This window comes from Panthera leo, chromosome B1 (genome assembly GCF_018350215.1).
Source record: "Panthera leo isolate Ple1 chromosome B1, P.leo_Ple1_pat1.1, whole genome shotgun sequence".
NCBI lineage: Eukaryota > Metazoa > Chordata > Mammalia > Carnivora > Felidae > Panthera > Panthera leo.
The window spans coordinates 36,015,148-36,159,326 of record NC_056682.1 but is presented as its reverse complement, the minus strand read 5'-3'; the positions used below and the strand labels follow the sequence as shown (position 1 = coordinate 36,159,326).

General features: G+C 49.6%; 1 protein-coding gene across 4 annotated transcripts; it reads right to left on the bottom strand.

Annotated features, from left to right (window-relative positions):
* Positions 1-45,772: 45,772 nt before the first annotated feature.
* On the bottom strand, positions 45,773-142,954 carry GFRA2 (GDNF family receptor alpha 2). Of its 4 annotated transcripts, XM_042934661.1 has the most exons (10): positions 142,709-142,954; positions 130,263-130,349; positions 124,731-125,045; positions 119,056-119,139; positions 99,282-99,636; positions 61,632-61,741; positions 60,741-60,881; positions 58,209-58,381; positions 48,534-48,587; positions 45,773-47,479 (listed from the first exon to the last, which is right to left on the bottom strand). In XM_042934661.1, exons 1-10 carry the CDS (start codon positions 142,767-142,769, stop codon positions 47,357-47,359), a joined length of 1,503 nt encoding a protein of 500 aa, XP_042790595.1. In that variant the 5' UTR covers positions 142,770-142,954; the 3' UTR covers positions 45,773-47,356. The 4 variants fall into 4 exon arrangements, with proteins under 4 accessions (XP_042790595.1, XP_042790597.1, XP_042790598.1 ...); XM_042934663.1 differs by lacking the exon at positions 130,263-130,349; XM_042934664.1 differs by lacking the exon at positions 142,709-142,954 and having other exon boundaries at positions 130,263-130,965.
* Positions 142,955-144,179: the final 1,225 nt, after the last annotated feature.

Genomic DNA, 144,179 nt, shown 5'->3' with positions numbered 1-144,179 from the left:
CACCCACTGCTCAGTAGATGTTGGTCATCTGAGGCAGGCAACCTAATGTCCTCCATGTAATGCAAGCTGCTACATAAGGAAGGGCGGGTTGAAATGAACACCATCAGGTAGTGTCCCCACTGAGCTGGAGAGTGAAAGTGTGAGTGTGAGCATCCCCTGGGAAGGTGTTCTGACCTACTGACCTGAATACTAGCTGCGTGGTAGGCAGAGCTTAGAGGAAAGGATTGGGTCAGGTTACTGCAGCTCGATAATAAATCCTCACACCCACCCTGATCCCTTGGTCTCTTTCCATGTTTACTAACTTTCAGTTAGTAAATTGCTTCTCAAAGAGGGGGAAGAGCATGTGGTGTCCAGGTGCCAGGACTCTTGAGTCTTCTTGGCAACTGTATCTCATTGTATATTAATAATCAGCATTCTGGCTTATTAATAAGACTTCTGTGAGTTAAGCAAGTGTAAATCAATTTGCCAAAGCCTGACGTCCCCCTGCATCCTGCAATTGCAGCGGTCGAAGGGGATCCTTCACCATGGAGTGTGGGAACTACTGCACCTTGGAGATCACCTAGGAAAGCCTGGACATTTCATCACAAGGAACTGGAAGGGATGTCCTCAATGAATTCTAATCAATCCTGCTAGTGAGAAGAATGTATGAGAGTTCTGCTCACTTGAGGAGCTTACAAACGAGTCTGGGAGTTGTGTGATAAAACAGAGAGAAATTGAACTTTAGAACAAAATAGGCTGGGGCTCAGATCACAGCTTTGCCACCTACTAGCTGGATGGCCTTGAACAAGCTCCAGGACATCCTCTAAGTATCTATTCATTCACATGTAAAATGAGATTAATGATATCTATTTCACAGAGTTATGGTTATTTGAGATATTGTATATATCATATGCCTCATTGTGTATACAGTAGGTACTCAATAATCGTTTCTTTACTTGAACCAAAGAATAGGATAAGGACATAATCAAGGACTAAACTGTGATGCCCACTCTATATACTGTTAGAGTTCAAAAAAAAGGAAACACACAGTTGGGGTTTTGTATGAGGCAGATGGATGGGTTTAGGGAGTGGTCAGCTCGAACCCTCTAAGGTTATTTCACACCTATCAAAAACCATCCAAAGCCCCCATTAGGTCCTTCAATCAAACCAACTATTTCACAGACCACATTTTCTCACCCTATTATGGGTTTAATGGTGTCCCTCCAAAATGTATATGTTAAAGCTCTAACCCCCATAATGTAAACTTATTTGAAAATAATGTCCTTCTAGATATAATTAGTTAAGATAAAGTCATAGTGGAAGAGGGTGGACCCCTATTCCAATGTGACTGGTGTCCTTTAAAAGGCAGAAATTTGGACACAGACACTCACATAGGGAGAGTACCATGTGAAGGTTGGATTTTGGCTGCCACAAGCCAAGAAGCCACCTAAAGCCAGGACAGTGCCTTAAATATATCCCCCCTCATGCCTGCAGAGGGTGCATAGCCCTACTGACACCTTGATCTCAGACTTGCAGCCTCCATAACTATGAAACAGTAAATTTCTGTTGTTTAAGCCACTCACTTTGTGGTACTTTGTTATGGCAGCCCTAGGAAACTGATAACACCCATGTCCACTCCATTGCCATCGTGCCCTGAGGGGGCACTAAACCCAAGCCAAAGGGGGCCCAAGGGAACCTACATTTACTCCTCAACTCAGGGACTATGAGCTAAACAGTGTCAGGCCTCTGGGCTTCTGTGCCCATCAACCAGGAGTGGAGAAAACCTGAACTTCAGGTCTGCAGTTCCTAAACATAGATGCAGGGTGACCAGGGCATAAGAGCTCAGGTAGACAGCATCTGCAAAGTCCCTACTCCTGTCTGGTTCTAAAGTCCACTTCAGCCTCCTTGCCCATAGCTGTCCAGCCTTTGCTTACACACAGATAGTTGAGCAAAATTTATTATCTCTTTAAGTTAAAGATTCCACTAAAAAACAGTAACAATTGGGATACCTGGGTGGCTCAGTCGGTTAAGTATCTAACTCTTGAGCTTGGCTTAGGTCATGATCTCATGGTTCATGACATCAAGCCCAGAGTTGGGCTCCGTGCTAACAGCGTGAAGCCTGCTTGGGAGTCTCTCTCTCTGCCCCTCCCCCACTCATGTGCATGCTATCAAAATAAATAAATAAGATTAAAAAAACAATAACAACGACAAACCTTGATCAACGCTAAGTTCTTCTTATAGAGAAGTTCAGCTCTTTCTTCCCATAACTTCTTCCCTTAGCCTAATCAATAATTCTGCCCTCAGGGACCATGAGGAAAAGAAAAGGAAAAATTGAATCCCACATCTTCTTGGCAACTCTTCCAGTTCTTGAAGACTTAGTATGTCCCCCTAGTATTCTCTTTCTCAGCAAAACAACTCTTCCTACTCACCTCCTACCTAAAAGGGAAGTGGCCATGTGTTCACACATTATGGAAGAATTTTACTTAGCCCATGTGTCTTCATCACTATTTCTCTGGTTTGGGGCTCAGAGTTGAGTTCCTCAGGTCACACAGCCACTGCCCCCACCTTCTTTCCCAGGTCAGCTCACATCTGGCGAGAGTCTACTACAAGGGGCCTTGGCAGAGGCTGGGAGTACCAAGGGGTTAGGACATGGTGTCATTCAGACTACAAGCTCTTAGCAGGCAGGGTGACCCCAACTGTCACCAATGTGGGGGAAAAAATAACTCTTTACCCAAACAGGCAGTAAATGAAAGTTACAGAGAGAAGAAAATCAGATACCCTCCAATTGACGTCAGACTCTCAAAAAGCTCAGTTAAGCAGAAGATTATTGTCCCCAAAGAGAAAGAAAAAGGAAAACTGAATTGACCTGAAAACAACCCCTGACCTCATTTAAAGACTCCTTTTTTTTGCAATCCAATACCCAGGATCCCTTCTTGGGGTGTAAATTCCCTGAAAAGCCAGATCTTTTCAGGACATGAAACTGTTGGCTGCCCTTTTGAGGGCTGAGAGCAAAGAGCTCCAAAATTTATGCACTACATTAAGCGAGATGCCTTGGTATCCAACTAGGTTAAATTGCTTTCTATATTTAAATTGCCTGCTAGCTGGTTAGATGTGGGAGCCACAGCTGTGAAATGGATAGTTCCAGCCAGTAAATAGAAAAGCATAAATCCTAATGGATTAATCTGTTATAATTAGACAATTCTGGATGACTCTGACACGGAGCCAACTCTTGGAAGAAATGGGAGAGAGGTGGGGGTGCCCACAGGTATGGGAAGGGACATGGCAAGAGAAGAGCAAGAAGATGAAAGGGGAGGTCTGAGGATCGGAAGAAGTTTGACCAGCCACAGTGAAGGATGCCTGAGTAAAGTCTGAGATGGGGGGACAGAGAGTTTAAAGAAAGATTCCTCTCCACAAAAGAAATCCACACCCAAACCGGAAATTTAAATTATAGAGAAGAAAGGAAATACATCGCAGTGGACTCCTCCCTCCTCTCCCATCCATTTCCTTTTACTTATAGAAGTTCTTCCCTTCTGCTTCTCAAAGGGGCAAACCCTTTTGAGAAGTTTCCTTGGAGTCTCAAGAAGCTAACCTGGAGCACTTCACTCTGCTCTCTCCCTCCTCCTGCAGCTCTTCCCTCTTGCCAAGACCAGAAAACCCTGAGGGGAGTAAACAGCCAGCAGTGAGAGACATTCTGGCCACCAGGCCCAAGAAAGCCAGGGTGCAGGTGAAGAGTTGAGAGCAGGTTAAGGCGGGCTGGAGGATGGAGTTGGCAGTGCAATGGGGGCACATTTTTGGCCACAAGCAGTTCTGGGAAATCCCTTCTCACTCTAGATCAGGATAGTGAGGATGCCTAGAGCATAAAAGTTCAGTTATCTGGGTTTAATCTAAGTTAAGTTCTTATCGATTTGGAATTCCAGGACAATTTTGAACACTTGTGTTCTACTTGGGACCATCTTCTGTCTTGAGACAATCTCCAGGACCAGAGTGATCTCCTCCCCAAACTGTCCAACCTATTGTTCCTGCTTCCAATACAAGCCCTTGGCTCCAGCAAGACTGGCCTCTTTATTCAAAGAGACCTCAAAGAGAGAGTAGCTAGGAGCTAAGGGTACTACTGATAAAGAACAGGGACCAGAAGCTATATGGGTCAGAGTTTCCTAAGTAAACACACACACACACACACACACACACACACACAGGCACTAAGAGGTACAAATTTGGATTAATCTGCAGATGAAAGAGAGAGACTAACAAGATAACTCAGAAGTTTAGACAACAGGCAGTGGTCAAGGAATAAGCTGGATTCTTGATATAATGATTTACTAGGTGCACTGAGAGTCAGGAAATCACAACTGGGCATCATTTTGGGCACTCAGGCCCTGTATTTTGCCAGCTTAAATAGAATGTGTACCAGATCAAGCGTCATACCTACAGTGATGTCCTTCTATAATAAAACAGATAAAGTATCTGCTAACCACCCATCTACCCTGAGCTATGCAAAACTATAAATCCAGATCCAGATACATAATCAGAAATAAAGGGAGTAGAAATAAGACATGAGCAAAAACAACAACAACAACAAAAGATCTTGAAATAGAGCCTGTGCCTGCTATAGGTTCCCAGATCAGGTGCAAGTAGCCCTGAGTCTCCAAGCAGACCCAGATGCCCCTCCCACCTGCCAGGAAAGAGAGCCCACCTGGGCCCCTGGGAGAGGATGGAGGGTCAAAGTAACAAGCTGCATCAGCCTCTCTCTACCTCGAACACCTCTGTCTCCTGCTCCAATCCTCCTGGTGAGCCAGAGGGCCACCCTATTCCCGTTTAAGCAAAACGTTACCTTATTGAAAGAAAGCTTGAGTAAGGATGGTATATCCCCAGATGGGAAAGCTGAATGTTGTAAAGAATATTCAGTTCTTGAGGCACCTATGTGGCTCAGTCAGTTAAGCATCTGACTTCGGCTCAGGTCATGATCTCACAGTTCATAAAAGTGTTCATGAGTTCAAGCCCCGCATCAGTTGAGCATGAGTCCTACTTCAGGTGAGCCCTGTCTCTCTCTCTCTCTCTCTCTCTCTCTCTCTCTCTCTCTCTCGGGATTCTCTGTCCCCCACTCACTTGCGCCCTCTCTCTCTCTCTCTGAAAAAAAAGAATATTCTGCTTTTTGCATATTAATTTATAAACATGGTGCAACTCCAACCAAAATTCCAAGGGAATTATTTTTCCTTAAAGCTTAACTAAGTGATCCAATGGTGCCCTGTAAAAATAAATATGCTTTCATTCCCAAAAATAAGAGTGATAAGAAGAACTTGCTGAGGTAAGAATTAAAACTGACCAGAACAACAGAGATCAACTAGTGTAGAACTGATGGAAGGATCACCACACAGTTCCCAGAAAATCCAGGTGTATAAGGAAGCACATGACTCATACACGTGTATGACTTCATCTGAAACATAGATGCCATCCTCAATCTGTCAGAAAAATTGGGACATTTGGCTATTTGGTTAAGAATTTAAATTTTTTATCAAAATTAATGGGTGAGTAAATTTTATAACCTAAAAATCATAATAAAATCACTAAATAAGTAGAAAAACGGGTGAAAATTAAATTCATCCTGGGGTGGCGAAGACTAAGCATGAAGAGTAAGACTGAGAAAATGTTCTACATGCAAATTGAAGTGTGCGCAGGTCAAAATCCCTGTTTTAAACAAACAGGCCAATGACACATTAGAATAAAATAAGGATATAATTAAACAACCCTTTTAACATTATTTATAGAGCTCATATATAAAAAGGAAAGAAAAACAACCAGTTAAAAATAGCCACCACTGGCTTAGTGGCTTAGTCAGTTAAGCGTCTGACTCTTGGTCTCAGCTTGGGTCTTGATCTTCACTGGGTGTGAAACCTGCTTAAAAAAAAAAAAGGATGTACATCACTACATAAAAATAAAAATAGCCATTAAACATTTTTAATAATAATAGTGCCATAACATGATCATTCTCAATCACTACTGATAGAATAAATTGATTAAAGTAAAACAAAACACACACACACACACAGAAATGTTCTGGAAAGTTAAGTTGACAATATGTAACAAGAATTTGACTTCTAAGACTGTGTCCTAAATAATCAGAGATACAGGCAAAGACTTATGAGCGATATTTTAATTGAAGTGTTACAAAACAAAAAATTGGAAATAACCTTAATGTCCACTAACTGGGGACTGGTTTAAAAACATACAGTGCACCTTACAAGGTGGATGATTTAAGATCAATGGCATAGGAAAAGGCTCAAAATATAATCTTAAATTTTTAAAAATCAGAGCAGACTGGAAGAGTAATAAGTAAGGAATTCTATAAAAAGTTTTTGAAAGGAATATATACATAGAAAAAAAGACTGGAAGGAATTCTTTTAAATGTTAACAATGACTATCTCTGGGTGGTAGAATTGTGGTAATTTGAGTGTTCATCTTTATACAGTTCTGATTTTTCAGATGTAATATACTGACCATGTTCCACCTATATAATTAGAAATTTAAAGAAACCAAGCTTATTTATAAAAGAGTAGTCCTCCAGTGTTCCAGAAAGGGAGAAAGGGAGAGGGCCCTCTGTCTAAAAGCACTTCTGAAACCTCCCAGATGCTTCCTCCTTCAGCACTGAACAGACTAACGGAGGCTTTAACCTGGGCTGACAGCGGGATTATTTATACCAATGGCTACACTGCTGCTCGCTCACCTGAAGGGAGCTCCCTGCTGGATCCCCTCCTGCCCTAAACAAATCAGACCCCACAAGCCAAGCCTCACTGGCTGCACTTATCCATGTAAATTAGCTCGATTTGATGTTCATAATTGCTCTCCTCAACTGCCACATGCACGCACGCACACACACCTGCTGTCTCCTCAGATGTGGTTGGCAACCACAGAGCTGTCACCAGCGCTGACCTTTGCTACACAAACCCTCATCCGGGCCCACTATCAGGCTCACACGCACCCAGCTCCCTGCACTGCTGTGTACCCTCACACTGCCCTGCCTGGAACACCATCCCCCTCCCTTCTGCCAATCCACACCCTACCCCGAGTGTAAGTGGCCCTGCGGTTCCTAGCCCAATCTATGAAGTCCTGCTCTGTGCCAGTACGGTGCACCAGGGACAGAAATGGATAAGGCCCACACTCACTACCCGTAAGGTGCTCAGCATCTAGTGCAGCAGACACACAGATGAAGACATCATTTTGAATCCAACAACGAGGGTGCTATGAAGGAGCTGGATGTTGGATGCTAAATGATCATGGAGGACTTCCTGGAAGAAGTGGTGCCTGACCTGAGTCTAGAAGGCCATATAGCAGTCAGCCAGGCAAAGGGAGTGGGAGAGAGTCTAGAAGAAGGAACAGACTAAATGAAAGCCTAGAGTAGGAAGCAACAGAAGCTACAGGACACCCCAAACTGAAAGTTGGCATTCAGGGAACAAGAAACGGGAGGAAAGGATCAAAGGAAGGAATGATGCTGGAGAGCCAAACAAGGACCCGGTGGTAAAGCACGTGGTCCGGTGAGCTGAACTGAAGAGCTGGGTGTGGCCCAGGATTTCCACCAAGCCCTGTCTCTCCCTGTTTAGCCCCCACTGGTCTGCCCAAGAGCACATCTTGGGCCTGGCTCAAGAAAAACAACTCTGTCTGGCAGGATTAACTGGTCACAGCCACCCTGACTGTCACCTCCACATACCTCCCTTGTTTCCAGATTACTGATGCCTGGCCTGGGTTCTCACACATCCTGGCCACATGTGGGAGGTTGCCAGTGGTGGTCCTCTACCTGATCCAGGTCGTCCTCACCTGGGCCCTCTCCAATCAGGCTTGCATCCCCACCCTCCTCTGAAACAGTGCTCATCAATGTCACCAATGACCTCCACATTGCAAAATGCAAGGTTCACTTTCCAGTCCTCACCAGCAGCATCCAGCACAATGCTGACCACACGTCAGCATTTTCCCTGACTCAGGTCTCCCAAGCCCTCCAGGACACAGCCCTCCGGTTCTTCTGGATCCTCACTCAACCTCCTTTTCTGGTTCCTCCTCATCCAGGTCATATCTTAGGGCTCAGTGTATGGTCTCTTTTCTAAGGTCTTAATACTGTCTTTCAGACGACCTAACTCCTGAACTCTTACTCCTATATCCAAATACTTGAGGTCCTATGTGAAATTCCACGTGGACATCTAATACTCACCTTAAATTTAACATATGCAAAACTGTGCTCTCCATCTTCCCCACCCCCCCACCCCCCGCCCTGAGAACATATTAACTAACTAAAGGCTTTCCCATCTTAGTTGCTAGCAACTCCATCCTTCCCATTGCTTGGATCAAAAACCTTCTAGAAGAAAATATAGTAGAGAAGGATACAAAATGTACTAACCATAAAGGAAATACCCATAACATTACAAGTAAGAACTTCTGTTCTTAAAAAAAAAAATCATTGGAGCGCCTGGCTGGATCAGTCGGTTAAGCGTCTGACTTCTGCTCAGGTCATGATCTCGTAGTTTGTGAGTTCGAGCCCCATGTCGTGCTCTGTGCTGACAGCTCAGAGCCTGGAGCCTGCTTCAGATTCTGTGTCTCCCCTTCTCTCTGCCCCTCCCCTGCTCATGCTCTGTCTCTCTCTGTCTCTCAATAATAAATAAATGTTTTTAAAATTTTTTAATAAAATAAAAAAAATTTTTAAGTCATTAAGAAAGTGAAAGGCAGTCTAGATTGGGAAGTAATATGTGCATTGTATATAATCAGCAAAGGACTTGTGCCCAGAATACACTCTTTAAAAAAGTCCCCAATACCAAGAAAAGAAAGACAGGCCACCCATTTTTTTTAATGGGCAAAAGATATGAACAAACATTTTACAAAAATAAATATATCCAAATGGCCAATAAAAACCTGCTCAATTTTATCAGTCATCAGGGAAATGCAAATTAAAAGTACAATGAGAAAATAAATAAATATATATATATATATAAATAAAATAAAAAATAAATAAAAATAATAAATAAATAAATAAATAAAATAAAAAAATAAAAAAATAAAACTTCAGCATTAAAAAAAAAAAAGTACAATGAGACATTGCTGTATACCCAGAAGAATTGCTAAAATGGAAACACACAAACCATACCAAATGCGAATGATGATGTGGAATAACTGGAACACTCATACATTGTTGGTATGGGAATAAGTTGGTACAAACACTGTAAAACTGCTTAACAGGATCTATTAAAACTAAATGTATTTGCATATCCTATAACCTAGAAATTCCATGCTTTAGTATACCCTCAGCAAAAATGCCTATGTATGCAGCAAATGCCACATACAAGAATATGCACAGCATTATTATTTGTAGTAGCAAAAACCTGGAAACAGTCCAAAATGTCCATCAACATTATATAGGATAAGAAACTGTGGTGTAGTCACACAACACAATACAACAATGAGGGAGAGTGAATTATCACTACCTACAATATCGTGAATAAATGGCATCATCTCAAGAGAGGACAGCAGACAAAAAAGAGTACATTCTATGTGATGGCATTTATATAAAGAATTAAAGCAGACAAAACTAATCTATGGTATTCTAATTCAGATGTATGGAACCTTTGGGAAAGGACATGAGATGCCTGACTGCTGACAAGTGGTCAATTATTGGATGCAGATGGTGGTTACATACATGTGTTCACTTTGCCAGAGTTTATCAGCTTCATTCAGGGTCCTTAGAAGTAAAACATGAGATGGGGCTTCTGTGGAGCTGGATTATGGAGGGTGCTCTCGGGAGGAGCATGAGGAAAGCAGGTATGGCAGGGAGGGAGCGCTCTCACCTGGGCACCAGCTTCAGCAGGGTCCACAGAGAGTACAGGAGTGGGGGTGGGGAGAATTGCACCACAGATTTATTCTCACTGCGAGGCAAGGGGGCTGGCCTTTTGTCCCCAGCAACAGTCAATTATCAGCTGAGAGAGGAGAGGGTGTAACTATCCAGGTGCAGGGTCTCCACTGGCTAAGGTCAATGCTTTATTGATTATTGTCATCTCTCTAGCCCACCACACACACACACACACACACACACACACACACACATGAATTCCACAAGACATTGGTCTGCTTTGTGTCTCTAGCACCTAGATCCACATGGGGTTCTTTGGGCACAGGGTGGACCTAACACAGTACTTGGTGGAATAAATGAGCCTCTCCCTCAGACTGCTCTTGGGATGATGCACAGAATCTGGCCCTCCCACATTGCTCATCTGGCAAGGATCCTCCCTGTCTCTGGATTCCCACCCTAGAGGCCACATGCTGCATCAGGCATCACTTAGTGTCAGCCATTCAGTTTGCTGTCCTGGAAAGTGCACAGCTTCTTGGGTCACCCCTTGAGCACGAGGTTCTAGGAGAGCATGGAGCACAGTTTAGACATCTCTTTTACTCCTCACAGTGCTGGTCATGGAGTAGGAACCCAATAAGTACTGGTGAGAAGGCTACAAATGTCATTAAAATTAAATTCAGAAGGTAGCTTCTGCACTAACTTTAAAAGAGCTAATGAAGGTATATCATCTTCAGCCCCAAAGAGAACCCAGGAGATGTCAACAAAATTTCCCCTTTGACTAACCAGCAAGCAAGTTATCAGTAGAAAGTAATGGTAATAAACTGCCTGCAGATCATTCTGGTTTTAAAAGTCCATCCGGTGCTCACACCATGCTGGCCGGAGATAATCAGTGATGTGCAGCCAAGGTAAGAGGTCACCCCCAGCTCTCAGGGCAGGTAGAGATGCCATCCCGCTTGCCATGATGGATGGCAGCAACCTTCAGCTTCTAATTGCTCCCAAAGAATTCATGTATGATTCAAGCCCCAAATCACACACATGGGGAGAAGAAGGACAGAAGCCAAGCCAAGAGGTTCAGTCAGCAAAATTGGAATCACTTGAGAAATGGAGGAGGAAGAATCTCCCATCGTTGCTGCCCTATAAAAGCCTAAGTGATGTATTTTCTTCCCCCAGTTGACTTTTTTAAGTGTCTCTCTCATAAGCCATTAATAACTAATTTCACAATCGCTGCATCATGTGATAGTCATAAAATATTGCCTGCACTTTTCCCAGCAAATTTTAGTATTGAGCCAATAATTGAATCCAAATTATCTATTAAGTTAATTCTTTAGTAGACAATATTTTACACTTGAAGTCATTTTTCACAAGTATTCTGGAATGAAGTAATTGTGGAATTAGCAATGACTTTTTCCCCCCTCCTGAGCAAGTAAAAATAAAACTGCTGGGTTCAGCCTGGAGGGTGTCAAGCTGTTATGAATTTTGTTTATATGCTTCCTCTTCCTAGTTAGGACCAGCTCTGTGTCCCCAGAAATCACCAGGCAGACAAACTGGACATGGCTACTATTTAGTCCGTTTCTTATCTGGAGCCATCCTAGGACAGTCCCATGTCACCCTCCTCAGTTAAACTCTGGCTTTTAATACTCATCCTTTTTGTCTTTTAAGACAGATTCAGAGTGAATGTGGCAAATCCAGGCAACCCACACTTCCCTTTTCTGAGATCCAACCTCCCATCCACAGGGATGGACCTCTCCAGCCATGCTTGTGCAAGTGACCAGGTCCTACCCCTTCACATTGCCCCACTGCTGCCACACAGATTGTAACAGGGTGGACACTGACCCTGTGTAGGCAATCAGACTGTCTCCTATAAGAATTTGAATTCGGGTCAAACAGGCACCATCCAGTCTCTGTTGGTCCCTTGAAATAAGAAAGTGAAATTTCCATGCACTTTGCACAGGATCTTTGCTTCACAACCCCCAAATCCTCATGAGTCTGGAAGGATTGGGAAGAGATGAGAACAAGAACAAGAGGGAGAAGGAGAGTGAAGAGAGACAGAGAATGAGGGGAACCCACACATTAGAGGACGTGAGGTCCCTGAGGGGGAGGGACAGGCAGGGGGCCCAAACTCCATTCAAGGAGTCAGGGTTCCATGAGATCTTTCATTTTCATGCAGCCCAAATAAAATTTGGCTTTTTGGGTCCTGTTTTGTTTTTTTTTTTTTTTTTATGAGGATACATTGAAAAAAAAAAACACAACTCACATATCTGAACACCAAAAGGCCCAAAGATGACCCATAGCTCCTGACTGAAGTTGTTCTTAAGAATTAAGGGAAAAGGAGGCTGCTGCGCCTAACAGTACCAGCAGCATTTCTAAACATGCTTTTAACATTTCTCTTCTGTCCCCGACATCGGGGTTGCTGCTCAGACATCTCTCCACCTCTTCCTCCTTAGCTCTCTACCAAATGCTTCCAGAAGGCATCTGTGGCACGTCACACCCTCTGTCTTGTGGAAGCCACCACCGTCTCTCCCTTCACCTCCAAACACTCATCTGCAAAACAGTGACTCATCCATGGTCCCACACACAGTGACTGTCACTTACAGGACCTGCTCACAGGCAAGGCACAGGCAAGGTACATTACCATCTAAGAATACTTGTAACTTAACACTCATGTCCCTGTTTAGCTATGATCAAGTCCCCACTTTTTACAGAACTAAGGTAAGTGATTTTCTGTTATAATCAACCAAAAGGGCCTTGCTCCAAAAAAATCTCTAAAAGCTGGCCACGACTCAGCCTTTGTCCCACCCATGGGAAAGAGCATAAGATTTGGGGCCAAATAGACGTGGGTGCACATGTCAGCTTCTTAAAAAAATAAAACAACAAAGCTCACATTTCTCCATTCAGTGTGATGCTGCTGTAGGTTTGGGTAAGCAGCCTTTCCAGAGTTAGGGAAGTCCCCTTCCATTCCTGGTTTCCTGAGAAATTTATTATATTGGTGATAATTGTTATAAATGGGTACTGAACTTCATCATTTTTATTATTCTTTATAAATACATATTGAACTTCATCAAGTGCTTTTTTGCAAATCTTGAGCTAATTATGTGATTTTTTTTTCTCTTTCAGTCCTTTAATATTGTGAACTGCCAGACTTTCTGCTGTTAAACCACCCCTAGATCTTTCATATAAACCCAACATAATTGTAGCAATTGTTTTTTATTTATTTATTTATTTATTTATTTATTTATTATTTTAGAGAGAGAGAATGACAGAGAGTACACAAGCTGGGGAGAGAGGCAGAGGGAGAGAAAGAGAGAGAGAGAGAGAGAGAGAGAGAGAGAGAGAGAGAGAATCTCAAGCAGGCTCCACACTCAGCACAGAGCTCAACAGGGGGCTCAATCCCATGACCCTGGGTTCATGACCCAAGCTGAAATCAAGAGTTGACCCTCGGGGCGACGGGGTGGCTCAGTCGGTTGGGCATCCGACTTCGGCTCAGGTCATGATCTCGCAGTCCGTGAGTTTGAGCCCCGCGTCGGGCTCTGTGCTGACAGCTCAGAGCCCGTTTCAGATTCTGTGTCTCCCTCTCTCTCTGACCCTCCCCCATTCATGCTCTGTCTCTCTCTGTCTCAAAAATAAATTAACGTTAAAAATTAAAACAAAAAAGATTCACCCTCAACTGACTGAGCCACCCAGGCACCTCACAGTGATTATTTTTAATATGTACATTACTGGATTCAGTAGCTACTGTTTTATTTACTGTTTTCATCTATTTGTGCAAGTGAAATGTGCCTCCAGTTTTTTTTTCCATCCTTCTCTGATTTAATAAGAACAATTAAACAACTTCATTAAATGAATCAGACAGCCTTTTCTTCTTTCTTTCTCCTCCTCCTCTTCCTCCCCCTTCCCCTTCCCCTTCCTCCCGTTATTTGTCTCCTTCTTCTTCTCCTTCCCCTTCTCCTTCTTCTACCTCTTCCTCTTCCTCTCCTTCTTCCTCTATATTCTAGGACAGCTTCTACAAGATGGGGATTATTTCTCCATGAATGCTCTGTAGAACTCCACTGGAATGCAGTCTGGATTCCAGGCTTTAAAGGGAGGGATTGGTCATGATTTTCTTTATTCATTACTGGTCTGTTCAAGTTTTCTTTTTATTCTTTGCCAAGTTTGGTATTTTTAATTTTCACAGAGAGCTATCCAATTTATCTAATTTTTCACATTTATGGGTATCTTGTAATACTTGTTCATAATACGATTTCTTATTTTTTTAAAAAAAAAAAGATCTGTTATGTCTGTCATTTCCCTTTATCCTTCAGTTTTATTTGATTATGTCTTTTTTTTTTTCCTCAAACAGTCTTGTCAGGGGTTTGTGTAATTTTATGAGTCTTTTCAAAAGACCTACATTCAGCTTTGCTAGGCTTCTGTGATTTTTAATCATAATTTGCTTTTCATGTGTTTCTGCCTTTGCACCCAGTGTTTCCTTCTTTTTCTGTAGGCTAACTCTGCCACTACTTCTACAGCCCCTGGAGATGAGTGCTAAGCTCATTTATGTTAAGTCTTCTAATAAATGGCTGTGAGGCTACACATTTTCCCCTATATGCTGCTTTATCTGTGCCCCACAAATTTTGCAATATGGCTTATTTCATTTAGTTCTAAATATTATGCAGCTGCCTTTATTAATTCTTCTTTAATCTGCAGGCTTCTTAATATTGCCATTTTTTTAGTTTCCATACATACATGTTTTTTGTTTTTTGTTTTTTGTTTTACTGATTTCAGGTTTTATCATACTATGGTCAGAGAACATCATCTGTATTATGTCGGTCCTTTGGAATTTACTGAGGTTGTTATTGTGCCCTGATTTATGGTGAATTGAATGTTCTACATACAATCAAAATAATGTGCATTTTTTGTTTGTTAAGTATAGTGCTATGTATGTGTGTGACTATACACACATATTTAAACATAGGCTTAATAATAAACAAGTTGTTCAACTGTTCTATATATTTATCAAATTTTGTCTGCTTGCTCTATCAACTTATAAGAGGAATATGTTAAAATATCCAACTAAAATGTTGATTTATCTATTTTTCCCTGTGTTGCTGCAGCTATTTTTATAAGTGTATGCATGTGTATCACTACACACATACATTTGAGGGTGTATTGTAAGTGGGTATGTATTTATCATGATTGTTATACTTCTATGATCTATTTTCCTTACTAAATGGTCCTCTTTTTATATTCTTATAAATTTTCTTTTGTTCATATTTGCTTGCTATATCTTCCTCTACCCCTTTATTTCTATCTTCTTGTTGTGTCTCTTGTAAAAAGTGTATTCCTACATCTTATGTTTTTTAATCCAGTTTAAGAGTCTCTGTATTTTTAATTATGAGTTGAATCCATTTATATACCATTGTAAATGGATGTTATAATAAGACTGTGTTTGCCATTTTATTTCGCCTTTTCTATTTTCCTTACTCTTTCTTCCTTCTTTCCTCTTTCCCACTGGATAGATAAAATTTTCCTCTGCTAGTTTGAAAGCCCTGCATTCTATTTTTATGGTTTGGGCACTAAGTTCCTCTAGTTATTCAGGCCAAAAATGACATCATCCTTGATGTCGTTTCCTTCTCTCACCTATTCACCAGGATATCCCATTGGTTCTTCCTTCAAAATTTATCCAGAACCTGAGCCCTTACTTCTCACCAACTCCACTGACACTACACTGCTCCAAGTCACCACTGTCTCTCATCTGAATCAATGTCATCGCTTCCTAACTGGTCTCCAGTCTTCCATCTTGGCTGCCTAGAACCTACTCTCAATGCCGAAACAGATACTTTTATTGTTGTTGTTGTTGTTATTGTTGTTAATTTTTTTAAGTTTATTTATTTATTTTGAGAGAGACAAAGACAGCCTGAGCAGGGGAGGGGCAGAGAGAGAGGTAGAGGGAGAATCCCAAGCAGGCTCCACACCATTAGCACAGAGCCCGATGGGTGGCCCAAACCCACACAACCATGAGATCATGACCTAAGTCAAAACCAAGAGCTGGACACTTAACTGACTGAGCCACCTAGGCACCTCCAGAATGATCTTTTTAAGATGTAAGAGCATGTCACTCTCCTCAAATCCTCCAAAGTCTCATTGTGTCACACAGAGTAAAAGCTACATTTTCACAATGGTCTACAGGGCCACCCCTCTCAGATACCGTCCTCTATCAATCTCCTCTTGGCTCACTCCACTCTGCACATGTTGGTTTCCTTGTTGTTCTTCATACATTCCAGGTGTGTTCCTACTTCAGGGTCTTTGCACTGGCTCTTCCCTCTTCAGAGAACACTCCTCCCCATATATCTACGTAACTACTGCCTTACTTCCTTTGAGACATGGCATCAAGACTTGAAAAGGAGACCTGGCCCATCCATCTTACTTATGTTGTAACTGTGTCCACCCTGGCACTTCTGGTCTCCTTTATACCACCCCATTTTTGCATAGTACTCATGAACTTGTAGCATTAGTACATTTGTTATGTTTACTGAGTATTGCCTGTCTTCCCTCACTCCATGAGAACAATGAGAACACTCCATGAGAACACAAATTTTGTTGTGGCCACAAAAATGTGCTGTTCAGATCTCTGCTGTGAGAAGCATAACTGACCAACAGTCTGATCCCTTTGGGATCCACCACTAGGCTCCTGTTGAGGCCACATTTCTCAGGTGCTGCTCCCAGCCAGGAGCTGAGCACTGTGGGTACTAAGGTAGGAAAAATGCAAGACTCTTCCAATAGCTAACTGAGGTTCAAGGGCTTCACATCAGCCAGGCCAAACCAGTCCTGGAATTGTGTTTTAGTCAGAAATTCTTTCCACCCCAAGCCTCCTTCTTTCCCTCTCTCCTTCTGCAGGTTATCTGACCTTCATCACAATGTGAAGGCTCTCCCTGACGTCCATGTTCCTTCCCCAGGAAATCTCATCTAATTGCAGCATTTTCTTGCTGGGCCTGGACTGTGTCTATTTTGTCCACTGCTGTGCTCAAGTGCCTAGTCTTGTAATAGGTCTTAAGTAAGTATCTGTGAAATGCATGTCTAATGAAGGCCAAGTACAAGCCAATGGGGTTCATCTTAGAGACTGCCCCAAAACACCACCTCAACATTCCTTCAGTTAGGGTTTATAATAGGGAAGGTGAAAGTCTGTCCTTTACAGCCTGGTTCTTCTGACAAGTCTGCTAGCTACATGCTCAACTAGGATGATGAGATCCCAGGGTCTAATCATAACCAATACTTGCATAGTAGTTTAGAACGTGCCAAGTACCTTTACAAACAGATTGCCATATGATACCACATTATCTATTTCAAATTTGGTGTAAAAAAAAAAAAAAAGTAAATAAATAAGCACAAAGAGGTTGATTGACTTCCCCAAGATCACACCACAGGGCCAGGCTTCAGGTTAGATGTTTGTGCCCCAGGCCCATGATCTTCCCACTAAATCATATGGCCCACACTGAATGAGCCCCAGAGTAGGAGAAGAGTAGGAGTTAATGACTTCTGGAGAAGTCTAGTTGAGGACTATATAGGCTTACTGCTAAGAGAAAGAGCAGGCCTGGAGAACCCCCTTGGGGAAGGGCCCCATGATCACAGCTCTACAGTGGGGTGTTATTGGTTCTCCCTAGAGTTGTATGACATTGAGGTCCTATACAAGAAGCCATTTCCCTGGGTGCAAGAAGTGTAGGGAAGACTTAGCTAAATAAGAGTGTAAATAGAAAAGAGACACGGAGGGAATGAAGGCTTCTAATCAAGCCTGGGAAGATAAGACTGGACATGGGACAGAGCCTTCTAGAATAAAGAGTTTTCAAAAAAGCCCTCCCCACCCCCAACTGAACTGAGGTGTCCTCTCTTCCAATCCCATAAACTTAAGAGTACTTTCTTTTATATATATATATATATATATATATATATATATATATATATATTTTTTTTTTTTTTTTTTTTTTTTTTTTTTTTGAGAAAGAGAGAAAGAGAGTATGAGCAGGGGAGAAACAGAGAGCACGAGACACAGAATCCGAAGCAGGCTCCAGGCTCTGAGCCATCAGCACACAGTCTGATGTGGGACTTGAACTCATGAACTATGAGATCGTGACCGGAGCCAAAGTCAGATGCCCAACTGACTGAGCCATCCAGGGCCCCCTTGGGAGTACTTTCTATACCTACCATCATAAGGATATTTTTGCACTTAGAACAGTGGAGCAGGAACTGTTCAGATAACTATGGGTACTTTCCTGCAGGAAAAGGGGTGGGGGACACAGGAGGGACAGACAATATTGATAAGCCCCCACCCCACCCCCAGCATGCAGTATCAGTGCTCCAGTAAGTGACCAACCTGGCATTCAGTCTCTGAACTACTCGAGTGAGGAGCTAGAACCATGACCAGTGGTAGAACAAACCTCTGCTACTAAATGAATAAGCCCCTTCTCTCCTTTGAAGCATTAAATAGAAATTATCAGCCTCTCAAAAAAGAAAAAAAGAAATTACCAGTCTCTCTTCCTGTGCAGGCCAGGATCCCCAACTCCTCAGGCCTGCATGTACTTCCAGCCAGCTCCATAGCCCCAGTGTGCGGGGTGTCATCTACCTGCAGTGTCGCAATGTTGGGGCAAGAGTGGGTTATAGCATATAAGACGTTGAGCCCTGAAGCCTTCATAGCACATGGACCAGGGCTGGCCTCTGGTTACAAGTGGCCTCCCCCATTTATTCTATTGTGCCCTACTGCTGTTATCACCCCCCATTTATTCCAGTGAGCCCTACTGTTATCATTGTCCATGCATGTCATGATGTTGGAAGGGAGGGAGGGAGGGAGGGAAGGAAAGAGGAAGTGGGGAAGCACAAGAGCTCTAGTTGAATCTCCTCCTCCCTCACCCACCACTAGATGCCACCCCACCATTCATTCACCCATTCATTCATTCAATTAAAATGTATTAGTCATCTACTACATGCCCAGCATACTCTAGTATGTCACCTGCAAACTCTTCTGTCAGAAGAAGTCACCCTCTGCCACTAAGAAGCTTTCTAACTGTGGACCTCAGACCTCCATCTATAAACTAGGAGCCTGAATAGAAGCTGGCCAAGGTCCCTGTTAATTCTGACATTCTCGATTATGGTGGGGAAATTCTGTGGAATAACCCCCACTCAGGCAGCTAGGTTTTTCCTTGACCATCACCCCAGGACAAGGACAAACAAACCTCCCTGGAGCTTCTTCCTGCCTCTAGAGTGTCAAAAACTTGTGTCTCTAAATCACTGAGAGCACTCTGGGGTTTGCCTAAATGACTGAAGGTTCAAGGATGCCCTCCCTTCTTCCTAAACAAGACTCCTTCAGAACTGACAGGGAAGAGGAGGTTGGCATTGGAGAGGAAACAGGGATGACTGGGCAGCAACCTCATGGATGACTGCCTAGGGACAGCCAGGATGGTGACATCCCAGTGTACACCTGCATGGTCAGTTATGTCCAGGATCAGAGGAGTCATCAACATCCCACAGTTTGACATAACATTTCAGGAGCCCAGGATCCTAACTCGAGGCATCCCATGTGGCCGGGGAGTAGGGGAGGGAGAGCACAGCTGGGATACCAGAGTCCTTCCTGCCCTCAGGCGGGATTGGCTCAGAATCTGGGGCTGTGGGTGGGATGGGGCCATATAGGGCCTTCCCAGAAAGAGCTGGGGAGTGGAACATGCCAGAAAATGCCTCCCAGGGGTGAGACTCACCAGCCAGCCAGCTCCCTGCAGAGTTCCCTTGGAGGCCATCACAGCCTGGCTGGATTTTCACCCGGGTCCCCCTTGTCCCACAGCATTCCTTTCCTTAGACTCCTCTGCACTACCGGCAGGCCTCATTCACCCAGGCTGAACCCTGTGTCTTGGCAGCCCTGGTGCCAACCTGCTATCTCTGCCAGCAACAGCTGCACCTTGCCAGCAGCCTGCCAATCAACCGGAACCGGGTCCCCCACGGGTGCCATGACCTTAGCAACCCCACCTCGTCCCAGCGATGAGAGTCAGAGCCTCGTGTTCCAGATTGGCACCCTGCCCCTGCCCAGGCTGCTCCATCCCTCCCCAGCCTTTACTGCCCCTCACCACCCCAGTCCAAATTCTGCCCAAAGGATGTCGGGCAACCCATGTTCCTGTTTGGGGAGCCCAGCCAAGCCCCCCAGGGGCTGCTCCTGTTCCTCTCTTAACCTTATTGTGTAGGTCTAACTAGCTAACAACTGCAGTGTGATGACATCCCCCCTTCCAAGCTGCCTGCCCCGCAGCTCCCAGGGAATTATGCACTACTTAAGGGGCAAGTGTAGCTAATAGAAAACAGTAGATGAACAAGGGCTATTGCAGGCACCTTGCTTCCTTCCCTTAATTTACAGCAAACCTCTGTTTATTGAGCCGGTAACATATTTGAACACTGACTCATAAGAGGCCCTTCTAGCAGACACTGTATATCTAGCAAATAATTCCCCTTCCACTGAGGTGTGTGCGGAATTCAGCCCAGGCAATTTACAGGGCTGCTCAGGGAGGGGTGTGCAGGGTTCACTTAAGCTGCAACCCAGACTGCATAGCAGCTGGTGGTGCCCTGCTCTGTGGAGGATCCACCCCTGCAGTGTGGAGTCTAATCTCCACCGCATAGGCAACTCCAGGGAGGGCCTGCTGCTCTCACACTGGTGCAGGAAGGGGGAGGTGCAGAGGGAGCACCAGACTTTCTATAGGCTGTCTCCCTGCTAGCACTTCTCCACCTGTCCTCTCTTCCCTCAACCAACTCCATGAAGAAGGCCAGGCAGTGTGATTATGTCCATTTTACAGGTAAGTAAGCAGAGGCCCCAAAACCAGATGGTGAGAGTGGCTCAAGGTCACATAGCTTTCTGTTCAGCGTTTGTTCTGCACCCTAGGAGGACATATGTGAATTCTTTCTTGTGAAAGGGCAAAGAGAAAAAGTAACAGCTGTCCCCCACTCCCTCCCACTGGCAGGAGATGTGGCAGTGTGTCAGTGCCTGGTTGAGAGAGAGAACTCACCATAAACAGCGAAGATGGGGAGACAAAAGGCATCTGATTGGCATTAGAGTGGTTATTACAGATGAGATTAGAAAGCAGCTTCTCTCCCAGCTTGTCACCCGCAAAACCCTTGAAAGGCGGCTGATAATTAAACCTCATTAACAGGGTAAAAGGATGCCCTCCCCCCACCAGCCCACCCTCTGCACACACGCACAGGGGCACACGTGTACACGCGCGCACACACACACGGCTCTCTAGAGGAGAAACAAAAGTCTCCCAAGGTTGTCCCATGTTCAAGGATATGCCTGTGGGGGGCTATACTCAGATCCAGTCTAGCCCAAAGAGATGCCTTGCTCACAGGTGCCCCCCAAAGCCAGCCCCAGGCACCCCAAAACCACAGCAGACCAGAGAGGTGGCAGAATGAAACAGAGAGGGCGTGAAACCCGAGTTCAAGTGTCACTTGCTAACTTCATTACCTGGGTGAGTATTAAACTCTCTGAGCTTCAGTTTCTTCAACTATAAAATGGAAGTTGAGTATAGCAATCATACAGATTTTTTTTCTTTTTGGAGGATCAGGTGAAATATTAGACATTTAGCACAGTGCCTGGCATATAGCTGGTGCTTAATAACTATTCAACTGTTTCTCCCTCCTCTTCACTCTTCCTTCCCTGCTAAAATATAACAGCTCATTATCTCCAGAAAGCTTTCCCCAAGGTCAAGCTCCTTAGAAATAGACCCCAGCATTCTGAGCCAGGATTCACATGGGAGTGACATCCCAGTGGTGTGCTCCCTGGAGAAATCTGTAAGGAAGAAGGAGCCGGGGTGAGTGCGGATTTAGGGCAGGCCCAGGAAAGCAACCTCAGCAGGTCCCTCAGGGTCTATTACACATCTGAGATGTCCTGACGGTGAGGCCAGGGAGTAAAGCTTACACTCCTGTTCTCCCCAGTCATGGACAAAGAGCCCAGAGCAAGCGCGTGAGGAGGTATGGTTCCTGGCACTTTGGGAAGCAGCTCTCAAACCCCCTGGGCTACCCTCATCAGGGCAGGCATTGGAAGCTCACTGGAGCCAGGAAGGGACTCACAGAAGCAGTCACTGAATGGGTGTCCGACGGAATGTGAGCAGAGGGAACCCCAGCTCCTAGTCAGTTCCAAGCTGCTGGATAGTGCCAGAACTGCGCTACTGAGCACGGCAGGATAAGCCAGGTGGTCCCTAATATTCAGAGGGCACCTTGTCAAGCATTCATAAAACATCTGCAGACACTCTCTAATCCTCTCCCAGGATTACTTTTCATGAAGTAAACAGGGCAGATAGCATTACCTTCTTTTATAAAGAAAGTGAGGTCCAGAGAGGTGTGATGAATCACCCAGGGTCACAAGGCTAATTAATAGCAATCTGAATCCAGGTTTCTGGACTCCCAGTGCCGACCTCCTTCCAAAAATAGTGTTCAAACATACACACACATGCACATCATATGTTGCTCATCTATATGAGATTTTGGCCGCTCTTCAGCAGTAAGGTGCAAGTGATGATTTGGAGAGGGGAAGGGTCGAAAGTAGAGTAGCGAGGGCCATGAGGAAGGGTCCTTCCCTCCAGGACGTGCAATTCTCAGCTCCCCGGTGGGAGGTGGACAGAATCCCAGGGAGAACTAATGGGGACTTTACATCTCAGCGTGAAGTTTTCCCATTTATTTGCTCTCCTGCAAACATCAGGATGCTGCAGGAAGATGAACTTGATCGAAGGGAAAGAATGAGTTGTCTTTGCTGAGCGCCATGTCCTGGGTGCAGATCAGGCAGCATTCATGGCTGCGCTTGACCATGATTTCCTCAGAGGCAGGGCTGCCATGTCCCCTGTGTGCCTCGGCACATGCATATAGGCCCCCGCGAATGTTTGTTCAAAGAATAAATGAGCACAAGACAGGGAGCAGAGCTCTGTAGCAGGGACCTCAGGAAACAGCGGGCACATCAGTCAGTGTGAGAGGTAAAGACAGGGTCAGCAAGAGAGGGGACACCCTAAGGGATTGGGAGGGGGATGCGAAGGAAAGTAGGAAGATTCCAAAGACATCTTTAGCTACCACAAAATCGTCCCTGCAAGGAGCAGTTCTTGCCAGATACCTTGTACACACGCCAGCTCATTTGTTTATCTCAGAGCCCTCTGGGCCCCGTAAATATGAGAATGTTCCTAAGAGCTCCAGTCTCTGGAGCTTCTCCAGACTTCCCTCCCTGGCCCCCAGAGGGCCAGCTGGGGCTATCAGCCTGGATGTTCCCCTAATGCTTTGACTCCAGAACCTGGGAGAATGAGCTGATCTGCATCCAGCCAAGAGAGAGTGAGGGGGTGGCAGGAAATGGAGCCTGAACTCCTGCAAAATGTAAAGAAAATGGAAGAGAGTATCTGTTTCCAGATGGGGGTGAAGTTTGACACATTGCTTATCCTTCCTCAGTGCCAAAGGTTCAAAGCCATGCTGAGAATCGCAGAGCAGTGAGAGGTGGGCTCCCTGCATGCATTTGCTGTCAACCTGGGTGCAGTGGGGACAGTGACCCATCATCTCCGGGAACTTCTTCTTTTAGCCTGCCTGCCATCCACGCTTTGCTCTGGCCATGGTAGGAAGGGGCAAGGGGCTGAGAGATGCTGCTTCTCAAATGGTCTTCCCTTTACCCCAAATGTTTGCTGCAGAGAGGTGCCAGGCAGGAATGCCAGCTGGGTTGAGGGGCTCTGGAGAGGGACCTAGAGCATCTCCCTCATTTCACTGGGGAAGGAACTGAGGCCTGCAGAGGAGAAGGAGCATGCTCCCAGTCGCACAGTTACTTCTTCTCCTTACTCCGAGAAGATGTTCTGCCAACGGGAAACAAGGGTCACAGATGCGATCCAGGCAGGATAGGGTGCTGGCAAAACAGGGGAGCTGTTCTTGCCAACACCTCACACCCAATACTTACCACAGGCCAGATTTGGCAAATTTAATCTCTAGCTCACAATTCATCATTGTTAGCAGCATATGGGAAAACCCAAGTTTTTCCATGACACTCTCATTAGCCCTTGGGGATTTCGGGAAGAAACAGGAAGGAAACAGACTTTTTCCCCTGATACAAAAACAAACAAATAAACATACACAAACACATAAAAACATAAAAACACAAAAACAATCAAGCTGCAACAGCCAAGAGAGGGTAGAACAAAGGGCCAGGGTGCAGACAACCACCACTGTCCTTGGGGAAGGCTGGCCTCCACCACTCAATGCCCACATTCCTTTCTGTGTCTTGCCTCTTTGACTAGAGGCCCACAGAGAACCCTAGCTGGATGCCGCTCAGCCAGAGCCCCTCCGGGTCCTCCTGGCATGTTCTTGGCAGCTGAGGGGCTTAAAGGGCTGACACTTGGCACGGAATCTCCACAAACATTTCCCTAATTTCCAGAGTGCATCCCAGAGAGGGCCTCAGAGTTGATGCCTGAGGAGCAAGATCACGGTTTTGTTGTTTCCCCAGCCTCTGTAACTCCCACATGGTCTTTATTTGGGTTACTCCTTGCTGCTCTCAATGAAGATTAGCAACAGAACCCTTAAAAAAAAAAAACCACACACACACTTATGTGCCTAGCTCCAGAGTCAGCAAGGAGGTGAGGTGGCTGTGGGACACACAGCCCATAGGAACACAGCCTGTAGCAACACGCGGCCCATGGGACACGTAGCCCATAGGACAAGGAAGGGAGTTCCAGAAGGAGAGAAAGAAGAGATGGCCTGGTGCCAGGAGATCCCCCAGGGCCACTGCCCAATGCCCACCTCTCAGGACTAGGGGCTTCCTCTGCATTATCCCCTTGACAGAAGTGGAGGCAGTGCTTCCTGGAGGGAAAGGAAGGACCAGAGAGATCACTTTAAGCATCTTCCATCAGTTTCCCTGAGCAAGGTTTGGGGGTGTGAGAGGGACATTGCTGGGTGGGTGGATTGGGATATCCATCAGAGCTCTCAGAATTCCCTGGGGAACTGGGCAGGGCAGGGGTAGTTTGAAAAAGTATCTTCAAGAGTACAATATTTCACATTTAAAAACAAAAAAATTTATGTCATTTTCATAATGCAAACTATGGAAAATGAAATCCAACTTGCTTTTGATTGCTGGAGACAAGCACCTAACTGCAGTGATTCTCTGTGTGATGGGAGGATCAGCCCCGGAGGGCACAGACAGGATCCCCAGAGGAAGGAGCAAGGTTTTTCACACCCATCTGATTCGAACCTGGGTTTTCAGGACCTGGGTCATGACACAGGGTCAGTCTTGTCTCTCCCAAGCTGCCCTTCCCTCCGTAACTGGGAACTTGTGGGGAAACGTAACTTCCCAGGGCCCATCACAGACAGCAGCCTGGGATCTGGATTGATTTTAACAAGTAACGCAAGTGATTCTTATGATCAAGCCAGATTAGAACATACAGACTTCCAGGACAAGTCAGATAAAAAATGTATTAAGCCCAAGCTAAAAATAAATAAATAAATCCAGGGAAGCCCTGCTCAGTACCTCCCCTGTTCCCCACCACAGATAACCCTTTGATCCATTCCTTGTTATCTTCCCAATGTTTCTTCAGGCAAATACAAGCACAAAGGAATATATATATTCCTATTTCTTCCCATTTTTTTACAAAAGATATGATACTGTTTATATGTTCTCTACCTAGCTTTTTTCACTTAAGAAAAATATCCTGGTGATCCCCACACATCCCTAAGTGGAGATTTTCCTCTTCCTTTCTTACCCCTGTAGTTCTCCACTAGGTGAGATGTACCATAATGTATTCATCCCTTCCCCTTTGCCAGACACAGGGTTGTTCCCGGTGTTCGGCCATCGGCAGCAATGCCATCATGTGTGACTTTGTGCATGTGTGATTTCACACATGTGCAGCTGTGTCTGAAGGACAGACCCCCAGAAGTGGGATCACTGGGCAGAAAGGTGGGATGCATTTGTGATGCTGGCAGACAGATGGATGAGACCCAGGGTCACCCAAAGAAGTACTCCACTTTAGAGCCCACCAGCAATGGCGGAGGACACATGTTTCCCCACAACTTTGCCAGCACTGTATTTCATCAAGATTTGGAGTTCTGCCAGCTTGAGAGGTGAGAATTCAGTGTAGTTTTCATTTGCATCCTTCTCACTGCGCATGTGTTCGAAGGGGAAAGGACTGTTTGCATTTCTGTTTTATGAACTCAGTGTTCATATCCTTTGTCCATTTTTCTTTTTTTTAAGTTTACTTATTTTGAAAGAGTGAGTGCACAAGCAGGCTCCACACTGTGGCAGAGCCTGCCACAGGGCTCGAACCCACGAACCGTGAGATCATGATCTGAGCTAAAGTCGTGAGTAGGACACTCGACCAACTGAGCCACCCAGGCGCCCCTCCCTTGTCCATTTTTCTATTGAATAATGGGGTCTTTTTCCTGATTTCTATTTCTTTTCATGTTAGGAGGATTAGCTCTTTGGGATATATTTGTTGCAAATACTTTTTTCTCAGTTTGTCATTTGCCTTTTGACTCTACTTATGGTGTTCGGGGCATGCATAAACTTTTTTATTTTTATATGATCAAATTTACCCATCTTTTCCTTGGCTTCTAGATTTTGAATCATAGTGAGAAGGTCTGTCCTCATCAAAGGTGATCTTCATGTTTCTGTATGGCACCTTTTTAAATTTTTTTTTAACATTTTATTTATTTTTGAGAGACTCAGAGAATGAGAGCAGGGGAGGGGCAGAGAGAGAGAGAGACACAGAATCTGAAGCAGGCACCAAGCTCTGAGCTGTCAGCACAGAGTCAGACGCGGGGCTCGAACTCACGAACCGTGAGATCATGACCTGAGCCTAAGTTGGACGCTTAACCGACAGAGCCACCCAGGCCCCCCCTGTATGGCACTTTTATGTTTGTGTTTAACACTTGGAGAGTATCCCAATGCATGGCATGAAGCACAGAGCCAAATGTATTTTTTTCTAAAAATGGCTATTTTGTGTCCCAATGTCCTTTATTTAAAATTCATCTTTACCATATTGATTTGAGAGGCCACTTGTATCATTTACTAATTTCTTATAAATGTTCTGGGCCTATCTTGGGAGCATTCTGTCCCTCTGGACTATTTTTGTATGCCACTGCCACACCATTGTAATTACTGAGGCTGTATAGTGTTTGTATTGTCTGGTAGGGCTAGTCTCCACTCATTGTTTTTTTTTTTTTCTTTTTAATTATTTCTCAGGGTTTTTTTTTTTTTTTTTTTTTTGCTTGTTTAAATTTCCATATAAACTTTAAAATACCTTGTCTAGTTCCAGGGGGGAAACAAAACCCACTGGTATGTTATTGGAATTATATTAAATGTATACATTAGCCCAGGGAGTACTGGCCTTTTCATGATATCCAATCTTCCCAACAGGGGTGGGGATGGATGGGAGAATGAGTTCTGGCTTCAGGGTCTCGAGTCCTGTGTGGGATGGGGTGATAAGCATGGCGGGTGTGAAGCCTGTATTGGCCATGTTCCCCCTGCCATTCCTGCCACGATACTGTTTGTGGCTAACGTCCATCCGAACTCTTCTTGAGATTTCTGAGAGGACATAAGAGTCACTGAAGTAGTTTAGTAGGACACACTAATTTCATAATCTTTTGAACATCCAATTTAGGATTGGGACCGCTCAGTGTCACTGTAGTGGTTGGTGGGCAGGTGGAAGACAAGTTACAAGTTTAGTAGGTGCTTTCTATGTGCTAAGACTGGGGAGGAGGTTTTACAAAGACAGAGACATTCCCAGATGCCCCAGAGCACATAACTGGGCTCAGCAGCTTGCAACTGTTTAATGCAGGGGGTGAAATCCTACAACACTGACACCAAAGGGGACCATATGCAAAATGGGTTTTAAGTTTTAAAGATGAAAGAGAAAGGCATTGTTGGATGGCAGAGATGAGCATCGGCAAGACATTGAGATCCATGAATTTTTCCTTGTCTTTCCATTTAGGCCCTTCCTTCCATCCATATGACACTTCCTCAGACATATGAGCCTCCTGTTGGCCCTCGGCTTGTCACATTCCAGCCACACCAAACAACCCGAGGTGCTCACTGCCAGTGGTAGCTCTCATCTCTCTGTGCATCTGCACATGCTGCTCCTTCTGCTGGGGTGCCCTTTTCCCCCTGGCTGTCTGGCCTCTCTTGCCCACTCTTCCAGACTCACCTCAAGCACCACACTGCTGCCATGAAGGCTGACCCTTTCCTGCATGCCAACAGTCGCTGATGCTTAGCCTACCCTCGTGGAGCCCTCCGGGGCTGGGTGCTCTACACGTCCTCTGCTGAGCACTTTCTCCTAGGCTGTGCCCACAGGCTGTGCTTCGAATGAGGCCTCCCACATTAGACTCTGAGCATCGCCTGGGCAAGGACTTCATTTGTATTTCAGAGTTGGATTTATAGAAAACACCCACTATGTGTTTGGATGTCCATTTGTACAAGCTAACAAAGCAATAAGCAGGAGGCCCCACGTTCAAATCCCAATCATCCACCACCACCATTCACCACAACCAAATGACCTTAGACAAGGAATTAAGCCTCTGTTAGCCTCAGTTTTCATGCTTGTAAAATGGAGAGAATAATAACTCCTCATAGGAATATTAATAGGATTAAATAAGATAACACATGTAAAATGCCTAAAAGGCACTCAATTAATGTTAGTTACTATCGTTGCCATTAATGAGATTTTAGTTAATGAGGTTTGAAGTTTGAGCTTTACATTTAACAAGAGGGTGCAGGGCTGGGCTTGGGCTCACGTTTCCTGTAGGAGAGCTCTTTCTACCATGCTCTGTCCCTTCCATTAAATGTCCCTGCTCCCACTGAGGCCACTAGGTGTGCTGGGCCCTGCCAATGCAGATGGACTCAGAGAGCTTCCCGGATTGAGTGTGCTCAGGAGCAGGTGCCTCCATGACAGAGACCTCCCAGCACAACACAAAGGTTGGGAAGCCTGAGTTAGCGCTCCAGTGGCACATGGAGCCCAGCAGGACAGAGGCACAATTACAGCACATTGGGCTTTCTGGAGCATTCCTCGGAAATGCTTACTGAACAGCAAACCCCAACTTCACATAAGGTCCCATCGGAAAACCGCTGACAAAAGCCCAGTTATGTAACTGAGATGACAAATTATTAGCACAAATGCTCCCCAACAGAAGTGGAAGAAACACCCCCTAAGGCCCGAGCCATTCTCCAGAAGGAGACCACAGAGAAAGGAGAAAGTTGCTTGCATTAGCCCAAGTATCAGGGAAGGATTTTCCTCCCTAGGACAGACTTAATTGAAAACCATCAGAGAACAGCCTGCCCACCGGAGAGAGCTAAGCCAAGGCCTCAGGGTCTTCCTGGGGGGGGGCTGCCAAGTCCCTCTTCACTTCCTGGGAAGGTGTGGGGAGGGGGCCGGGGGGCAAGAGCGCATGGCACCAGTCACCCATGCATGTAAAGGGGAAGCCCGCCCTGCCAGCTGGCCCATGAGGGACTATTTAAGGCATTTCCTCCTTGGGCCCCCCCAGAGTCAGTACATAGTAGGCCCTAGATAAATGGTGTTGGATGAATAAATTTGTCTGCATCTCAGGCTCCAAGCTCGCAGAGATTTCCAGAGGACTAGGAGAAGATCAGGGCAGGGGGAAGTGTGCACAGAGATCACCTCCCCTATCAGGTGATCACCTGCCTCCTTGAGTGAGCAGCATCCCCGGGGCCTCCACTGTCTTGCAGGCCCAGGTTACTGAGACCAGCTATGTCTGGGGAGAGAGATGATTCTTCTAGGTAAGGGTTAACACCCAGCTGTCAGCAATGTGGAATGAGTTACCACATAGATTACAAATCGGTGAGGGCTTCATAAAGAGCCACTGAATAAATAGGCTATGCTTTAAAAGCCCTTAAATGTGGATTTAATTTTATACTGCAATTCAAATTTGGAAAGTTGCTAAATGCCAACTCGTGCGTGCGTCTGGGAGGCCACTCTGAATGGAGGCGTGTGTGTATACATGATACAGCTTCAGAGGCAAACTTCAGAGCCTTTACTCCACAAGCAGCCCTCTCCACGACCCCTACCACATTAATACTGTCTTTGGCAATGCTGCCTGTCAGAGCTTTTGACTTTGAACCCAGCCCCAGAGACAAATCAAGACCTTCAAAGCTAAGCCCTCTGTCTTCCCCTGATGCCATCATCCCGTGTAAGTCATGGGCAAAGGCAGCCTCACCAAAAAAACAGGCTCTCGTAGCTTCTGCAGGCTGGACTGGTTGGGATTCAGGCTCTGACCTTCTTCAGAGCAAACTTCAGAGACTGTGCCAACTGTTAGACACAGCCCCCGGAGGCACTCCCCCAAGGCTCAGGACAAAGAGCACTGAACCAGGGCCCTAGTTGCAGTTTCTATTCTAGCTTGGCCGCTAGCTGGCTGTGGGATCTCCACCCCATCACTTGACCTCTCTGGTCCTTAAGCTTCTCACAGAGAATCCAGATGAAAACGCCTGCCAGCCTGTTTCACATAATCCCTGCGAGAACGAAATGAGATCACGGCCGTGAAATAGTACTTTAGAAACATAAAGCTCCACACCTGCACCACAGGTAATTACCGTAGCTTCAGAACAGCGCCCTGAGGCCAGGTGCGGGGAGGGCCAATATCCTGGGCCACGTTCAGTCTATCCTGGCCAGGGGCACAACAGATTGGAAGGTGTTCTTGCCTGACATGAGGAGCCCGGGTCTGGGGCCAGGCTGTCCACCCAGCAGTGTAGCCTGGGGACACCACAGCACCTGCCTATACCCCAGTTTCTCCCACATAAAATGAGAGACAGACCCTTGACCACAAAGGCCCCTTTCAGATCCATGTGCTATAAGTCCATGAGCCAGCCTGGTATTTGTCTGGACAGTGTCTCCAACGGTGTTCAGAAGTCTATTCATGGATGTACAGAGCCAATGTGTTCAGTCGGGTGGCCCAGCTTACACAAAAGGAGCATCAGGTAAGGCACCTGGCCTCAAGGAGCTTAAAGTCAGCTCAGAACAGTAGGACACATGAGGTGCATCACATCACTGAGCTGGAGACTTTCTTTCACTCATGATAAATATTTGCTGAGCACTCATTATGGCTAAATACTCTGTTGCACACTTCACTTACATGTTCTATTTCATCTCCCACTGCCCTATGAGAGAAATTTCTTTACCTAAATTTTTATAAACAGAGAAGCAGAGAAATCTGCCCAAGTACACACAGCTGTTAAGTGACAGCCAGGAAAATGCATGTCTTTCTCTGCTCCAAAGTCTATGTTCTCGAGCACAAGACACTCGCTGGAGCTGGCAAAGGAGGTGTTGTGGAAGAGAAACTTAGTTATTTATCTCTTCATTTATTTACATCCTCAACCCCACGTAATTCTAAAGTTGTGTTTATAATAAAAAGTGTGCAGGGGCACCTGAGTGGCTCAGTCGGTTAGGCATCTGACTTTGGTTCGGGTCATGATCTCACGGTTCATGAGTTTGAGCCCTGCATCGGGCACTCCGCTGACAGTGCAGAGCCTGCTTGAAATTCTCTCTCTCCCACTCTCTGCCCCTTGCACATGTGCTTTCTCTCTTTCAAATAAATAAATCTAAAAAACTTTTTTATTTTATTTTTTAAAATTTATATCCAAATTAGTTAGCATATAGTGAAAAAATGATTTCAGGAGTAGATTCCTTAATGCCCCTTACCCATTTAGCCCATTCCCCCTCCCACAACCCCTCCAGCAACCCTGTTTTTCTCCATATTTATGAGTCTCTTCTGTTTTGTCCCCCTCCCTGTTTTTATATTATTTTTGTTTCCCTTCCCTTATGTTCATCTGTTTTGTCTCTTAAAGTCCTCATACGAGTGAAGTCATATGATTTTTGTCTTTCTCCTACTAATTTCACTTGGCATAATACCCTCCAGTTCCATCCACATAGTTGCAAATGGCAAGATTTCAATTCTTTTTGATTGCTGAGTAATACTCCATTGTGTGTGTGTGTGTGTGTGTGTGTGTGTGTGTATACCACACCTTCTTTATCCATTCATCCATCAATGGACATTCGGGCTCTTTCCATACTTTGGCTATTGTTGATAGTGCTGCTATAAACATGGGGGTGCCTGTATCCCTTCGAAACAGCACACCTGTATCCCGTGGATAAATGCCTAATAGTGCAATTTGTGGGTCATAGGGTAGTTCTATTTTTGGTTTTTTGAGGAACCTCCATACTGTTTTCCAGAGTGGCTGCACCAACTTGCATTCCCACCAACAATGCAAAAGAGATCCTCTTTCTCCACATCCTCGCCAACATCTGTTGTTGCCTGAGTTGTTAATGTTAGCCATTCTGACTGGGGTAAGGTGGTATCTTTTGATTTGTATTTCCCTGATGGTGAGTGATGTTGAGCATTTTTTCATGTGTTGGTTGGCCATCTGGATGTCTTCCTTGGAGAAGTGTCTATTCATGTCTTTTGACCATTTCTTCACTGGATTGTTTTTTTTGGGTGTTGAGTTTGATAAATTCTTTGTAGATTTTTGGATACTAACGCTTTATCTGATACGTCATTTGCAAATATCTTCTCCCATTCTGTCAGTTGCCTTTTAGTTTTGCTGATTGTTTCCTTCACTGTGCAGAAGATTTTTATTTTAATGAAGTCCCAGTAGTTCATTTTTGCTTTTGTTTCCCTTGCCTCCAGAGATGTGTTGAGTAAGAAGTTGCTGCGGGCAAGATCAAAGAGGTTTTTGCCTGCTTTCTCGAGGATTTTGATGGCTTCCTGTCTTACATTGAGGTCTTTCATCCATTTTGAGTTTATTTTTGAGTATGGTGTTAAGAAAGTGGTCCAGGTTCATTCTTCTGCATGTCGCTGTCCAGTTTTCCCAGCACCACTTGCTGAAGAGACTGTCTTTATTCCACTGGATATTCTTTCCTGCTTTGTCAAAGATTAGTTGGCCATATGTCTGTGGATCCATTTCTGGGTTCTTTATTCTGTTCCATTAATCTGAGTGTCTTTTCTTGTGCCAGTACCATACTGTCTTGATGATTACAGCTTTGTAGTATAGCTTGAAGTCTGGGATTGTGATGTCTCCTGCTTTGGTTTTCTTTTTCAAGATTGCTTTGGCTATTCAGGGTCTTTTCTGGTTCTGTACAAATTTTAGGATTATTTGTTCTAGCTCTGTGAAGAATGCTGGTGTTACTTTGATAAGGATTGCATTGAATATGTAGATTGCTTTGGGTAGTATCGACAAGCTGAAAAAAAAATTTTAAGTGTGTGGTAATTGTAAAAGATCGAAATGTAAAAGGTCAAACCCCACTGAATAGGAAAGAAAAGATGATTATATCTGATACCTGAACTAAAGTGTTTATATAACCACTTGTTCGTTCATTTACCTTTATTCAATGAGCTTTTATTGAGTACCCATACATTCCAGATAGCAGGTGTTCTGTCCTCAGTGAACTGAGCTGGTCCTCAAGGAACCTAAATCTGGGGGTGGGGTGAATGCGTGCATGTGTGCGTAAATGTGTATGTATGTGTTGTGTGTGCACGCAGGTGTGCATGCATGTGTGCGTTGTGCATGCATGTGTGTGCATATACATGTATACGTGTGTGTACATGTGTGTGTGTTGAGAGAAAGGGAGTGGGAATGTCAACTGGACAGGGTTCTGTTTGAGGAAAGCATGAATACCAGAAGCACTGAAGTAGGCCTCTTTCTCAGACATGGGGAGTCAGAGAAGGTTTCCTTGAAGGATGTGTGAGAGAGGTTAGGTTGTACAAGTATTTCGGGTATTATAGCTCCAAAGCACAAAATTTAATTGAGTTTTCTGGCAACCAAGGCCAAAAGGGGAAATATGAACTGTTCTACAGTGGTCTAACATCAAGGAAGACTTCATTTTTCCTGTACTAAAATCTAAGATCATGTATTTCAGGGCTATTGCCTATAATGGGCAGTGTCTTCCAGAATGGGTTTGCAGACAAAGCAAACCTTCATCAGGTGGCTGGGACTTACAGCAATCCCCCAAAGGGAGCTGAAAGTGGAATGCTAAAATGTCCCCCAGTGTGCATATTTGTACAGGGAATCAAACTAACACAGTCGCCTTATATGGCTTTCCAATTCTCAAACTTGGTGCAGCAAGTGAGCCAGAAAAATGGCAGTGTGGGCAATGAGGGAATAAAGAAAATGAGAAGGGAACCTATTTTGTTTAAAATTGTTTTAATGTTTATTTATTTTTGAGACAGAGAGAGACAGAGTGTGAGTGGGGAGGGTCAGAGAGAGAGGGAGACACAGAATCTGAAGCAGGGTCCAGGCTCCAAGCTGTCAGCACAGAGCCTTACACGAGACTCAAACTCACAAACCATGAGATCGTGACCTAAGCCAAAGTTGGACGGCCACCCGACTGAGCCATCCAAGCACCCTGGTGGGACCTATTTTGTTAAAGAGCCTACTGTGTGCCAGGCCCTGCACTACATTCACATTAGCTCATTCAGTACTCCCAAATCTTCAAAATACGTTTGTTTAACCCCCTTTTGAGGTGACAGATTGAGACTACAGAGGTTAAGGGGCTTCCCACAGTCATTTAGCAGGAGCTTAGTGCTGAAGGAGCTGGAAATTGAACTGGCCCACACAGAGACAGCCCATCTTCTCCAGCTGGCCACCTACAGTCTCACCCATTCACTCGCTCTAGATTGCCTGACCATCTGCTCCAAACCACTCACTGACAGAAGAGAAAAATGAGGCAAACAGAAGGAAGTCACCTAGACCAGAACAAGGACCACAGCCTTGCTTTCCTGACTCCCCAGCAGGTACCGCCTCCCTCACAACTTTTCCTCTAGGGCAAGCCAACGGTCTTGCCCATCCTGGTGGAGCAGCCAGTCAAAAGCCCCCACAAATGACTACTTCTCAGTGATGAGGAGCTTGTTAGAACCCCCCTGCCCTTTGCCTGTCCTCCATCTCAAGGGCACTGGCCACTTCACTACAGCCCTGAGGGCTGTAAGCAGAATTCCCCAAAGGGCAAATACATCCTAGATCCCATCCAAAGGGATGCAGTGTCGAAATCCTACCAACCTTTTGTTATGAGGCAATCTCCCCCATGCATAGGGAAGCCAACTAAAGTGAAAGGGAAAATCCCTCCACAGCCTTCTTTGTGGCTGCTTTTCTCCCCGTCCACTCTTCTTTGGATTTCTCTCTGAGTTCACATGCAAACAGTTAATGACATTTTTAAAAGCCAAGTGAAGGAAGGGGCACCTGGATGGCTCAGTTGGTTAAATGTCCAACTTCAGCTCAGGTCATGACCTCCAAGTTCATGGGTTCGAGCCCCGAGTCGGGCTCTGTGTTGACAGCTTGGAGCCTGGAGCCTGCTTCAGATTCTGTATCTCTCTCTCTCTCTGCCCTGCCCCTGCTCGTGCTCTGTCTTTCTCTCTCAAAAATAAATAAAGCATTTAAATTTTTTTTTAAAAGCCAAATAAAGGACTTAGCAAAATTCTTCACCAGTTGTAAATTATCACAGGAAGAGTGCCATCACAGGGGCCATTAAAGGAAATGCCCTGGACTGGCAGGCTCTCAGTCAGATTTGAGACAGGAAGGCAGATGGACAGACAGCAGGACCCTCCTGCAGTGGGAGCTTCCCCCCAGCCCACTGTCAGGCCCAACCATGGTCCCCTAGTCACCTGAGAACACAACCAGCTGGGTGGCCACAGGGCGAGGCAAAAGAGACCAGTCCCCATAGTCCTGCCATTTCTCAGCCCACTGCCCTTTGATTTGTCAGTCAGCTTCCCACAAAGGAACTCAGATTTGGTTCAGAGAATTGTCAGAGTGAACAATTCCACCCACCTTCATTGTTCCGCCAAGAAGAAATGTGTACGTGTGTGCATATATATGTGCTCACTGGAATGCACATACCCATCACCCCTCACCGCAGAACAGGAGCACAGAAGAGGAAACGTGGCCCCTGAGTTGCGCAGCCAGCTGCTCAGATGTGGAGCTCCAGCAGGCAGTGCCGCACGCAGCCCTCCTCTACTCGCCCTCCACGGAGAGCCCTGTGTCATGCACATGAAGCATTTTCTTAAGTAGAAGATTGTCAGTACATTTCAAAAACTTAAGACCCAGGGTTTGCTGTTCATGGTCCCTGGCTTCTCCTTTGTCTTTAAAAGTCAGCAGCTTTGTGACCCCTGACGGGAGGCAAAGGAACTTTGCCTGTGACCCCTGACTCCAGTCCCCCAGATCAATGCCCCTCACTCTCCAACACCAGTAGCTGGGGGGATAATTATGATAAGGAGGCTGCTCACTCAAATAGACTTTGTGTGAGGTTATGTTTGTTCACCAGGGCGCACTGGAACCTTTCAATTTTATCGCCTTCCTGAGATTGTATCTATTTCCTCCCCATTTCAAGAGGCAGCTGTTGATCTCGGTTGTAATGGCCTGGTGATTTCTAACAAGCTCCTCGTCCCTCTGCTGACGGCCTTTCTCAATCACATACCTGAACAAGCAAGACTTAATTTTCCCCTTTTATTATCAGCAGCTCCACAGAGTGAATAAGCCCCCTGCCCCCTTCCTCCACCTCTCCATCCAGGAGGTGGAGGAACCCTTCCAAGCTCACTCTCGTACACTGGGTAGATTTGTCCTTACCAACCTCCCAATTTTTTAACTAGGAGAGTGAGGCTGGGTAAATGAGGACATACAGTGCCTTGGAGGGATGGGATGGAGAAATCCTGATGACTGTGAGCTTGATTATAAAATAAGCTTCCTGCAAAGGAACTCTACCGAAGTTGTTTAAACAGATGTTCAAGCCACCATCCTCAGCCAAGGGGTTTCTTTAGACACCCTCATCAAATCTGACCAGGTGTAAACCTGTGCCTTACCACCTCCACTGAACATTCCTTTTGTCCTATCCACCAGAAGAGTTTGCTAAGCTAATTAATTATTTTAAATGAGATCACAGAGTATGTATACAACCACCTAAGAGAAGAAGCCATTGTCCAAGGTGGAAGGAGGATCAGACTAACAAACGGAATCCTGAGTTCTAGTATCAGCCTTGCTGTTAAGTACGCTCTGTGTGGCCTGGGAGAGAGTACAGACTCTGGACTTGTTTCAACAATAAGGAAAATGTGTCCAGCCAGCACTCCCTGGGCTTCTGCTTTGATATGCTAATTCAAGATTCTCTCTGTTCCTCCCCAACCCTGTTTTCTCTCAATGTGCCACCTGCTCATTCTCCAGGATCTGCTCAAACTCCTTATCAACTTTCAGCCAATCAACAAACATTTGCAGAGGTCCCTCTCTGCCAGGCACTCTTCTAGGTGCTAAGGATATAACAATGAAAAAACAACAGATGGAGCTCCTGTACTCTTGGAGATTACATCATTGTGGAGTGAGGCAGGTCATAAACTCCCAACACACACACACACAGAGACACCAAATACACATGAACATATATGTGTATGTATAGTCGGTCAGAAGGTGACACGTGCTTTGGGGAAGTAAAACATTAGGGAGTGGAAAGTCCTGAAGAGGGTGCCGAGAGAGGTATCCTGGACAGGAAAGTTATCATTAGTTGGCTGACATTTGAGTGGGGACCTGAAGCAGGGAGCAGGGAAGGTAGTTAGAATGACTAGAAGAGTACCCTAGACAGATGGAACAGCCACTACAGAGACCCTGAAGTAGGAGCCAGTCTCACATGTTCAAAGAACAGCAAGGAGGTCAATGTGGCTGGGGCAGAGTGGGCAGGGGAGAGCAATTGGGAAGGAGATGGGAAAGGCAGCCAGCCAGATCCCGTGGACCTTAAAGGCCATTACAAAGGCTTTGGCCTACTGCAAAGACATCATACTACTCATTCAGCAAGATTCTAAAGTTCAGATTTTTTTTATTCATTTAGGTGAGTCTCCCTTGACCTCCCAATTCATTCAGATGAGAAGAGTTTGTCCCCAGTGGATGGAGGGATACAAGAAAACGCACAGGAAAATTTGAAGAGGCTGCTAGTGGGGAAGATGGAGCTCCTGGGGCAAACCATGCAGGTGAAGGGAGGCTGCCTGCCAAGCTGACAGGAACCCTATAGGTTTCTGCCCTCAACTCCACAACCCATGGTGAGGACACCACCAGGGGCAGGACTGGATGTTGGGGGGAGCATGGATGGGAGGATCAAGATGGAAGCAGAGAACAGCTAGTTCAGGGACTTTGAGGGGACACATCCCCAAAATGCTGCTCATTTGGGCTCAGCTGCTAAAAGGAAGAACAAACCTGACATGAAGCAGAGAACTAGAAGGAGGAAAGCCCTTACTTCTCCAGGTCTACAGATGCTGAACAGACACCCATACCAGAAGGTAACACCAGAGAAAAACAGCCCGGGATAAGATGATGGAAAGGAGAAGGAAAGATGGCATTCCAGAAAGAGAATGACTGGATAGTCTGAATTCTGGATGCCCCACAGCACATGGGAGTCACCTAATCTGTTGAGCCACACCCATAGTCAAAACCCACATTTGCCTGCCTAAATTGTAGGCTCTGGAGTGGTTCCAGCAAAAGGAAGTGTCCAAGGCCACAGCCCTGGCCAGGGACAGCAGCAGGTGGAGTGAAAAGGGAAGGGCTTCTGGGACAGCAGCCCCCAGGGTGGAAGTCGGAGGGATTTTCAGGACCACCACCTTCCATGGAAATCAATCACTCCATCCATCACAGTTTTTCAGAAGGAGATAGTACCCATCCCCAGCCCTCCCACTGTCCTGACACAATCAGATTTCACACCAGAGCTGTGACTCCCTGAGTCCACATGCAGATGCCCACCTGGAGGACCAAGCAGGCTGAATTGTCACCCAGATGCATGGGGTCCTTTGTCTGTCAGACTCAGGAGCAGGTGCCAGGGTGAATGGAGAAAGCCCTGCCAGCTAATGCCCAAAGAGGAACGAGGGCCACAGCGTGAGCTCAGCCCCATCCCATCCATGACAGGGACCTACACTTGTGGCTGCTCCCACAAACATTCCTCTGATTGCCCAGGGGTCTTTCTAGACCTGTCCTCTCCATGGCTGTACAGGCCCCAGATATCCAGACATTGAGATGCATGGACTTGGGCAGGGTTGAGGGCTGCCGAGGGGTCTTCCCCATCACCCAGACAATAGCTCCTCTGGACCATTTCCAGTCATCAATAAAGTTGCTTCCTCATTTGGAAGAGAAGGTTATTTCAGCAGCTCCCAGCTACAAACTTCCAGGAGGCAGGCATTTTAGAGTCCTTCATATCCTGGGGCCTCACACTCACCCAGCTTTCTCACACAATGAGAATTAAGAGTGATTTCGGGTTGTAGAGACCCCTGAAAAAAAGGCCTTTCATCTTCCATGGAGGATAAAAGTGAAGGATGCGCTGGGCCAAAGGTGTCATCCCACAAGGATTTGTTTGGCCGACTAAGCTAGACTCTGCTGTTTAAATGAAGTAGAGTGAGAGCTGCAGCCTTTATTGTAAATTGTCAAGTGCCTGCATGTGGGTGGGCAGGGAAGAAAGAAGGGGAGTCCACTGTGCAGGCCCTGGAAAAATCACGGCAGAGGTTTTCTCAGATGCCTCTCTTCTGGCTGCCCGAGCTTCAGCACCCCAAATCATGCTGGCCAAGGTGGCTGGGCAAACTCCTCCTGCAGACATATTTGATGAGGATTAGTCACCTCCCGCCTGGGTGGTCCAAGTGTAAACAGCTCCATGACCTCTGACCCCTGAGCAGCATCCTGGTCAAGATGGGGACTCAGACAGGACATGGTGGGTATACCTCCATGTGGCTCCAGCAGGTGTTGACTTTCTGGGAAATGCCACCTTGCAAGGGAAAGAAATGAGGCAGAGCCTGAGAGAGCACCACCATCAGCCATACCCAGAATGAGCTCCACGGCAGCAGTCCGAAGCTCTGCACAAGACACTTGGTGAAAAATTGGAGCAACCAAGCGGGTGGCGGCGTTTATTGAAAGAGAGATGAATTCCGTCTCCTTCCAAGTCATTCTGTGCCGGACTAGTGAGTTCAGAAATAGCTGGCAGTCATAAAATCAGAGAATCCTATTTGTGGAAAGGAAGCTTGGAGAACAGTGCCTCTGACCCTTCCCTTTGTAGATGAGGAAAGGGCGGGGGGTCAACCAGGTTAAGTGACTTGACGACAGGGGCTTTCAGGGGCTCCACTGCCACACCCCACCTTCTCCCCTCCCAGCCCCTAGAATGGCAACTGCCCTTGCTCTTGGCCACAGGCCCTGCTCCAGCACATACAGGAGCCCTCGTGCAAACCAGCAAGCGATGACCCCTCCTCAAGCCCAGGGTGGGCCCATGGATGGATGACTTGAGCACAGCTGAATTTCCAACCTATTTGCCCTCCTAGCCCAAAGCCCCCGTGCAGAACACAACTGCAGCCCCCCAGACTCCAAACCACACTTCTGTGAGCACAGACCATAGGCTACGTGGTTCTCTCCTCCTTCCTGCCCAGCACAGGACCCTTCCTTCTGGTGTCCTCTCCCACCAATTTCACCTCCCCTGTCACAGTGGTGGGCTGTCCTCTCCCTTCTTACAACCCCAGGATAACTTCGGCCCTTCCACCCCTTAGCATTCCTGCCACCAAACCTCAGTAGTCAGAATGCCCAGGATTGAGAGCTTGGTCTCAGAGATTATTTAAAGCAAATGGTGGCAAACTATAACCCCTAGTCCAAGTTCAGCCCATATCTGCTTTTGTAAATACATATTTATTGGAATACAGACAAGCCCCATGATTTACAAAATGCCTATGACTGTTTTCAAGCTACAAAGACCAAGTTGATAGTTGGCAGCCAAGATGCCACGACCCACAAAGCCTACTTACTATCTGGCCCTTTATAGAAAAAAGTTTGCTGATCTCGGAGAGCAATCTTTCTGAGGCTCAGAGAAATTCAGTGACTTAGCTGATAGATGGCCAGCCAGACTTTGAGCCCAGGTCCCCCGACACCCCTTCAAGTATACCCTACAATTCTTGAGGACAGCATATGAGCTTGAACGTGTCATCAGACTCACACCTCATTGCCAGCCTTTTTTTCTATAGGGAAATCACAGAGGAGAGAAAGTTCTGCTCAGAAAGCATGGAAGTAACTCAGAATTCATCACAAAACAGGGGTTTGGGGCCTGGGGCTCCCTCCTCACAGGGAGTTCCCAAGCTTGCCTTGGACCCTCCAGGACCCCATGCCAGCCTGTCACCCGTGGGTGCTGACATTGTTCCAAGGCCTCATGGCTGATGAGTGCTTCCTGGTCTCCATTTGGGGCTGCTGATCTGATATGCATTTGCCCTGGTGCCCTTGAGCTGAGATGTCACTGCAGCAGCACGTCTCCTGCCTTCATGCATGGAGAGGAGGTGGCCAATCAAAAGGACTCCAGAGAGAGCATGACATTTGGCTGTTCTGTAGCCACTGTCCCCAGTGACTCATAGATCAAGTCAACTGTGCTTTACAAATAACAAGGAAGTTTCCCTTTTTTCTCTCCCCACCTCTCCTGCCCTCTCAACTCCACATGGCAATCCTTCAAAGAGCACAGTCCAGGGGCCTAATGACCATCATGTTCTTGTGTTTACCACAAGGCATCTGGCTGCCATGAGGATGAGACCTGGTGAGCCAGGCAGGTGCAGAGAATCTGCGGAGGTCCAGGCTGGCTGGCCCACTGGAAGCGGGAGTGGCATGGCTGATGGCCTGCCCACTGTGCACCAGTCCCTTGGCAGGGTATAATCCCATTTAATCCTGACAAGAGTTCCTATGAGGCAGGGACAGCCATCCCCATTTTACAAATGAGAAACCTGAAGCTCATACTAGACATGATCACCTGGCTGGTCAATGGCAGATCTGTAATTCAAACTCAGGTCTGCCTAGCCCCAAATGTGTCCTCTTCCATCATCACCATGGTGTCCAAAGCAAGAGCAGTTCAAAGTCAAGGGCAGGTCCCCAGATGGTCAGTCTTCTTCCTCAAAAGGCCATCTTCCCACCAAACTGTTTCCCCACAAGGTCCACACTCGTCCTAGCAAACACCGAGGTGGGACTCTCCCCATCAGAAAGACCTGGGGTGGGCCACGTCTAGAGCTGCATCTTCCTCATGCCTCTCTCCCTTCTGGAGTCTACAATGTATTGGATTTAATGAACCGGTTTACAGAACTCCCTCACCATTTGCCCTATAGGCCGAGAGGGAAGGGAAAGCACAGCAACGAAGCCCAGATTAACTGGAGCCCCCAGGGAAGTGGCTGCCTTGGTCAGGCCAGCTGAGGGCCAGCACAGAGCCAGGGACAAGTGTGGCAGTGTGGCTCAGGCAGCAGCTGGGCAGTTTGAGCCCAGACCCACAAGGCAGCCCACCTGGGCTTGTGTCAGAGTGCCGCCACGCCACCTACCCTCTGTATGATCTTGGGCAGGATCGCAACTTGTCTATGCTTCAGTCTGCTCAGTATGTAGTATGGGGAGGCAGAGCTAAACTAATTGCATCCCCATGGGAATGAAATGAGTTGATACTCACGCAATTTTGGAACAGTGTCTGGTGCATGTGAGGGCTATGTAAGCGTTGGTTAAATCTTATATATACATATTTTAAAATATCCACATTTGGTTTCAGTTTTGAGTAATGCTATTAAAATCCTTCTATATTGTTCACTTCCCTTTTTCTGCTCTGGAAGGTAGAGCACAAAAAAGCACTTCACTCCAGAAGTGGAATGTGGCAAATAATGTTCTGATTAACTAATGCTTCTCTGCACAGCCCTGATTTTATAAACCACATCTTTGTGAGGATTTCAAAGCCCTTTCCATTTGCTCACTTGTCTTGAGATAGGAATGTAACAATGAAATGGTATGTCTGGGCTTTTAGAAAACACATCTGAACTTAGAATTTGAAATGGTCATGTGGCAGATGGGGATGACTCCCCCTTACTCAGAACACTGGAGGCACTGAGCAGGAAAAGCACTTCTGGTGTAAACCTCTGTCTCTGTATCTCTCTCCCCCTCTAGAGTTTATTCAGAGTTGAGAAAGACCTTAACTATCCTCTAACAGAACTTTGTAGATGAGGTAACCAAGGTTGAACAAGAAGACAGAAACCAGTGTTTCCACCATTTAAACCCACCACTAAGAATGGTACCAACTTTTTGGGTGTCTGGGTGGCTCAGTCAACTAAGCATCCAACTTTACCACTTCAGGTCAGGTCGTGATCTCGCAGTTCATGAGTTCAAGCCCTGCACTGGAGTCTGCTGTTAGCACAGAGCCTGCTTCGAACCCTCTGTCCCCCTCTCTCTCTGCCCCTCCCTAACTCGTGTGCATGCTTGCACCCCTTCTCTCTCAAAAATAAACATTTTTTAAATACCAACTTTTTACCAGTTTTGGCTCCAAATGACTGCCTTTTCCTTAAAAAATTAAATCTTTCTTTAATTTTTTTTTTATTTTGAGAGACAGAGACAGCACAAGTGGGGGAAGGGCAGCTAGAGAGGGAGAGAGAGAATCACAAGCAGGTTCTGCGCTGCCAGCACAGAGTCCAATGTGGGGCTCGAACCCATGAAGCCATGAGATCACGACCTGAGCCAAAACCAAGAGTTGGATGCTTAACCAACTGAGCCACCCAGGCATGCTAAATCTCCTTCTAAAAGATAAATTATCTACTCCCCACTGAGACTTTAAAGGAATAGGCAACAGGCTATGAATACATTTAATTGTATTAACACAGAGTGTATGGCCAGTTTTATCCCCTGGTATCCCAGCCTACAAGAGAGGGAACACGCAGCTTAAGCTCATTCCACAGATTAGAAAAGACTGGCAAAAAATTTCTCCAGCAGCAGGCAACACTGAAGATTTGCTCTCATGTAAGGAAAGGCAAGTCTTTGTCTTATATGGGCATCAGGCAGTCCCTGAGACATATCTGGGAACTAGAGACAAGCACATGCACACCACCCCCATGAGGCCCTTTGGCATGAAGTTAAGTCCTTGCAGGTGGACCATCAGACCCTGGGAGCCCAGGGACCAGCAGTTAACCAGCACAGGGGAGGCTAAACCAGAGTTCCTGGGTGGACATCTCAGTAAGCAGGTGAGCCATGGGCAGGATCCAGAAAGCAGATGACAGTTGGGCACCCTGTCAGCCCCAAAGCTGCTCAGCATCTAGAAGGTCTGGTGGACACAGCAGGGCTCAGCTAGGGCCTAAGGATCGAGTCAGGCCTTGTGTCTTACAAGGACTCTAGAGAGCAAGGTTGGGCTCAGTCTTGGGAAACCTATGCTGTCAAGTAGGTTATGAAGGCAGGGTGTGAGATGCAGGAAACTGAGGTAATGACCCTGCATCTGGTCTCAGAACAAGGCAGAGGTCCAGCTGTGAAGCTCTCCACCAAGGTCAGCTCAGGACCAGGGCGTGGCTCACTTGATACTGAGCCCTCTGTGCTCCTGAATTGGCCTTCTTGGATCTGCCACCATCATAGGTCTCCACTGGGCCTTCAGTGCATTCTGAGTGGTCCTATCTACGTTACAGGAGGGTGGCAGGGCATGAGCCAGGTGGAAGCTGATGTCTGGGTTCTTGGCTGAGCAAAATCATCGCAGGCTGGAAGCCTCCCCAGGGAGAGGAAAAGCATTCCTATGTGATCTCAGTCTCGTCAAGGTACTAGAGCCTAGTTGCAGACAGATGCATACCTCATGTCAGGAATCCCCAAGGGACTAATGGCAAAGAAAGCACATTGTATAGACTGCTAACTGGGGTAAAGGCACAGTGAACCTATACTTCATGCAGCTGACTCTCCCCAAAAGAACACTAAAACAATTTTAGCTCTATCTCTGGAGTCCTTACCAATCTTCTCCTGATTCCATTCCTGCCCCTCTTCACTTATCTGTCCCCCATGCCCAATCTCAGTGTTTAGGTCCAAATGTCTTAATGTTACTAAGATTCATTCAAACTATTAAACTAATTAGCATTAAGATAGTGACATTTTATTCTTCCCACTTTTATTTACACATTTTGAGAGAATCACAGGGAACAGGAATCATCTCAACCAAAGGAATGAATATTTCATGGTAAAATTTCAGCTATGTGATACCTAGACAGGGAGAGGTTTTAAGGCAGAGTAAAGCTGCCCTGCATCTATTCTGGCACCTCCAGTTCCTTTCGGGAAATCTTCTCTCCCTCATTATGCAAGCCAAGGGTTTATATCACATTAGGAATACCAGATGTGAGATATTCTCCTCTCTCACAAAAGTATGGCAGGAGGTAGGCACAAGGCCCCAGTAAACCGGTTGGACAAGTTGGTGGTCATTCATCACAGAGACAGCAGCATGCTGACCCTGTAGATCATGCCTTCTGCCCCTTCAGATGTCCTTTGGTTCCCACTATACCCTCCCCTGGTCCCCCCACCTTCCACTGATTCTGAGCCTTTTCCCCCCAAAGCCTTTTAAGTTAGCCAGTCTTTGCTGTTCACAAAGAACATGGATTCCCAAGTAAACTCCACAGCCACCTCCACACACAGTAACACCAGTGGTGGCTAGGGAAGACAGTTCACTGGCCCACTGGCGCTCCATGCACAGGCTGGAACCTGTACACCACACGACTCACCACCATAGGCCAATGTTGCCAACATTTCAGCAACTGGAAACAAGAGCCATTTGGGGAGAGCAGAAAACAGCAACTCATCTCCCAATGGCGACAGGATGGGATCACGTGCAGCCCTGACAGTGGGAGCACCCCCTCACATGACAGTCTTCCTCCTTCATCTTGCCATGTGCACACACTCATACATGCATATGAACACTCACAAGCCTGCACGTGGGTGCACGTACACACACTCGGCCAGCAGCCATCCTCCTAGCCTTCTCCAGGGAGAATCTCCCCAGGGAATACGGCAGGCCCAGGGTCCAGGTGGAGCCCGGGTGGTAAATGGAGAAAAAGAGAAGAAGGGATGGATCATGGTCATCTTCCTTCTCTAGTAGGACCCAGAAGACCAGATCCCTGCCTTCATAATCACATACCTTAAATAAACCAGGAGTCCCAGTGAGAAGATATCACCTCATGCCACATAAGACCAATGGGCCACTTAATAGGACCACACAGACAACCTTAAAACAAAAATATACCCGAGGTGTCAAGATCAACTGGTCTCCTGCCCCTCCAGGTCCCCACAGGTACTTTCTTTCTCTTCAAGGTGGGGACCAACAGGCACTGGCACTGATAGGTAAGGGAAGGTAGAGGAGGATGGGTGAAGAAGGGCCCAGAAGGCTGAGCATAGCCGGGACGCAGAGACCCACCAAGTGTAAAACCACCTCCTAAAGGAGCTCCATCACCCACATCAAAGACACATAACAGATGGAGACACATGTGCACATGCGTGCATGCCCCACACACACACACACACACATTCTCCAAGGCCCACCAGGACCCCAGGTAAGCAGCCAAGAGGCAGCACTGTGCCAAGGAAAAAACAGCAGGAGAAGGCACACCGGAGGGAGGCAGAAGGCAAATTGCTTCCTAGTATGTTTATTGGAGCCTTAGCTAAGTATGAATACGGATCAGGAACCCCCTTCCACAGCCCAGTCAGCCTGACAGAGGCAGAGACACAGGGAGTCAATCTTCTTTTTTTCCCATTATAGACAACATTGTTAAAAAAAATAAACTTTACAATAATACATTTTCGCTCATCTGTTGGGGTATTATTTCGATAGTTTTGTTTCTTAAAAAAAGGAAAAAAGGGGAAACCACACAATATATGTATATGGATCTATATATACATATATGTTGAGAAAGGAGTCGTGTTATGTACATACAGTTGGCGCTTGTCTGGGAAATGAGGAGAGAATGTGGAAAAGAGGAACAGGGGGGCGAGAGGAGGAGAGAGCTGCGGCCAGTGAAGCACAGTGCCAGCAGGTGTCCCGCCATGTTCTTCTCTGCCCCTCTCCCTGGTGGGAGACCCACCAAGAAACCAAAAGAGCCAATGACGGATCATTTCTCTTTGATTTCAAAATTCCTGCCACCAAGCAGGAAGCAGCAGCCTTGAGCTGGTGCCCAAGCTTTGCTCCCTCTGCCCAAGGGGATGTCCCCAGAGGGCTGAGCTCCCAAGCTCCCTGGAGCTGGCCCCAGTACTCCCTCCATGCCACAGTCAGAGGGCCTGGTACCACACCCTCCACAGGCATCACTGGGGGTTCTCAGTTCAGATGCAGACAGAGAGCACAAAACAAACTCCATGCTCGAAACCGAGTGGAGGTGCTGAGGTGCCCAGCTGGACCCCCAGCAGCCAGCCTGGCTGCTTTGCTGCCCGATGCCCTCTGCCAAACCGCCAGTGGGGATCCCTGGCCCCAGTTCACATCAGCACAGTTCCAGTCCCTCAGGCCACAGGGGTGTCGTCTTGGTCTTTTATGTCAGCGAGGTCCAGAGAAGAAAACACCGGGAGAAAACGAAGGGCATTTCTAGACCCTTGCACCCTCCTCAGCACTGGGTTTCCCTTGCCGAGGGACCTCTGGGCCAGCTCTCAGGCTGCCCGCCTACTTGTCTGTTTGGTTTAGAAAAACTTCTCCAGAGAAGAAATCTGGGAGGAGACAGGTTCAGAGACAAGGTGGGGAAAATTTTTTTTTGCAAGATATGTGTGTGTGTGTGTGTGTGTGTGTGTGTTTCCATGTTGCCAGGCAGGTGTTCTCATCTGCGTAGTTTCCGGAAATCCCCCGACATGGGTCCCAGAGCCTACAAGGCCAGCTTCAGCATCAGGAAGGAGACAGCGGTCAAGGCAGCCGACGGTCTGGCTCTGCGGGGGCCTGAGTTAGGTTTGATCACCTTGTTACTCCCTGGGATGATATTGGTCGTGAGCTGCAGCCATGACACAAGGGGAGACAGAAGCAAAGAGCACAACAAAAGATAGAAAAACAAAGGAGTCAGTACGGCTGGGATCAGGCAAAGGAAAGGACTCGAGAAGTGGAGTCCTTGAGCCCCTGCCCGCCCCATCCACCCAGGGGACCCTGCTCTGTGCTCGCCCACAGGTGGAGCTAGGCTTCCATAGAGCTGAGCTGAGCTGAGCCCCAGGCTCCAGGAGACCAGGCAGCAGTCCCCAGGGAAAAGGGTTGACACTGCCAAGTGAGGAAGAGGGTCTGTGGACACAGACCAGAGAGGAGGAGCATGGTACCTAAGGTCTCAAGAAGGAGCTCTCGGGGTCCACAGGCACCTGCTTCCTGAGAGGAGAGGAGGGAGAAGCTCTGTTCTACCTGTTCCTAAATGTCTTTGAATCCCCCTGCTCCATGAAGCTTCTTCCCTACACATCTCTGTCTGAGCACTCTCCTCTAGGAGCTTATACTTCTTTTCCTCTCTCTCTCTCTCTCTCTCTCTCTCTCTCTCTCTCTGTCTAATATATATAGACATTCTCTCTCTCTCTCTCTCTCTACATATATATATATATATATATATATATATATATATATATATATGAGAGTGTGTGTGTATGCACACACACACACGCACATACATACATATAAATACCTACACACACACTATATATGGAGTCATAGATACACTCCTGTTTTGGGACTCCTTTTAGGAAGGGACTGTGTCTTTTCCCATCTCCCAATCTCCTCAATATCACAGAACCAGCACAGAGTAGGTACTCAAGACACTTGTCATAGAGAGTCAGGAGGGCTTAAGAGGGCTTCTGCTCAGAGCAGCTGTTTGTGTCTCACCCAAGGAGACAGCCAAGGCCCCTGGCTGCAGCCTCCGAACCTGCACCCCCAGTGCAGTGAGCACCCACCCAAGTCTAAGTGGGCCAGAAGCTCATGCAATGGGATCTGGGGGCTCAGAGTCTGAGACTCACCTAGGAAACACCCCCTTCTAGCCCAGTCCCCTGCAGCCATCCCCCACTCTGCCCTTCACTCACCTCTGTGAAGCACATGCTTAACTCTTTGGAGTTATTGGGTTTTAGCCCCTGTTCCTGTGGAAGAGAAGGTGCTAGTAAGGATGGGCTACCAGAGCTGGGTCTCTGGCCAAGCTTTGTCCCATGACTTGAATAAGACCAAAGAGTCCATGGCCCCACCATCCACCGTTGCCATCATTAAGCACAAGGTTCACATGAAGAGTGCTGGCTCAATCCCGTGTAGCAAAAAGACCTGGTCCCTTTCTCACACCATCAGCACTTAGGTCCTGTCCCCCTTAGGCTCCTGGAGAAGGGATTCCTAACTCTGCTTTCAACTTAGAGCATGATGGAATAATTACAAGACATTTGCATGTTTGTCTACTATACTCAAAACTCCTCTTGACAGGGCAGGGACCATGGCTCCTTTTCCTTGCACTAAGCAGTGTCTGGCTCATTAACACCAGCTCAGTAAATGCTTTACTAGATGCATGAAACCATGACTCAATGAATGAATGTCATATATCAGAACCAGCATGCAAGTGCCAGCTCCAAAAAGCTCATAAGCCTTATCTGGGCTTGTGGGGAAGAGAACTGTAATTGATTAGTGATGTCTGCCACTGGTGCATGGTAGGAAGACACCTGGCAATAGTGCCAGGCATTGGCCATTCCACCCTAAACAGATGTGGGCACCTGTGAGCTTGGTGGCCCGAGGTGATGAATGAGAAAGGAAGGCTGGCCTACTGATGATTCTAGGATTCTCTACTCCTGGCATAACCACTTGGATGCAGGACCAGAGGGTGAGCAAGAGGAAGTGTCCTTTGTTATCATCATAATAATGATCCATGGGAACCAGCTGGGGGACATGGTGTTTCTACCCTGGCTTCAAATGGCTTGGTTCCCAATGCACTTGTGGGGAAGCTCTGGCCACCATAAGCACCAGGAAGCCCAAGAAATTATTCCTAAATCACTGCTCTTGGCCAGAAGTATCAATAATCCCTTAAACATCATAGGCAATCTACCACCCTGGGCATCTGGTCAGCAAAACAAGGCCCCAGCTGTCACACAGAGGCCAGCCAAAATCCAAGTCACTCCCAATCATGGAGATATGACCACAGTGATGATGAGCACAATGGGAATGGAACCAGGGACGTGACCCAGGAAGATCTTGTTCAAGACCACAGTGCCCATGACTTCAGGTGCCAAGATCCAAGCCTACCATGCTACCCACCTTGGTCCCTGAAGAAGGGCCCTTTGGAACCCAAGGACTGGATTCTACTGCCACAGATGAAGTGCAGCTCCAGCCAGGCCTGTGGGAGGTCACTGCTGGACAGAGCCTGCCCACCCCATCCCAGGGGCTGCACTGTCACCACTATCTTCCATTCAACTGCCCTCATCTACACAATCCTCCCTCGGTCACCCCCCTGAGCAATTCACAGCACTTCTGATATCCTATGCCACAGGACCCAACACCCGCTTTTCCTGGCATTCTTTCCAGGTATCATGGGTTCCAGGTGTGGCAGGTCTCTGTCTCCAGGCCCATGTCCTCTTCCTGTGTATTCCCCTCCCCCAGTGCCACTAAATATGGAACGTGTCTGTGTTGCATCAAACAGCCAGGATGAGTGTTCTCACCCCCACTTCAACCAAAGCAACTCTGATTTTATTTGTTCTAGATGTTGGAGCTATACACAAGAAGTATTTTAAAAAACAGCCTACTACTTAAAAATAAATCAGGTTTCAGAAAAGAACTAAACTAAGTGACTTCTAGGGCCTTGCAGTACAACCTTCTGTGATGGGTCCTCGACACGGGCCTGGCCACCACTGGCTCTGGAAGGCTGAGCCCCAGGCCAAGTCACACAGAGAGAAGCCAGCAAAGCAGAGGAGCACCAGGACTTAGAATTAAAGCAGTGGGGTGGAGGGGAGATCTGAACACAGATCTCACCTGGAGCAGCTGGCTTATGGCTGGATTTTGCTCCTCAGAGTGAGCAGACTTGACAGGCTCCTCTTAGAAGAAGAGAGGAGAGGGGGCTGTTGGCAAATATTCAAGGAAAAAAGAGAGGGGGAGGAGCAGAGGAAAGGATCAAGAGAGGAAGGGAACAGAGAGAAAAAGGAGAGGCAGCACCCTAGGAGAGCACATGCAGAGAGTTTGGGGGTTTTGGGGGGAGCAGGGAGGACAGAGGGGAGAAGGGGGCAGGGGACAGAGAGGAAGGGAGGGGCCACAGGAGAAGGAGGGTAACAGGAGGAGAGGAAGAAGCAGAGGAGGAGCCTTCATCCTCTCATCTGACCCATATCAACAAGAGAAAGTGACACACACCCCTGGGCCAGCCCCAAGGCAATCCAATCCTTGCTTGCTGGTCTCTGACAGGTGCCACAGCGACTGTGGTGGGAGAAAAGGACTGGCCTCCATGAAGATCAGGGATAGGACCTCTCCCTGTACCCCATGTGACCCACTGTATATCCAGCATCCACAGCATTCACCTATGTCCCTCTGCACTGATGACATGTCAGTCCAGCAGGCTCCAGGGCCACCAGCCACACACTGAATGTGTGCTGAATGCCCAGGTGACATCCTGAGCTTCTTCTCGCTGTCCAAAAGTACTTCCTTCAAGTGCTGTGAAATCTAGCTTACAGATTTTTATCCTCACAGACCCATTCAGCCTTTCCCTTTTAGATCAAAGGGTCTTAATTTTTGGCGTCCATCCCCACAGGACAATTCCCTGGATCCAAGGAAGAAGAGCCTGAGAGACCAGAGCCCCGGGCTCAAGCCTTCTTTATCCAGTGACCCAGGAAAGTCACTTCATCTACTGGAACATCCATTCTCTCATCTATAAAATAGGGATAGACAAACACACATCACTGACCCACTGTGATGATTACATGAGACAGTGCACATGGCACAGCAAAGCTCCACACACCTGTAAGGGCTCCTCAATTCCACAAGGCACGAGGCTGAGCCAAGCTTAGGTTTGCATTCAAAGGCAGAGCCTATGAGAAATGCAGGAAGGTCCCAGGAAGGGGCTGTGAGGTGAAACCCAGGGTCAGCCTTAGCCTGGGGCTACCTCAGCCCTACCCCACGGCACATGGAGCAGTCTCTGCCCCAGCACCTGACTTCCAGCAGACACAGAGCAGACAGTGAAGGCTGCAGTAATCTCCCCAGTGGCAAACCTGAGACCCCCACACAGCCCCGGCCACACAGAGCAGTGCGGGGGTGTGTCCATCGGCTGACCTTTTCTGAAAGCAGCACATGGGCGAGGTGCAGAGAGAAGGTTGCACTACTTAATGGCAAAACCACTGGTGGCTCAGATTCACTGCCTCCCTCCCTCACCATTAACTTTCCCCCACTGCTCCCACAAGAGGTTCTAAAGATGAATGAGTCACAGCTCTGCTCACACCCTAATGAGACAAATAAACATTCACACAGTCATCTCAGCACCGGTTAAGTAAATGGGAGCAGGAGAAGAGGCTGCCTCCCTCCCCAAATCCCGCAGGCTGCAGGCTGCCCTCTGAGGCCATGCTCCCCTAAGGCCACCCACAATGCCTATCTCACCCAATTTTCTTGGACTCCGATGGAACAAGTTTATGGGAATAGAGGTGAGTTGCTCACCCCTGTCCTGCTTCCATCACTACTCTGAGACTCTCCTCCCTTCACGGCAAGCTCAGGCACTGTTGGGTTACAGTGTCCCAAAGGGCACAGGTCTGGACTGCAAGGATGGCAGGAGGCAGAGCTTTTAACAGCAAATCCATGTGACAGAAAGGTGGGTACAGGGGCTTTGTGTCCTTGGCTGTACTACAGGGGGCCTCCAGAAGTATGAAAGAAGCAGACGGCACTGGGGGACTTGAATGAGGGAAGGGGCACAGACACAGAGGAAGAAAGGCAGCAAAGGTAAGCTTCATCCTTCTAGAAATTTCTCCCAGAGGGGTTTTTGCCCTCTGGCAAAAGGAAGCTGAAAGAATTATTGTCTTCCTCTCTTCCTTGCCCACCTCTGTCTCCCACTCCCTAAGCCAGGTCTGGCAGTCCTAGGTCCTTGCTGACTTAGCCCAGCTGCTAGGGACGAAGCCCAGTGTTGCGTCCATGGGAAAACCGTGTCCCCTGCTTCTGGTCCTGGCCCCATCCCCAAATCTCAGTGTCCTCGGCAGCCTTCCTCCTGGCAGGCCCACCCAGTAACTCATTCCTCTTCCCCTCTGCTACATGCCACCCCTGGCCCAACACTTCCATCTTGCCTCCTATGACTAACGATTATGGCAAAGATCAAACACACCTGCAAGCACGTCTCCCTTGCCAATCAATCTCTACGTGCTGTCACAATCTTCCCAAATCACAGCGCTCATCTTCCTATCGGCATGTTCCCCAGTCCAAAGCCTTTGGTGGCCCCTCCAAAGCCCGTGCTTCAGCCTGCTCACCAGACTGCATTCCCATCCCTGTTCTCACCCAACCCAGGGCCTGCTCTTCCTCTAGACCAGGGCAGGCAAACATTTTCTGCAAAGGGCCAGGAAAGTTAGTATTTTAGGCAACTCTGCCTGTAGCACACAGAAAATATGTAAACAAGGGGGTGTGGCTGTATTCCAATAAACCCTGATTTATCCAAACAGGCAGCAGGCCAGATATGGCCAGCAGATTCCCCTACTGGACCTGTTCTGTGCTATGCTGACTCCATGCCCTCACTCCCACGAGCCCCTCTGCCTGGACACCCTTACCCACTCTACTCCAATTCCATGTCTCCACATATTCAGTAATCCCTGTTCTTCCAGGCCCAGCAGCAGGGTTTACTCTGCCCATGAGTCCTCTGCCCCTACTCCCAGTCCAGAGCAGCCTTCCCTCCTCTGGGCCCCCTGTCACTTTATATACCTTCCTAGGGTGCCAATCGCTTCCTCCCCACCAATTATCTGAGTGTGCATCCTGTCCATCCTACCAGTATGGGACCAAGGTACTGGCCCTGGTGAGCTGTCAGCCTCAGAACCTGGAACAGAGAACATGCAGGAAGAATCTACACTGAGTAATGAATGAATGCACTGATGGGTAAATAAATGAATGACTATAAGGGAAGCCAGAAGAAGGGAAGAAAAGAAGGAATGCATTCAAGTCATTCAAAGCTTTGAAACCTGCCATATTTGTATATCAGAACTATATGCCTAATAGACCTATAACACACTGACAGGCCTCTCAGTCCCCCACTCTGATGCCCACAGGCCTGCGCACTGGGATGAGGAGGAGATGAAAGTGTCTGCAGGCTGCTGAGCCTACCACAGGTGTGTTGAGGGGGGGCTGCATCAACCCCTCCAAATTCATTTCTAATTCCACCAGGTGTGATGGGTAGGATCAAGGGGGAAAGCAAAAACTGGCTGGTAGAGACCAAAAGAGCAAAGAAGGCTGTGTTGCCAGGGCTCTGCAGCCCTGGGAAAGGTGAGACCCCAGTTGATCTGATGGGTCCCTGCAAAGTGGCTCAGAGCAAACCACAGGAAATGCCAAGGACACTGAAACAAACCATGACCAGAGAAAGCAAGAGTCCACTGTCCGGCTCCCACTATCCCCATCACTGCACCACTGCTCATGTGACAAAAGAACCTTCTAACCAATCTTCCTGCATCCTCCATAGAAAGACTTCTCCACCTGCCTACCCTCATGGCATGCAGACAACATCTGTGAGAAGGAGGTAAGCTGCACAGAGCTGGCTGCAAGCAATAAGGCACTCAGAACCCATTCTCGAATGGAGAGCAGGAAGTTCCAACAGACCCGATGAACCAGGAACTCTGGGTTCTTCCCTCAACCTGTCTAGAACACCTAGTCAATGCCATGCACTGAGCACTGGGGTCCACAGGGCAACAAGGAGGGTGAGAGGCAGCCTCTGTCTGTCAGGGATGGAGCAGGGCACATCGTGATGGGGGCTAAAGTGAGGTAAAGCAGGAGCAGAGTCAGGGGAACACGCCAAAAGGGGAAGCCAAACAGGATTCGCCAAGCAGAGAGAGGAAGGACAGGCTCTTCACTCCAAGGACTGACCAGTGCACAGGCCAGCAACCTGCTCACTGCAGCCTATGCCATGGGACAGCCTGGCTGTGCGATGGAAGTTCAAGCCTGACCTGCTGCCTACAGATCAGGGAGGGAATTCACACAGGGGTGTGTTTACCTACAGATTCAGGCAAGGCCAGAAGGGAAGGGGAGAGACGATTTTGCAGGTATTGCCATGCTTTCTCCAAGTTTCAAACAGTTCCAGGAAAGTAAGGCTGCCTGAAGCGGTGACCACAGCCAGAAATGGAAACATGAGAGCAGGACTCAAAACAGCATCAAAGATGCCCAGACGCAGGCCAACTCAGGGGCCTGCTGGCTCCTGGCTCCTGGGTGGCTGAGATACCCAGGTGTTTGTGTAGCAGCTCTATGATGAGGACAAGGGTTCCAGTTGAAGACCCCAAACCCCACCATGGGAAAGCCCTCTGGGGTAGCAGATCTAGGAGAGGACCCAGTGCAGTACAGCCAGAGGAAACTGTTCGGGATCTGGGGGCTGGGGGCTCTGAACAAATTACTGTCCTTACCAAGCTTTCATACTTTGGGGCTTGAGAAGGAGATCTCAGAAGGCCCTCTTATCCTAACGTCCAATCACTTATGTGGGATCCCCAACTCGCTGCCATCTCTGGGTCAGTGAAGGGGGTCCCTAAGGCTTTCCCAAGGGCTTGGGCCTATGAATGGGGAGGAGGACAGAGGTAATAAGTAAAGACCTTGCCTTTCTCTCCAGGGGGTGTGTAGGGTGCACAGCCTCCTCTACCCTCCCTCCCACCCTGGCCTCAGCTTCCTGTCTCTGCCCTCACTCCCCTGAGTGGAGTAAAGACTCCCTTCTGTAGTTGTAGGTTGCTGTCACTCCCAAGGCCCCACAAAGGCCACCATGGAGCCCCTTCCAGCCCAGCAAAGCTGAGGGAGAGGGTGTGGGGACAAACCACCCATGCCAGCCTTTAGCCAAGCTGAGGACAGGGATGAGGGTTTATTCCCCTTGCACTCCCAGCATCAGGCATAGAGTAGTAGGTTCTCACCAAACAGGTTGTGATTAAAACAGAATCAGGCCATTCCCCTTTAGTTTCAGTGAGAAGGAACCAGGAAGATGGTTGGTGGGCCCCCTCTGAGGGTCTACATCTCTTCTTTTTCTCCTGGAATGGCCAATCTCAGCTGTCCCACCCAGAGTGACACAGTCAGTAGACTGTGAGTGGGCAGTCCCTGAGGCCAGGCCTGGGGAGCCCCCTGCTAGTCAGCCTCCCCAGCTCGGGCCCCTGCATTCAGAGTGCTCCTCTGTCTGCAAGCACTTTCACGTACATCATCTCACATACACATGGTGTATTAACTCCACTGGAATTAAACCAAGTGTAAGACAAGCCCCAAGATGGTGAATCTGAAGAAAACCAGACTGGGGCTAAAAGAAACCAGGCAACAGTTTAGCAAAATGCCGAGGGAATAGAGGAAAAATTTTTAAAAAGGAGTCAGAGCCACCAGGCACTGAGTGGCTGAGTGGGCTGCAGTGAGGGCAAGAGACCACACCCTTGAACTCTTCCACACCCACGGTGAGTCAAGCTACAGTAAGAGCCTCAGGAAAGATTCACAGCCACCTGCTGAATCAGCACTTCCCTTTGTAAGCCTGCCCCGAGGAGCTCAGGGAGGCTGGTGGTGCCCCAAGGGACATGTGGACCATGCCAGAGCATGGTCACCTGACAGGTGGCCCAGCCCTGACCGCCGAGCTGCCTGCCACTCTAGCATGAAATTGAGCTGGCAACTGTCTGTGCAGCGGGCCCCCTAGCCCCTGCCCGCAGCCACTCAAGCGTGGCTAGTGTAATTAGGAGCTGCCCGAGGGTGACACGGACTCCTCGGCTGGGATCTGGAGGAGCGGCCTGATGGAGGGGCGCAAGGCATGGAAGGGCCCATGCTGAGCCTAACAGGAGGATACCTGGAGGTCAGCTGTTCAGCACAGAGAAGCCCACCAGGGAGGGCAGGGGGGGTAGGCTTCCCAACCAGGACAGGCACCCACCCCAGCTCCTGTGGTACAATGGGTCCCTGCTCAAGTCCTCATCCTGGCACCAGGAATGCCCACTGGGGTTTTTTCCAGCTTTACTGAGGTTGTAATTGACCATCAAACATTGCATGTATTCACAGTGTACAACCTGATGACCCAATATATGGGCACACACACTGTGAAATATTTACCACATGCCAATCAACATATTTCATAATACGATAGTGTCAGCTACAGTCACATCGCTGTATGCCAGGTCTCAGAACTGCCTTGTTGTACACAAGTAAAACTTTGTAGCAGATGTGCACTGTTGATCCCTCGAGCATGACACCCAACTTAGCCTGGCGTCTTCACTGCCTCGCACATAGCCAGGCCTTGATAACCCTGCCCCCTCACCCACTCAGGCTGTGCCCCCTGCTGCCCCCAACCTTCTTGGCAATTCTAGGCCCAACTCCCTCACTGTACCCCAACACCCTCAACTTTGCTGTTCCCTCCTTCCTCTGCTCCGATACTCTGCATGGGGTCAGTCCTCTTTTACACTCTTTGTTCTAGGGGTGTGTGTGTATGAGTGTGAGAAAGTGTGTATGTGAGTATGGATGTGGGTGTGAGTGTACGAGTGAGTGTATTATGTGAGAGTATGTGAAAGTGAGAGTTGTGGGCGTGTTGTGAGTGTGGGTGTGTGTATATATGTATGTACATGTGTGTGTGAGTGGCTGTACTGTGTGTGTATATGTATCAGTGTATGTATGTATGTGAGTGTAAGAGTGTATAGATGTGGGGGGGGGGTGTGGTGTGTGGGGGTGTATGTATGTGGGTGAGTGGGTGTGTTGTGGGTGAGTGTATGTATGTATATGTGTGTGTGTGTGTGTGTGTGTGTATGTGTGTGTGTGTGTGTGTGTGTTCTGACTAGATCCAACTGCCTAAGCAAAGAATCTACTGTAGCAAATGGCATGATGGCAGGAGGGTAGCCCAACAGAGAGAAAAAGCTGAGTGGGGAGCCCTAGGATGTGCCCCCATAGTGCCACATGTGTCCCCTATTGTGGCACTGAACCCAGTCCATGCCTGATGCTTGTTGAATTGTTTGACCCTGAACAAGACCGTAAGGACCACAAAACCCAGGACAGTGTCAGTTTTATTCACCAAAGTCTCCCTCACATCTCACGTAAGTCCTGGCACATAACGCATACATAATACATGCTCGATGACTAGGTGGATGGACAGATGGACAAACAAATGAACATCATGGGTTTTGGGGTCTGATGTAGGTTTGAAATCTTATTCTACCACTAACCGGCTGTATGACCTTGGGTATGTTACCTAACCTTCTTCTTGGGTCAGTTTCCTGTGTATAATACATGAAGACCAACACCTCACTTTGTGAAAATTCAGTGAAGTAGGCAGAGAATCTGCTAGCATAACACCTAGTAATTAGCAGATGGTTAGTATGTGTTAACCATTCCATTTTCCTGGCACCCCGTGTTTTCTAGCACAATCCAGTGCTTCCTACTTGTCAGGTGAATGCCTAGGGAATGTAGGCACAAAAAAAACTAGCTCCCAACAGCTGTTCCCTGCCTCTTGGGTCCTGACCCAAGGGCAAGAACTTGCCAGTCCCATCCCTGATCCCCAGTGAGCTAATTTCCCACACCCGCCTCTCATGTCCTGGTGTTTCTCTATGCCTTCAGCCTGCCCTCCCAGTTGCAGAGCCGTGTCCCCTCACCTGGACAGATGTGCAGGTGGTGATGACGCTGGTCCCCAGGCTGGTGCTATCACTGAGGTCATCTGGCAAAGAAGGTGTTTTCTCCACCCGAGGGGCCTGCGTGGCCTGGAATGAGGGGCTTTTAGGGGAGAGGTTCACATCCGTGCCGTTGCCAAAGGCCTGGATGGCATTCCCTGTGGGGGGTGAGAGCAGGTAGGCACAGAGAAATCAGGGGCTGCCTCCATAATTTCTTCCCCTCACATCCTAATGCTGCCTCCCCTGTAACAGCCCAGAGCCGGGGACAGGGTGTGGCTTGTCCAAACTTAATTTCTCTGGAGTCCCCTTTCAGACACTACTGACATCTCACATGGAGAGAAGAAAATAGCAAGAGGGAGGTTGCAAAAGACAAACAAAAGAAAGAAATGTGGAGCCCAAATGTCCATCGAAAGCTAAGTGACTTAAGTTGGTCAGAGAAAGACAAATACCATATGATTTCACTCATGTGAAATTTAAGAAACAAAAAAGATGAACACAGAAGAAAAAAAAGAGACAGGCAAACCATAAAAGAGACTCTTAACGATACAGAACAAACTATGGGTTGATGGAGGGAAGTGTATGGGAAATGGGCGATGGGTACTAAGAAGGGCACTTGTTGGGATGACCACTGGGTGTTGTATGTAAGTGATGATTCACTGAATTCTACTCCTGAAACCAACATTACATTATATGTTAACTAACTGGAATTTAAATAAAAACTTGAAACATAAAAAAAAAGAAAAAGAAAAAGAAATGCAGAAGAGGAAGGGAAGAGGAGAAGTGGGGTGGGGAGCCCGGAAGGAGGCAGCAGGCCGGGCCCAGGGCGGTGATCACTGGCTTCTCTGTAGCATCCTGTGCTGCAGACCACCCTCCACTTCAAAGCGTCCCCCATACCAATCCCCCATCCCCACCCCTGCCCCACCCCTGCCCCACCCTCCAACCCCCACACAGGTTCTCCTGGCTCCTCTGCCACCTCAGATGCTTCCAGGTCCTGCCAATGGCATTCCAAGAGCCCCAGACTCAGCCATCTTCCACGGCGGCCTCACCTACTCCCACACCATCAACACCAGTGCACTGAAGACTAAATAATGGGACTTCTTGGACCAAACTATTCCCAAGACATGACCCTGGAACCAAGTGCCTCCAGAAATCTCCACCTCCAAGTCCCAGATGCACCTCAAGTTCATCACATCTACGCCCCAACAAGGCATCGCTCCCTCCTGTTGCATCACTGCTTTCTGCCCATGTTTACAGTCTTGCAGAGGTCATCTCTCCCCACCCAAGCCCCCCACCATGCTTCCATGACCGCCCACTTGCCGGCAGTTGAGCCCATCGCCTAAAGATCTGTGCACTCCATCTCTCCTCTCTCCTGCCCACCACTGCTCCGGCTCAGTCACACCGGCCTCTTTGGGAATAGCTGCTCCCCCACTTCTGAGTACACTGGTGTTGGACCACCTGTCAGAACCACAGCCCCAACCCTCCACACCAGAACCAGAGAACAGGCCATCTGCATGCTGGTCTGCCCACAATGCCACCTGCTGACTCCCCTTCAGTGACCTGCACCCCCACCTCCACCACCTGTAGGACCATAAGATCCTAACACTTTTAGGACTGCAAGGCCCTTCATGAGGAGGATTCCCTCTCCCTGTCCAGATAACCCTCAGCGTCCTCATGCTCTACAGCAAGACTCCATAGTCCACAGTTCCTGCAAGCCGCCCTGCCAAGGGTGGACTGGTGCGCCCTCCCTGCCTTGTCAGCTGACAAATGCCCACTCTCCCTCAAGGGGCCAGCCTCTGAGGAGCTTTCAGGGCCTCCTCCTCCAGGCTGACTGGTATCACTAGTCTGGGCTCCTAAAGTGCCCTGTACTGACCTCCACCCTAGTATCACTCACTCCGTATTGTGGTCACAGTGACCCCCTGACAGTGTGCCTCCATCAGACTCCACACTGCTCAATGGCAGGCACCATGGCTCATCTCTCTGAATCCTCAGTGCCATACAAAAAGGGAGGATGGACTGACGGATGGAAGGAAGAAAAGACAGAAGGAAGGCGGGAGATTTTCAAGTGGGTGGGTGGCAAGAGTGTCAGACTGAAAAGAGCGAGGCAGGCAGACTGTGGCTAACCTCTCTCTCTAGCCTTTAGTTAGCAGTTTGGGACTTGCAAGTCACCAATTCTAACGGGAAACAAATCCTTAAGGGGACAAGTGACAGATGCTGAGATACTCATCATACGGCTGTCCCTGAAGGAACCTGGCTAAAGCTCTCAGGATAACAGACCAGAAATCTTCGACCTTGGCCTGACATAGGCTCAAATCCTCCAGTGGTAAACTCAGGCTGGCCTACTGACTATTCAGTAGGATGAGTCCCCAAGAGCACAAAACCCAAGTTCTCCATGGGTCACTGGGGAAGCCCTGTAGATTATCACTGGCCATCCCAATGGAGAGAGAAGGGCATGGCAAAGGCAGGCCTCCAGGGCCCCTCTGGGACTGAGAGGCATGGGGAGGGCCTGCTCGGACTTACGGAGGCACGGGTTCTCGGTGAAGTCCCTCAGGAACTTCTCACACTCCTCCTCCATGTTCCCACTCCCACGACAACTGCACCAGGGGGACACCACGATGCCAGTGGGGTTGGAGTCCACGTAGTTGGGTGTCATATCAAACCCTGGGCAGGGAGAAAGGGAAGGCAAAGGAAAGAGGAATAGTGAGGCCTTCTCTTTGGGTCCCAGGCCCCAGACACAACAGAGAAGAGGCTGGGGAACTCTCCTTTCCTCCCACCTGCCCCCTCAAATACACATACATCCCAACTCAAACAAACGGACCGTTACTATCCCAGCGACCATGCAGCCATGGCCACAGGGGGCAGAGGGGTATGGACACTGAGGACAGAGCAAGATAGCAGAGGAGCTATCCCGGAGTCACCACCCTGCCCCCTGCTTCCCTGGGCCTTTGCCTTCTTCACCAGCAAGCAGAACCTGTGTTCGAGAGCCAGGGAGACTAAGGTTCACATCCTGGGTTTGGATCCCAGTGCCAACATTTACTAGCTAGGGGAACTTGTGCAAGTGACTTGACCTCTCTAAGCCTCAGTTTTACCATTTGTAGAATGGAGATAGCAACTCCCCCCTAGTAAGTACTGCTATGAGAATTAAAATAAAACAGTTGGTGTAAACTGCTCAGCGCGGTACCTGGAAACTCCAAACCATGTAATAAATGCTGCTTTCTCATTTCAAAAGCCTTATAAGGCCCTTGGGGCCCTCCTCCCCCCATGATAAAAGGTTGCCTTCTCCTCTGGTTTCCCACCACAGAGAAAAGCAAGCTCAGGCTGTCCACTCTCTGGCCCTGAGCCAGGCCCCCTGCCCATGGGGATGGGGCAGCCAGGAGCCACCAAGAGCCCAGGTGCACGGGGGCGGCTTACCAATCATGCCAGCGTAGGAGCCCAGACACGCCTGGTAATTGTCGGCAGGGCAGCTGGTGAGCGTCTGGTAGGAGGCACGACAATTGGCGTGGAAGTCTGCCAGCCGGGACCTGGTGTCAGGAGAAGACCCAACAGAGAGAACGGTTTAGTCTGGCTGCCTTCCCGCCTTTTCTCCAGCAGAGCGGCTCCTGCCTGCAGGTTCCCAGGGCAGGAGGAAGCCAGGAAGATGGAGAGGAACATGGGGGGAACCAAGCCTTGAGGGACTTCAGGCTGGGAGCTCCTTGAGGGCAGGACTTCCTGGAGAGCCAGGTACACAGTTTAGGAACGGTGGGCTCTGAATGGATCTTCCAGTCAGAGGAACACAGACAGAAAGAACCTGGGGTGGGTTTGCCAAGAATGCCTGGGACCAAGGAAGGAAAGCTGGGCTCTGCTTTCTGCTTGACCACAGTCCTGGGTGACCTTGCCCAAGGCCTTCAACACATCACTCTTCCTGCCTGCAAAATGCATACGATAATCCCTGCTCCAGCTACTCCCAGGATCCAGTTGAGGGTCAAAGGAGCCAGCCCCCAGACAGGTAAAAAAAGAGTCCGTCTATGGTGAGACACCCATAGGCTTTCCTGACAGTCCTCTTCTGAACCAAGTCAGAGCAAAGCTTCCCCTGCTGTCCTTCCAACTGCCCCTTGGGCAGAATCAGCCCTTTCTTCCCCTGGTGATATAACCTGCTGTCACCCCTTTCTCTCTGTTGGCCCCCATAATACTGCTTCATAACTATGTGGGCACATCCCTCCTTGACCGTGAGCTACCTGAAGGCAAACAGATGCTCTCTGGCCAGGGTCTGTCTCCAGCACCTGATGTGGAAGGTCACATGGAGCCCAGAACACCCAAATCTAACCCACCCTGGCACCCTGGCTACCATCAGCCTGGCCATCTCACCTCCCCACCTGCCATCACTTCCTACAGGTGAGTGCCCTTTGCCATGGGGTCTTCGTGTATCATACCATTTGTGTCTCACAGAAGCCCCAAGTAGAGAGGAATATGGTCTCATTCACTGGTATTTTCCCAATGATGGGCACACAGTAGGGCCTCAACAAATAGATGCTCAGTGAGGAGACTGTGGTAGCTATAGGAAGGACCAAAATGCAGCCCTTGACTCCCTGCCCCCACTCTCTCCACGCTATAAGGCACCTCACAAAGTCATCCCAAAGGTTGCCCCAAGCTCCCCTGATCCTCCACTGGAACTCTGTCCCATCTGAGAAAGAAGCAGGCAGAGAGAGACCAGAGGTTGACAGAGACCAGGACAGCCTGACAGGAACACTCTCAGAGCAGGCAGTTGTGTGTGTCCCACCATGGTACACATTCTGGTTTGTCCTGGGGACAGGGTTTGGGGGAGAGAGAGGAATCTCTGCGGAGGAATTCAACCCCAACGATGCCTCATGTGTCCCAGACCCTGCAGCCCACAGAAGTGTGGGAGACAGAAGGTGATGAGCACCAAACTGACAGGGGACTGGGGTTCACACTTCAGCTGTGCCCCTAATTCACTGGATGACTCAGGCAAGTCCTTCCTTCTCAGGGACTCGGTTTCCTGGTTTATCAAATGAAATACAAAGTGCTCTCAGTAAAAGATATTTTCACAGTCTGGGAAGATGAAAAAGTTCCTGAGATGGAGGTGGTGATGGCTGCACAACATTGTGGATGTATTTAATGTCACTGAAAACCATACAGTCAAAAATGGTTAAAATGGTAAATTTTATGTAATGTATAACTTATCACAATAAAAATGATTTAAGAAAAGAAACTTACACATCCATCCATTTATCATTAAATCCTCACAAACACTGAGACCTGAACTCTGTGAGATTTGACCAGGATTGTTGTTACTATCCCACTTTACAGAGGAGGACGCTGAGACTCAGAGGAGCTAAATAAATTGCCCAAGATCATAGAGTTCCTGAGCAGTGGAGCCAGGGCCCCGCCCCAGAATGAACAACAGGGTGGATGCCCTTTCTGGGGCAAAAGCCCCTGAAGGTCTTTCCAGAGCCAACATTCTGCGTCCCTGAAAACAGGAAGCCTGCAGGTGTCTTCCCCCTCCTTCCTACCCTCTATCTCCTCACCACCCAACACCAAAACAGGGAGAAACAGCATTTCTAACCAAGACTTCAGTCCCTGCAGAGTAAGACTCAGTCTTAAATGGTAAGAGCAGCGTCTGTCCCACCGTGCACCCCACATGTGCGTGAAGACATTCTGACAGTGTGAGTGTGGTGGCCTCTGCCTACCTCCTAGCCTCCAGAGACACAGACTTTAATAGGTAGAGGAGACCTGGAGGCAAGCAAAACAAAAGCTCTAGGCACCTGCTATGGGCTGAATTGCATCCTGACTCCCAGTACCGTAATGGGACCTTACGTCAGAATGAGCTTTTTGCAGACGTGACCAAGATGAGGTCACAGTGGATTAGGGTGAGCCCTCCAGCCAATGACTAGTGTCCTTAAGAAGGGAGAAGAGATGCAGACACAGTGAGAATACATGTGAAGATGGAGGCAGAGACTGAGCAACGCCCCTACAAGGCCAGGAAGGGTAAGGTCTGCAGGCAATACCAGCAGCTGAGAGAAAGGCACTGAGCAAATTCCTCCTTCAAGCCTTTGGGGAACACAACCCAGCTGACACCTTGATATGGGACTTCTGGCCTCCAGAACTGTGAGAGAATACATTTCCCTTTTAAGCTCCCAGCTTGTGGGACTTTGTTACGGCAGCCACAGGAGACTCGTACAGCCCTTCAGGTACTTCACTGTCTGCTTTGGCCAGATGCCTCCCTCCAAAAGGAGCCAAGGGGATGTGGTCAGGCCCCAACACTAAGGAGGGCTGGGCTGCAGGTGCGCAGCATGAAGCCAGAACCAAGCTCCTGCAGGGTGTGGGGCAAGGAAGGTGCTAGACAACAAGCAAAGCCACCAATTGTCATCTCCTCCCCACCAAGAGGCATTGAAATCATCTCTTAACCAAAGTACATGAGTACGTTCCAAAGCTATGTGATCACACTAGGGCCTGACTCCCTCCTAGTACCCCCGCAAGGCCCACCTGCAGTCCTCCCCCACAAAGCCCTTGCTGACCACCCCAGCTGTGTGGATATCTCCCACCTCTGTATTCTAGCTACACACATGGTCTGGACCAGGCAATTTCATACTCAATTGTATAAAGACACTGATACTGTCCTATTTAGTCTCTCCAACTGTTACCTATTTTCCTAGAGTGTCAGACTTCACTGATTTCTTCATTCTTCCTCCAAACATGTATTGAGCCCCTGTCACGTGATGGACAGACAAGGCTGGGAAGGGCAATGTCAGAAAGGAAATCCCAGCTAATGGGGTCAGGGCAGAGTACCCACCAGCCATGGCCCAGAGCTTAATGAGAGGTCACGGTTGGCTCGCCCTCCGGTGGGAGCACGCTGCCCACTTCCCCTCTGCAAGGTTAGTTCTCCACTCATTGACACTGGGAACCTTGAGGATCTTGCCTGGCCCCACCATCCACAAAGCCCCTCAAAATGTCACTGGGCCCCACGGGCTGGAGAAGGTGCAAAGCATGAGCAAGGAGAATGTGACTGTCCACAAAGATAGGCCACTGGAGATGAGATGAGAGAAAAGGAAGCTGGGAACTGGGAGGTTCTGTCTCGCGGCCAGGCTCTATTACTCACTGGCTGTGACTTTGGGCAGGTCTGTCATGTCTCTGAGCTCAGTGGCCCCAGTTATCAAATAGGGTGAGTCGTGCCTGCCAATCTCCCCCCTACGGGGCTATGTAAGACAGCTGGGGAACTCAGAGGAGGCATCACCTTATCTTTCTTCTCTATCCAGACATCTTGTCCCCAGTACTGTGCCTGCCAAACACTGGCAAGTGCAAACAGGGAACAGGTTTTCCTCGGTCTGGGATAGAAGGAAAACTACCTGTTCAACCTGCCAAGGTAGGTCTGGTTCCCACACAAGGCAATGCGGGCATACCAGGAAGAAAAGACCCCCATGCCCTCTCCCTTACCACAAGGCTCCAGGGTCACCCTGCTGGTCCCAGGTGAATGATGGCTTCCCTACCCCACCATCACTCTCCATGCCACTCTGAGGACACAGGAAGAGGAACACCAGCCCCCAAAGCATACACAAGTCTCCTTTGCCAGACCCGTCTAATGCCATGGCCTACTTCCTTTAAGCAGGCCCTCCAGCTCCATTCAGAGCACAGGGAGGAGAGGAGGTAGGCCCGGGCACAGCAGCCATCAGAGGGGCAGGTGAAGGGAAGGGCCATAGCTCAGCCTTCTGTTCCTCCATCTCTCCATTCTTAGCGTCAAAGTGATCTTGGCAAGAGAGAAGGCCAAATGGGGCCAGTTAGGGGGATGCTGTGTCCAAGTCTCCAGAAGGCCTTTGATTGCTCAGATTCTCTCTGTCCCTCAAGACAGGCTGATGTCCACGGCAGCCAGCTCCCTCTGTCAGCATCAAAGACCAAGTGACATCAATTTCCTTCAAGCTGGTGACACGCTAGACTCCAGCCACTATGTGAAGCAGCCACATAAGCGCTCCCTACCCAGCCCTGGAAGGCGCATTCTCCAAGGCAAATGTTATCCTTTTCATAGTGCACGGTGGCCAGCCAGCTGGGGCTCTCTATGCCCTCTCCGGGCCTGATGCTGCTCCTCCCTGCAGACCCCGTGAGGTCGCCTCTGGACTCCATTCTCACACTGCTAAGAAGACTTCTCCTTGGCCCATCCCCATCACTTTGCAAATTTCCACCTTTAAGAACCCCCATAGGAAAGAGGGCATAAAAGAAAGCATGAGAAAAAGAGAGACAGACAGACAAAGAAAGGCACAGAGAGCCAGCAAAAGAGCAAATATGAACAAAGCCAAGTCCATCCCAGTGAGATCAAGTGAAGACTGCCAAATGAGCTCAGGGCGGCAGGTGGCTCTGTCCGAAAAACACAAACCATCTCTGGGCTGGTTTCATTAGCAGCTGTAGCCTATTCAATCACACAGAAGCAGCAGGAGAGGCACAGAGAGACACTTGACCCCCAATTTGATTAAACGGTTGCCAGATTAAATATAGGATGTCCATTTAACTTGAATATCAGATAAACAATGAATTTTTTAGTGTAAGTATATCCCATGCAGTATCTGGGACATACTAATATTAAACTAAACATAACTAATACTAATACTAAGCAGTTTTTCATCATTCATCTGGAATTCAAATTTAACTGGGTATCCTGAATTTTCATTTGTTGGATCTGGCAATCCTATTTGATTAGGCAGATGCGCTTCTACAGAGGGAAAAAGAGGCAAGGCTCGATGTGCAAAGATCAGCCATACAAGCAGACTCTCTATAGGTTAGTGGTTCTCTAAATGTGGTCCACAGAGCAACAGCACTGGCATCAACTGGGAACTTGTTAGAAAAGCAAATTCTCCAGGCCCACCCCAGACATACAAGATCTGAAATTCTAAGGGCAGGGCCCAACAATCTGTGCTTTAACAAGCCCTCCAGGTGATTCTGAGGCAGGCTAAAGTTTGGGAATATGGCAATCTACACAGACTGCAGAGCTGGGCTTCGGGGGGGCCTTCAGACCCCACCCCCTGGTCTCAGCTTTAAACATCCCCACTTTATGACCTAGCCATGGAAGAAAATAATGCTTCATACCAGGGCCTGAGAAGGCTCCTCGTTACATGGCAAAGAATGCTCATATTTGTGTACACACACACACACAACAATCCCTACACAGACATACACTTACACTTGGATACACACTTCTCAGTTCTATGCTTTGGTCTTAGCCAAGAGAAAGTACAGGCACCTGTAATCAGTGAGACCATCCTTGATCCAAATTCTAAATACCTTCCCAAACACATATAGTTTGGGAATACTAAAATATAATACAAGGTGAATTACTCCACAGAACCCCAAAGCACTCCAATGCCAGACAGTACATGGCTTTTTGGTGTGTTCTTGTCAGCTTCCCAAAGTTCCCATTTATCAGATTATACCTTTTACACTATTGCCATGGAAACCAATGGTTTTCTATTGATAGTCTTAAAAATGAAGAAGGAGAAAAGGGAGCTAATATTTATTGAGGTCCTATTATGTACCAGATGCAGTTACCTCATTGAATTTTCTGAACAATTCCACAAAGTAGACACATTCCACAGCAAGAACACAGCAGCTCTGAGAGGTAGGCCACACGTACCCTACAGCCAGAATACCACGACCAGGCACCTGCTAACAAGGATAGGGTCTTTTCTCTGGCTGTGCTGTCATGATCCTCCACTGCTAATGATGATTCCAAAGGCAGCCACCAGCACTGTCCTCATACAAACGAACAGGGTACTTGAATATTTCATGGAAGGGAATAGGGTTTCCCAAGAAGTGCAAATTACTCATGATAGGCCTCATAGACAACTTATGGGAATGCAGAGAAAATGGCTTTAATAGACCCAAGTGCCTCTGGAATGGCTTTCTGAGGTTCTCTCCAGCAGTGCAGGGCTTGGTTAAGTGCGTTCAATGTTATGTGACACTGAGAAAGGGGAAAATGGATTTCACCCATGTGGCTGCTTTCTGACACCTCCAGGGCTCACTGTGGACAGCCTGGTCCTCCGTCCTTTCCTGCTCCTCCAGGAGACTGCCACCACTTGTTTCATGAAATCAAGTACCAATCCGGCTTCCTTCCTTTCTGTTTGTTCTTCAGGTGTGCAGTAAACATTTATTCTACCTGCTCAGAATAGCAGCTCCCCTGGGAGTGGGCTGAGGGGAGGGACTCCCACCTCCAGCCAGGTAGCTCTAATAAAGGCTGTCAACCATGGCACTCTACTACCTGGGCCAAAGGTGGACACATGACCCAGGCTGGGCCAACCATATAACTCTGTCCCCAGCCACACAGACTAGTTTAGGGATAAGGAAGTAACACAAGCTAGGCTAAACAGGGTGTTTCCCTGGGGTTTTCCTAATGGAGCAAGCAAGGATGACTATTCTTTTCTCTCTGATTATGAGACACCACAGACATGAGCCCAGATGAATCGGGGCCATACTCTAGCCTCACGGTCACAAGAAGAATAAACATGCAGCTAACCCGCAGAGAGAAGCAGAAACAAGAGACAAGGAGAGAGAAAGGCCTATTTGTATTTGAGTCCTAGAATCTACTCCTGCCCTTTCTAAATTTTATTGGAAGCCAGTAAATTCCTTTTTAATTTTCTTAAGGGGGTCTCTGTCACTTAAAACAGAAAAATTCTTGACTAATGTCTAGCTTCACTCTCTGATTTTATATGATCTTCTCTGCCCACGTTCAAAGGAACCAAAAAAAGGCATACACTGAAAAGGACACAGATCAAAAACCAAATCCACAAAGGGTCTGACTAGCCCATGTGAAAGAGCCAGGATTACAGGAGTACCTCAGTGAGAGCAACTTGGAAAACAGATGTTAATAAAATTCATGAAGGAAGATGGACCTAGCCTTAGATTCTTTCCCCAGCTTAACTAGAGGGGAATGGCTCAGATGGATGAGCCACAGAAAGCAACGCTGCTATTAAAAACGACAAGGACATAGATTGTGCCAATATATGAAAAGTCAAACATGAAATCACGTGAAGGGATTAAAAATCAGGAGACAATACAGTTTGCATACCCTGGTTGCAAACAGGGGAAAATGGTAAGCGTATAAACTAACAAGATGCAGAAGTAAATTTCAAAAGATGCTAATAGAATACACTGTTTGTTATGCTCTCTTTTAATAAAGTTGCTTTAAGATTGTAATTATTTCTTCAAGTTTAATTGAACAAGGCCTCGGGAATCCTGTTATTATAAACAATGATTTTTCTAAGCTTCATTTAGAGAAAGGGTTATTAGTTCCAGGAACATCAGCAAATTTTACTGACCCTCTGTCCCAAGACAAAGAGGCTGAGAGAGAAAAGCTACCATCTCAGAGAACTGGCTCCTCCCTCCGGGTAGCTCCGATACCTAGGCACTTGCAGGTTGGAGACAGAACCTGGTGCCAAACTGGGAAATGCACACCAAACCCTTCTGGACATGACCACGACCCCAGGGCAGGCTGCCACACGTAGAAATGTTTGCTCTCCTCCCACAGGAGGTCCTGAATTCACGAGAACCCCTCTCCCCTCCACCCAGCCAGAAGCACACTCAGCCAGAAGGTCCAATTTCCAACATTATGCCATACTGACTGGGTTTGAGCTTTGGCTTAGCTACTCACTAGCTGCGTGACCTTGAATAGGTCATTAAATCTCTCCAGGCCTCCATTTCTTCAGCTGGAAAATGGAGGTAACAATAGTATTTACCTCATACGGTCATGGCAAGGTCTGAATGAGATGTCCAATGAGCAAATGTACGTAAGTGCTTGGACAGTGCCTGGCATGTAGTGGATGCCCTGGCAGCGCTTGCTGCCGCTCTTGATGAGATCAGAAGACCCTGCTAACCACTCCTGAGCACAGAACAGAGTGTTAGAAGGCATGAGCCCTTTCCCTTCAGGCCAAGGGACATAACATCTCTGATCTATTAACAAGCACCCTCTGCATTTGTACAGTGTCACACAAAGTACTTCTACTAACATCCTCACATTTTACTCTGACAACAATTCTCTGAAGTTGGCATTATTACCTCTGTTTTACAGATAAGGAAACGAAGACTTAGGTTAATTAACTCAGTTACTATCTCAGCAGCAAGGCCAGAAGACTTAGCTTCAAATCTTATGAAGCCATTGGGTTCTCCCTTCTACCACAAGGCCTATGCCCTCACCTTCCATCCCTTTTCCCAGCACACCACCCCCATCCCTTCTCCCAGCATTCTGAAGCCACAGGACGAGGGAGGTTTATTTCTCTCTGGCATCCCCAAGGGAATAAGTGGGGTGCTACCTTGCTCCTTGGCCCCTCCTTGTCATCCAGCCTGGAGATCCCACAGCATATCCCTTCTCCCCTCCAGGTGAGCCATGGAGAAATGGCCTGGAGAGTGCTGTGGTTGGAGCCACTGCACCCCCAACTGACCAAAAGCAATCAATTAGACCTAGGCCACCATCAAGAGACAGATATACCAACCACGGTGGCCAACCTAAGCCTGCTTTGGGAGAGGATCGATCAGTAGGGTCTGGATGGATCTCCCACCCAGGGCCCAGAGATAAGAGCCAAGACCGTATCCTTCTTCTAGAGACCATTGGTTAAGTCTCTTCATGTCTCCACTTTTCCCCAATCTGATCTTCACCTATGTTCCAAACCTATTATTACACAGTAAGAAGAGAAAAGAATTAAACACATGCATCATTTGATTTTAATTGAAGGACTGTTCTATTTCATTGAACTGCTAAGTAAGCTGAACAAGAGATTGTGTTTACATAAGCAAACCCCGAGTCACTATAGACTTGCTGTCACATTAAGTCAATACTTATGAAGGCTCTCTATTTAATTATTCAGTGAGGATTGACTTATTATTGTGTTAAGAGTGTGGTTAGCCTTGAGCTAGGTAGCCAGCCAGCTGAAAGATTTCTTTCAACTTTCTCTGAATGCTGATATGGTTCTTGCTGGTGGTATGAGGTTGGGTTTCTTCCCTCTCTCTCTCCCCACCACCCCCGTCTTCCAGGTCCACCTCCCACCCATTGGGGGTAGGAAGCAATCCTGCAGTGCCAGGGAGCAGGCAAGGTCCCAGACCTTAGTGGCCAGCTGCTCACATGGTCTTCCTAACCCTAGGAATTAGTCCAGAGGCAGTGGCACTTGAAGTCCCATTAGCTTATTTCCTCTCAGTTCTAGCCATTCTGTCCTTCGTTCTTCCCCTTCCTGATGTTGAGAACCTCTTACACAAAGACCCAGATCTCATTTTCCTCAGCATTTCCCCTCCCTTCAACCTCCACACAATGTGCTTCTCAGCCTTCGCAGTCCATCCACACCCATGGTATATTGTTACAGAGATTCAGATAGTTTCTTACATTAAATAACATTTCCTGAAACATAACATACAGAGAAAAATCCAAAGGTGGATGCTTAGCCGAAACTGCAGACCAACTGAAGAGACAGAATAGCATCATGGCTAAGAGCAACATCCCAGGCACCAAATCACCTTCCAACCCCAGCTCTACAACTTACAAGGGGTATAATGTTGGGCAAGTATTCACTTCTCTGTGAGCATCCTCATCCATAAAAAAAAAAAAAAAAAAAAAAAAAAAAAAAAGTCTAGTAGTTTCTGAGAAGGTAACCAAGATTCCCATATAACACCTAGGGCTGAGCCCCGCTTGCCAGCCTTGGCTTTTATGAAGGGCCCATTCTGACCTGGTGACAAAGCCCCACTGATACCCTGGGCTCCTTCAGCCCATCATGTACCACCCTGATCCCCACCCATAATCCGGATTCCACTGATGTCTACCATTTCATCTCTCCTCATGTTCCTCTCTCCAGCCCCAACCCATGCAGCAATATCAAAGAGCACACATTCCCCAACCATGATGTTTCATGGACCCTTATCCCACGGCACTTCTTCTGCCAGGAATGCCATCCCCCAACCATGCCCTCCTTAAACTTCTTCCAGTTCACCCTTCCAGACCCAGTTCAGGCACCAGCTCTTCTGGAGCACTTTCTGTGAATGTCCTGCCCCAACTCTGAACATGTTTCACAAACTCCAATTACTGAGCTTGCACCACCAACCATATTATAATTTATATTTTTCATATCTGTTTCTCCCATTAAATTAGGAGACCTTTCAGAACAGAAACTATCTTATTCACGTTTGACTCTCCAATTCCCAGTCATACTTGACACCAAATAGGGACTCAACAGCCACTGGATGGAAGGAAGAAGGAAAGGATGGATGAAAGGATGGATGGATGGTTAGATAGGTGGATGTATAAATGGGTGGGTGGATGGATGGTTGGATGGTTGGATGGATGGATGGATGGGGACTAGCCTATAGAGGCCTGGAAGACTTTCGTCAAAGCAGGAGAAGAGCCAAGAACTCTCTTAATACCTCCCTTTGAAAAATAAAATTACTAGCAGATTTCTAGCTGGCAGCACAGCAAAATGCATCAACATTGCATTAACTTCAGCCCCAAGATAGCTAACTCAGCTCCTCAAAATGCCCTATGGTGGGTCTGTCTTCCTCCTCCTCTAATCCTGCCTGGTGGTTGTTAGGAATTTGGAAAAGTATGTTCGCTATCTCTGGTAATAGCCATCTGCTAAAGGAGGCCCCAGTGGCCTGCAAGAATTAACACACATCCTTAAGCACCACTCCTAACATGAAGAAGTGCCTTGGGGACCTGGAGATAAAAACCCAATGGGTCCCTGTGGAGAAAGGCTGGGTAAATTGTCCATTTTCAAACAAGCAGAAGGGCAAAAGGAATTAGTGATGGGGCTGAGTATTTGGGTCAAAATGCTGCTGCTTCCAAGCCATAAACCCTAGAAATACCACTGCATCTCTCAGTACCTAAGTGGCTCTGATACCTACACAGAAGAGTACTTGGAATGAAACCACATAGGCAAAAGCACTTCACAAAAACAGAATTCACTATAAACACGTTTACTCTTTCCTTCTTTGGAATAAAAATAATAACAAAGAATAACAAGGCACCAAAATTCTCTTCTCCAGCTGACTCAACAGACCAGCTCCCAACACAGGCAGCCAGAGTGGGGACAGGAGAGGGCTGGTGTGGCAGCATGGGTAAGAAGCCTGCATACCACAGCCTGTGCCTTCCAGGAAGCAGGAAGGAGTGGTTGGGGTCCATCCTCAGAGAGTGCTGGGAGATCACATCCTCAGAGTCACAGAGCCTGCAGGAAGCCTTGAGCCCTCAGCCCCTTCCCCCTTGCCCTCCATTCCAGGCCTTCTAGAGCAGACTGCATAGACAAATATTTTTCATATCAGGCAAGTATCTGGGCAGCTATGTCACCACTAAGAGTCTTTCTCATTATATAGACTAATGAGAACGCTATGCTTCTCGGGAGCAATTTATCAAGGCAACATTCATTATAAATGACATTTTTCCTGAACTAACAAAGAATGTGAGGCTGGGGAAACTGGTTAAAAGGAAATGTTTAGCTGATTCCAGAAATCATGCCGAATTAATGACATCCCCCCCGCCCTCCGCCTCCGGCTGGTCAATGCTCCCTCTGTGCTCCACCTCTCATCTGGATCCCCTGCCCTGGCCACCCACCTCCGGACCACCTGAGCCAGCAGGTTGGGGAAGGAGAGCAATGTTGGCTCCCAGGAATATACTGCCTTAGGAGGAAAGCAAAGTCTTAAGCAGCAGCATCACTGAAGCATAGAAGACCAGATTATTTGTGGTCCCAACTTGCTGATGTAAGATGAAAAATACAGCAAACTGCAGCTGCTGAACTCAGCTTTTTTTTCTTTTTCTTCCTTCTTTCTCCTTCGCTGAGGTTAGTGTTTTACAAAAAGGGCTTTAAAAAAATAAAATCTATAAACTAGGGGGTTCCAACCTGTCAGCTTAAGGTCAAGCACACAGAATGTAGCATCCAGGGAGGCGAGAACACAGGCCATTTGTTTCACGTAAGCAGGACACTCACCCACACACATGCCCACATGAAGGCCCTGCCACACACCCCTCAGGTAGAAAGTCTTCAGTCCCCCAACTCCAGGCCCTTCCACTACACCCTGACTTGCATGAGTCTCCCCCATTCTACCCTCCAGTTCCAAAGGAAATGACAACTTCAAGTATCCCATTGACATCAGAGAGCAGGGAGCCACGCCCATCCTGCGTGGGCGGTACGTACACCAACACTGATCACATGGTGCTTCTCTCAGCACCTCCCATGGAGAATGGACAGGAAGGAAATCAGAGGGGCCACAGCAAACCACTCAGGGATGCAGATGGCTACTGGGGCCCAAAGGACTAGTCACTAGCCCCTTGGAAAGCCTCTACTATAAGTCAATGAAACATCAAGACCCTAGAGCTTCTGAGAATTTGAACTGAAGCCTCTGGCTTCATCAGAGAAGAAGATGAAGTGTGCAGACAGACATTCCCATGTGGCAGGAAAAAAGTGGTGACTCCTATGTGAAGATGTAATGCCAGGCGAGGAGTAAGAAGACTCTTTGTTAGCTCGTCAAGCATTTAAGTGAATTTATATTAGAATAAGCAGACTCTGGGTCCCAGGCAAGTTCCTCACCACTTCTGAGTCTTTCACACTTAACCTACAGGGCTCTGCCAAGGCTGAGGTTCACAGGATAGGGGATGGGATACAGGAGTACAAAGTACAGAGGAAAGAAAATCCTGAGTTGAAAATGAGACACAAGTAAGGGCAGACCCAGGAAGGGAGGGAAGGCTATCAGGGCCAATGTGGGATGGAGAGTAGGAATTGGATCCAGCAAGGACTATGAATGAGTTTTGGGGGCAGAATCTAGAACAGTGCCCCAGAGTCTGGATGCAGTGAACAGAGGGCTTTGCAGAGCACCTGTGCTCCAGCCTGAGCAGAAGGAAACCCCTAAGGGGTCTGATACAGACTGAGTGCTGGCGTCATGACAAAATTCATATGTTGAAACTAAATCCCCAGTATGACTGTGTTAGGACAGCTGGGCACAGTGGGTGGAAAATCACAAACTACAGCCCAGACCCACCAGGAAACAAGTGGGGCCAGGGGCAGTCAGGTTCTGTTTAAAGAGAACTACACCCTAAGAGAACTACACCACAGGGACAAAAGCCAATCAGGCAACCCCAGACCCCAAGAAGCAGTCCTCTAGCTTCCTGCACAGGAAGGTAGCATGTACCAGCAGGAAATCCTGATGGTGCCCAGCCATAGATTGTCTTCTGCAAGGGCATGGTGTTTCATGGTGTTCCTTCTTGCTGTCTCTTGGCCCACTGGATGTCTGTATAGGCAACTTGTATTTCATTGGATATTGCTGGTGATGTTGGTGTTCAAAGGAAAGAGGGAGTAGAATCTACTGTTGCATTGGCATGGGGTACAATGAGTTTTGATACATGTGAATCTACAGTAATGAGGAAGGTAGACCAGTTGTATAGCTGACAAGAGAGCTATTCTTTGAATACCCAGTTGATATGTTCTTCTGTAGTAGTAGGTCTACAACTAGTGAGTAGATACCCATGCTATTGAAGGCCTTAAACAGAGCCTTCCCAAACCAGGAGGCAAACTGGGAACAGTAACTTGAGATCAGGTGGCTGATGATCTGTAGTCAAAGTATCTACAAAGGGTGAAAGCTGGTATTTTAATGAAGGACCCCAAGACAATAGTAGGTTCACGTGCACAGAACTGAACATAAACGAAATAAAAAATAATCATACCCCAGGAAACATTCAAGAGGTCATAGTCTCCTTAGCCCCCTAACCCACCTCTAGGCCCAAATACAGGTAGCATATGTAATGGCATCGCACAGAGCATCACTCCTGGTAGAAGTCACTGTGGGATATATTCAACGTCTCGACAAGGCTGCAATGGCCAGGTGCAATGGAGTCATGGCCCACACACAAGCTCTAGACACCAGCCTCCTAGGCCAGGAGTTGCTCATGTTCACCTTCATAGAGCAGACCTTCTCAAAATCCATCCCTTCTGACCCCTCCTGCTCTGAAAGGGAGCAGAGCCAGCCAGCCTGGAGAAGTTGAAGAGTCAAGGGTTAATACCAGTTAGTTATTCCAAAGGAGATTTCTGGGTTTCTCCCAAAATTGAGACCTCAGAGCTGGGTCCTCCCAATCCAGTTCCTGACAAGGACCAAGACCTGCAGCAGCCCTGCTCCCACTACCTGGATACAGTCTGCTGCCACCACCGACAGGAGACCAAAGAGGCTGAGAGGCCTCCAGGTCAGGGGGCCAGAGCAGAAGACTGCTTCACAGAAGCTCCGTACCCAGCCCATGGAGAGGCAGAGCCACCAGGGTGCTGAGCCAGCCCAGGCACTCAGGATCTGAAATCTGTACCTTGGAAACCTATATTTTTATGCTGTTTATGTTTTCTATAATTACTTCTTTTCAGTCTCGCCTTTGCATTCACCGATACCTACCAAACTAATACTAAATAATAATAGCTAACAATTTGACATGTTTACTACGTGTCTGCTAAGCACCTCTAAAAGCATTACCTTGTTTCTCCCTCACAAACCTAAGACAGGTACCACAAAATCCTCCACTTTACAGAGAAGGAAACCCAGCCTTGGAGACATGAAATGACTGGAGACACAGCTGGGAAGAGCTGGGGCTGGGACTTGAACCCAGGCAAGCTCAAGGCTGCTGGTCCTCTCAGGGTTTGGGTTCCTGCTCCCGCGTGAAACAGACATTGCCCTTGTGGGGTGGGTATGATAGCGGCAGTAGAAACCAAGAGAGAGGCCTCAAGGAATGGGACAGTCACAAGGGCAGAGCCAGTGCTGCTTGGCCTTGAACATACCCTGTCCCCTTTTCCCCTTGTGTGAACGCAGTCCCTGGCCCATGCTCCCCAGCCAAGTGTCCTGGCACCCACCATCTCACTCCTACTTCCTTTCCTCAGAAAGCCCCCCTCAGAATTTCCCAGATTTCTTTGAATAGCACCTGCCCATTTGAGCCACATGCCTCTCATGGGACATGAACTGTCATGACCTTGGCCAGGGCCCACCAGCTTGGGGGTCACAGTGACAGCAGCAACACAGCCTTTCCCTGGAGAAGTATGGGAGACCCTGCCTCAGCGTATTAGTGTCCTAGGGCTGCCCAAACACATCACCAATGGCTTATTCTCTCAGTTCTGGAAGCTAGATGTCTGAGGTCAAAGGTCAGCACTGTGCTTCACTCTGAAGGTGCCAGAAGAGGGCCTTCCTCAGCTCTTCTGGCTGCCGGCGGCTCCCAGCAGTCCTTGTGTCCCTTGGCTCATAGCTGCATCTCTCCAGCCTCTGCCTGTCTTCACACGGCTTCTTCCCAGCATGCCCTTATGCTTGCTCTCCCCTTGTTATAAGGACACCCTAATCCAGTGTGGCCTCAACTAATTACATCAAATAAGCCCACATCCTAGGTTCTAGGTGGACATGAATTTTTGGAGAGATGCTATTCAACCCACTTATATTCATCAATCACCTTCCCCTGACAGCAGGCACTTGGTCCCACTTCCCGCCACGCCCCCAGGCTGGTCCAGAGGCAGGCTGAGACCCTCTGTGTGCCTAGCCTGGGTGACCGATCACTCCTCCAAGGGCAGCTTTGACTGTCCAGGATCTGAGACTCTGCTGCCCACCCAAGGATGGCCAGCTCCCCGGCCCTGCCGAGGGCCTTCTCTGGGTAGGCCCTCAGGAGCTGTCGTGGAGGAGAGGGTCAGAGCCCTACCAGGACCAGGTCCTTAGGACCTGCACGCTGCAGCGACACCCTGGGGGAGGAATTCTCACCATTCCCTGTGTCCTGCCAGAGAAAGACAGCTACAGGACTTAGTTCCTCAGGTCCTCAGACTCGGAGATCCTCAGACTCAGGCCCTCAGGTCCTCAGACTCAGGGCCAGGCGTGCCCCAGCATGGCAGTTGGCCATGCAGGATGCCTTTTGGCCACCAACTCACTGTAACAGGGTTCAGCCAGACCCCTGCGGGAGCGCCACCACCCTCTGACCATGAGCACTAGTCTCCACAAAGGACCTAACTCGGTCTTTGAGGCTCAGGCCCATCTGCCTGTTCCATACATACCACAGTGTTTCTCTGCAATGACTATCTAGGCTCAAAGCAAACACTTCGATTGTTTTCCAAAGGATAAATAAGCAGAGGTCATTTTAATAGTAAAAATGCCAGCTGGATATTAAAACATAAGTTTTTGGGGGCACCTGGGTGGCTCAATCGGTTAAGCTTCCGACTTCGGCTCAGGTCATGATCTCGCGGTCCGTGAGTTCAAGCCCTGCGTCGGGCTCTGTGCTGACAGCTCAGAGCCTGGAGCCTGTTTCAGATTCTGTGTCTCCCTCTATCTCTGACCCTCCCCCATTCGTGCTCTGTCTCTCTCTATCTCAAAAATAAATAAACGTTAAACAAAAAATTTTTTAAATAAAAAATAAAACAAAAGTTTTTGGATGCTCCACACAAGTAAACGGCAGATACAGCTGGGCCACTCTCCCACCCAGGCGTACTCCATCTACCCTTGGAAGAGCTCTAGAGAATGCAGAGAAGGTGGAGAGATCAGCAAACAAGCTACCCCTCGCACGTGGATCTAGGAAGTAGATTCATCACGCTGCATGTTCCAGGACCTTATCTACAGGCCCCGTACATCACTGGTCCTGGGCAGGGTGTGCCCACATGCATCAGTTTTCCACCTTCACTATGAAAACAATCACCCAGGGACACAGGGAAATTGGATTTCTGGGCCCCAAACCCAGGGATTCTCTTTCAATAGGTTTTAGGAGGGACCTAGGTATCAGTGTTTTAGTAAACACTGCAGGTAATTGAGATAGGGCCCCATGGGCCACATCTGGAGACATGATGAAGAATAACAGTGAAAACACAGCCTTTGGAGCCAGCCTACTTTAGGCTTCTGCTCACCTTCTTAGCTGTGTGGTCTTGGGCAAGTTACTTAAAATCTCTGGTCTTGGTGCCCTTACCTGAGCATAGAGACATAGTAAAAGTGCCTGCCTCAAAGGGTCATAAAGAATACGTGAGGCCGGGCGTGAAAATTCCTAACACAGTAACATGGTGCCTAACATACAAGAGCTCCATCAATGTTACCTGCCTTGGAAGACCACGTTCTTTTGGGAAAGGCTGGCCTCCCTAAAGGGGTGGCAATCCAGTATCAACTACAAGCAGAAGGGACAGGTCCCCTCTGGTAGCCTTACTTGCTCTCTGGGGTCTGGACAGCAGAGTTGGACAACACAGGCCTGTGCCTGGGTAGTAGATCCCAAGTGGTGCCCCCGACATGGGACAAACCAAGACCAGAGCAGGATGGGCACTAGCTAGCCCCACAGAGCATGCTAGGCCCAAAAAGCACATAACTCCCCATGTAGATCTTCCTTTGCCTCCCTGAGGCTTTATTCAGTGTCCATGAACATCTCAGCTGATCCCAGTTCTGACTGGGGGGTATCAGAACGTGGAGAGGCACTCCCACCAGAGCCTGAGTGCTGCCCAGCCCCTTCACACAGACAGAGGAGTGGGAACCATCCATGGAAGGTCCCAGGGAAAGGGCCCCAGGAGACAAGGGGGGGGCCTGGAGGCCCACCTGCCTTTCCTTCCCGAGTTACAGCTTTCCCCACTTTACAACTGTGGAGAGCGTGGGTTGCATTACTATTAAAGAAGGCAGTTCTGTACAGAAGAGGCCCCTGCAGTTCAGAAACATTTTGGCGGAGCATGCTGACAAAATCCATAGACAACACACAGACCCGCTCATGGAAGGAATCCTTCTTGACTGTGCATACACACATTCATTCCCTTGTGCCCCTCATGTGACTATACACTCATCCTTCAAAGAACACACACACTGAGTCTCCCTCCTTCCACTGCCAGCCCTGAAGGGCACCATGACCCAGAGAGAGTCACCAGGGGATGACTCTCTCCTTTTTGCTCTTCTGAGAATTATTAGACCACCTCCCCCACCCTGCCCTGCCTGGCCCCCATGTTTCTGAGTCTGGGAAGCCCAAATGCTACAAAGAACAGCCCACAGCCCCACTGACCGCTTCCATACCTGGAAAACCTAGAATCACAGATGCAGCACCTGTGATGCCCTGGAGAGATGAGCAGTCATGTGCCACACCATTCAGAGGACTCAAGGGGGGTTGGGCCCACAGGCAGGATCTCCCTGGGTGGGAGGAGATGGGACTGTAAAGGCATTTTCTCAGGTTCTCAGTGTTGTAACACGGGAGGGGCTGTAGAGACCAGTGAGCCCACTCCCCTCACCCCAGAAATGAAGTTGTTGCCCAGAGGGGCAAGGGGCTAACCCAAGACCTCTTTTACAGCTCCTGTGTGTGTGCCAGAGTGGGGAAAGTTCGAGGCTTGCAGAGCAATGCACAGCACAAGGCCCTCTCCTGATAGCTCAGCAGCTCAAGCACAGACTCACGTGCCCTTGGGATTTCTCTGTGCCCCACACCTCACACATCCACACATGCACAGCACCCCTAAACACTCACCCCCGCACCTTCTCCTGCAAATTTATGGAATCATACAACAGATGTCAATGCAAAGCCCTCGGTCTTTTACCTCACTGTATGGCAGAAATTTTATGAATGCCCTGAGCCTGTGGTCCTCTTCAGATCACATACACCCTCCAGCCCTGCCCCATATTCTAGAAATAAAGCAAATCAATTTGTGAAACATATAAGCTGGGATAAGTGTCATTTCATTCAGCCCTTTTGTTTTCAGATAAAGGAACAAACCCCAACGGGTTACGCAGCATCCCTGAGGTTTCCCAGCAAGATGGGCTGATTTAGGGGCAGGACTCAGGAGTTCCAGCCAAGGCCTGGTCCCTTCCACTAAGCTGCTGACACCAAGTTAACTCGCACTTACCTCACATTCGAAAAGAAGCCCTCAGCATGCCTTATTTCTATCTGGTCCTCATGGCACCCCTGCTTAGGATAGGCATTACTATCACTATCACCAGCGTGGTGCTCACCATCACAGGGTGGGGACGCAACAGTGCCAGGCCCACAGTGTCCTGTGTGGCTGCCACAACCCCACCGGAGATGAAAGCCGCCCTCATCCCAATCCCTGGGCCTGCAGTCAGCAACAAAATAACAGCACAAAACTGTGCTCTTATCCAAGGTCATCAGGGAAAACAGGACAATGAGGATTTGGTCACATTCTTCTCTGGTGAAAACAGAGAGTTTGCCTATCTTTACCCATCTCAATAGCCAACTCTAATTCCAAAAGGTCTCAATATGCTCTGTTGTCCCTTTTCCAAAGTCATCTTACAATATATATTTTTAATCTGAAAGAGTTCCACCATAACAGCACTTCTGTAGGTCACTCATCTGGCAGCCTGCCAGGAACAAGGAACAAGCTGCCTGCGTGGAGTATAAAGTTTGCACACTGAAACAGATATTTTAGTCCTAAGAAAATCCTTTATCATTTCACTTAGAGTCTAATGGCTCCTAGTGCATACATAATTCTAATACATAGGTGCTCTGGTTTCCTGTTCCACAGAAAACCTGAGAAAAAGAAAGGGGACAGAAGGAAACTCCCAGGGGCAGACAGAGCCTTCAGCAGGAAATGACAGCAAACACGAAGAAGGAGACAGAACTACCAGAAAAGCAAAACACAGCAACTCAAAATTCACAGTATCTGGGGCTAATTAGCACAGGGGCAAACAGTTCTATATAAGTCAGGAGCACCTGAAGGCATAGCCGCACGCCATCTGTACAACGGAACGGGTAGTCAAGGAGAGCACTGTGTCATCAAGAAAAGGTTAAGCTACCTTCCACAATCTCTGTTCAAGGAGACAAAGAGCATTCAAGAACTCAAGTATTTCTTGCACCTTGCACTGTGCCAGGCTCTGGGCTAGACGCAGGGGTAAATGAACAAGTCACCATGTGAGCTCAAGAGATGCACATAGTGCACCACATGCAGGAAACTTGGAGAAGGCAGCTGTGTCTCATGTGCCTAAAGGGGCAGCTGCGTATGAACTAAAATGATAAAAAGTGTTTTCCTTTCCTCCCTGCATACCCATGTGCCCCTTCTAGAAAGCGAGCTGGGAGGCCCGGGTGTCCCTGCCGCTGAAAGGCCTTATTTTCAGATGCCTCATGAAAGCAGGTTGAGAGCTGGAGATGCCCAGAGCTTGCTGATCAGGGCAGGAGGGAAGGCTGCTTCCCCAGGCTGGAGGGAACCTGGGCCACACCGTCCTAAGGCCCAGACGAAGGACCATTGGGAGCAGCTGAACAGGGAGGCCCATGGCGTTGAGGGAAGTGCCTGCGGGGCCTCTCTGGGCAAGTCTGGAGTCAGTCGAGCTTATAGCTGTGGGGGTAGGGGTGCCCAGAAGATGCTAGAAGACCCAGGCCCACTGTGCAACTGGCAGGAGGAACACCACCACAGGCTGAAGACCAGCATCCCCCACCCCTTCAGGCTTCCTCACCTAAACCCGGGCTGGGCTCCCTCATGCCACAGACAGGGGAAGCTCAATTACCTGGGATTGCATTTCCTGCTGGCCCGGGTAGGTAGCGGGCAGCTGGAGCTAGTTTAAAAAGATCAGGAAATGTGATCTGACCCCAGAGTGTTGTGGAGTAAAATCCACACACTTTACAAGTGCAATGCATCCTAAGAATAGCTCTGACTGGTTGGGACAAAGTAGTGTTGGAGCACAGGCAACAAAACACACCTTCCTGGAAGACACAGAAGCTTCAAAGAGGTGATGACCTCCAAGGGGTCTTCTAGGATGAAGGGGCACTTTCTGTTTCATGAGAAAAAGTCCCCCAAAGGGAGACTTGTCCCTGCAACATCCCAGAGATAAGGGAGGCTCAAGCACAGACACCTGGAAGGAGTGCCTACAAAGAGGTGCAGATGGGTCAGAGTCAGGGGCCTCAAACTCCACATTCTTCAGGAACCTGAGGCAGGATGGCCCCCGGGTTTGAGGGCTTTGAAAAGTTCATTCTGAGGACTTATCTGATGGCTGCTCACTGCCAAGGTGTTTGATTGCAAAATCCATTGCCAAATGGCCTGCTGGTCTGTGAGAAGCCATCGGGACTGTATATCAGAAGCAGCCATCCTCCCAAGGTCCCACATCCCAAGCTGTCTCCTGGCTTCCTCAGGCTGTGGCCGCTCCTGTTCCACGGAGACCCAGCCTGCCCCAACCCCCTCACTCTCGCCAGAAGCCCCACAAATCACCAGGTTCCTGCCCTGGGCCCGGCCCCTGGCCTGCCCACAGCCCAAGCTCAGGAGGGTCATTTCTCATCAGAATGAGCAGATTACAACCCTTGCATTTATCCATAGTATGTGGTTAGAATGAAGGGTTGAAGCCCACAGTCTCACCACCATGGCCTCTGCCCAGCACCCCACACCTGAAGATGTGCCCTTTCAATTCTCCAAGGAGAAAAGAGACAGGAGAGAGAATGCCCCGGCTACCCACCCCACCCCATTGTAACCACCTGGCAGGTTATCCCAGGCCCAGCAGGGCCCACAGCTGAGCTGGGGGCCACTAGAAACCCTGCTCTAGTTAAAATACATCTATCTGCAGCATTCAGAAAATAGCTATCTACAGTATTGCTTTCAGCTATAATGGAAAACTGATGGCTTTTATCTCCCCAACTTTATGACTATTGATGGGATAGAGGCTGAGGTTTGATGACCATTTAATAGCCGACCCTGTGCAGTTAGAGGAGCATCAGAAAGCAATGAAAGCGCCAAGATGATTGTCTGGCAGAGAATTCTCCGCTGAGGTCCAGGAAGCAAAACAACCACCCTCCCCAGGCTCCGACAGGAAAAAAAAATCAAAGTCATCATCATTTCTGTTTCTCCCCCGCTCCTCTCTGCCATTGACCTCTGGGAGGTTGGTCCAAAGGGGAGAGAGGAGCAGGGAACAGGAGCAATGCAGGTGTGAGCCCTTATGAAGAAAGGGGGGTCACTGACTGGTAGGACACCCCCATGCTCCCCCACCCCTTCCTGCCCAGCCTGTAGTCCACAGTGGACTGGCTGGGCTTCTGGCAGGACTACATGGGCTCTGGACTGTCTGACATACTCCCTGGGAAAGAACTGGGAAGAGAGGGAAGGAAGCAGAGGTCTGGTCTAGCCTGTGATCCAAGTGGTCTTCGACCTTCTGCCCATGGCCAGAAGCCAAAAACCATTCCAGGGCTTTGCAAGTACTCAAGTACAAAGTTTTCCCTGACATTCGGCTCCTTCCCCAGTACCCCATCGCTGCCCACCTTCCTCCCCAGGTTACAGGTCAGGATTCTGGGGGGGTGGGTGTGAACACATCACACTTCTAAATATGCAGGGATGGGCACCTGCGTGGCTCAGTTGGCTGAGCGCCTGACTTAGGCTCAGGTCATGATCTCATGGTTCATGAGTTCAAGCCCTACATCAGGCTCTCTGCTGTCAGCACAGACCTGCTTCGGATCCTCTGTCCCCCTCTCTCTCTGCCTCTCCCCTGCTCATGCTCACTCACTCTCTCTCTCAAAAATAAATAAAACATTTAAATGAATGAATGAATGCAGGGAGGGGATATCAGGGGTGGGTTCTTGGCAGCATTACAAGTATCTTCTCTGATCTCTCATTTTCTACAAAAGCCTTGTAAGGTAGACACAACAGACTTGATTCTGTATGCTCTTTTAAATAAGGAAACTGAGACTCAGAAATGTTCCATATCCCAAGTCTGGGACCCCGGTTTTTGACTCCCTGTCGAGTCCACCCACTGCCTGGCCAAGATGCCTTGCACTGCCCAGGGAGGTAAGACCTGACCTTTTGCCTGGGTTCTGCCACTCCCTAGCTATGTGACTTTGGGCAGCTAATTTCATGTCCCTGGACCTCAGCTTCTGCACCTAAAAATGAAATTTTGTTGTTAGGGGTGCCTGGATGGCTCAGGAAGTTGAACAGCCAAACCTTGATTTAGGCTCAGGTCATGATCTCGCAGTTCTTGAGTTCAAGCCCCACGGAGCCTGCTTGGGATTCTCTCTCTCTCTGCCCCTCCCCGACTCGTGCTTTCTCTCTCAAAATAAGTAGACTCAAAAAATAAATAAATGAAATTTTGTTGGGATGAGCTGCACGATCTCCTGCAGCTCTGTTTCCAGGTGAACTCATAGATCCTTAGGGGCTCCACCCAGATACATTTGGAGGCACAGTACCTTGCTCTGCCCATAGCTGCCACCTTTCCAGACAACACACCTTTCTCTCATAGTGAAAAAGGCTATGAAACACTAAAGACATAGGAACCAAGGTCCTACCCCTGCCAGCTCCCCTTATTATACACAATCACACCAGGGTCCCTCCAAGCCACCCCTCCTTCAAGCAGTTAGAAGAGAGGAGGGGTGCTCAGACCAGTGGGTGGAGACCTCCAGGGCTCTGCCTTTCCCACCCTTGAGCCAGTTAAGGGTCGGTTCTCTCTCTGAGGACCCCTCTCTCAGCCCAACCTCCTCAGAGACACAGGCCTTAATTGAAGAAACTAGAATACAAAGGGAGAAACAGGCAGAAGAGGTGGCCAAAGTGTCTCCTCCTCCCCGGGCTTCTGTGGACATGTTCCCAGCAGGGGGAAGGAGGAGGCAGGGGTCTCCCAGACCTGTTCACCTGCCCAGCTTTCTTCCCACCCTGCGTACCTTCTGGGGGATGAGAGCCCACCTCTGCTCCAAGCACAGCTCGACAGGGAGAGCTGGCAGCTTAACTGCCTTTGCTGCTGTGGCCCCCAGGTCTTCTGAGCTCACTGGTTACCACTTCGTAACTACTAGTTGATTTCTCAGGGATTTCCCATCCCTGCTGGAACTAGGGGAGGATTAGCAAGCAGCAGGCAATGATCCTTGCTTAGTTTACTTACAACTCCCCAAGAGAAGCAAAGCACTTAGGAAAACCAAGTGGAGAAAATATGCCACCGCCCCAGACCTTCCTTCCAGGCTCAGCCTGCCAGGCCTCTCCAAAGTGTCCCACGAACCCCTGTCCTCAACCTCACCAGCCAGCTTGTTTTTTAATGGTGTCAACACCCATACCGATTCCTAACATTTTCCACTTTGGGCATCATCTTTCCTTGCCTTTGGATAGTGGCTAAAGAGGCCTTGGCATGTTTCATTCTAAAACTCATTGGCTCCATTACAGCCCTCACCCTGCACACTGTGACAAGTTAGAGGAAACAGACCGCACTCTCCTTAATGACCTGCTCCGACTGAGAGCAACCAAAACCCAAGAGAAGCTAGCCACAAGCACTCATACCCACCATGGAGACACTGCTTCATTCCAGTCCCCTGTCTCCCCCGGACCCTGAGGAAGTCCCAGGTCGGGACCCAAGAGCTCTCTGAGGGTCTTGCTGCCTGGTACCGACTCCCCTCTGAGGGCCTAGGAGGCAGTGGCCCCTACCTTCTGGCAGGCTCGGATCCAGATACAAGTTTTTCCCATAAGAGTGAATGCACGTGTGTGTGAAGAACAAGTGGGGTATGTCATCCCTGGGGACACAAACCCGTAGGGAAAACTAGACCTCCATTAAAACCCGGTAAGCTTGTATGTATGGAGATGCTAACAAAGACTGAATGTTAACAATATATTTAGAGAAAAAAAATAGCTCACAAAACAGCACATACTGCATGACATCATTTTTGTCAAAATACGTGTATGCAGATTTACAAAGTCTGGAAGTATATTTTCTCCAAAATGTTTACCATGGCTTATTTCAGGGTGTTAGAGAAGAAGATGATTTCTACTTTCTTTAGTACGCTTGCTTGAATGATGTGTTATAGTGAGTGCATATCACTTTTATAATCAGCAAAAATGGTAAAGTGAATTTCGCTTTAAAAATTAGGGAAAGAGGTGCCTGGTGGCTCAGTCAGTTGGGCGTCCCGACTTTTGATTTCGGCTCAGGTCATCATCTCACAGTTCATGGGTTTGAGCCCCACATCGGGTTCTGTGCTAACAGCATGCAGCCTACTTAAGATTCTCTCTCTCTCCCTCTCTTTCTCTCTCTCTCTCTGCCCCTCCCCCGCTCTTTGTGTGTGTACATGCATGCTCTGTCTCTCTCTCAAAATAAATGAAACTTTAAAAAATAAATTAAAAGTAAATAAAAATTAGAGAAAAAAGGAAAGAGAAAGGGGAGGGGAGGGAACATCCTAGATCATGTAATCCATTCATCCATTCTCTTCACATGACCCCAAGAGACAGGAGATCCATGCCACATCTGTTCAGAAAGAACCTACAAAGCCCATCCAACCAGACACTCATCCGAGGCTTGCCAAGGGGCCTCCAGCCTCTGCTTAGTCCATACCTCTGAGGACGGGGAACTCACTACCCATCCCAGTTTCCAGTAAGATCAGAGTCAGATACTAACAAAGGTAGTACCAGGATGGCAGCAGTATTGGGATTTAGTATAACTCCTAGTCCAGGACCCTTTTCACCAGACTCTATTTCTTCCTCTTCGTAAGCAACAAATTTGGAAAAATCCTGGGTCTGTTGAAATTGCAACATACAGTGGGAGGCCTGGGAGGGACAGGGGGAGACCCTATGTGCTCTGTGTCTCCCCAGGGCATCTCAAAGTTCCAACCTCATGCATACACACGCACATACATGCACACACTCTCTTTCACCTGTGGCACCTTCTGCTCTGAGCAGCACATTTCTTCCTGCCTGGAACAAACACGCCCAGTCCTGCTTCTCCCTCCTGTCCCCCTCCCCTGGAAGCCTCTGCCCCTAGGGCACCCTGTCCTCCTTCCCACCCCAGCCACAGGACCCGGGACTCCACACCACCCTCCGTGGCTCTTCCAGCCACACGGCTCCCTTTCTCTGAATGCCTACAGCAAGCAGCCTAATCCTTACAACACTTAATTAACTGGGGCCTCCTCTTCGTATTTAATGTTTTCAGACGTGTGAGCCTTGTCTCCCCAAATGAGCTTATACGCTCTTTGAAGGAAGTAATGTTTACCTTGTGCCTGTATGCCAGGCCCCACGCTCACTGCTCTTTCTACATTACCTCACTTAATCCCATAATCTCCATCCCAAGCCCCGGTCTTTCTCCTGAATTCCCACATACACAAACACTTCACTGGGATTTCCACTTGTTTCCGATGATAGGCTTGAAACAGACCTCTTCCCTCTATGCCTAGACCTTCTCCTCTTCCTCATCCTCTCTTCTCTCAGGTAATGGCTTCATCAGTCAGCAGACCACCAGGCCAGAGACCATGGACTCCTCACTCCCTTGGGTCCCTATCCTAAAGTCCCCTGGAACTGACCTCTAAAGGTCTCTGAAGTGTGTCTGTGACCCAGCCCCTCCATACTCACCCTGTGCCTTGGCCTGACCCCAGAACCCATCAGAATGTGGTCCCAGTGGGACTCCCAGTCTCCAGCCTCACTCTTCTCAGACCATTGTGTACACAGCAGCAAAAGAAATCTTTCCAAAACACTGGCAGGATCATGTCACTCTCTTGCTTAAAAGACTTCATGATGTCCCGTTTTCTTCTGGAGAAAATCACACTGCTTTCCCTGTGCTTCCATAGGGTCCCCACTTTATAACACACGCATTCCCTCTGGAAGCACCAGAGGCCTGCTTCCTTGTACAGACCTATTCCCCCCTCTAACTCAGCCCAGATATCCCCCAAAGCTGCCTTCCGCAAGGGCCCCCGCCAACTTCAGTGGGGGCAGCCCTCCACCTCTCAGCCAGTACCAAGGCAGGCCTGTGATTTACCTGAGCATCCTGGGTGCTGAGCACCCAGAGCAGCCCTGTTGAATGGGTTACCAAGCTTCAATGTGGCATAATCACGTTGCTGTCCTTATTTTGATGAGGAACCCAGAGGCTCCGTGATGTTAAAGCTGCCCAAGCTCACACAGCTGCCTAGGTGAGGCTCTGAACCTGCCCAAGCTCACACAACTGCCTAGGTGAGGATCTGAAGCTAGGACTGTGACTCCAGCTACTTCATGCTGCCCTGTGAATAATACATCTGAGGAGTCTTCTCTTGAGCATGTCACAGTGCTCAGAGAGCACCCGCCATGGGCCAGGTGGAAGAGAAGTCACACACCCGGGAGGACCCCTGCCAGACTAAAGCAGTACACCATGGGCAAGGCAGGCTATGAGCAGCTATCCCAAAATTTCCCTACTGCTCCACAATGAAGAGTGAGTATCTTATGACTCCTTCATTAATAGCCCAATGTCCTGGTTCTACTCTGCATAAGGGCACCAACGGCAGTGTGATATGCTTACTCGCCTTCGAGACCCTGGGATAATAGAATCACCTGTATGAGAGCTGTGAGTCTTCCACTAAGAACCTCCAAAAGGGCCCTGAGGCAGACAGCCAGCTCCAGGATACCAGGCTAGTGCTACTTAGGAAGAAGGGGAACTGCCTCATCCCTGTGGATACCACCCCGGGAGGACAAAGAACATGTCCTGGCTGACCATGGAAAAAGCCACATCCTGCCCCTTGAATGCCGGAGAGGAATGCCCATGCAGGTAGCCCCAGGGGCACCTCTCAAATACTCCTTGGTGTTGTTGTGCATGCGTCCTGGCTGAAGAAGGCTGAAAAAGCAAGGTTCCTCAGGCAGCCTCAGGCCATCTTCTCCAGGAGGGTGGGTCATCTAGGTCATTCAGAAGACCATGGGGTTTAGAAAAAGTCTCTTCCCACATTTAATGGCCCTTCTGGCCATAACTAGAAAAGCTGAGTCAGTGGCAACCATATCATTGCCCCTCAGAGCCCAGGGAGGACATGGAAGGTGGGATGTTTGGGGTCCTAATCACATTGCAGTGTATGTGTCCGCATCAAAGACCATCAGGCACATGGGGCCCACACCATACACTGTATCTTCAAGGCTGGGCAGCCTCAGGATCACAGACTGACCCTGGCCAAGGGTGTGGCCCTAGGACCTACAGGGTGTTATGGCAGAGGGCCTGAGAGTGCTCACGGTGGCAGTGACCCCCACCCTACACTTGTCAAAGCCATACCAGCATTGGGTTCCCCTTGGCCCTTTCTTCACTGAACAGGCGGATGAGCAACTCTCTACGCTGCACGCACTCCCTTTCCTTGAGGATCTTTCCCAGGAAGCTCTGACCAACCAACGGACAAACATTTCTATAGCTCTGATCAAGCTTCTGTAATCACCTCTTCACCCAAACTGCTGTGGAAGAAGTCACCAGTGCCTTCCACTTTCCCAAATCCAATGGTCAGCTGTGTGTCCTCATCTTTCTGGACTTCTCAACAGCATCTGGCACAGCCGTCCACTCCCTCTTTCTCAAAAACCTCCTTCTGACTCCTGGGACATCATAATAACACCACCAACCCCTTACCAGACACTTACAGGTGCCAGGCACATTCTCAGTACCTCCGCCCAGGCCAGCCTCTCCCTGGGGGACCCTGTCCATTGCCCTAGCCTTGAATACCAGAAATATGCTAATGACCCTCAGAATTTATAACCCCAGTCAAGCTCCAGATAGGAATGTCTCCAAGGCATCTCAAAATTAACATGCCTAAAATGGAATTCCTGATTTATCTCCCATCCAAGCCTTCACCATCTCGGAAAATGGCACGGTCACACACCAAGCTGCTCAAGCCATAAGCCAGCAGGTTACCCTGGAATTCCTTCATCTCCTCACTCCTACATCAAGGTATATCATTTCTATCTCCAAACATCACACATCAGCCCACTTATCTCTCTACACACAGACACCCCCTGGCCTGAGCTGCCATCACTTCTGGTCTGGTGATACTAGGATAACCACTTCCCAGGCTGCTTGAGACCATTCTTGCCCCCTCCCTTGGGTCTCCACACAGTAGCCAGCGTCATCTTTTCATATCCCAATTTAAATAATGTCACTAGCTGGATTCAAAGCTTCCTTTAATTGCACTCAGAAAAAAATCCAAATTCCTTGTTATAAAACAAATATGTCATGGGGGTGTAATGTACAGCACGGGGAATATGGTCAATAATATTGTAGTAACTTTGTGTGGTGACACAGGATGACTACACTTACCATAATGAACACTGCATAACGTATGGAACTGTCAAATCATTATGTCACGTACCTGAAACTGATGTAATGTTGTATGTCAACTACATTTCAATCTACAACAAAACCCAAACTCCTTGCCGTGGCCTGCAAGGCCCTGTGTGACCTGGCACTGCCTGCCCCCTCCACTTGCTCCTGCTCTTCTCCCCCGGAGTCCCTTCTGCTCCAGCCATGCCAGCTTTCTTTCATTTCCCCAGCAATGCAAACCCCCCACTCCTCCAAACCTCTGCACATGCTATTTCTTCTGCGTGAAATGTTCTCCCCCATTTGTCTTACCTATGGCTTCTCGTTTGTCATGTCTCCGTTACATGTCACCTCCTCAGATAAATTTGTCCTGGCCCCCTGTCCAAGTAGCTCTCCCCTCCTTCCCCATTATCCTCTATTTCTACATCCTGCTCATTTTGCAAATGTTAATTATATATTTATCTGTTTACTCCTATCTCCTCCATCAGACTATATAAGCTCCAGGGGTGCAGGGACCATCTCTATCATGTTCTCATGCCTAGCACAGTGCCTGACATACAATAAATATTTGTTAAATAAGTCAACAGAGTAGTAACATAAAAATACAACAAAACCAGAGACCTAACTAGGGAGACACAGTACTAAAGGAAAGTCATGTGATCAGTGCCACATTAAGTATACAGCAAAGTTCTAGAAAGCATCAGTAGAAGACATAGCTAGGAGATGGGGACCAAACAGGCTTTGAATGAAGAGTAAGTCTTCATGCTATAGACTGAATGTTCATGTCCCTCCAAACTGATATGTTCAAACCCTGATCCTCAGTGTGATGGTATTTGGAGGTAGAGTTTCCAAGAGGTAATTAGATCATGAGGGTAGAACCCCCATGATGGAATTTGTGCCTTTATATAAAAAGGAAGGGACACCAGATCTCTCTCTGCGTGCACATTCCAAGGAAGGCCACTTGAGGACATGACCCTCACCAAGAGCTCAACCATGCTGCTACCCTGATCTCAGACTTCCAGCCTCCAGAACTGTGAGAAGATGTTTGCTGTTTCAGCACCCCACCCCCTTCTATGGAATTTTGTTAGAGCAACCCTAAGATATTAAGTAGCAAGCCAGTAGACAGCTCATATCAATGAGTGGAAGTGGAAATAATCAAGGATCCTAGGGCACAACCAAGATGATGGCAGCTGAAAGTGTGCCCTGGTCCCATCTAAGCAAACACACGCACAAGCGTAGGTAATGCCTATGGTAGGAACAGACCTTACTGGTTTACATTCTGATCCTCTCTGCATAGTGGCATCTCTCCCAGATGGGTCATTCCTCCTGCCAATCATCCAGTACTGGAGGGGTTCTTGTGCAGAACTCTGCAAGAGGGGACCTTAGCTAGACAAGGGGTGCACCACCACATCTCTGTGGGGCGTGAGCTCTATGCAGCCCAGATGCCCGGAGAGTTACCCTGGATGGGAAAGGTTAAAGGCACTCTCTGCCCAGCCATGCTAATACCCCTGCAGCAGGCAAAGCCGGAAGATGTAAACTAGATGTCTAGGCAGCAGCTTCTCACCGTGTTTATTTTCCCAGAGCCTTAGTAAAATAATGTTCAAAATTCCAGCTTGGTCTCAATGTATCACAGGAAATTCCAAGAGGAGTCATTTGGGCAGGACCCTTGCTAAGGCCAGCAGCAGGAGCCAGCATGGGATCCCCAGTGTCTCTGGCAAGGCTGAAGATCCCAGGATGCTGCCACACAAAGCGTTTCCCTCCACTGGCAACCTTGCTGGTTAGGTTTGCTTCAGGAAGAGGATGATGTCTGTACCCCATGGCACTCCTGGGCACAGCTTTGCTCTGGAGGTAGACTGGGATGTGGGGTTCTGAGCTCTGCTCAAGACCGGGCAGACCCCTAAGCCAGGTTCATGTGTACAGCTGCTCTCACTGTTACCAAAGTGACCCAGGGGAGACCTGGTAGGTAGCAGAGCAGAACTGTGATGTCAAGAGAACCTGAGTGGAAATGCTATCATCTAGTTTATTGTGTGGCTCTATTCTCGCTGCAGAGGCAACAAACAGAGTGCTGACGCTGGACTATAAGCAAACTGAGGACAAGGACCTCCACCTACTTCATGAACTCTCTGATCTGAGTATGAGACCTGGTCCACAGTGGATGATCAATAAATAGTTGTCAGATGAATAAAGCAATGGCCCTAAGACCTGCATTCCTCCTGCTCCAGGTGACCCACTGGGCCCAGGAACACTGGCTGGATTCCAGCAGGGCAGCCATTGTGCCCCTCCTGTGCCTGTAGCAGGTATTGCTAATCAATCATTCACAGTCCTCCAGGCAGCCAATCCAAGCTGGCCATCTAGACAAGGCAGAGGTTCTTAAGTTTTGAGAGATCAAGGAACCCTTTAAGAATCTAATGAAAGCAACGCATTTCTCTCTGGAACATACACACAAAACTTTGTATATGATTTCAAGATATTCCAGACCCTCTCCTTTAAAAGAAGTGAAGGCTTGGAAGCCCCAGAGCCCATTCACCCCATGCAAATAATCACCTGCTGCTGTTTATGGAGATAACTCGCTGAAAGCATCAGTCAACAGATTCTACAGAGTCCAAAGGAAGCTGAGGGACCACCCCAAGGAGCCAAGAATCAAATGCAAACCTGTCCACATACACTGCCTACATCCCCAGACATGCCCCAGTGAGGCAAGAGGCTGAGCTTGCTGAAGAGACTCCTCCCCGCTCCCTGTGGACAACCTTGACTGGGGGGGGGGGGGGGGGGGGGAGGGACGGGGTCCCCAGCCCCTCTGCCTTCCCGGCAGTCCTCCTGGACAAGGACAGTGTCCACTGCACAGGGGGCCCAGGCAGCCAGGGCAGCCCCAGGCTGGAATCTATTTATACACATCCTCAGCACCCAGAGGTTAAATTACAGCCCAGGACATGGCACAGGGCCAGCACCGAGTTATTTATATCCTCTTGGCAGACCAAGAGGAACAGGGCATTTCAGAGGGCCTCTTCTAAACGAGGCCTGAAAGGGACACAGTTTACAGGACAACATAACCATCCTCCCCACAGCTTCCCAGGCACACACACACACACACACACACACACACACGTGCGCGCACAATCCAGACTGTCCTTGCAGTAAGTATAAGCGGAGAGTAGACATCAGAAGATTGTGTTAAAAAAAAAAAGTAGGTCATGGCCCATTGGGGGGCTAGGGTGAGAGAATTCAGCCAAATTCCATGGATTCATTCCAAGAGATTCTCTGGGCTTTCCAGACTCTGTATCAGAAGACTTTTAAAGGAAAAGCCTCTCCTGGACTTAAGTTTACAGCTCTAAAGGCTCATGGGATACAAACCAGACAAAAGCCAGAGACAGAGCATTCAAATTCAGGGCCAGTTGGAACCAGGGAGCAGGAAGCTTCCACGCTGATCCTGGTCCAAAGAGTCAGCGGAGGATTCAGAAGTGCTTCCCATAAACCCTGGCCCCAGCACAGAGATGTCCTTGTTTAACCAAAGGCTTCTTCAAACCCCAACACCTTGTGTTTAGTGACATTTCATAAGACGGCACAGTGGAGTCTGTTAAATATCACACTGGGGATATACAAGGCCTGCCCCTGGGTATGCCACAAAGCAGATCAACAGACTTGCTTTAATGCAGTGCCAGTTGAGGTGGGCTCTGGCAGAGCTGTCCCCCAGGAATCCTGGGCCAAGATTCACTCGGAGAGAAGCATAGCCAGGCCCCAACTCCCCCAGCAGGAAAGCGAAGGGGGCCAGGCAGGCTTGGCAAAGTGAGGACTGGGTGCTATAGCACTGGAGCACCAGGCATGTCCCAAGAGATGCCTGCCAGCAAGAGCCTCATTCTCCAAGAGTCAGCCCAAAGAAGCTTTCCCATGATCCCCATCAAAGCCAGTTTTGTCCGTTAAAGTGACCAGGAAAGGAAGGCTTGGGGTCTCCGTTTCCTGATCCAAACGTCACGGCACTGAGTTCACCCATTTCACAGTAAAGATTTCCACCTGTGGTGCCTATCTTGGAGGGCAGAAACCTGGAAGGACCCAATGCTAGGCAAGAAAGGGAGGGTGCTTCTCCCTAGGCATATGGAGAACAAAGTCTGGGCTACCTCTTCTCTTCATGCCCCCCTCTAGCCACCCATCACCTCCTGGGCTCCTCCGTGACATGGGGAAAGTGTCCACGGATCCGTAAGTCAGGCTTGCAAGAACATGGAAAATCATCAACTCCTCCCCTTCCAGGCCTGTCCCTAGGTCCTTCAAATCTGCCCTCCCATGCCTTCTACCCCAACAAGGGGTCTCTGTTGTATTCTCTTGTGCCAAGAGCTCATCTCCCCAGAAATATACCTCAAGTGGAGGTGCAGGAGGAGAAAGCGGCCCCCAAACCCAGACTCACAGACCTGGGAAGGGTCCTTGCAGACTGGTGAGCGTCCCTACGTGATCAATGAAGAAACCAAGGGCATGAGGAGTGAAATGGCCCACCCGGGACCACTCAGGAGACCAGGGGCAGGTCTGCCAGCTCTAGGGTGACCACGGTGACCACTTCCACCCACCACCTATCAATCTGTTTCGCCCCACTGTACCTCAAGCCTCAGCTCTGAGTCATAGGCAAAGCTCCCCAGAGAACACCTGGCCAGGCTTTTATAACCCCCAGGCCCTGCCAGCCCCATCCTGGATGCAGATCCTCCTTCAGCCTTGTCCTACCACTTTCAGGACCACACTTTAAATCTGTTCAGGGATGGGAGCTGGGCAGGGAGGGTTAGAGGAATGCCCTGGTTCTAGACCGAGAGCTCACCCTGTCACCTCATCCTGGGGCACCTAGAACTTCAACACTTGACCGAATTCAAACATCTAGAGACTGCACTGTTGGCGGGTCCTGCGATCGCTGTCTAAATTTATGTCCTGTTGCATGGAGCCTCCTCCAGTTGGCTTAGTGCCTCTCAGAGGCTGTCAGCCCTTAGCTCCAGGGACGCCTCATTCCAGACTTTCTCAACCCTTAATCTCATTGAAACACCCCTTCTGGTTCTACAATATGAGGCTTAATCCCCATCTCCTGTTTCTGGCTTCCCCCACCCCTGGAATAAGAAACAAAAAAATCCCTCCGGCTCTTTAAACAGACACAGATGTTCTAGAAGCCTGAAATTATCCTGCTCTCAACTCCCCCCCTCTCACTCAGGACCATGGACCTCCCCCACCCCCACATTGAGGAACCACACACACTGTCCTCCCTTAACACAGGACTCATGAAGGGGATGCTGGTGCTCTTGTGGCTTGTCTGCTACCGCTCCTCATGGAGACGGCTGAGGCCGGCTCGTCCGCTGGCCTTGGTGCACCTGGCCCACAGGTGCGCACAGGCTCCTGCATGTTCCAGCCTGTCGTCACTGGACTTGGACTCAGGTTGGCCCTCCAGTTCCCTCCCAGGCCCAGCTCCTAATCCATCTGTCATTCCACAAACACTATGTGTAACAGCCTGGTGGGTCATGTCAGCACTTAGAAGAAGGAGAGGATGTTATGTGCATTCAAAAACTACCATGCTCCCTTCCAGTGTGCTCTGGAACTCGTGTGGGTCATCATGGTCCCACTTTATCCCAGCCACCACGAGGCACAGAGCTCCAGCTCAGTGACTGCTAGATCGCACACCTGAGGCACTGGCTCCCGACTTCCTTTGCAGGGCCCTGGATTTCTGCCTCTAACCATCCTCTTGTTGTATGTGTGGTTTGTTTTAAATCACCTCAATCAGTGTCTGTAAGTGACAAGGCCTATTTTTTTTAAGTAAACAAAAGAGAAAAGCCTACCATCTTCACAGCTTTCCCAAGCCCTGCAGCGAGCTCTTGGGATCAGGCCTGTCTCTGAACTCAGGCAGTGCTTGTTTTCCAAACCAAAACAGCACTTCCCCTTCATCGAACACGACCCCCCCCACCGGCACTCCCATGGTAGAAAGAGGCCTCTCTTCCCCCTGCAGCCTCTATCACGGGGTGTGTGTGTGTCTCTCTCTCTCCTGTGCGTGCATGTCCTCAACAAGAGGGTTTGCCTCCACTTCTGCCTCCTGCCATGCCTGAACCAACTATAGCTGGTTTCCACCCGCCACTCACTCACTCACACAGATTCACACACTCCCTCTCACACTCATGCACTCTCAAACTCACACACATCCATACGCCCCCCCACGTACACACTCTCACACTTCCTCACAGGCACACTCACATACTCTCTTGTACACACATGTACACACCATGAGGCACCATGTCTCAGTCACCCCCTCCCTCAGGAACCTCTCTCTCCTGGATTCTGGCCCACTTCCTCCTGGCTATCCTTCCACCCTCCAAGCCTCCCTGCCACAAGCCCCACTTCCTTTGCCCCTCCCTGAATAAATGGTATTTCCAGAAGAGTTCTGCCTCACTATCCACACCAAAGGCTTCTCTCATCACCTAAACACTGAGGATGCCCAAATCTGTAGGCCTCTCCAGCCTAGACTCCCTCTTGGGCTCCATCGATCCACCCTGCACCATTTCACTCACTGCTGGGGCTTTAATCACCAACGAGGTGCCCAGCAACTCCCAAACCCACTTCTCCACTCCAGCCTCTTTACTGAGCATGCCCCAGACACTGCCTGGGGCATGGCAATGGTCCTCCAGGCACCTCAAATGCTACACACCCAAAACCCCCACACACACTGAATGGCTCCTTCATCCCATAATTACTTAACTAGGAAACATAGTGGTCACCGTTCATTTATCCATTCAAGAAACGTCTGTGGAGTGCTCACCATGTGCCAGGCTTTACGTGTAGGACGAGGTATGGAGTAAACAAAACAGAAATGACTTCTGCCTCCGGGGAACTTTCAACCAATCTCCCAGTCCTGTCAAGTCTACTTACCAATCATATCTGAAATGATACACTTCTGTTCATTCCTACAGCCACTATCTGAGTCCAGTCCAGGATGCTACACTGGAAAAAGCAGTGTGGATGGATGGATCCCAGCTCTGAAATGTATGAGCTGTGTGACCTTAGGCAAGCTACCTTCTATGTCTCTATCTCCTCTTTTGACAGATAAAGATGATAATAGTTATCTACCCGGTAGTTTTGTTGTGAGAATTAAATTAGACAAACCATATAATAAACCAGCATCCAGGACACAGTAAGCAATCTCTGAATATCTCTGCGCCACCATGGCCTCTATTTCTGCAGCAGCCCCACCTGTGGCCTCCCCACCTCACAACCCACACTCCGTGTGCACCCACCATCTGCAGTTCCCCATGAGGCCAGGTTCTCTCCTACCCTCCAGCCTTTTGCATATGCTTTTCCAGCTGACACATTCCCTGGCTTTCACCTTCTCATTTTTCAAGGTTTAGCTCAAGGCCCCCTCCTCTAGAGCCCCAGACTAAAGCAGATGTCCCTACCCCATGCTGCCTCATCTGAGAGCCACTGCACTGGGATCCCTGCTTTGTCTGCGTCCCCTTCTGGACAGGCTGTTCCTCAGAGAGCACAATGTTCACCTCTGCACACCCAGGTCTTAGAACTGAGCGCTGGGTGCAACAGGGACTCAACAAATGCTTAACAACAAACAGGGAAGACATAAGAACTATACAGAAGCAAATTTCAACTCACGGTAATGACAACCGAAAAAAACCTTGCTAATAATCAGGCTATGCTTATTAAAATGGAGTATACACCAGGCTCTGTGCTAAGCTTCCGACACACATCATGTCACCTAATCCTCACAATAACCGAATGTGGACATTTTTACTCCTGTTTACAGGTGAAGGAATGGCAGCGACTCGGGAAATTTTTACAACTTGCTCCGAGTCACACAGCTAGTAAGTAGAAAAGTCGAACCTGGGCAGTCAGACTCGAACCCACACCCTGCCCCAGCACCAGACTGGCTCAGCTCTCCGTGTGTAAGGAGCTGCCTCTGCGAGTTAGGAGGGCCCCATCCTGCCCGCCACATGACCTCAACGGGACATGAGGTGGCGGTTTCCTTCAGGAGTGGGGCCGAATTCACTGAAGGTCCCTTCTCAGCCCAGCAGGCTCTAGGGTCTATGAAATTCTATGCTCGCTGGGTTGTTCACCATGGATTCCCACAGTGCTAAGCACGAGTGAACACAGAGAAGGCAGACAAACCGTAAACGCGGGTCAGAACGAGCAAGTGGACGGCAGGTGTCTGCGCCCGCACGCCAGGGCCCGGGAGCGCGGAGTGGGGGCTGCGGGCGGACATACCGGCACAGGTGGTCGGTGCGGCACACGCCGCGGAGATCCAGGCAGTTGGGCTTCTCCTTGTCCTCGTAGGAGCAGCTGGGCAGGATGGTCTGCCGGCGGCGCTCGGCGCACGCCCGGTCTCGGCAGGAGCAGAAGAGCATGCGGTAGGTGTACTCGCCCGGCACGCGGTCGAAGAACTGGCGCAGGGCCTTGTGGCACTTGCGGCGGTTGCAGCGCTCCGCGGGAGAGATCTCGCGGTTGCAGATGGAGATGTAGGAGGAGCGCAGCTTCTTGCAGTTGTCGTTCAGGTTGCAGGCCTTGGCGGCATCCAGGCAGTGGTTGCTCTTGGCACTGGCCACCGGGTCTGCCCCTGTCCCTGGGGGTGAAGGAAAGGGAGGTCACGGGCCTGCTGGGGCACGGGAAGACCACCGCCACAGGCCCACTGGGCACACCTCCCAGGGTTCAAGATGCCCTCTACCTCAGTTTCCTCCTCCGTGAAACGGGTCACCCAACAGGCACTAAGGATTAAAATGGGGGAATACACAGCTTAGGACAGCACCTGGTGCACAGCCAGCCTTACCTGTGGTGAGTCAAGATGATGAGGAATGTTAATCCAGGCTCATTTAAAACTTACCACGACCCAAAAGGCAAGCAACTAGAGGGGAGTGGGTTGCTCAGTGGGTTAAGTGTCTGACTCTTGATTCCAGCACAGGTCATGTTTGTGAGATAAAGCCACCCAGCTCTTTGCTGACACTGTGGAGCCTGCTTGGGATTCTCTCTCTTCCTCTCTCTCTGTCCCTCCCCGACTCGGGTGTGCCTGCTCTCTCTCTCTCTCAAAATAAAAAAATAAACATTTTTTTTTTTAAAGGCAAGCAACTAGGTAGGTGTTCATGCCCTGTTCACAAAAGTAGATAATGGGAAATAAAATGACTGGTTCACGATCACACAACTGAGTGGCAGGTGAGGCAAGATGGGCTCCCAGGCCCCTGAGCACCCTGCAATGGTACACTTGAACAGGCTTCTGCTCTGGGTACTGCTGGCATTTAGGGAGGGACAATTCTCATCATGGGATCTTCAGCAGCCACCACTACCACCACCCTCACCCCCACCACAGGACCACTGAAAACTGTCCCTACACATTTCAAAATGCCACATGGCAGGGGTGCTACAGCAGCTAGTTAGCATGGAGAACCCCTAAAAAGGAAGCTCCAGGTGGGAGCCCCGGCAGTAGAGGTAAGAGGCTGAAGTCCAGCCTCAGACTTTAATGGGGCTGAGCGCATAACCAGCTAAAGGGCACATGTGCTAGATGTTAGGACTCGGCCGTTAGCACCACGGCTTTGAGCTCTGCCATTGGAGTGAGATGTCTTGGACACGAAGCAGGATTCCCACAATCTGTAAAGCTCCCTTTGTGCTGGCTACCCCATCCCACAAGTCTCGGCTCTTCTAAGGACCACCTGACCCTCCACTGCCAGCTGACCCCACCCACAGTGCCTCTTGTCCATCCTGATGACAGACTGGAGGGAGGCAGGAATCCAGCCCATACATGCCCACCTGAGACATTCTGGGGAGAGCCAGATGGGAGACCACCTAGCCCTACCTCTTGATTTTACAGCTAAGGAAACTGACGCACTGAGTGGGCAAGGCCACCCAGCACACTGGTGGTAAACCAGAGCAGGAACCAGGTCATGCCAACACTGTGTACACCAGAAGAATCATCAGCTTAGGTTTTAGGATGGATGAGCCTTAGCCTTTTCACTCATTCTTCATCTAGCCTGTATTTACTGAGCACCATCCACTTCATGCAAGGTCCTGGGAGGTGGTGGGGAGGACGCAAACTGAGGCAAGCTAACACCATGCCCCACACCCCGCCTCCCGTGGCCAGCCCAGGTGTCCGAGCATTCCCAGCACCATTCCTGGTGTTCAGGTCTCTTGGTCATTAAAGATCTAGCAAACCCCACCTCTGCACAGCCCTCTCTTGGCTAGGTGCTGTGTCAGATAGAAATGTGTAAGAGGAGGCCCCATTCTCAAAGAGCTCACAAATCTAGCTAGGAAACCAAGAAGCAGTAGCATAGCAGTTAAGACTGGGTGTTATAGAACTGAGCCATCTGTATTCAACTCCTGGCCCTGCTACTTACTAGCTGTACAGCTTTGGACAAATGACTGAATCTTCCTTTGCCTCGGTTTCCCCATCTGCAAAATAGTACCTACCACATAGCACGGTTGTGAGTGTGAATGAGATAGCTCATTTTTTCCTCTCTCCTGCATGATAATTTTGCTCTGTCTACTAGATCATCCCCATCAGCTACTATATCACCCATCTTTAAGGGAAAAAAGCCTCCTTGTGACCATATAGCCACCATTAAGGTAATCCTATTTTTCTGCTCTCCTTTAGAGCAAAAGCTCTCAAAGGAGTCATCCATACCAGCGATCTCTTTCTCCCCTTCTGGTCTCACCTGGACCCACTGCAGCCTAGCGTCTGCTTCCCCCTCTTGCCAGTGGTCAGGGATCCTGGGGCTTCCTCCTCCTCAGCCCATCTGGACACTAGACACAGCAGGTTACCCCATCTGGCCCTCTTTCCTCACAGTCTTGCCCTCTCCACTGGGCTTCCTGCTGCCACCCTGCATTCACCTTCACAACTATCCACCTTTTCCTCCAGGGCTCAGCCCCTCTTCTCTATGTGCACCCACTTCCCAGGGCACTCATGGCTTGTCCCCAGCCAAGCCTCCCCGTGAGTACAAGATTCACACGTCCAGCTGCCTGTTTACTTGCCCACTCTACCTGAAAGGCTGACACTGCATCTCAACCTTAACAGGCCCCAAACCAAACCCGCACATTCCCCCCAATGCTGTTCCCCCACCCCAGTTCCCCTCATCTGTATGAAAACAACTCACCCTCCCACTAGCTCAGGCTAAAATTCTAGGTACTCCCTTGACTCCTCTCTCATTCACACACCACGTCAGAAAAACCAACCAGTTCCACCTCCAGAATACATCCGGGATCCAACCACTTCTCACCGCCACCACTGCTCCCAGTGTGGTCCAAGCCATCATCACCACATCCTGGCAAGAGCCTCCTTCCTAGGCTCCCTGCTCTATCCTCGCACCCACCCCACCCCCTGCCTCAAAACAATCCTCTCATCGCAGCTGGAATGAACCTTCTAGAACATAAGGCAGAGAGATAATGCTCCTAGGCCTCAAAGCTTCCTATGGCTTCCCCTCATTCAGAGGCTTGGGCCTGGTCTTCAAGGCCCTATATCTGTGCTGTCCAATATGGTAGCCACTAGCCACATGTGGCCATTGAACCTGAAACGTGGCTAAACCCAAAATGAGATGTCCACACCAGATTTTGAAAATACACTCCAGATTTTGAAGATTCACTAAGAAAAAAAATAATAAAGCGTTTCATTAATAATTTTTTAGTTTGATTATATATTGAATCAATAATATTCTGAAAATATATTAAGCAAATGTATGGTTAAAATTAATTTTACTTGCTTCTTTTTACTTTTTTAATGTGGCTATTAGAACACTTAGAATTATGTAGATGACTCATATTTCTGTTAGCCAGCACTGCTCTATGTGACCTCACCTCCTCCTCCTGGTCACTTCCTCCATTCCAGCCACACTGGCCTCCTTGCTTTTCCTGGAATGTGCCCTGACCTCAGGGCCCTCGCACTTTCTGTTTCCGCTTCCTGGAAAGCTCTCCTCCATGACCTTTCCTCACTTCTTTCAGGTCTCTGCTCAAATGTTACCTTATCTGTGAATCCTTTCCGACCATATACGTAACAAGAAGTCACTCCCTTTACCCTTTCTCTGATCTCTTTTTCCCACAACTCATCACCATCTGCCAGAGTATACACTTCCTTAATCATTTGTTTGTGTTACATATAAACTCCATTTGAAAGCAGGGGCTTTATTGGTTGTACTTACTGCCAAATCCATACTTCCCAATGCCTGGTACATGGTAGGTGTTGAATGCAAATTTGACGAGTGAAAGAATAAATGTACTTAGAACAATATCTAATACGTAACAAGTACTTAGAAGTTGTTGGCTAATACTATTAAAGAAGCCAAACTGATGTGGAGCCAGCAATAGTGGTCAATACAAGGCCATGTCTAATCAAGTATCAATGTAAGGGCCCAGTCCAGAAGGACTCAGATGTGAAAGTCAGGAGACAATGGATGAAGACTGGGCCTCACCTCAACACCCTGCCAACAACAGCCCTAGAATGGCAGAGAAAGTTCCCTCTCTTCTTGTTGTGAAAGCAAAAGGGGGATTAAGGCCAAAAAGGAATCAAGGTTGGTTTTCAACTCTTTACTAAAGGCCTACTAGGTGCAAGCACTTCCCCAGAGACCCAGCTGGAGACAGGGGAGTGGCCCATGGCAGTGCTAAGCTGTGCATCAGGGAAGTCAGGGTGCTGTAGCAGCAGAGAGGAAAGCATCCTGCCCAGACCAGGGGCCACAGAAGCAGTGACATCTCGGCTAAACCTACAGGATGAGTCAGAGGAAGCAAAAAGAGTAGGAACGGGGTCCCAGGCCAAGGGAACAAAGAGCTGGGGCAACAGCTGGGAGGACCTGACAGCAATTCAGGATACCTGGACACAGAGACCAAAAGTGAGGCCCAGGAGAGCACAGCGAGAGCTTGTCCCCGGTGGGGTGCGGCCTCCCAAGCTGTCCCCTAAGCTGCAGCCAAACCAGCCTGCCCGCATCGAGATCCAAGGACACACATCCACACAAAGGCTATTCTGGGGACACCACCTCTACACCAGACAGGTTGTTCTTCTGTGTTTCTTGCACCTGTCAGGATGCTGGCGGGCAGAGGGGAAGAGCAAGCAAAGCAGCCTGGGGCGGAGGTGGAGGAGAGCAGAGAGTGAGGATGGAGGGGGCCCCCAAAGAGGAGCAGGGCGACAACGCACGCGGAGCAGCAGCTAATTTAGGCCCGCGGCTGCTTTTAGGTTCCCCAGGTGCCCTGTTCCTGCTCCTCTCAGCGTGTTCCTGAGCTAATGCCGCTGTAATTACAGCCTCAGTGCCTTCCATTTGTAGTCTGAATAGTGAAAGCTTGTGCTAGGGGGTGGGAAATGTAAACCCCTGGGCCAAAACTTGGTAAATTTCCTAGAAAAAAAAAAAAAAAAAACAATAAATGTGGCAACAGTAACAGCAATTGCCTAGTTACAGGGAAGATGCCCCTTCTGATCCTCCCTGAGCAGGTACCGGCCCTGTGGAGAACGGCCCCAGAAGCTGGCCCAAGCACGGCTTTCCCTACCAGTGAGGAGATATGTGCCGGGGAAAGGCAAGCCCACCAGACAGCCCCTTCCCACATCCACTGTCTCTCCTTCACCACTGAGCGCCCCTCCCATGGGTTCAGAAGGCTTTGTTTTCTCTTCAGGAACCCCTACTGGGGGAGGAAGGAGAAATGCTGGATTGCAAACAACAGCCTCACCCAGTGTGGGCCTGAGCCCCTGAACTAAAATGTGCAAAGGGCAGGGAGGGAGGCCCCTGCTACCCCACCCCTCCGTCCCCTGCAGAGACCACACAGGAGCTGAGAAGGACCCAGGAACTAGAAGTTCATCGTAGGCCTGGGCCAGCCAGCTCTCCACACTCACTCTGCTCCTACCCACGCGGGTCTCCCACGCCTGCCGAGAGGAGCCCAGCTGGGCCAAGGAGTAGATGAGAAACAGCTGCCTCAGGGTGTGTGAGTGGGGATTGAACCATGCCTGGTACTTTTCCAAAACCGCAGTGAACTCAGCCTCCCAGCTCCAGCCCCTGGGGACACGGCTTGGCTTTTTCACGCCCTTCACGCCCTTCCCTTCCTGTCCCTCCGTGACAGCAGGGCCAGGAAACAACTGCAGAAGGGCTCCCTCACCCCAGCGAAGCCTCACCCACCTCCCCTCTTCCCTCCTGGGGGGCTCCCCTGAGCCAAAGACCATGTGTCCCTGGATCGTCAAACTGGTATCTTTAAAATATCCGTGTGACACCATATGGAGATGGGCTCACCACACAGCAGTCAAATTTCTCTTTCAAATCTCTTAATTCTCAAATGAAATCTTTAAATTTCTCAATTGACTCACTTTTTTAAATTTTTCAATACCTACCCGGATTTGTCCTAAATGATAACATCTATGTTAGTTCTGCATTTTTCTACTATGTGTTAAAATGCACTGCTATTAAAATAACAACACTGGGTGGCTCAGTTGGTTGAGCATCTGACTCTTGATTTGGGCTCAAGTCATGAGATTGAGCCCCGCATCGGGCTTTGTGCTGACAGCATGGAGCCTGCTTGGGATTCTCTCCCTCTCCTTCTCTCCCTGCCCCACCCCCACTCACACACTCTCTCTTTCTCTAAAATAAAAATAGTTAATTAATTAATTAATTAAACAAAATAAAATTAAAGTATTTATTCTTATGCCCATCTCCCATTCCCTCAGCAGTGTGCCTGGTCAGTTCTGGTTGGTCTGGTCAGTGGGAGGGAAGTAACTGATTTACAGTCAAGGTTCTTAAATTTCATTGCATTGGTTGAGTCACTTGAAGTGCCTGTTACACGCAAATGCACAGGCCCCATGCCTTTCTGTCAAGAGCTCTATGGCTGGTCCCTAAGAATCTGGATTTCACAAGCTGCCCTGTGACTCTGAGGCTGCCTTCCAAAGTTGCAGAACCACTGACTTGGAGCACAGGCTGAGTTGCCAATGCCCATTCCTCAAATATGCACACATCCCACCCAGCACACCATTTACCAAGCCCACCCTCAGCAGAAGGCAATTTGTAGAGCATGCCTTCTGGGGCTTCACCCCCCGCTACCCAAACGAGAAGCTCATCAAGGTAGACTTTCTAACAACCAACAGGCCTCTCCCCATGGGAACAGAAATAAGATGCTCACCATTCTATGATACTTGCAGGCTAATGGGTCCTCAGGTGTTTCTGCTCCCTTTCTGGCCTTCCAGGAATCTGCCAGACTGGTTGCTTGCCCCTAACCCCTTTTCCAGCTGCAATGTCCAGCCCCAAGTCCACACTGAGCCCCTGGGCACCCACACAAGTATAAGACTCTGACGGCTGCAGGGAGTGAGAAACCTCCCATCCCACCTCGTTTGGAAACAGGCTAAAAGGAGTCTACCCTGGCCCCATGCAAACACAGCATGTATACACACAGAAACACGTTCATATATACAGGGGTCACAGCCACACTGGCTGCCTTCATGCACAGCCCCCAATTTCCTATCAACTGCCAGTCAGTCACACAGCTGTCAGTCAACAAATATTTTCAGATACTGACCACATGCTCTAGAAATCCAGCTGCGAACTGGAAAGACAGAGTCCCTTCCCTCCAGAGGCTTTCAGTCTAGTGAAAGACCAGTAATAAACATATAAATAGTAAGGTAATTTAAAGTGCTGATGGGTCACCTGGGTGGCTCAGTTGGTTGGGCATCCGACTTTGGCTCAGGTCATGATCTCACAGTTTGTGGGTTCAAGCCCCGCATCGGGCTCTGTGCTGACAGCTCAGAGCCTGGAGCTTGCTTCAGATTCTGTGTCTCCCTCTCTCTGTCCCTCCCCCACTTGCACTGTGTGTGTGTCTCTCTCACACACAAATAAATAAACATTAAAAAAATTAAAAACAAAAATAAAGTGCTGATAAATGCCATGAAGAAAATACATAAGGAAATTCAGAAGAGAATGACTGGGGTCTGGAAGGGGCTGTCCTAGGAGGTAACATCCAAGTTGAGATAGAATGATGGGCAGGAGTAAAATGTGCAAAAAATCCAAAGTAAGAGAATCCCAAGCAAAAGGAAAAGCAGGTGCAAAGGTCCTGAGACAAGCATGACCTTGGTGTGTTCATAGGCAAAAGGAAACATAAAGTGGCTGGAGCTTCCTTAATGAAGCAAAAGTGAAAGAAGAAGCCACAGGTGGTGGTCTAGGTAGAGTGGTAACTACAAAGATGTCAAAAACTGAGCCCATTCGGCAAATAACTTAGAGAGAAAACCAACAGGATGGGTCAGATGCTGAATAGGAAGAAAAAGAAATCCTGGAAAACTCTGAAGTTTTGGGCCGGAGCACCAGGTAGATGGTGGAATCACTTTGTGAAACAGGAAAGACCTAAAGGGGAGAAGGAGGGCAGAACTGAACACATAATTCTGTTTTCACTGAAGTTTGAGATGCCTACTAGATGTCCAAGTGGAGATACTGAAAAGGCAGAAGAATCAATGAGTCTGGATTGCAGAAGGTACATCTGAGCGAGAGGCATAAAATACCATGACTGACATGGAAGCTATTTAGTGTCATAAGACTAAATGAGGTTGCCTAGTTTGAGGGTGACAATAAAGAAGAGGAAAGGGGTCAGGACAAAGCCTTGGACATCATCATGTAGTGGACATTGGGAGGTGGTGGAAAGTCAGGAGACACTGGTGTCATGGAAGCCAAGACAAGAACTTCAAAGAAAAGGACAGTCAACTGAGTCCAAATAATTAGGGACATAAGGGTGAGCAGAGAGGCCATCAACAATGAGATGTCAACAAAACAAACTAAATAGGGATGGATGGAAGGCAGGAAAGGTGGGAGCTAAGGGGAGCCCATCTTCCCTGTTGGGCTATAGCCATCTGCACCATCACCTCCACACCCCTCAGCCTCATGAGGCCATCCACACCCAGCCACCACTCAAGATTCCCTGATTTTCCCAACACGGGGCACTCACTACATGTAAAGCACTGCTAGGAGAAATGAACCAAACCGGCAATGCTCCTGCCCTCCTGGAGCTTACATTCTAGTGGAAATGAAGAGATTATAATCAAGTAACAAATGGAAAATTACCCTTGGCCTGAGGCTCGCTCCACAGGCTTCACAGTGTCCCTGCTGGGGGCCAGGCTGGTGATTATGAGCAGGAACTCTGGCCCAACTGGGAAGCAGAGGACCTGGCAGGGGCAGGCAGCCTCTGGCAGTTGAGGCTCTGCACAACTATCAGAGCAAACATGTGCAGACAGGTTATGTGACCTCTTTGAGCCTCATTTTCCTCACCTGCAAAATGAGGATAAAACACCCAGGCTGCCTACACACAGGACTATGCTAAAGATTAGACTGGATAATGTAGGTAAAAATGCCTCACACAGTTTCCAGTCCATGGCACATGCACCATAAATGCTTGTTTAAGAATGTGTTCCCCGGCTGGAAAGATCTTCCCCCACATCTCTGTTTGCACATAACCCTGCTAAAAGAAGTCCAACCCATGCACCTCTTGCCCCAGGCTCACACACGACACCCAAAAGATAGAAGGGTCCCCAGTCACTCACTGGTGAGCAAGAGGCAGACTTCAGAGCACCCTCTGCTCATCCAGAAGCCTAAGAGAGCACCACCTCCAGGATCTTCCTCTCAGCTGGGAGCGGTGGCCAGGAGCCCCATACCATCCGCATGAATGCATCTGCATACCGTCAGCTTCCCCAAGAGATGACCTTGCACTCCCAGCATGCCTCGCCTGCCAGTCCTCTGTCCTCACTCAAGGCCCAGGGACCCAGCGGGACCGCAACCTTCATTCCCCCCACCGCTCAGGGTGCCTCCCCCCGCCCCCCACCAAGTGGCAGTGCTAGTCCAGGCTCCCCACCTTATATCCTCAACCTTCTCTGGGACTCTCCCCTCACCTCCATCCCCACACAACACACAGCTACCCCAGCATCCTCCAGGGTCAGCTGTATTTTTGGAAGCAGACCAACACACCAAAAGTCAATTTGATGAATGGCAAATTCACTGAAAATCGATTCCAAAATCGATTGCTTTTTGAATATCATTTTATATTTTGTCAAATCTTAACCACTGTTGGTATGCTTTCTCCAATTCTTCAAAAGGCATATTAGGCTTAATTTTGTGTTTTAAGCAATTAAAAATTAAAATTTCATTATTTCACACTTTAAGGGACTTTTTCAGCCACTTTTGAGGGTTATACGTCTTTTTAAATGTAGTTTGGGTGGGTTTGTTTGTTTAATTAGGATTTTTACCATGCACACACCAGTTCCCACAACAGTATATCAGCTTTAATTCTGTATTTATAACAATTAAAAGCCAAAATTGAGGCATTTCATATTGATGTGATTCACCTGTACCTTCATCAGCATTTTTTATTTTTGGTGAATGGATGCAGGATTGGAAGCACCAACCATAAGCTAAATTTTTTTAATGATTATGAAATAAACTCTTCTCACCATAAGAAGTCCTTCTTCACAAGAAATTCCAAAAGCCACCTACAGTTGCTGTTTTTACCTTGCTACCTCACATCCTCTTTTCCATCCTCTCCAAATCAAGCTTCCAACCCACAGCCCCACTAAGGACACTCCGGTCAAGGTCATTAGTGACCCCCATGCTGCCGAGTGCCATGGTCATGTCTCGAAACATTCCTAACTTGACCTCTTGGCTACATTTAGCATGTCTTACCCCTTCCTCTCTCCTGAGACCCGTGCTTTTCTTGGCTCCCCCTGGTACCCTTCGCACTGGCCTTCATCTCAGCCTCCTCTGCTAGCTCTTCGTCCTCTGCATTGGAGAGCCCCCACCTACCTCCCCCTCGGTCCACACACTCTCACTAGGTGACCTCATGGGTCCAGAGCTTTAAACACCATCTATATGCTAACGACTCTCAATCTATATATCAACCCTAACCTCTCCTCAGAACTCCAGGCTTACATCCAACTGCCTACTTGGCATTTCCAGACAGAGGTCTAAAGGTCTGACTAGTATCTCCAGCCTACTGTGGCAGACAGAGAACTCTCCTCCCCCTTCCCCATCCTGATATATGGCAGTCCCATTGTTGTTCAAGCCTAAATTACCACAGTTGTCCTTAGCTCTGTGCCACCACAGATTCCAGATCATACACCCTACTGTCTTAGGACTCTGGCCAGTGCAACAGCCTCTAACTGCTCTCTGGCTCCCACCGCTGCCCATGCCCCTCCCTGCCCCATGATCCACTCTGCCACAGCGCAAGAGTAAGCTTTCAAAAGCATAACTCGGGGTGCCTGGGTGGCTCAGTCGGTTAAGCGTCCGACTTCAGCTCAGGTCACGATCTCGCGGTCCGTGAGTTCGAGCCCCGAGTCAGGCTCTGGGCTGATGGCTCAGAGCCTGGAGCCTGCTTCCGATTCTGTGTCTCCCTCTCTCTCTGCCCCTCCCCCGTTCATGCTCTGTCTTTCTCTGTCTCAAAAATAAATAAACGTTAAAAAAAATTTTTTTTAAAAAAGCATAACTCATACTGTGCTACTCAAGTGCCTAAAATCCTAGAAAGGTTTCTCATCACTCTTAAAATGAAATCCACAGTCCTTAACTTACCTGCAGCATCCCAGTGATCTGGCCGCTGCCTACCTAGGTGCCCAACCTCCCAAACCACCACCTCCACCTCACTCGCTGGGTCCCAGGCCCCACCCTCCCTCACAGTGTCCTGCCCTGGGGACCTTTCCCTAGATGTGCTCTCTGCCATTCCACAGACTTCCCATGGCTGGATCCTTCCAGGGAGTCAGACTTTGGCATTCCCAATCTGGATGACCCACCAGCCACCTCTGTCCTGTCCTCCTATTTAATCCTTGCATGCCATTCAGCACTTTCTGTTGTTACTGTTAATTTGTTTGTTGGCTTGTTTTCTGTTTTTCTCTGTCTCAGGCTAATCGAAATAAGCTCCAGAAGAGCAACAGTCTCCCTTGCCTTGTTTGTTCACTGACATTTCCCCAGCACCTAGAACAGGGCACAGCACCCAAGGGATTTTCCTGGAGTCTAAGAATGAATTCACATACACACTGCTTCTGCAGGAGGGGACAGAAGCATCCAGAAGATGACATAACCTCCACACTGTAGGAAGCCCCAAAATACACATACAGAGGTTTAGTCCACTAATTATTTTTGTTAATCACGTGAAGATAGCCTTCCCATCCTCTAATGTCCCTCTGTATTCACCCCTGCACCAGTGTTCTCAGGGCTTCCCTAGGAGGTAGAAAAGAGGGCTGAGGGCAGTGATTGTTCCCCTGACAGAAGGGCCACATCACCCCCTCCACTTTTTCATTCCCACTCAGGCACAACATACACACACACACACACACACACACACACACACACCCCACCTCATACATACATACCACTCCATACAACCACACAAACACACACACCCCCACACACCTCACACACACATACCACCCCACATATGCATACACATACCAATTCATACACACATTCCACAAACACATAACATGCTCACAGTGCACATGCGCACACGCACGCACACACACACCTCCCTCCACACACTCTGACCCCAGTCAAACCTGTTCCTTTCTTTCAACAGCCTAGGGGTTAAAGGAGCGCATTAACAGATATGGTTGGAAGAGGCATTCCCAGGGCAGTTACCCAAAACCTGCCTTCCACCAGGATAAATCAGGTGAGTATAGTTCATGGCTAAGCCAGGAGCGTGCTCAGGGGGTGGAGAGGGAGACAGAACCTTGCAGAGCCATCTGAGAGCCTCTCAAGAGCAGAGACCCAGCCCAGAACCACCCCACATCCCCACTGCTGGCAGAGCCTGGCTTATATACCCAAGGGGAAACAAGTAGGTGCCCCTGGGAGATATTGTTTTAGAAGTACCAGAAAATGTCTTCACCCCAAAAGCCTCGTCCCAACCATGACATGTCAAATTTTACCATTACAAAGCGTTTCCTTGGGGTTAAACTTTGTTCTCTCCTGTTCTACTCATTCTTTCCTTCTTGCCTTCTTCTCATACCAATTTCTTCTTTGGACACAAAGACAATGAAACATGAAGTCACCAACACACCCCGCTCACACCTTAGTACAAGCAAATCCTCCCACCCAATGACAGGACCCCGAGTCACCAGCACTGATAGGAGAGGGGAAGAAATGAAACACAAGGGGGAAACGCCTTGGCACCCCTTGATGGGGAGGCTGGCCTCCTCCCAGGTGCTCCCACCTGCTGCTCAGCATGGCAGAGTCACTGCTCACCTGACCCCATCCACCTAGTCACCTCCCCTCTCCCTGTCCCCACAGTCCCTGTCTGCCCCGCCCCACACCAGCTCTCCCTGGCCACCAGATGAATTCTTCCTGAAAGGGAAGGTGTAAGAGGTGACAGAGCTGCAGCTAAAGCCCAATTTTCGTTGACACTCAGAGACTCTGACAGCTGTTAGAAGAAGAATGTGATTTTGAAATTTAAATAACACACTTCTGCATTCGGCTCAGGGAGACAACCTGAGGATAAGCAGTTTATCACCTAAGCCACTGTGCAGAGGGGCAGGGAGAGAGGCTGCCTGTTCCTTCAGTTCCTCCCCTGATATCCCCAAACCTCCCCTACTACCACCTCACAGGGGCTGCCTCAGAAGGGGGTTTCTGAGAGGCACCAGCCCACAGGCTGAGGCTGAGCCAGTAACGCCCTGGCTCACCCATCCCTGCTAAGCAACACGAAGGGAGGAGGGACTGGTGGCACGAAGGCTCAGGCCCCCCCTCAGAGGAGCAGGGGAAGGGAACAGGCCTCCCTAGGCACCCAGCAGAGCACTGAGGCAACCTTCACAGGGGACTGGCTCTGGAGCCCAGTACTAAGCCTCTCCCTCATCCAAGGGCAGCTCAGCCCCTCCCCAGGGACCCAGGCTCCCTAGCCAAGCAGTCATGCACAGCTCCATCCAGGAGAAGTCTGGGGCAGGAGTCCCAAGGGAAGAGACCCCAGAGAGGCCAATCTCCCATCTGCCACAAGGGTCTGTATTCACTGTTCTCAGAGCCCACCAGGCCCAGAAGATGTGTGGTTCCTTCATCATCCCAGGTGAGCCAGGCCTCCCTCTAGGCCATGACACTACCAAGAATGGCATTCCCAGGCCCCCATGTCTCCTCTTCCAAGACTTTCCTGATTTCCCCAGGATACTTGAACTCTCACGGCAGCACTTGGTCTACACTGCCACCAACAATAAGCCTCCTCATGGGTGTCTAAGTGGGTGTCTGCCTACCCCAGTAGACAGTGAGGACATGAGTCTGAGTCACTCTCAAGCAGTGTCTGACGCAGTATCAGGAACACAGAGAGCTCAATGTTTACTGAACAAAACATGTCGGTCCCCGCCCCATCTCTCCCATGAAGCACTTATGAGCAACCCGCCCTTCTGTAAACCTCAGATACTCCTAAGATGGAGCACACACAGGCCCCCTCAGACTTGCTTGGCCCTCTTCATCACCTTTCCTTGTCCAGTCTAACACCCCACACTAAGCCATTAGTTCCCTCCAGCCCTCAACAGTGCTGCCCTTGGCCACCATCTAAGGTGCCCCAGTACCACATGAGGAACCGTGCATGTGTCCCCACCAATCCTCGCCAGGCAGGCCCAGCCACTCCATCTTACAGGTCAGTAAATGAGGTCCAGAAAGGTCAAGTGACCCGCCCTGTGGTCTCCCAGCTGGTAGGGCAAGGCCAAGATTCAAATTAGGTCTAGCAGGCCCACCCACTAGTCTAGACCCACCCACTAGTCTATCCTCTATGGATATGTAGTAGGAGCACAGCACAGTGCTAGGCACCCCCAGACAGGCATGGATGCGTAGACACAGAGACCAACACCCACAATCACAACACGTCAGAGTGTGGTGGCATTCATCTGTCAGGGGCCACCCGCCAGGTTCTGGGCAGGGACAGGGTTCCCTCCACTCCTGAGCCCCCAAAAAAGGGCCACTGGAGCCTAGAACAAGAACATCCTTAGGCCTTTCCTGCCCCCATCCAAGCAAGACTGCCCACCCCAGAGGCTTACTGGCCAACTGAGGCAGATGCCGCCCACAGCTTCTTCCTCCAACCCACAAAAGGTCCCAGACCCAGATGTCTTGCCAGCCTCCACGTATCCCCATCCCTCCACAGTGTAGCTCAACAAGGCCAGGGTGGCTCAGCAGAAGCCCCCAGGTCCTACTTGCCCTGAAAATTGCCCAGTCACCTCCCACTCCAGCCCCCACCAAGCACTATCGTGGGTGGGAGGCAGCCTCGTATCACCCAAAGGCTTGCAACCATTTCCCAAATGCAAGCTTCCAGGCCAGCCCTGCCATAGCCTGCCATATTACCCTTAGAGAAATCACTCCATAATAAGTTTTAAATATTGTAGTGCAATATGCCCCAGCTCTGGGTAAGGATTTACCTGCAGTATCTCATTTAGTCCCAACAAAAATTAGAAGGTAGGTGTTTCCATCAGCCCCTTGCTGTGTAAGAAGAAACCAGGGCTTAGAGGCACCTGCCTGAGGCAGACACTGCACAGGAGTGGGAGCAAGGACTTGAATCCCAATCCAGTCTGTCCCAGTTCTCATGGTCTCAGCTTCCTTTTCTGTCAGGGGAAGAGGTGGGCCTAGGTGATCTCTGAGTTCCTTTATAGCTACAGAAAAGACAGGTTTGCATAAATATGCTCCACACGCATGCATCTGCTAAGGCCTGCATGGGATGGAGGCCCTGGAGGCCCCGTCCCTCACCAGGAATGCACAGCCTGTCCCTGAGGCAAGGCCCGTGACTTCGAGGGAAACCACTGCCTGGGCCTCCCAGACCCTTGCCCCTCACAGTGATGGCCTCCCTCCATGTGAACAGAGAGGTACCACTTCCCTCACTCTCCATGAAACCCTTCCACAACCTCTCTCTGCCTGAACGATCTCTCCTTCCCTTAAGAAGCTCTTCTTCTCTTCACCTGTTCCATCCTCTCCTGCAACCCCAGATGCTACCAGCTGGTATTCAGTATTCACAGGGTCATACCCAGGAATGGAGGGACTCTCAATTTCAGCTCCCCAAACCCCCTGTCCCCTACTAAACATCCTCAGCAAAGAGAGGATGACTAATTCTGTTACCCTACATCCATTCTCGGTGAATCCTCTGTATCAACACTGTCGGTAGGTATCACGTTCCCATTTTACAAACATAGGCACTACAGCTCAAGAAGGCCCAATGAGGCCCAAGATCACACTCCCCTAAGTGGCTAGGTTGGTGGGGCACCTGGGTGACTCAGTCAGTTGAGCATCTGACTCTTGATGTTGGCTCAGGTCAGAATCCCAGGGTCATGGGACCAAGCCCTGTGTCTGGCTCCATGCTCAGGATGGGGCCTGCTTAAGATTGTCTCTCTCTCCCTATCTGTCCCTCTCCCCCCCACCTCTTCCCCTCTCAAAATAAAAAAATTATAAGTGTTCAGGTCAAGATTCAAACCCTGGACTATCATTTCAAGGCCCACACTTTTTGTGCACTGGACTAACTCCCTAAACACTCCATTTTATGCTTGCAAGGGCAGCTGAATTGCTAGAAACAGGAAAAACCTCAGTTCTCCATGAGCACTCCCTTCCCACCTGGATGCCTCAAACATCACTGTGGCCATGGTTCGGGGCACAGCCAGACTGCTCTCCTCCTGACCTTAGACTCAGGGCTATCGGGACACCAGTAATCCTACTCCCAGTCACTGACCCTAACCCTAAGCCTAGTCTTTGAACTAGGCAGATCAGAGGGGAGGTTTGCCTTTACCCCAGGGCCTCTGGCATCAGAGAGTGCTAGAGGAATCCTGGCAGCTTTTTTGCCAAGAGAATCCCAGCAGGACTTTCTAAAAACCAAACAGACAGAGGAGTCCAGAGATAAAGAACACATGTTCCAGGAGGACCCAATGACAGGGGCCCAAATTCTTAGGCAGTAGATGTTAAGGATATAGTGGCAACTGAGCCCCAAAGATACAGGAGCACCCTTTTCTGAGTTCCTAGGGCCCTGATTGGGGGTATCATGGTGTAGAGAAGGGCCACAAAGACCTCATGCTCCCCACTCACAGCCTTTCCACACAGATGATGGAAGAGGCAATGCACAGTCAAATATGGGTGTATAGAAGTGGAGAAGGGCTCCATACAGTCCTACAGGGTGGCAGCCTTATCATCCTAAAGTGCCAGTGCAGATCTTGGGTCCCACAGGCCAGGCCTTCCCAGCTAGCAAGCCACAGGCAGGTGACATCTGTGCCCAGATACTGACCCTACGGGGCAGCCAGACAGGGGCCCATGTTCCCCTAAGCTCCAAGATGCTCTGCTCACCCTAGTATGCCAGGCAATAATGCCACTGTCTGTGTGTCTTGGTGGGAAAAAATTAGGGAGCCCTGCTCTAAGGTTAGGTCTTCCTTCTTCCAAAATGAAACATAAGGTCTGCAGCAGGGAAGTGACCTGCCCAAAGCCCCTCAGTTAATTTGGGTGAGAGAATGTAGTGGTACCCGGGCCTCCCAGCCCCCCATCCAGCCTTCCTTCTGCTGTGTGCCCCACCCTGGCCCACTTAGTTTCTCGATGGCCTGGCCAGGGCCCTCCACCCAGTTATGTGCCCAAGTTTCTCCGACAGGGCCACCCATGCACCATCTCTGCAGCTACTCTGGGTGGAGAGGGGTCAACAGGAGCAATGAGGGGGGAGCTGCCAAGACCTCGAAGGCACCCCTCCACTCTATGGGGAGTGGGCCCCAGAGCCCAGGGATCCAGGGTCATGTGGGACCCAGTTTCACCTGGGAAGTAGATAAAGAAAGCTGATTCAGTGAGCTGAAACCCAATCATTTCCTCATTTGTCTTGTCAATGTCCTTGTCCTGCAGAGTATCACGCCCATCGTATAAAGATTTTCTGCTAGAAAGATGTTTAGTGTGAGTCTGGGAAGCAGACCTCTGACCTTCATCCTTCAGGGCACAAGTCAAAACTATTTCTTTATTGGAGATAAACCCAATGACTCCCACCCATGTAGTAGTGCTCAGCTGGCAGGGTGGGGAATGGTTACATCAGGGCTGCAAGGCATCCCTACTCCATCATCACCTGCTGATGATATTCTCAACCTGCACCTGAGCCCCAAAACTGTCTCAAAAGGAGTGGCCAAAGGTGGATTTCTATCCAAAACTAACCAGGATCAGCTCTGAAGTCTCCATTTCATTCACCACCACCCCCAACCACCGCCAGGACCCAAGGGTATATCTAGATGGTCACCCTTTGGCCAGTGCCTCCTTTCTGATAGGGTTCCAGGATTTCTCCCACCAGGTATATAGGTATCTTCCCATCTCAATCCCTTAGAGCATGTATTCTCAATGGGAGCAGAGAGTATCACCCCCAACCGAGCAAAAATCGGTTCTTGGGTAGGCAAAAAAAAAAAAAAAGCAGGTATTCCTTGGCACTTGCTATGGACCAAATTGTGCCCACCAAATTCATATGCTGAAGTCCTAACCTCCAATGTGACTATACCTGCAAACAGAGCTTTTAGGAGGTAATTAAGGTTAAATGAGGTCATAAAGGTGAGGTGGTAGAGCCATAATAGAACTGGTGTCCTCATAAGAAAAAGAAGAGCTTTCTCTCTCTCTCTCTCTCTCTCTCTCTCTCTCTCTCTCTCCCCCGCTCCCTCTTTCTTACCCTACCGCCACCCCACCCTGTGAGGACACAGTGAGAAGGTGGCCATCTGCAAGCCAGGAAAGGAGCTCTCACCAGAAACCAAACCCTGCCAGCCCTTGATCTTAAACTTCCAGCCTCCAGAACTATGAGATAATAAATTTCCGTTGTATAAGCTCCCCAGTCTATGGTATTTTGTTATGGCAGCCAAAGCAGACTAAGACAGTGTTTCTCTACAGAGAATTGCTTTTCTCCTTAGCAGGGCCATAATGGAAAAAGAAAGTTTGAGAAACACTCTCCTAGAGAATTCTTCATTTGAAAGGGTTTAGGGTCTTACAGGAAAGTCTTTCATTTCACAGTTTAGAGTGCTGCTTCTCTACAACACTAAAGTTGTGCCCCCAAGAGGCATTTGGCAATATCTGGAGACATTTTTGGTTGTCACAACTCAGCGGACTGCTACTGGCATCCAAAGGGTAGAGGCAGGGACACTGCTAAATATCCTACAGTGCACAGGACAGCTCTTCCCACAGGAGAGAATTATCCAGGTCAAAATGTCAGTGGTGCTGCCATTGAGAATGGTTTAGAGCAAAAGAAACTTCAGGAGCCTTCACATTCTGCCACAAAACTTCCTAGAAACCTGAGGCCTGCAGCCTTGTCCTGTAACAGCCTGCCTGGCCACCTTTAAGCACCAGTGGTGGCTCCAGGAGGAGCTCACCCCCAGCCCCCACAGAGCAGTTCCCAAGACTGGAAGGCCCCCACCTACCAGTGCCTGAGCAGGGGCAGCTGCCCTGGGCCCACAGGTCTCCCAGAGGCCAGAAGGAACAGGCCAGGAAGAAAGAACCAACAAACTCATTGGACTCCTACCCAAGGACCATAGCAAGCAAAGCTAGAGCTTAACACAGTCCTTCTCACTTCCTGGGGGAGGCCAAGCACCAGAGAACCAGAGGCTTCATGGTGGAGTTCAAGAAGAAGACCCCTCGAGGAAGGAGAATCCCAGAGCAGAACCAATAATAGTGATACTACCGCCACCAACCACAGCTAATAGTTCCTATCCGGGACCCGTGCTGTGCTGCCCAGCAGCTCGCTGAGCACTTTACAATCATCGACTCATTTGTATATCATGACAATCCAAGGTAGGTATTGTTCCACTGCACAACTGAGGAAACTGAGGCACAGAAAAGTTGAGCAGCTTGACCAAAGTAGAATTCCAAAGTGGAAGAGTTGGGAATTAGAAAGAAGGACCCAGGAGGGCAAGACCAATAACAAACTAGGAGAGTGACACCAGGTTTCAGAGTCAAGACCTACTGCATGGTGGGCTCGTTCCACCACTCCACACACAACCTTGGGGGTGGCTGTTATGGTTTCCTCTTTTACAGATGAGGACCCGAAGCTCAGAAGCAGTAAGGGGCTCACCAGTGGAAGGCAGAGCCAACTGAAGGCCAGGGCACCTAGGAGGACTGGGAGGCCCCAGCAAGAGCCCACTTACCTGAGAAGATTGAAGCAAGCCTGAAGATATCCGAGAGGCGGGAGGTCACTGGCTCATAGGGTGAGGCTTCATAGAACTCCTCACCTGGAAGAGAGAACCAGTGTCAGGCACAGGCCCACCCTTCCTACAGGACTAGACGAGAGCAAGTTATGAATGAAACGGTGAGCATTTCACACAGGTAAGTTCTTTCTCACCAATTAGAGAAGTCCCCACAGCAGTTCAGTACTGCCAATACTCTCCTCTACTGACCTCCCTGCATGTCCAGCCCTTTCTAAGGCCTTCCAAATGCTTCTTGAAAGAAGGCACTGGGGAGGTGCCCATGGAAGGTCAGGTATAAATCACAGGATTTGAAGCCAAAGTCCCTCCAAAGTCATTCAGTGCAACTTCCTCATTTCACAAGCGAGGACCCTGAGGTGGGCCAGGGAGGTGAAGCAACCTGACTGAGATCACACAGCTACTCACAGCAGAGCTAGACTAGACTCTGGTCCCCTGACCCTCACACCAGCATTGTCTCTCGTCACACTAGGTTGGCTCTGCCCAGGCCACGTAAGGGCAGAGAACTTCCTCTTTGCTTCCCATCATGTCACCATGATAGGGCTGAAGGTCTTCTCAGTGGAATCCTGATCCCCAGCTTGTCTGACTGACTCCCTGCCACCTGATGGCTTCTCAGACTTCTCCTCGAGGCTTCTGGGTGCATCAGAGATTCAGTGAATGGAAAAGCAAGCGAGTGACAGGAGATAAATGGCACAGGGATGCCCTGGAGACCCACTGCCTCCTCATGGGGACTCCTGCCCTTTGCCAAAACCTCAGCAGGAGAGGAAATATCCTCTTGAGACTTTACTGTGAGGAGAAATCAATGGGTAATCACTCAGACTGCGTGTTTGTGTTGAAGGGGCGGGGGACACAGGTGATGACCCACAGCTTCACACATTGATTTCCTATCCACCCAGGGCCCAGCACCTAAAGAAGAGTACATGTGGGGTGGTATCCATGGGGGCCACCTGCAGGAAGGTGCCAGCCATCCAGAAGAGGGGGCTTGGAATCTGCCTGTAAGGGACGCATTCAGCCAGGCCCATGAGGTCACCCAGAGTCTAGCACTCCAGGCTTGTCCAGCCCTCTGCTGGTTCACAGAGAAAGGCATCTGTCTGCTATATCTGGCAGACCCCCCAAAAATGGTACAGATTCCCCAGATGTTCATTCTCTCCCTGGAGAAATGTCCTCCACCCTTCACTTTACCCTATACCCTCATGCTCTGCAACACCCAGCAAATGCGTTACACACAATGGGTGCCCAAGTGGTCTCTTACTATCCAAAGGTTATTCTTTCAGGCCAGTCCCAATCCCACCTTCCCCCTGGACTGTCACAGGGCTGTACCATCTCAGCAAACTCCACTCTACCCACAGACACTGGAGAAACTCCCGGTGGTGGGGTTACCAGCCATTGCTATTTGTTAGGGCCAAATAATACAAGAGCTTTTTGTAATAAAAATGATGTTACACTAAGCCTTCTATGTACCAGCACCATTGAAAGTGCTTTAGGTGTACTAACTCATTTAATTCTCTTGTCTATGAGATAGGCACTACCCTTTGTTTTATTGATAAAGAACTGGGGTACAGAGACATTAAGAAACTGGCCCAAGGTCACACAGCTGGTAAGTGCCAGGTTTCAAACCCAGGCAGCTGACTCCAGAGTCCAAGTACTGAAACATTATGAATACTGTCTCCAAAAGTAAAAGTGTTATTGAACCAAACTGTTCTTACACAAGTAGTGCTGCTGTTTAACTTTTTAGAGTCAGTCTTATGCCAGCCAGACTGCTCCCCCAGACCAGGTCCTTCCCTCCCTTATCTGGCAAAGCTAGGCCCGCGGGTATGGATCAGCTAGTATGACTGACTGGGGGTGGGATGGGCAGGGGTGGAATCTCTTGGGGAAAACAGCTTCTTCTAGGACTGGCTGGAAAAGGTCCATCCTATTTAAGTCAACCCATGCTGCCTGTTCCTGTGGCAGAATTCACCAGTGGGAAATCAGAGACCTGGCCACACGGGCATCCTGGCAACCAGATTAAACTAGATCTAGGATGTCACATTCCTGGGCCATGACCTGGGAGAGGCCTTTGCTCTTCACATCTGAAGGAGCAGAATGACCTCAAACTTTAGTGCCACTTTTGGAGAAGTCAAGAAGTGGTCTCAAATCCCCCATGCAGCCAACCAACAGTGACAGTGCCACCATGTAAGATACTGGTGGTTGTGGTGGTGTGACAGAAGGGGAAGATGAGCCTGAGACCACAGGATCTCTCCAGGGCAGCTGGAAAGGGGACTGGATAAGGAGTCCGGGGGGCCCTGGTCCCACCAGCCCCCCTCCCTGCACCTCAGCTTCCCCACCAAAGTGGGAGTGGGATGGAATGATCTCTAGGTCTTTGCAGTTGGGACCATCTAGGACCTGAGCAGAGGCCACAGTCCTGCCACCGCCAGCTCTATCCACTGCTAAGGACCTCAGACTAGGCACAGCTCAGCCTCAGGTGGAGGGAGAAGAGAGGAATCGCACCCACCAGCCAGGGCCAAGGAGAAGCCACAATCAAAGTCCAAACCCGCACAGATCTCTCCACTCCACAATCCCCCACCCTGCCCCAGGCCCAAGCCAGGTTATTAACTGTTATTAAAGAATAGGGAGGAAGTGCTTACAGCCTCCCCCAGGGAGACCACTCATCCCACACCATGAATAATTAACCCTCAGGTGGATCCTGTCACTCACAGGAACATTACCTGCTGTTAAAAGGCCTCTCAGCTTTCCCTGGCCAACCCTGGGCAGAAAATACCTCTGACTCCTAAGAGCCAGGAATGGGGGCAGGGTAGGTTTTGAGGAAGGAGAAAAGCAGGGAGTCTACTTTTCTAGAGTTGGCCCAGGGGAGGGGTCTCCTAGCCTGTATGCTTGCCAGCACAGGGACCATGGCTGAATCTGTGTTCTCACCTTCTGAAGCACACAGTCGGGGCTACACAGATGTTTGCCTGGTAAGGGAACCAACAAGCCAGCTCACGCCTCTCCAGGCTGACATTCCTGGGTTGAAAGGGCCTTGAAGACCACATGGCAGGATGCAGCATAAATGCACAGAACGCACACTGCTATCATCCAAATGCCTCACTGCCTGGCTGCAATCAGGAAGGTTCTTGGTGTTCTGACACGGTGATGCCAAAGGGAGCCATTCTGGTGGCCCTCAGGTGGCCCACCTGGCTCTTCCAGCTGGCAGTTCTGTCCCCTCCCCAGTGCATCCGTCCTGCAAGCCCTCAACAAGCCCATCCTGCAAGCCCTCAACAAGCCCACCCACAAGTGCCACCCAGCCTCCCTTGGGTTGAGACTGAAGACCATGGGAAAGAAAACAAGAAACTAAACAAGCCAGCTGTTGAATTAGGAACCTCAGTTTTCACGCACTACAGAGGCATCCTCCGGGTGAAGACCGCTCCTTGCCTTGCAGAGAATAAACATCACGCGCTTTGTGGCAGTGTTTCCCTCTCTGCTCACTTCTAGTTCTAGGACTCGAAGCTACTAGGAACAGGAGACCTACACATGAGGAATTACTTTGCTATTAATGGTGGTAACACTGTTCATAATTACATGCCCAGTTTACTTCCAAATTCAAGGCGGATTGGAACCATCTTGGCCACTGGTCAGGAATCCCTCATTCTCCAGCCTCACACCAGATCCCAGTTTCCTCCTTCCCTCCAGCACCCTGCTCCTCCATCCGAGGCTAATCAAGGGCACTGTTCCACAGTGCAGCCCTCTCTCTTCACCTCGACATCCCTATCACTCCCAGTCTACCTTAGAATTCAAGCTGCTCCACCCTCTCACCTCTTACAAAAGAAGTCATCCTTTGTTCTCCTCTCCTCTTCACACCAAAGTTCTAGAAGACATCCACAGTCACCACTCCCAGCCCCCAGCTCCCATTCACTCCCCAACCAGGCTTCTGCTCCCAGCAACCACCTACAATGCTCACCCCAAAGGCATGAGGGACATGTCCTAGAGACTGTGGACCCTCTCTCCTCCCCAGGTTTCCTGATATACCTCCCACCTCTCTCCCAACACCTCCCCCCAACCTCTGCAGGTCCCTCTCCCTCCCCTGCTGGCACATCTTTAAATGCTGGGAGTCCTGAGGGCTCTGTCCCTGCCCTCCTCTCAGTGTGTGCACACCCACTCCCATGGCCCCAGTCACACCTACAGGCTAATGGTGGCTCCTCAATCTCCATGTCCAACGCCACTTCCCCACCTGGGCTCCAGCTGTGTGCAGGGCATGGCCAGTGAGAGCCATGTGCCCCAAAATAAAGGAATCATCTCCCTGCTCTCCCCCCTTGGCTGCTTCTTATGAACCAACCCAGTTGCCCAAAAGAGAAAACTGCCCTCCTCGAGTCCTCTCTCTTCACCAAGACCTGTTGATTCCACCTCCTAAATAGCTCTTGAACCCTCCTCCCTCTTTCCTGCCACTGTCCTTGGCCAGCTGGCCAAGCTGCTGCCCGCCAGGTCCCACATCCCTCCCCTCTCCTCACCCCATCCCCACTTCCAACCCCCCACCTTACTACACTGAGTCACTTGCAGACCGGCAACTCCCTTCTGGGAGTCTTTGCCCAAGCTCCCCTCCACCTCCCACACTCTCCCCACATTCCTCCCTCCCCCCCACCGTGTAACTGCAGCTCACTCCTTAGTCTCAGATCAGAGGCTGCCTCTTCCAGGAAGACTCTGTAGATTTCATAAGAGGCTGCCTTGGGCTACCACAGCACCAGTGCTTTCTGACAGCACTCATACCACCAAGTGACAGAAAGCCCCTCACTTATCCACATCCCCCCACAAACTCTGAGCTCCAAGAAGCCAGAGGCTACCCCAGCTTGTTCTCCACTGTTCCCACAGGCCTGGCAGATGAGAACCTCTCAATAAACAGCTGTTGAATCAAGAAATGAACGTCTAACCAAGGTGGCCAATCCCCCTGCACTGTACACAAATCCCCCACACTGTAGTCTGGAGGGGAGGATGGGGGTGTGTGGAGTGGGTTGTTAGGGGAGGGAGCTGGTAAGGTGCCACCTTGGGACCTGAAGCGGCCTGCTGCCCACACACTGCCCCAAGCCCTATAGAAGGTGCCTAGGCCAGCCCTGCAGTCAGGAAGCCACCTGAAGAGCAGGTGTCCTGGCAGCAGGAAGAACAGAAATGGGACTGCCCTTCGCTGAGCGCCCAGGGCTTCGGGGAGTCCCAGGGACTGGTTTGCTTGGAAGCACAGCTCTGCATGCACAGGACCCACCCTCCCTTCTCCATCTGCCTGGGTACCCCAGCCTCCCCTTCTCTGTTACCACTTCACTCGTCCATCAGTCCATCCATCCTCTCCCGACCCTACTCTCTCCTTTCTCCAGCCTCGTTCTTCTCCCACCACCTGGCCCTGTCTCCTTCCCAGCTGTCACTCTCCCTCCTCCTCCATGTCTCCAGGCTGACTCCGACAACCCCTACTTCCTGTGTTCTAGGCCCCTGTGGCAGGGGGCGACAGAGAGTTCGCCAGTTCCCTCCACTACCAAGTCCTACCCTGAACCTGCCCCACCTCCCCGCCCTCCGCCCTGCGCAGCCCTCCCCACCACCCCCATCCCACCGCATCCCTCCACCCCACCCCCACCCCACCCCCACCCCCCGCCAGGCCCGGCTGGGCTTACCCTCGGTCAGCCCCAGGTGGATACTCCAGTAGATCTGCAAGCACTGCAGCTCCCTCTTCATGCCCCGCTTGCAGCGGCAGTCGTAGAGAGGGCTCTCCTGCAGGACCTCCAGGGCCGCCTGGCACTCCTTGTTGGCCAGCATGGTGTTGCGGTCCCGGCCCGCCAGGCACTGCCGCAGCGTGCGGTAGCGGGAGCTGCAGTTGGATTCCGCGGCGCACAGCTCATTGGCCCGGACGCAGTCCACTGGGGGGCGCCAGCCGTGGAGCTCGGGGCCCTGCAGGGAGGAAGGGCTGGCCAAAGAGCGGAGGGTCTCGTCTGGGTGGTGGGGAGGGAAGACAAGCATGAATGAGGGCCGCCGTCATCTCTGACCCAAGATGCAGGCCTGGGGGCTTGCGCCCTTCTGGGAAACTCCACACCCATTTTACTCCAAAGCACACCAAGGCCACCACAGAGCCGGTCAGAGGAAGAGCTGTGAAAGGACTCCAAGACACCAACACCCCTCCTCAAACCAGAAGAATTCGAGCTGTCATTCTGCCCTGGTTCTACCAGATTCCCTTCCGATTCCACCCTGTCACCCCACAGCCCTGGGCCCAGGAGCAGAGCACGGGAAAGCCAGAAGATCCTTCGGAGAGACCACAGACCCTGTAAAAGACGAGGAGGCCAGAGAAGAAGGTCACAGCCTCAGCAGAGAGCTGGGGGCTGCAGGACCTGCTTGAGCATGCCGAGGGGGACCCTCACTTTCCTGCTGCCCAAACCTCCATCAACCTCAGTTCCAGCCAGAGGTCCAGCCAACATGCCGGGCTAAGCCAGGAAAGCAGCAGAATATTATTTAACTTTCCTAGTCTTTTAGGACTTTAGAGACACAGTGTCCGGCCCCCACATTTTACCATGGGGTTGGGGGGGTGGGGGGACTGAGACCTAAAGAAGGGAGATAACAACTCAAGGTCACACACAGGCCGAAAAGATCCCTCAGACTCCTAACCTGTCCATTCTAAGTTCCCAGACCCTAAGAGAAGACCCCAAGAGACAAGCCTGAGACTGTGGCCTGAGGCAAGGCATGCCTGGAAGGGAGCAGCTACCCCTCCCCGGCCCAACCCTCCACATCTTCCAGTCCAACTGCACACTGGCTAGAGAGCTGAAAACAGGATTTCTGTAGACAAGCTTTACCCCAGCCCCACTGACAGAAAGTGCTGCAGGCAAGCCTGACAAGCAACTCGATTTCCTGTGTGTGTGTGTGTGTGTGTGTGTGTGTGTGTGTGTGTCCGGACAGGCCTTTTCCATGTCTCTCTCTCACACACTTCTCTCTCTGACTTCCTCCTAAGGTCTATTTCTCCATCACCTTTGCTCTTGGAATAGCTCTGTGCTCTTGTTCACTCTCTCTCTATAGCATCTACTATTTTCTTCTCTTTCTTCCCTCTCTTTCCACCCTCCCCTGAAACCCTGTCCCCCTCTGTCTCTCCTTTTTTTTTTTTTCTTTCCAAAAGCCAAATAATAAGCCAATTACAAAAGAGAAAGAGCTTCCCTCCTCAGACCCTGGCCTTGCACATGGAGCCTCACCTCTCCAAAAGTGAACAAGCAGAATTCAGCCACCTTTCTTACCCATCACCCTCAGAGCATCTAAACCCACAGGCCTCTGAAGGAAGGGGCTCAGGGAAAAAGATTCAGAAGTGAAGGGTAGGGAAGGGCTCACTTGGTCCTGTCAAAATCAAGCTCCCAAAATGGTTTCCTCTAGACACAGATATTTCCCTGGTCTCCCTGTCCTCTCCAAGCCCCTCACTCCAGATTCTGCCCTAGAAAAAGCTCTTCTGTGCACCAGAGCCAAGACTGCCTTTTCTGAGACCCAGGAGTGATCTGGGAGGCCTCCTCCATTCCATCCAGCCCAAAACATTGTAAGATCCTAGGCCAGAAGTCCCCTCCTCAGAATCCCCCACACACACCCTACCCCATTCCCTATCCAGAACAGCCACTTCTCATTCCTTCCCCCAGAAGGCCCTGCTCACAGTGGGGGGGGTGCTACCGCAGGAAGAGAGCGACACCTAGAGGCAGAGCACTGCACCACGAGCCTGTCACTCCCTACAGCTGCAGAGGGAAAAGGAATCTGCTGCTGGAAGGGAGGACACCCACCCACAAGAAAAGGAAGTAAAGGAGGAAGGGGTAGGCCAGAGCAAAAGATAATACCTCTCCCATTGACCATACCTCTGCCCCAGGACAGGAAGAGCTGAAGGCTGTGGCCAGGCTGAGACAAGACCGGAGAAGAAGCCAGCATGGAGTGGGGGCATCTGCCCAGGCACTGGCTGGAGAGGTGTCCTCCACCCAAGCAGAGGCAGCAGCTTTATTTCCTGGCTTCAGCAAATTCCTAGGTCCCTGAGCAAGACTCAGTGCATGTGGGCCACCCACAACCAGCTGAGCTGACCCAGCCTCACTTGTACCTGCTGCCCCCACCCAGCCAGCCAGCCTGCCTGCTCAAGAATAACCCAGCCCTAGGACTTCCACTGACTTCACCCCAACATCCCAGCAGCTTTCTCCCTTCCTATCTTGACTGAGCCTGAGGATGCACTGTCGGAGACAGACTGAGAAAGGAGCATTGTGGGCAGGTTTAAAGGTCAGGACATTGGCCTAGGGGACTGGGGCAATAAAGGCACTTACCCTGCATGCCCGGCAGGTGGGGCCCGGAGCCCCATGGAACAATCCTCACAGAATCCTGGGCTCCTGTGCCAAAAGCAAGGGCTTCCCCCCATCCTGCCAGCGGGCACATGTGACTGGGGCAGGAAGATGCTCTGCAGAGAGCCAGTGAATCCTCTCACCAAACTCTCTGGCTGCACCTATCCCTGGCTCTTCTAGTTGGCGTCACGACCCCCAGAACCAATCAAGCCCAGCAAGAGAAAGAAATAGCAACTGAGAGCCTTGGGCCAGGAATTCCAAAAGAGTAAAGGTCAGAGGGTACCCTGGAGATGCTCCCAAGTTCTAGGTCAGGGAAAAAACTCAGATCCATCAAGAAAAGACATGTGGAACAGCTTCTAGAGACAAGGGGGACCGAGAGACTACGTGGAGCTGTACTGAACATCTTGGCAACAGCCAGAATGCTCATTCTCCCCCCTGGGCATGTCAACACTGGAGGTCAGGATGACTGGCCAGAAAGGCCTCTCTACCCCAAGACCTCACTCAGAACCTTGGGGGGTGCTCACTGAAGACCTGTGCTCCTGGGAACATGTTTCACCGTGCCTCTCACACACTGAAACTGCCTACCCAGTCTCAGGCTCCACAAAACCTCTCCTCCAAGTGGAATTTCCAACCAACTCCCAACAGTAGGATCCTTGCCAGGAAAGTGGCCCTGAGGCTGAAGTTTCCTTAATAACAACGTATCCCTTCCTCCTTGGTGGGCCTAACCCACAGCCTTCCAATATCCTGTGGTCACTCAGTTAACCCCTCCCCTGCCCTGGCTTTGGAAAGGGGCATCTCAAGGGAAGGGCTTTGACCAAAAGGGCTGCTGACCCCCTGCTCTTACTCCTCCTCTCACCACTCAGCCCCCAGGGTCCATCTCTGACACACGCAAACACACACACACACACACACACACACACACACACACACAAACACACACACGCATGCATGCATGCATGCTCTCATACACCTATATCATGAGAACAAAGTCAACTCCTCAGCCCTCTCAGCTGAAAAAAGCCTGCCTGCAACATGGTGTTCTGTGCCGAGACAGCACTAAGGGGCCCATATTGCTGTTTTCTATCCCAGGACATTAGAAGCCCCCTCTGGGGTGTACACAGCTCAGCAGCGCACAATCTGGTTGCTTTTCCTGAAATATAATTTTCTTTTCTTCTTGGCCCTGCTCATTCTTGATCCCAAAAAGCTGGATTTTCAGACCAGCAGTGGGAGAAAAGGTCAGGTTTTATAACAACCCCTTTGGAATGAGAGTCCACTTGCAGTGGGTAGCCAGGAAGGGCTGCAGGATTACAATGGGCCTGGAGTACCTCTCCAGCTCCTTCCCACACCCTCTTCTACCCAAGAGAGGAGCTGCCTCAGACTTAGGAAGGCAGGACCTCCAAGGCCATACCCTAGAGCAGGGCCAAGCCCCCTAGGAAGTTTCTGGGAAGGGGCAAAGGATGGGGGTGGACAAAGGGTCCAGTGCCCAACCAATATTGACTCAAATCCCCTGTTCAAGTCAAGAGAGCACTTATTAGACCATCCAAATCTTTCCAGGATAGGCACCTACCTCCTCAGGCCTTCCCCTCTCCCCTCCACCAGGAGGCAAAGGGTACACTCTGGACCCAGCCTGGCAGCCTGGCTCACCACTGGCTAATCGCAGGCCAGGATGGTGGGAAGAGCATCCACACTGAAGCAGATGTGTGCTCCCTCAACACATGCATTCCCCAGCTCCCTCTCTGGAGCACCTTCTCCAGAGCAGCAGCCTTGCCTGGGACTCCAGGTCTGCCCAGGGCCTCAGAAACGCCTTCTCCCTCACCTCCACTCCCAGAATGCTCTCTCTGAACCTATTTCCCAAGCAACTGAGATTTCACATAGCACAAAAGGGGGTGAGAGGTTGGGAATTCTGGGTGGGAAAGAGACTGCCCAAGGTTCGGGGGCACCAGGCAGCCCCTCCTCCCTGCCCTTGGAGGAGGGGGCTTACAGAATGGGCACTGGTCTTTGTTCGGATCTCTTTCTTCCAACATCCCTCTCTTTCTTCATCCAAGGAAGCAAACTTTGACCTCCCTCCTCTTCCTACAAACTACAGGGTGCCCCCGCGGCCAGAGGTGGTGAAGGATAGGCAGTGAATGGTTGCTCCAAACCCTCCACTCCGGCCCAGGTATCTGGCTTGGGTCTGGGCTACAGGAAGGGCAAAGGGTGGGGAGAAACTTGAAAAGTGTTCCAGGGAGCGGGGCCACTGGAAAGGATTTCCGGGTGCGGGAAGCGGGATGCACTTTCCAGAGGTTGATTGGCAGGTGAGGGGATGGCTGCCATCGCTGCCCCCACACACGTCCAAGCAGGAGCTCCTGGAGAAACCCATGCTGTCCGCCCGAGTCGATCCGGGAGCCGACAAGAAAGATGGAACTGGCATGATTTTTCTCTCCGCGACACTGTGCCTCTCCCCACCCACCTTCCTCTCTTCCAAATCAAGAGTTGCAATTCTTTCTCAAGTTGCCGCAATTTGAATCCATTATTTTGGGAGAAATGAATGCTAGTAGCATTGTGTGCGAGTAAGCGAGTGTGCCTGTGTGTGCGTGCGTATGTGCGGGGATGGTTAGGGTGTTCCACGTCTCCTTCCCAAGCCCCTTCGTAACCAGCCAGCAGCGGTTCGCGTCCCTCCGCCCGCATCCTCGCCGCCCGGCCCCGCTCGGTTCGGCAGCGCTGGGGCCCGGCTCGCTCCGCGGCGCGCTCTCCCCGCCGGTCTCCAGCCCGCGCCCCGCTCGCCCGCCGCGTTCCCGGCTTCTTGCCGGCGCCCGAACGCGCGGCCCCGCGCGGCCCCCCAGGCTCCCGCGGACAAACGGCCCTCCTCCGTCCCCGCCCGCAGGTACTCACCTAAAAAGAAGAGGAGGCAGAAGACGTTTGCCAAGATCATGTTAAATAAATCCCACAGTTTTTTGTGTTTTTTTTTTTTCTTTCTCCCTTGGGTAAAAAATAATAATAACAACAACAATAATAATAGCCAAGCAGTGATAATCAGCCCCAAATCCAATGCGGAGATCCCAAGCTAGTCCACCCGATGAAGATCCCGAGTCCTGCGATTCTCGCCTCTGGGGTGGGGGGTAAGGAGGGCGGTGGGCTGCCTCTCGACGCCCTTCTTGCCCACTAAAATGAAATATACACGTATGTGAGGATATATCTGCTTTACAAGCCGAGAGCCCGGTCGTCGCTCTGTCCTCCCCTCCGCTGCTCCGGGAAGGCGCGAGTCTCCGCGGGTCCAATTCCCCTGCGCTTCCCAGGAGCGGACTGGGGAGGTGGGGGAGAGGCGATTTGAGAGTGAAGGGCTGGAAGGAAGCAGCAAGGGTGGGGGTCAGAATAAAATGCAAATAGAGAAATCCACCGACGGGTGTTAGCGCCAAGGAACAATCCGGTGGGAGCTTCGAGGACGAGAGCCCGGAGTCGCTTCTTTCGCACCAAGACGAAGAAAAGATTCAAACAAAAAAAAATCTTCTCCCGCTAACCCTTGCTCGTCTCACTTTTTTCTAATGGAATTCCAGTGACCGTGTGTATCTGCGTGCGTGTGTCTTTCTCTCGTCTCCCTCCCTCTCCTCTCCCTGGCTCTCGCTCTTTGCTCTCGCTCTCTCCAGCTCTCCCTCGCTCTCCTCCCTCCCTCCCCCTTCTCCCTCTCTCCCTGCTCCTCCCTCCGCCCGCCCCCCCTTCCCCCTTCGCGGCTCCCTCGCCGCGGCTCTCGCGCCCGCGCCCCTCTTCTCCGCCCGGGGCTCGGCGCTCGGGCTCCCAGGCGGCTGGCGGCGCGGGGAGCGGGAGCGCGGCGGAGAAGCGACACTCTGCAGCGGCGGTGGCGACACGGCGGTGGCGGTGGCGCCGGGGAACGCTGGACGAGAGGAGAGCTCCGCCGCTGACTCCCTCTGCTCTGGCGCCCGCCCTTCTCGGGACTGACCTGATGCCTTGGCCGGAAACTGACCCGCTAGCGGGGCTACGGCTCAAGCCCACCAAAGGCTCCGCACCCTTCCCCTCCCCCGCCGCCCCACCAGACCTCCCCCTGCGGCAGGCGGGTTGCGCCCTCCAACCCCCACTGCCCTTGCCCCCGCCGCCTCGGCCCACGGGTCCTGGAGGCCTGGGGAGGCTCAGCTGAGGCCGGAGGGCGTGGGGAGTCCCGGACATCCCAGCTATCCCGGGGTGTGGGGGAGGGGCGCTCGAAAACCCCCCAGGCCTGGTGGCCAGGGTCTGAGGAGGGGCTCCACCCTCCTCAAGCGGAAGCGTCCTTGGACCCTGGAGTCCAAGCAGAGTGTCTCCCCGAAGGTGCTAGAGAAAAGAAAGACCCCCTCCAGCGCCAGCCCCCAGCGTCCCCGCGCAGCCTGCCTGCCCAGGTCCAGCCCCGAACACGCATACACCTGTGCTCTCCACGCGGGGCTCGAGAACTTTCCCTACACACCCCCGGCGCCCCGCATGCCCCGGCGTTGCAGCCCTTCGAGACTCCCCTTCCCCAATGGTCTCTCCTCCCCTGGTGCGGGAGGAAGGCCGTGGTGCCTGAGCGCCCTGACCGCCTCCTAGAACAGCGGACCTGCCCGAACCGCACCAGAGGGATCGGTCCGGGGCTGGAACCCCACCCTGGGGGGCGCTCCGGAGACCGACCCGGCCCAGGGCTCCGTGCCAAGCTTGGCGGCCCGCGCTCGGCGACGGGCTGGGCTCCGAGAGCTCTCCTGAGGCAACCGGCAGCTCCTCGCTTCGGAGGCACCGGGAGGGGTCCCCTCCCCCAGCCGAGAAGGGGGCGATTGATCCATCTGTCGATGGGCCGGGCTCACCGGCGTGTTTTAGTCACGGAATTTACAGTAAACGCCCAGAGGCACCAAAAAGGAAGCGTCTGGCTGGGAAAGGGCTGAAGGAGAGGTGAGGTTGCTGGCACGTTCCAGCAAGAGGGGGCGAGGCGGCGGGGCGGTGGACACGCGGGGGACACGCCCACGCACGCCAGGCACCCCAGTTTCACTCTTCCTCCTGACACATCCTCAGCAACGTTCGAGCTGCCTGCGTCCCTCGGCTTTGGTGCACACATTCCTACATTCGGCGCGCACCCCGGGTGCTGGGGTGGGGTACACCCAGTGCCTCGTAAACTTTCGGCGCTACTCAAAACCGGATCTAAGGTGTATTTGGTGGTGTCTTTTACCATGCATGTTTAAATGAACAAGTCTCTAGAAAAGAGTAAACGCTAGAAATCGACCTGGGCTCGAAAGGAAGGGTCACTCACAAAACCATCAGCCTTCGCTAGTGGAAGAGCTAGAGGGAGCAACTTCCATCTTGCGGATTTAGGCGGGAACACAGATCCCCAGCCTTGGAAGCACAGCGCGCGGGTCTTCTTCGAATACCTCTCTCCTTTTGCTGATATTGGGGCGTCGGCGGGAGCCCTAGCCCCTCCCCCTGCCCTCCACTGAATGATGCCCTATGGAGGTGCGGCCGAACCCAAGGAGTGGGAGACGGGGTCCAAGAATGCTTGGGGTAAGAGCTGGGGAAAGCCTCCTCAGGGCAGACCTCCCTGCCTTTCCTCTGGGCCTCTCTGTTCTAGGAAAAGACTTCACAACCGACAAGACCTCCCTGCCTCGTTTCCAGAATTCGGGGACTTAAGGAAGCAGCTTCGGAAAAGTATAGATGAAAGGGTAACAAGCCCATAGGGCTTATGCTGCTGGGGAGTCTGGGGAGACTGGAGGCCAGAGGCTAGGAGGCTCCCGCAAATAAAATTTCTCCCTCCCCTGCCCCACTTCAGGGACTTCTGGTAGCCCAAATTCCCTCCACCATCCCCACGCTCTGGTATCCCATGCAGCTTTTCCCTCTTCCAAGGGCTAACTCTACTCCCAGCTCCCAAATCAACACATCGCTCTTTCTCCTCTAAAACTTTAACTGTCTTTTAACCCTGGCTAGACATAAGGACAACTCTCTGGGGGTGCCCGGGAGGCTCAGGCAGTTATGCTTAGGACTTCAGCTCAGGTCATGATCTCACAACTCCTGGGTTGTGACAGCTGTGCTGAAAGCTCAGAGCCTGAAGCCTGCTTATTCTGTGTCTCCCTCTCTCTCCTCCCCTCCACCATTCGTGCTCTCTCTCTCTCTCTCGCTCTCTCTCTCTCTCTCTCAAAAATAAATAAACATATATGGAAGGACAACTTTCTGAAACACATGTGGGAGCTTTACCTGACCCCCTTTCTGGTGAAGGTTGCTGAGAAAGCAGCAATGGACACCAGGCATGGCTCCCATTGACTTGTCTTCTTGGCAGGAGGGGAATCTGGTAGCAAGAGGTGAGTGGCTGAGGCCCTTCAGGGACTAGGCATCACCGGCCTTAACAAGGACACTAGACAACACCAGCCAGACCACCATTGAGCTTGTTGTGGCTGTGGGGCCCTCTGGCATTGGGCCCTCTCTTCCTCCCTGTCTATACAAGCCTTTCCCAATACAGCCCACCCTCTGCTGACCCCAGCCCTCAACCTACGTTGCCCTTAGATATGGCGGAGTCCAGGTGCCACACCATTATTTCCTGAGCACATGCTATATGTAAGCCTCCCGCCCCACCAGGATCTGCAGAGGAAACACAAAGGAACACATACTAGCCATAGACAATTTAATCTATAAAATCTTTATAAAATGAGGATGAAAAAAATCTTAAGGAAATTTGATGAGATACTGTACACAGAGTAGCTAGTCAGATGCCTGGTTCATAGGCAGTTGTTCATAAAATGTCACCCCTTTCCTCTGGGATCCAGAAAAAAGAATTGGGTACCTATGACAAGGCATAAAACTTAGTGCGGAATAAGAAGGGAAGATAAAAAGCTATAGTTATTCAAGGGAAATAGAGACTACTTTGTAGAGGATGATGGATAGGAGATCTTGCAAGAGGGAGTCATGGGAGAAAGGCAAGTGAGCATGTGTGAACAAAAGCACCTGGGCTTCACTGATGTACTTCCTCACACCCCCAGGTACTGTATCCTTCAGACTGCTTTCCTGAGCCCACCCCAGCTGCCCTGAGCTAACCAGCAGGTAACTCTCGTGCCCATCCACCCACCTTGCCTGCCCTTCCACCATCAAAGATCCAGAAGTTATAATGTGCAGAGGGGAAGGAAGGAGAACACTTAGGCCTTTTGTTTCTTCCTTTGCCTCATCTCTCTTGACCTACGCATCTTGTGGAGTGGATTCTCTGGAGGACAAGAGCAATAGAAGCAGAGAGGGAAGAAGGACTGGGGCAGGAGCTTGCAGCCCCACCACAGTACACACACACGCTTACACACACAGGCATGTGCACATGCCTGAGCAGAGCTCAGCTGACCAGACCTGTACTGCCCCCACAGAATCTCATCCCTTACTTTCCTTCAGTGGAGGGAAGAAGGCTGGGTGTTCCCTTGCCCCAGAGATAAAAGCCAACCAGGGATAAAAAAAATGTCAGCTAAGACATGTCAGGAACAAACATGGAACAGCAGCCCACCAGTCTCCTGCAACCAATCAAGCAGCACCGACTTATTGGACCCCTTTTCTATCCCCAACACAGTGTTGGACTGCTCCTGCCATGGAAGCATTTACACATAGAGTTAGGTCATGTACCCATGAAGAGTAAGCAACCCAAGGGAACACTGACTGGGGCCAAGTAAGAGAAAAGAAGAGTTAGTGCCACTGGATTTCAGGACTTGCTGGGAAAGTAGGACTCAAGCTGGACCTGGAGGATGGGTAGAATTTGACTGAACACAGGGGACAGCATTCTGGGAAGGGGCAGCCAAGGTAAAATCACAGGGGTAAAGGTTTGAGCTGGCCAAGAGTGGGGAGGAACCAAGGGGAAAAGGTTGGGAGGAGCTGGTGGGAGAAAATCTGGAAGGTCCCATTGGGATGCATAGTGGAGGACCAAGCGGGGAAGGCTTTGGACTTGCTCCCCTACAAGCTACTGAAGGTCTCTTAGAGGGCGTGTGACGTGATGAAAATGGTATTTTCAGAAGATTGATCTGACAATTCTGTGAAAGATGGAGATAAGAGAAGTTAGGAGGCAATTGTTAACAGTCTCGCCTAAGGTAATGAGGGCCCAAAACCCAAGCAGGCAGGCGGTTGGCAAGGACAGGAGGTGGTGGTGGGTGTGGCAGGAGGGAAAGACTCAGGGACTGGAAGTAATGGCAGGTGTGGACCAGGAGGTGAGGGCGTGAACTGGAAGTAGTGATGGGCAAGGACTGGAGGTGGGCGTGGAAGGGAGGTGGTGGTGGGCTGGACAGGAAGTGGTAGGCAAGAGCTGGAGGAAGTGAGGGGTGGGGGGAAGAGGAGGTGGTGGTGGGCATAGACAGGAAGTGGTAGGCAAGGACTGGAGGAGGTGGGCGGGGACAGGAAAAGGTGTCAGAGGCACCGTAAAGATAAAGTTTTAAGCTGTTGGTGACAGATTCGTCATGGAGTCCCAGGAGGAGGGAATTTGCCTTCTACTCCGCGGTCAAGACAGAGAAGGTGACCAGCCCTGACTTCTCAGTCTCTGTCATGAAAAAAATAATTAAAACTTTATGGCAAGGTACATGTTGATATTTCTTTAATTCTTGTAATAACTCTGTGGGGCAAGTACTCTTAACAGCACCATTTATAAATAAGAAAACTGAGGCAAGAAAAGTGATTTAACCTGGCCAGGGTCATATTTTAAGTGGCAGAATCATGATTCGAACTCTGGCAATTGGGATCTAGGGTTTCTCTCTGGTAACCCATGTGCCCTAAATAAATAAGCAAAGTGATGGCTCTCCAGCCTGTAAGTTTTCATGTCCCAATTCAGAGCATCTTAAATACTCCCTTTCTCCCTGCCCTGACCAGCAACAGTGCGAAAACACTAAAAACTGAAATTTCTTTTTTTTTCTTTGCTGCGGGCTTTGTTTGGCCTCATCCTTGGAGTTCAAGTCAAGAGCCTAGAAAGCATCCTGTCCAACATGGCATAGCTGCATGGTGCCCAGCTCATCCGGGGCCTTTCTCAGCCCTGTTCCAGCCCCCTGTCTCCCTCCTAATGGCAGGCTGACCCCCTCACCAGCATTTCATCCCCATAGGACCACTCCAGATCCTTGATGCCCAGCCTGGCAGGAGAGAACTAGTCTGGGAATGAAGACCAGCAGGGATTTAACTAAACTCTCTGATCCCAAAGAGTGAACAGGGCTGCTGAGGCAGGGTGGGTGGGACCATATTAGGAGGGAAGAAATGCATACTGCACTCAGGGGCATTGATTTCTCTAATTGATTTCGGTCAATGTTCTCCATGCTTCATCATTCTCTTTTGAGGTAGGCACTGGCAGGAGGTGGGAATCTGGCTTTACTTAGCCTCTCCCCAGGCCCTCAGAGACATCTCTGCAGCCCCACCCATGCCAAGGAGTCCCCAGGCCCTGGGGTAGCCCATCAGAGGGAGAGGAAGCTGCTGCTGAAGCAGGAATGCAGGAATGCAGATGGTTACTGGGCAGGGAGCTATCAGAACCACCTTATGTGGATATAGCACTTCTGAGTTTCAAGGCTTTCTCCTCCAAGATCCTGAAGCTCTTATAAGCATCCCTGAGAGGAAGGCGTGGCAGAATTAACTTCTCTTCCAAGTGAACCAACTCAAGCTTGAACATGTCCCATGATGTGGCCAAGGTCACAAAGCAGCCAGCAAGTGGCAGAGCCAGGACTTGAAAGCAGGTCTTCCCACACTCTGGTCTAGTGAGCTTTCCCCTTCTAACACAGAAACCAAGCATTCATCCTACCAGGGTGCCGGGCCTCTCTGCTGCTTTCTCCTACATAGGAGATCATGGAGGAGAGGGAAAAGGGACCCAATAGTTTTTGGCAGTGTCTTTCATTCATCCAGAACAGGTCTGGGAAGGACTGTTTCTCTAAACTCTTTCACTAGAAGTCACAGATGTCCTGAGAAAACTGCAAAACCCCACTTCTCCTCTGCCCACTTCACAACTTCCCAATGGAGACCAGAGCTGAGCTGGTAAGTGGTCCTTCTGGTGAGCTACCATCAGCTTAAAATATCCCAGCTCACTGTCAAGCCTCCTCCCCGCTGGCCCTGAGTGCACTGCTCTGCCTATGTTGGCACCATCCAGGCCACACCCCAGCATTGTCCCCATGCCAGCACTGTGCTTGGCAGATCCCAGCTGCCTGTCTGAGCGTGCACACCCATCCCAGCTCTCAGGCACTGGCGATCTGCCAGGTTACCCAAGGTCAGAGGCAGAATCTAGGGAGAGGGGCAGTGATTGCTTCTGCTAAGCTGTGGGGAGCCTGCTCCTGCTGCCTGCTGCCCCCCAGGAGAACTCTCAGACCCAGCAGCTCCCCACAGGGACTATGTCTTTATTTAGCCAAGCCTGGCAAAGTGGGTGGAGCACCGGAGCTAGGTCTGAAATGGACTGTCACTCGAAGGGCCCAGGGCAGTCTCCAGGGGGCTGGAAGGCAGCTCAGAAGGGGCTCTGGACAGAAAACAGGGACCAGAATATCCCTCTTTGAGCAGACATGCCTCCCCTAGGCCTAATGTAGAGTTTGGACAGATGGGCACATTTACCTTCATGGCCCCCCTTCCTCACCCTGACCCTCTTCACCCTTGGAACTTTCTCATCATCCAAAACGTTCCTCCTCACTCCACGGTCCCCATGCACTATACTTTCCAGATATCCTCTCTAGCCCCAACAGCAACCAGGGGGAGGGGTAATGTTTAACCCAAAAGAATGAATTGCTAATGGTAGAATTTCAATCATCCTGAGCCCTCAGGCTGTCAGGGTTGAAGGAAATTTGCAGGACAACAAGAATAGAGAGCCAACAGATGCCTGGCATTCAACAGCTTACAAAGCTTTTTTCTGTAAATTCATTTCCCTTCGGCCCCCAGTCTCTGAGGTGAGCATTTCTCAGATAAAAAAAAAAAAAAAATTAAAAGTCAAGGCACCAAGTGACTTATCCGTGGTCACTAGTGAGCTGCCAACCTAGGATTTGAACCCAGATATAACTGATTCCAAATTTCCTATTTGTGAGGTAACCTTTCCTCAAACACTTCCGTAAAATAAAACAAAAATAAAATGCTTTTTAACTGTAAAAACTAAGACAATTTCACAGAAACATTTCCCTTGACAGGGTGCTCATTTCTCCTTCCATTCCACAGTCCCAAACTGCTTGGATCGTTGAGACGTTCTTCCTTACGCCAAAGTGGAATCTGTCTCCCCAGAGCTCCCGTGTCCGCAAGGATGGAACCTGTATAGGAGTCCCCCAAGACTCCCCCAAGTCCCCCAAGGAGTCCCCTCAGGCTGCCCACACCCGTGGACAGCCAGCTGCCCATCAACCTCTCTGACATCAGGGTTCTTGGCGCTGTCTGCTTTCCGCAGAAGGGACCAGAGCCATCTGGTACCGTTCCCACCTCTTGCTCCCCAGCCCAAGTCATCACGTGGAGGAAGTCATCACATCTGCAAAGCAGGCCATTCCCAGGGGTCCAGGCACCTGCTGCCTCCCTACTCCAAAAATGGGTGGGTCCCCGCTCCCTGGATGGGGAGGGACTGACTGTACCAGGTTTGGAGGCCACCTTTAAGCAGTAGGCTTGAACAGTGGAAACTTGAATAAGGTAGAAGGGGCCCACAGTGACCCCCAGGACTGAGTGCAAACAGACTCCTTAGGTGACCCATCTCAAAATAGCCAAAGGCCCTAGCTGACCAATGGGCTACTTAACAACCAGGCATAGGTACCAAAAAAGGAACATTCCATACGTTCCCATACCTCCTCACTCCCTGCTTAACTGCAGCCTCCCACCACTGCCTCCTGGCAGAGTCTCTCCTTTACCGTCCTGCCTGCCTGCTGCTGTCCTGCAGTGTATTCAATAAACTTCTATCTCCTTTGTTCTGCCTTGGCTGAGTTCTTTCACTGCCTGGGCCTCCCCAGATCCACTGGCCCCACACTAGGGAGTCTGCATTGCTGACAGGAGGGGGAGCTTCAGGATTCTTCTATCTTCCCAGGCCTGGGGTGGTCCCATTTCTCCATATTCTTGCAACCTGGCTCCTGGGGCAACACCCCAACTGGGAAGTGTGGCACTGTGGAAGGAGGCCCAGACTAGGCTTAGAGGTCCACCTTTAAGAGTCCAGTATTATTTGGGGGTGCCTGGGTGGCTCAGTCGGTTAAGTGTCAGACTCTGGATATCGATTCCTCACATTTCCTCCTGGGATGGAGCCCCAAGCTGAGCTCTGCACTGACAGCGTGGAGCCTGCTTGAGATTCTCTCTCTACCTCTCTCTTTGCCTCTCTCTCTCTCTCTCCCTCTCAAAATATATAAATAAACTTAAAAAAAGAAAAAGAGTCCAGTACCATTTGGACATAGCACAGTGCACATAGTTGGGTTTCCTAGTTGAAAGAACAAGAGGAAGGAAGGAAGGACAGACTTTGTACTACAACCCTTACTTGTCTTACGATAGGGTTACATCCAATAAACCCATCATAAGATGAACATATCATAAGTAGAAAATGTATTTAATGCACCTTAACCTACTGAATGTCCTAGCTTGTCCCCGCCTACCTTAAACGTGCTCAGAACATTTTCATTTGGGCAAAACCATTCTATTTTGTAATAAAGTGTTGAATAGTTCATGTAACTGGTTAAACACTGTGCTGTAGATGAATACAGAATGGTTGTCAGTGCATCAGTTGTTGACCCTCATGATCGCATGGCAGACTGGGACCTGCACTCACTGTCACTGGCCAGCATCATGAGAGAAGATTGTACCATATGTCGCTAGACCAGGTAAAGATCCAAATTCAAAATTCAAAGTATGGGTTCCACTGAATGCGTATCATTTTCACACCATTATAAAGTCAAGTATTTGTAAGTTGTACCATCATTAAGTCATACATAAGTTGAGAAGTCTGTGTTAGAATCTCTGTCCTCTCCTTGTCTCTGATCCATCCCAACTCCCCAGTTCATCTTCCACGCCATTCACCCCATGGAATGAGCCAGCCCAATGTACTTGGTTTCCAGCCCCAGCTCTACTCCAGCTATGCTTGTGACCTGAACATCCTCAGGGAAGAGACCTCTCAGAAGAGAAGGAAGATCCAGTGAGACGCTGCATGTGACACTGACTCTGAAATGTCTGAGACACTCTGCTGGTGCAAGAAGCAGTCAGTATTTTGGGGGGCAGCCCCTACCCCATGGAGAGTTTTGGGGCCTCCCCATCTGCTTCAGGAGTGAGCAGCCCACACCCAGTGAACTGTTTGGCATAGCTCTGGCTGCTCCAGTGACTTGGAGCTCCATGGTAAAGAGGAATATCCCCTTTCCTCAGACATGAAAACCAAGATCTCCAAAGCTGAGCACTCATGCTCTATCAAGAATGCCTGTTGATTTCTTGCCTATACTCCTCACCCCACTCAAACCTCTATGCAGACAGGACCTACATCTTCTTTATCCCCATATTCCCAGAGGCTGGCACATAATCAGTGCCCAGTGTGTGCTTCTGGAATCAATGAATGAATGAATGAATGAATGATGCCTCTTTCCTGACCTAAGCTCAGCACAGAGGCTCAGGCACAGGATCACTGACCTGGGTCAAAACACTTCTTTTACTGGACTGTTACAGGACTCACTAGGATCTAACTGACCCATTTATAATGCTTCTCTTTCCTCCCATTCGGTTTTCCTTAGGAAAAATTGATAAATCTGACCGAAGGATTTTTTTTTTGCCACTTAAGTTCTTTTAATTCAAGCTAGATTGGTTTATACTCTTCACTTTAAAGTCTAGGTCTATAATGACTTAGTACATTAACAGTTCATTAGAATTCCCGATCGACACAATGAACTGCCTGGCTCTTACTTGTTAGCATGTAATCCCCCCACCCCCTGCTCTTCAGCCCAGCAACTCCAATAATTTTTACTCTAAAGAAATGGGGCAGGTACAACCTCAATTCTCCCCAAACCTGACTCCCCCGCCAAAGTGGGTGATGAAGACATAGCCCACAGAGAATAGGCAAGAGTGCCAGGAACACCGGTCTCTCCCAAGAAAGGGTTTCTGAACTGAAAAGAGTAGAGCTGATCTGCACCCTCCCCCAGGTGGTCAACACTTCAATACCTCTGACCCCTGGTGTCCCCACTGCAAGGCATACCCTGTGGGAGAGGGGGTTCTCCAGTTTCCAGCCTTGCCTTCCACCAAACTGACCTGCCTTTCAGGCAACTGCCACTTCAGAGGCAGTCTGATAAACAGATCCTAAGCCAAGTGGTAATCCATGTATTTTAAGGTTGTCAGTGCATTGCATTTTCCAGAACTAGCAAAACTGAGAATGGTCTTTTTTTTTTTTTTGCAATCAATTCTGATCAATCAATCAATCATTGAATTCTTCAATACCTTCTAGGTATTCCTCTTTGACACACATGCATTTTAAAGAAATATGAACAGAGAGACAAGGTCTTAACGGGACGTAATGATTCTCTAATAGCGGAAATCAGGCACCAGGGGAAAGGGATTCATTCAAATGAGATCTGAGAAGGCAAATCTGCCTTCATGCACCCCTCCCCTCTCCTAACCAAGGTAGATACTGTTAATTGGTCGCAGCTAAGACTTCTCAATGCAGTGCTCCAGGCAGCCGGAACCAGTCACTTGCAGTGGGCATGCAAGTTCATCTAATCCATTTGCAAGTGCTGCTTGATGAATTCTGAATGCCCTCTGGTCCTAAGATCTGGAGTTCTGGGAGGTGTCTGGGAAGCCACTCCCTTCACCCTTCAAATCACACTATGGCTGACCCTGAGATACCCAGCCACACCAGGAGTGTCCAATGAGGGTGTGAAAGAGCTTTTCAAAAGACAAAGACCTTTTCACTCCCCAAAGGAGAACAGGAACAGGTCTGTTGGAAGAGACCTACTGTGCCAAGAAAAACACCCAGCCCCTGTTGGAATCTGATGACTAATTAGAACCAATCCCTGTTACACAAGAGCTTCCACCTGCCATCAGCCCTGAGGGAGCAGGCATTTCTTCCCGAGGTGCTGCTCGCAGCCCCTGCTGGACCACCACTCCAGTGTGCTCCATCCATCTACTCTTTGGATGAGATTCAGGCCACCAGAGCATGAGAAAGGCCTTGCCTCTACACCCCCAGCCCCATGAGGAGCTAGGAATAGGGGAGGCCCCATGACCGATGTTGTGATTGTTAATGAGTGTTCTGGGAGTGCTTAAATGGACTGTACAGGTGCAACAATGAGCCCGCCACACGTAATATCACCTGCTTGCCAACCCAACCCCAGCATTTCCACAGGGGCAGGAGACAGACACCACGTGGACCCCAGGGGATGCATGCAGATAGCAGGAGGGTAGGAAGGGAGCCCGTGCCTGTTCCCCATCCTACACACCCCCTTACAGATCTGTACCTTCAAAATTCAGGTTGCAGCTTCCTTTCCTGCCGCCCTTCGCCTGCTCACTCCTTCCCATTTGTTCAAGGGGGCACTGGATTGAGCATCCACGAAACTGCAGGCACCATCCTGCTGCTGAGGGTATGGCAGACAAGGCCTCCTCCCCCAGGGAGCCCCTGCCCCAGTCCTCTCAACCTCCCTCCTTAGTCCAACCAGGCCCCTCTCCAGCTTCTAACACCACCACACTGGACTCCTTACTGGCCTTTAGAAACAGGAAATGCAAACATCATGGGCAAACATCACAAACATCACAAAGCACCCTGGCAGTATCTCCTCTGGTCCTCAAAACCACCTGCACAGTCGACAGGCTGTGATTGTTAGTCATAAAGATGGGGCCCATTCCTGGCTGTGCTACTTACTAGTTGTGTGACCTTGGGCCAGCCCCCTAACTTAGCTGCCCCTTAAGAAAACAGTGATGGTAGGCCTACTCTGCCCATACACAACTGGCGGATCGTTCTGCCATCACTGAAGTGCCTGCTGCAATTGCCTGATGTGCAATATCAACAAACACTGTCTGTCTTCAATAAGACAGCGTCGAGGAGCTTCCAACCTGGTTGTGGGGAGGCAGATGGAAGAACAAATAAGTGTAACACGGGGCGTCTGGGTGGCTCAGTCGGTTAAGCGTCAGACTTCGGCTCAGGTCATGATCTCGCGGTTTGTGAGTTTGAGCCCCGCATCGGGCTCTGTGCCGGCAGCTCAGAGCCTGGAGCCTGCTTCAGGTTCTGTGTCTCGCTCTCTCTCTGACCCTCCCCTGCTCACCCTCTGTCTCTCTCTGTCTTAAAAATAAATAAAACATTAAAAAGATTCAAATAAGTGTAACACATTTAGAAGCTAACCAGTGGTAGAATTAGAGCATAGTGGGGAGAGGGATTGATTAAACATTGGATGTGTGTAGCAGTGGAGATTTAAGGAAGTCATTACATTAAGAATGAATGCTTCCTGAGCTCTTGCCAGGGGGCAATTCCCGAATATGTAATTGCTCCTAGGATCGAAATGATAGATGTGAATTTGCCCAACAATAAACTGTGGAAAGCTGTCCAGAGCAAGGTATTCATTTTACTGATAATGTAAGATGTCAAGCCTCAGTCAACCAAAATGGGTTGTTAAGCTAGGCTATGCTACAGCAAAAAAAAAAAACTGTGAAGTCTCCATGGGGTGTGTTATAAAGGTTTCTTTCTTCTTCATACGACAATCTCAGCTTAAGTTTGCAGGGAGTTCTGCTCCACACAGTCACTCAGGGATCCAGACTGACACGCTATCATTTTGTGGCTGCTCCTCCTGGAACAAAACCCCTCCTGAGTCACTAAGGCAGAAGCAGAAAGAGCTGGAGTGGAGACAGCTGGCCAGAGTGATCCGTGTCACTTTCACCCATGGCCCATTGGCCAGAACCAATTACATGGTCCCATCTGACACATGGGATGTGGATAAA

What these genes read in the sequence shown, in the direction of transcription:
- GFRA2 (XM_042934661.1), bottom strand. Translation starts at nt 142,769, where the DNA reads ATGGGAAGGAGTGAGCAGGCGAAGGGCGGCAGGAAAGGAAGCTGCAAC. An exon ending in CTGCCTCCTCTTCTTTTTAG is followed by an intron (nt 125,046 to 130,262) that starts GTGAGTACCTGC and finishes CCCACCACCCAG; the next exon opens with ACGAGACCCTCCGCTCTTTG. An exon ending in CACCGAGAACCCGTGCCTCC is followed by an intron (nt 58,382 to 60,740) that starts GTAAGTCCGAGC and finishes CACCCCCCACAG; the next exon opens with GGAATGCCATCCAGGCCTTT.